The sequence below is a fragment of the Heterocephalus glaber genome, unplaced genomic scaffold, assembly GCF_053883595.1.
Source record: "Heterocephalus glaber isolate CG9 unplaced genomic scaffold, H.glaber_assembly_v1.0 deba00001504, whole genome shotgun sequence".
In the NCBI taxonomy this organism is placed as follows: domain Eukaryota; kingdom Metazoa; phylum Chordata; class Mammalia; order Rodentia; family Bathyergidae; genus Heterocephalus; species Heterocephalus glaber.
In genome coordinates, this window is record NW_028258324.1 from 73,014,302 (window position 1) to 73,154,658 (window position 140,357).

The following is a 140,357-nucleotide window of genomic DNA, read 5'->3' on the forward strand; positions in this document are numbered from 1 at the left end:
GAAGGGGTGACTCTGACAGCCGGTCTTGGAAACCCAGCCTAGAAACGCCTGTGTTGCCAAACAGAAGGCCACAGCTTCAGGGAAGCCTTCCTGTTCTGCAGGCCTTCAGGTTTCAGAATGACCGTGAAGCCCTCACCTGCTTCCCCCGGGAAAATGTCATCGTCAACCCCAATGCCCTCAGGTTAGGGACAGAGGGGTGGGACCAAGGCAGGCCCGGGTGGCGGGGAACTCTCTGAAAAGTCGCGCCTGTGTGCTGGGAAGGGAAGCACGGGGTGCACATGAGTGCGCGGCCCCACAGTCCTTCCTCCAGCTGCACTTCCTCGGGGGCCCCACATGGGCATCGCCTGCTCTACCAGGAGGAATAAATTCAGCTGGGCGTGGAGGTGCACACCTGTCATCCTGGCACTGGGAGGCTGAGGCAGGAGGACGGCAAGTTGGAGCCCAGCCAGAGCAACTCAGCAAGACCTTGTAGTATAGCTCAGTGTAAAGACCCTGGGTTCAATCCCCAGTACCACCCCACCCCCCAAAAAGAATCAGGTTCAGCTGCTAATAACAGGAAGATAGTAATAATCGTGGTGGCTGAAGCAGGTGCCTCTCAACCCATCCTGGGCACGCGGCTTACGGAGGGAAGAGGGTGAAATTCGGGTTCTGACTCAGAAGGCCTGGGGCTGGCACGAGGCTCAGCAATTCTAACAAGTTCCCACAGGAAGTCAGTGCTGCTGGCCTCCTGAGCACACTGAGTGGAGAGTCGGCCTCACGAGGGACACGAGTTTGTCTGTTCCCCACTTAGGGACAAAAAACCTGGAGTCCGACCCCACGCTCAATGGAGACCCAAGCTCTAGCTGCTCTGTCCTCTGTCTTGTGGCCTCCAGCCTCGGAGCCACCCCGTGGCCCTCCATGGCTCCTGGACATCCAGCTCACTCACCCAAGCTCCAGGCCAACAGCAGAGGGACTGATCTCAGCTCTGCTGACCAAGGCAGCTCCCCGGCAAGAGTCCCCCTATGTCCCCGAGCCTCCTGCTCTGTCATCCCAGGAAGAGGAATATTCTCACTGAGATACTTCCAGCTGCAAGTAGCAGGAAACTGCACTCTGAGCACTTTAAATGGCCACGAGCCCATGCATCACAAAACGGGACCCTCAGCATGGCAGGTAGACAGCTGGCCGCACCCAGCAGCCTCGGGCCTGGTTTTCAGTGACCATCTTGACTTAGCCTCTCTCGGGGCAGCCTTCACATGCAGGCTGGTAGCAAACCGGGTCCTGCCGTGTTGGTCTCGGGAGTGGGCAGAGTGACGTCAGGGTCCCTGGGGCACATGAACACTGACCACGGGGACAAGGACAGCGAGGGAGAAGGGCAAGCAGCAGAGGTCACCAAAGGCAAGGTGAGCCCAGGGCACAGGAGGCTGGGATTCTCACCGCCACTGTGCCCCTGGCTAGCTAGGTAAACTGAGGCAAGCCACTTCTGCTCTTCAGGCCTTTGCCTTACAAGGAAAGGATTACACGGCAGCGTGTTTCAGATTCTAGCCAGCTCTAAATTGCGCGTGGCCCTGAGAATGAGGGTGATTATTTAGGGTGGAGAAGAAAATGTTCATCCCGAGTCAGTACAGACCTCCAAACACAGGAAATGCCGCTAGCGGTCACAAGAGCTCAAACTTTCCCATGATGCCACAGCAGCTTCTCCCATCCCACCCACCCATCTGTGAGGGGACCTTGCCATTCTGCCCTTGGGAAATGGGGTCTAGTGTCTCACTCTTGTCCCTTTCAATCTGGCTGGACTCTGGGTTCACTCACGCTCAGGAGACCATAGTGAATTACGATTAATAAAATATGGCAGAAGGGACCCAGCGACGCTGCAAAAGCCCAGGTGGCCTCCACCTGCTTCCACCAGCACCATCTGAGAGTGCCACCTGCTCTGCCTCGCTGCAGACCCCAGGTGCAGACATCGGGGAGCAAACCCCACAGGCCCCTAACCCCCAGCTGTCCCGGGCACTCAGCCCAGCCTGACCTGCAGATGACGGAAGCCCCAGCCCACGTCCTGAGAAATTCTATGGGTGTCAACCCAGGGGAGCCCTCCCTGAATTCCTAGTACATAGATAGAACAATTGTTGTGCTCTATGCCTGTGACTGGGGTGATTTGTTACACAGCAGTGGTGACCAGTGCATCATTACTGAGCTATGAGCGTAAATGCACCTGAAAAGACTAAAGATCTGGGAGTATTTTCTAATCATTGCAGAACACCCAAAATACCTACGTCCTCTTCCTGGCTGTTTTAAGGGATCGGGAGGAGAGTTTATTGAAGGGATTACCTGGGGAGGCATTCGAGGCTGTGGCAAGGGACCTGTACATTTAAGCAGCTGTGTGGAGTCATGAAGAGAAATCTCACCTGAGCCTCAGAGCCAGCGTTAGTGCACAACCTCCACCTGGGCCCACTTCGTCCTGGAACTCCTGGGCCTGGGACCCACCTGTTTGCCTCCGGTGAGCACCAATATGTGATGGCCACAATGGCAGGTGCTGTCCCAGCTGTGTCCCATTGTCCCTTCACGTGGGAACCGCCAAGAGGGCTGCAGCTGCCAAGCCAGGAAGGTTCCCAGCTGGCCGTTCCCACCTCCTCTGGGGGACCCCTGAGAGCTCAGGGCCCGGCCAAGAGCAGCCCCCAGAGCAGTTTCCAGCAGCTGCTGCCCCGACTCTGCAGTGTGCCCTGGCTGCCGTCCTTCCTGCAGCAGTGTGCAGACAGAGCCACTTCACTTCGACTCTGCTAGCAGGGGGCCGGACAGCAACCACCACCACCTCAGGGTGGCTTCTCCCTGTCTGTCTGTCCCACAGTCCTGTCCTCAAGTCAGGGAAACAAGCAGGAGACGCAGAAGCAACAGAGCTCAGTTCCAGGGTGGGTCACACAGGACCGTGCAGTTACATCTCATTTTCTGCTTTATTTGTCTGTTTGGGGTGCATAATAATTCACTCACTGTGGGCAATTTCTCTCTATATATAGCACCCCTCCACCCTTTCCCTGACCCTCTTTACCTCCAAAAAGCCTAGCTCTCTGTTTCCTACCATCTGTCCTTTATCTTACTCTTTCATTTATTTATATTTTAGGTTTCTCCTAATAAGAGAAACCATATAATAATCTTCTGAGTCTGACTTATTTCACTTAACATTATGGTCTACAAATGACTTGAATTCATCTATTTTTTGAGCAGGGTCTCGCTATGTAGTTCAGGCTGGCCTTCAACTCACTGTGTAGCCCAGGCTGGCCTCAAACTTGTGGCGACCCTCCTGCCTCAGTCTCCGAGTGCTGGGGTTATAGGTATGTGCCACTCTACCTGGCTCTTTTTTATGGCTCGTATATATAAGATACATCTTTTTCCTTTATCCACTCGCCTGTTGATGGGCATCTGGGTGACTCCAGAGTGGAGCTATTGTGAACTGCAGGCTGTACACATGGATCACTGTAACATGATATCTTTACCTCCTTTGGGAAGAAACCCAGAGACGTCTACCTGGGTCAAGGTGAATTTCTGTGTTTGGTTTTTGAACGTCTCCATCCTGAGCTCCACGGCGGTTGTCCGAGTTCACCCTCCCACCAGCAGGGCAGAGGGCCAGAACTCGTGTTTGCATTTTGGTGATTGCCCTTCCTACAGTCCCCGCTGAGCAGAACTGGCTCCCGTGGCAAAGCACGCTGGCACCGCCCCCATAAGGCCCCTGAGACAGGCACCTGAGGCCCCACGGTGGCCATGCCTCTGGTGACTGCAGCCTGGGGACAGCTGGACCTCACCCCGCCATGAAGACCCTCTGAGCAACCCCAAATTCCTGGCCGCAGAAACTGGAGCAGACAGTAAACGCTTGTCTCTTAAGCCCCCAAGGGTTGAGATCACCCTTGAATGTCTATGTAGGAGATGTCCCTGGCACAAGTGGCAAATGGAGCCTCAGAGATGCACAGCCACTGGGCAGGAGTTATGCAAGGGGCTGCAGCAGAACGGGGTGGGGAAGTCCGCGTCCTGTGACTCCCGACCACGTGAGTGAGCGCGGTTCTGTCCCATGACTGTGCAGTTCCCTGCCTAGCTCCAGAGCAGGGACCCTGGGGTTCAGGCACAGGTGGCACTGCCCAAGCCCCCCTGGCCTCTCTGGGGCCTGGACAGATATGGCTTCTCTGACCGGAAACCCGAGGTCGGGAGGGTGGCAGGGACCCTTCGCTGCCCCTGGCTCTGGCTCCAAGACGGGAGGAACAAGTCAGGAAGCCGGTGCTCCTCACCTGGCCCAGTGTCCAGGCCTCCACATGTGCCACAGCTGGACCCTGAGCCACAGCTCGGGTCAGGGCACAGGATCCCGGCCTTGCTCCCCACCACTGATCCTCGGAGTCACCTGCCACCTCCCCCCACCCACCCCCCCCGCACAGGCAGCCGAGTGTGACACACACATCCATCACGCTGATGGTTTTCAGACTGGGTTCCTTGGAGCCCTAAGGTTCTTCAGTGACCTTGGGGCTTGCGCTTGGGAAGAGTCGCAGGACCAGCACTGTCTGATTAAAGTGCAAAGTGAGCCACGTATGCGGATTTTAACTTATAAGTAACTACATCATTAAAAATCTAAGAACAGAGCCGGGGAGGTAGCTCAGTGGCACCGGCCTGCCTGGCAAGCTCAAATTCGATCCCCTGAGCTCGATCCCCAGTACTGGAAAAAAAACCCCTAAGAATAAATAGACGAAATAAATTTTAAAATATCTCCAGTCCAGTGCCTAAAGTATCATTTCAACGCGTGATCAGTGTGTTACACGCACTAAGAGAGCTCACGTTCTCTTTCGCGTGCTAAATCTTCATCTGGCGCGGGGTTGTATTTGAGGACACCTCACTTCCGGCAACCAGGGAGGAGGAACTCGGCCTTTAGGAAGAGACGACCGCCCCCTGGCGGGCAAAATGGGGAACTGCAGGGAGGCCTAGAGGATTCCCCGGAGCAAGGGGCGGAGAGCCCGGGCCGCTCTGCCTGGTGTGGGAGGGGTGGGAAGAGCAGCAGCGGAGGAATCACTGCCCCTGCGACTTCTCCGAAAATGGCTCCGTGTGTGTGTCCTGGGCATGACAGACCTGGGCTCCGGCGCCCTCCCCGGACTTGGAGTGACCTGGGCGCTGACCCTGGGCATTCTCACTTCCAGGGCCTCCAGGAAGCCGGTTGCCCGCTGGGAAGGAGGCCGGGCTGGGCAGCTGCAGGTCGAGGGCCCCGGAGAAAGGAAAGGCCGCGTGGGGACCCTGCGGGGACAGATCTGTGATCCCTCATGTCCTGGGAGCCGGGCCCGGCCGCCAGGTGGGTGCAGCAGGTGACTCCTAGCTGAGCCTCGCCTGGATTTCGAACCCAGAAAATCACGAGTAAGTAATAAAGTGGGGTGGTTTTAAGCCACTGAGTGCTGAGTTCGGAGCGGGTCTGCGGGCTGCACTAGATACGACACAAACATGGTATTTGCCTGACTATCTTCTAGGCTGGGTGAAGATCAAATGAGATAAACGCCCACCTGGTCCGCGCTGGTTGTGTCTCTTTGATTTGGGGACACGCCTAACACTGTTTCCGGGAGCGACTTTAGGATCCTAGTCAGAAGGGCAGGCACGGCAGGCCTGTGGCGCAGGTGGCTGTCCCAGCCTCAGGAATGTGCCGAGTAATTTTCTTTTAAATATTATTACTCAAATGGCAACAGACAATTTCAGGGCTCTGGCGGAGAATCTGAGGACCGCGGAGACGCAAGCCCGACCGGGCAACCCCTGGGGCCTCCAGGCCGGAGAGGGGACCGCCTCTGGGAGCCAGGAGTCCCGGCCGGGGACCGGGTGACTCGGGGCTCTCGGGCTGCTCCGGGGGCCTGGAGGCGCGAGGCCCCGGGCCGCAGCGCAGCCCCAGCCCGGCCCGCCAGCAGGTGGCGCTGTGCGCGGTCCTCAGACGCTGCGCGCCCAGGCGTGGGTCACCGCGAGCAGTCCGACCCCAGGCCCGGCGCGGCCCAGACAGTGTTCCCAGGGGCTCCCGCCGGCGGCACGGCAGTGATTCCCCAGGCCCACCCCGTCCGGCCGGAGGTGCGTGCGGCACCGTGGCGGCGGGGCCGGGGTCTGAGCGAGGGTGCTGGGGCGCCCCGAGCGGGAGACGCACGCTAGCCGGACGGGGGGACGGGGCCTCCCGCCTTCCCAGGCCAGGAAGTGGGCCGTCCGGATCCGGGTCGCTCCGCCTCGTGAGTGCAGCTCACGGTTCCGTGACCTCTGTCCCTTCCCCAGGACCACGGCTGCAGGCCCAGCGCCTCCCGAGAGGCCCGGTGACCCACGCGGCCGGCCCGACCTGTCCCTCCTGCAGCTCAGGCAGCCGAGGCTGGATGCCTCCCGATTGGGCTGCCTGGCGGGATCCACAGGCAACGCCGGCCTGGGCGCCCGGGTCACTCGGGGTGGGGTGACTTTTTAAAGTCCTGCTGGTCGGGCAGCACTGCAAACCCAGCAGAGACCCATTCCACAGTTTAAAGAGACCCAGGCTACCTTTTGCTAGGGGCTCGGGGCCTCCGTTCTTTGCACCAAAACGCCCATTTTTCCCTCCCAGGTACTGATGGAAACCAAGGGATAAGCATTTGGAACAGTCTAGAGAGCCTTGGAAGTAGGAGTTTGGTTTGTTGTTGTTTTTATTTGTTTTCCCTCCCTTGCTTTATTTTTATTATGGTAAGGGCCTTCCTCCCAAACTGAAAAGTTATACACGCCTACATTTTACTATTCCATCAAGTGCTCCTTCCCACTGCACTTACTACCTTCCCTGAGTTGACTGTATTTGAGGGGGAGAAAAAAGCCACAGCCAAAGCCACTTCATATGGCTGGGGGCTTGGGGAGCAGGAGGAAAACAATCTTTATTTCATCCCATCTACTGAAGACTATTTACTACATTTGAAATAAAACTTCCATCAATACAAAAAAAATGAATAAATAAATAAATAAAATTAAATTGAAATCCCAATAAATTGAAATCTTTGTATTTTTTTTAAAACCCGGCAGGTGCGTGTGTTTACTTGACATAAATGACGCTCTGCCGGAAATACAGTGCCAATACAAGTATTTTTAACTCAGCACAATATATTCTATGTAATATATATAACTATATTGTCACAACTATGCAGTGAGCATATTTCCAGTTGCAGCTTTGTCTTGCCGTGTGTGAAGGTGCCGTGTTTAATTCCCGCTCCCCTAGGGACAGACACCTAAGTTGTCTCCAACGCCATGAGTCCCGTACAGTTTCTCAGGATAAGGAAGCCAGGAGTGGAAATGCTGGATGGTAACGACCTCAACGTCTCCTTCTTCTTTTTAAATTTTGAGACAGAATTTTGCTACCATAAGTCACTAAGTTGCCCAGGCTGGGCTCAAACATGATCCTCCTGCCTCAGCTTCCCATAGTGCTGAAATCACAGGACTGTGTCACCGTCATGCCAGCTCATGTGCCTTAGTTCTTGGTGGCTCCCAAAGCCCTGGGAAGCACTCACAGCAGAGGAGGAGGCTGGGGTGCAGAGGGTTGGGGGGCTGACCCTCGGCCCCCCGGCCGGTCGTCACTGGAACCCAGGCGCCAGTGCAGGCCTCCTGAGCTCTCCTCCAGGTTCTTCCCACTCCGGTGCGCTGGGCCGTGGGTTGCTTCCGTGGAGACCCCGACTCTGACAGCCATGTGCGAGCCGCACGCTCTTCTCGGGGTGGCTCTGGCCTGTGACAGCACAGAGTGGTTTGTTGCATTTTATTTTTACTTCCTTTAATGTACTTTTATTTCCCTGGAGGCTTTTTTGACCCTAGGACCATTTAAAAGGATGCTGCTTCACTTTCAGCCACTCGCATGGTGTGGATCAGGCCCGGTGGGTCCTTTATTCACTGCTGTCGCTTTTTTCTTCACACCCTGCAGGCTGCGTGGGCCGGGAAGAGAATCAGCATCACTGTGGAGTGAGGGGCCTCTGCCAGCCAATCGTGCTGACATGAAAACACACAAAACCGCCATCCACAGATGTGCACACACGCACGCCTCGCCAACACAGCTTCAGCTCATTTGCAAAACCCAAAGCTGCTTGCAGGTGAGCTGGTGAACGAGAAGCAGGAAGAGGAAGCTCTTGAGGAAACAGTCAGCTCCGCCCCTGCGAGAATGAGGCCGAACCCAAACCGCAGTGGAAATGTCAGCACTGAGGAGGCGCATCGCGGCTTGGCTTGTGGTGGACCCACTGCATTTATTGTAACTGGGTAACCCGAGTCTGTCCTGTCCCCAGTCCCCAGCACCACTGCCCCATTCTAACAGGGTCAGCCAAGTTAATTCTGCTATGGAAAAGTGAAAGGAAAAGAGACACCATATTAAAGAATCTTACCACAGTGATATATGCACACCCATGTTCATAGCGGCACAGTGCATAATAGCTAAAGCTTGGAAACAGCCCAAGTGCCCGTCAACTGGAAACTAGATAAAGAAGATGTGGGTTTTTTTATAAAATGGAGTACTACTCAGCCAAAGGAATGAGAAACTAGAGGCATTTTATAGCTAAATGGATGCATATTGAGGCCATCCTCTTAAGTGAAATAAATAGGACACACACACGTGTAAATACCGAATCGTTTCTCTAGTGTGAGAAACTGAAACTGTAATTAAGGATTAAAATGCTTAAAATGAATAATGGATAATTTGAAATAAGAAGAAAAGGTCCAAAGGGGTTGGGGAAGTAGGAGGGGTAAGGGAAAGGAAAAATGAGAAATGGAAAAAATGGAAACAAAGTCTTTGTAAATAGGGAAGGGTGGAGGGGTGCAGGGAGGACAGGGAATGGGGAAAAAATAAGAACCAAGATGCATCATGCACAGGTACAAGCACCCAATGATAAATGTAAATGTATTGTATACCTAAAATGTACCAATAAAAGAATTTAAGCAAAAAAAGACTATATTTACTACAATAACAGAAGGAAAGCCCAGGAACTAAGGGTGTATGAAGTTGAAAGAGAAAGCCGGATCTGGGAGTCACACCCATGCTCCCAGCATTTGGGAGGCTGAGGCAGGAGGACTGTGTCAAGGTTGAGGCCAGCCTGGGCTGCATAGTGAGACCCTGTTGAGAGAGTGTGTGCAGTGAAGTAATTCAGTATCTGACAGAATATAATGCCCTGCTCAGCTGGTGTGTGCCAAGGTCCAAGGACATGATGTCTTTCTACTTCTGTGCCAAAATATAAACACACAAGGATGCTGGAGATCCCCATAGTCAGGTTCCAGTAGCCACCTGCCCAGTGTGTGATGCAGGCCTGAGAAAAAGAATACACTAAGAGACAGAACTAGGAGAGAAAGCGGGGCAGGATGACCAACGCTGGTGCAACCGACAAAGGCCTGGCCAGTCCCAGGCGCTGACTTTTATTGGCAATCAGTTGGGGTAAAGGTGATGTGTGGTTTCTATGGAAATTAATGTAAACAAGGCTCATAAAGAACAAGATGAGTCAGGAACAGAATAGACAAAATATATGGTTGTAATTAGAACACTGTCCTAGTCTGAAGGTTTAAATTGTGGGAACAGAATTTGGGTGTGAGATACTTTGACCTTGGCATGTAGGCTTCGGCCAGACACTCCTATAAACAAGCCAGTCATGGGGTTAACTCTTCACTGCCTGCCTTGGGCGTGATCAATATTACAGTCCTCTGCACAAGGATTTTAGAAAGTCTCACCCATCCATCTGAGAACCACCTGATAGTTTCATTTTCCATATTTAAATCCCCCTGGAACCTCAGCCATCGCAGCTGTACGACACATCACCATCCCAGGCTCCTCAGGTAGCGGCTGAAATACGGGCCTGCATCTCAGGGCTCCAAGCTCCAAATGTCTAGGGCGGGAGGCAACTTCATGTCCCTATTTAAGCCAAGGGCACCCAACCCTGAGACCAGGATTCCAACCCCAAGCCTACTGACACTTTGGTAATTCTCTTTTGCATTAGTTTTTCCAGTTTAAAAGAATTCCTGGCCTCTACTCCCAGTTGGGAAAACCAAAAGCATCTCCAGGTGCTGCAAAATTCCCAGTGAGAGCTGTTTATGTAGACCTATGTGTTAGGAGCAATTCTACATGATTTGGGCAAAAATCCTTTCACAATTAAATTATGATTAGGCCTAGTTTTCCTGCCAACAGGCCAGCTATGGCATGTACAGACATAACACCTTTTTCACCTCCAGTCACAGCTAGACCTCAACATCCTGTGATGCTGTGATGCTCCAGGGCAGGATTGCATCAGCTGAAAACGTCCTGGGGAGGAACAAATTCCTAATCAACATAAATTCCTGGGACCTGGGATCTTCATCTACATAAATTCCTCATTGTCCTAGGATTATCTTCACCTTCTGAATCATCTGTTTCTCCTGATATACTGAATAAAGGTGTGGCAAGCTCAGGGCTTTCATCTTTGTTGCCCAGAGCAGCATCAATCAGGCCCAAAGCTCAGCTTCCTCTCTAAGCCTCGTCTCCTTTCTTTATTAATTCACTTTGTGCTGTTGTGGCTCACAGGAGACCAGGACTCCCTGCAGGAGTTCTGGTAATGTCAGCTTTCCCTGTCCCCTACACCTACATCCTTATTTCCTGCTTTGGATGCTGTAACATAGCCGTGCCGCTTGGGGCCATGGCAGCCATCTTGTGGCCATGAGGAACAAGTGCCATGCTGACCGAGGTACTAGAGGTAGAAGGAGCCTTGGCTTTGGTGATGTCTCCAAGTTGCTGCTCCAACCCTAGAATTCACTTCCTTCTGTGATGAGTTGCATAAGGGAACCCAGCTGTGGCCTCCCGAGCCCGCCTAGCTGTCCCACCTGCTGGCATTCACATTCACGGCTCTGCTCCATGCCCATCTTTCCTCCTCTTCCTTCCCTCCTGCCCCTTCTCGCTGCTCAGGACTTAGCCCTGCCACCTCCTCGGGGAAGTTTTCCCAGAGTCCCTGTGTGGTCCCCACACTAGGACACACACCCAGACCTCAAGTGACCGGGGACTCCCTTCCAGCTGGGCTCCACACCTCTGCGATGCTTTTTAAATGTTTCTAGTAGCACTTGTTTGCAGCCAATGATGTCTACATTCATCTAGGGTGTGCATGAGCTAAACACAGCTTAACTGGGAACCCTGTCAGTCACCCACCCCAGGCACGGGAGGAGCAGTGAAGAGGGTGAGGGTGAACACGAGAGGTGAGCACAACCACTGGTGGGAGCAATTCTACATGATTTGGGGGGAAAATCACTTCATAATTAAATCACGATTAGGCCTAGTTTTCCTGCCTACAGGCCAGCTATGGCATGTCGAGACATAACTCCGCTTTCTCCTCGGTCACAGCTCAGACCTCAGTGGTCAGGTGATGCTATGATGCTCCAGGGCAGGACCACACCAGCTGGAGACGTCCTGGGAGGAGCCAAATCTTCATCTGCACGGTTCCTCATTGTTCTAGGGTCCTGGCTGCCTCCACCCCCAGTCCTTTGCTACTTTTGTTTCCTCTGATTACTAAATAAAGGTGTGGCAAGCTGCAGGTCTGGGGTCTTTGCCACCCAGAGCAGCGTGGATCAGGCCAAGGCTCAGCTTCTTCTCTAAGTCTCATTTCTGTCTATATATTAATTAATTCACTTTGTGCTGTCCTGGCTCCCAGGAGATTAGGACTTACTGCAGAGGTTCTAGTAATGTCCCCTTTCCCTGTTCCCTACAAACCAAGGCGGCACATGTTCAGTTTTTTTTAGTAAAAGTCACATGGCCACGAGTGCCTCTCAGAATCCCCCCCTCACTTCGCACACACTCATCCCATCCTCTTAGGCCCTTTCTGTAGCAGCTGTGGAGTCTGATTTCTTCAGTGTCTTTAACTGCGCTGTCCAGGCTACCTTGATGTCCTGAATGGATTCAAAATGCTGACCTTGAAGAGCCAGGAGTCACCTGGTGCCAGATCCGGTGAATTAGGTGGGTGGAGACACAGTGTTGTGTTTTTACGAGCTGCCTTTCTGTTGAATGGTGCTCAGCAACAGCAGTCACTGTATCTTTTATCATACTTCATAAAGACACTCAGGAAAGAGGACTCCAGAGCAGCTGCAGGCAGTGGCTGAGATGGTGGGAAGAGGGTGTTCAAAGCCAGGGGCAAGATTTTGATGCCTAATTCCAGGCCCGTTCGGCACCCACCCCTGGGATCAGGGACCCTTCCCAAGCGCCTCCAGCAGGCCTGGGGCCCCAGCAGGGCTCTCCCCCCTGGGACAGCCTTCACCCCGGAGAGGGAGGCCCGCGTGGCGTTGGGACAGCCCAGGCAGCCTCTGTGACCCCGATGTTCAGGGTGATGCCTCTGCCCAGGCCGGGCCCGGGGATGAGAGCAGCCTTCCCAGGAAATGGGCTCTGCCGGAGAGGGAAGTTTCGCTGTCACCCAAGCCCGAGGGCTGCCCAGGGAGTGCTGGCAGCAGCCCAGAACAACCCAGCCCAGGTTTAGCCGCGGGTGAGTGGGGAGTTCCCTTTAGTCTGCAGATGGGAGCAGAGGGAGAAAAGGTGCCTCTCTCCTGACCGCATCAAAGGGAAGATACCGCTGAGGTCCTGGGGAGCAGAGGTAGCTGAGGGGCTGAAGACTCTGGGTGGGGATTTCCCCTAACCAGCATTACCTGTTTTCTCCATCACTGTGTGACAGCGTCCGGCATGAAGAGGCTTGAAAAGAAAAACCATTTCATGACATCTCACAATTGCGTGACTCTGGAACTGGGGCAGCTCGTGTCTGAGTAACTGCTCTGTGTGGCACCATCAGAAGCTCCACAAGGACCTGGTGGATGGACTGGTCCCGTGTCTGGACCTCAGCAGGGAAGGCCGGCGAGCTGGGCTCCACAGGGCTGCACCAACATGGTGGCCTCCACCAACATGGTGGCCTCCTGTGTCCCACAAGGTGGTTCAGAGCACTGAGAGAGAATGTCCAAAGGAACCCTAGGCTTCTTAGAACTGAGATGTCTCAGAGTGTCCCTCTCACCATGTTCTGCTGTAGGTCAAGCAAGTCACTGTGAACAGCCCAGATTCCAGTGCAGTGGAGTTAGACTTCACACCTCCATGGGAGCATCGGTAAAGGTCGGCCACCATATTTAATCTCCCACACTGAGGAGAGCAAGGGAACACTTGGAAGGCTCCTTGGGGGGGTTCCCCTCTATGCTTATGTGTTGTGCCCTAGGCACTAGAGGTAGAACAAAGAATAAGACAGAGATGTGGTTCCCATCATCGTGGAGACAATGGTCTAGAATAGTCTAACACAGTGGGGGCAAATCTATGGCACGTGTGCCACAGTGGCCTGTTTATATCATTGAAAGTGCTAAAAGGTTCACCATCACTGATCTAACACATAATTACCTCTGTCTGGCACATGGTATACGGTCAACAAATGTTGGCTACCAGTTTTATGATTGTTAAATCATCACTGGATACAAATTTTGCCAATAGGACATGAATACTTTGAGAAGTGGCCTGGTGTAAAAGAAGACTGTCAACAGAAACCCTGACCTGCTTAGAAGGGGGGACATTCAAGTCAAGGATGAACAGTAATGAGCTAGGGGAAGGGAGAAGTGGCCAAGGAGCAGTGTGCATCCAATGAGGACTGGCAGGGAGCGCAGGGACACATCATCCAAAGATCTGAACAGGGTGTCTTACATTTGTCTCTTTAGGGCCACCTTCCACCATCTCTACCCTGCCTCAGACTCTTTCTGATGGCTGGCCTGACTGGGCTGCCTCAACAGGCTCCCTAGTCTCCTTTGCCTCCTGGCTGGCACCAGGAGACAGCCCCAGCAGGAGTTTGGGTCTAGTGGAACCAGTGGCAAAGAGCTTGGAATATTAATCCTCCCTCCAGCTTCCTCCCTGCTGGGCTGGGGAAGAGGAAATGATGTTCTGGCTGCCAAGGGGTGAGCAGCATTCCTTTACCAGGCCCTTCTGCCATGATGTTTCTGCCTTGGAGCCAGCCCACCATGGACTGAATCCTCTGAAACTGGAGCCTAATAAACCATTTCCCCCTTGAAGTTGTGGGTGTCAGGTATTTGGTTCCCACAGCAGGAACACTGAACAATGAACATATGCTCAATAAAAGAAAAACAAATCAACCTTGATGGAGAAATTACTCATGTGTATTCAGACCCTGGAGAAGTAGAAGTGAAAAGCAACCAGTTATCCCTTCTTCTTTTTGCTAGAAATGGGAAATGGCCTGTATAAGCTGTTTGGTATATAAAAGTAACAGTGAAAGTCCTTAGCCTCCTTGTTCCTGATGCTGGGAATTAGGAACTAAGATTTTCCTTCAGAAATCAACTAGCGAACTTAGTGAGCACAGACTGAGATTTCTGGGACTGGACTCAGGCTGCCTATACATAATAAGGCTGAGAGTTTGGGAACCCATTTCTCCTTCCAAGCACAAGGAACAGCCAGGTGTAGTGGTCAAAGTTCTGTCACCTAGGAGAACGTCCTCTACAGCTGACACTTTTGGGTGGTGCTCATATATCACACAGAATCATCTGTAAACCAGACACAAGGTTTTCCCTTCCCCATTAAACTGGTCTCAGAGACTTCCTTCTGAGATACAAGTTCAGACAGGGAGAGAGAAGGCAGTATGCTACGACAGGGCCCATGGGCAGGTGGACCTGGCCTGCACCAGCTTTTTATCCCTAAATATTTCAGGGTACATTTCCTACGAATAGGAATACTCTCTTACATAGCCATTGAAACCTCCTTGAAGGTTTTTTTTGTTTTTGTTTTTGTTTTTTTGGTACTGAGGATCGAACTAGGGTCCTCGTGCTTACTCAGCAGGCGGCGAAACCACTGAGCTAAATCCCCGGCCCTGAAGGTTTTATTGATGCCATTATAAGCTTTAGTTAACTCAGTGTTGACATAACACTGCTGTCTAATCTACTTCCGAGAATCCAGGTTCTCTGGTGATCGACCGCATGGTTTATAACATTCCCCTGAGCAGGACCCAGCGAGGGGCCACATGCTGCGTTCTTTGTCCTATCTCTGCTTCCGAAGCCCTCTGAGTTGGTTGCTGTTGCTGTTTTGACACTGACATTGCTAAGGACTAAAGCTTCTTTCCCTTTTTAAAGTTCTGGTAATTCTGCTCCGTGCTTCAAATTTTAAATTTCTAGTTTTGGTGAGTTGTTATTTTTGGGGGGTTCCAGGGATTGAACTCAGGACCTTATACTTTCAAGACAGGCACCAGAACCACTGAGCTAAATCCCCAGCCCTTCTTTCCCTTTTTGAGAGAACCTTCATTTTAGGAATTTCACATCATCTTTATATCAGGATGTATCTCTGGCTGGCATGTTATATAAAACATGTTGTGTCCATCTCAGAGGACATCACACTTAATCTTTTCAATAAGAGTTAATATTATTTTTGCAACTAATAAATACTGGAAGACCATGCAGACACCTTGCCTCTCATCTGACTTCCCCACCCTAAATTTAGCCGTCATTGATCTTCTTCACAGTGACAGATGCACAGGGATTTTCCAACCCCAAATCTCTATCCACATTTACCTGCTATCAGGCCAGAGATTTAGCTCAGTGGTATTGTGCCTGCCTCACATTTATCTGCTAGCTTCTGACACTTTCCTGTAGACGGAGCCTATTTATTTACTTATATATTATCAGTATGGAGTCGTAGGTTCCTATTTTTTCAATTTGGGTCATTGATTTTGACGCATGATTCCACACTGACCTTGTGACTTTATTACCTATTCGATAAGAAGAAGAAGAAGATGAAATTCCTGAAAACTCTGGGTGGGCCTCCTCCCTCTTGTGGGGGCAGCCTGCTCCTGGAGAGATCGGAAGTTAGCCTTGAAGGGTGTCTATGTAAGTACCCCCTGCCTAATGCTGCTGTACCACACCACACCCTTGCTACATTCTGTAATCACAGCTTAGGCCACCCTTGCCACCTAGTGCTGCTTTATCATGCCCTTGCCACATTCTGGTGTGTAACGGCAAGTTAAGCTGCCCTGTAAAAGGTATAAAAAGGAGAAACTATCTTAACTCGTGGTCAGCCTATAAGGACTCATTTCCTGAGGCTGTCCTTGCCTGGCAATAAACTTTTTCATTTTACCCTACTCTCCTGTCTCTGGAAGGTCATTTCGACTCCCTTGCCACATTTGGTGCATTGGCCAGGAATCGAGATCATCTTCTGGGCACTTGGTCAATGGCTCAAACCCTGCCAGAGTGAGATTGGCCTTCAACTCCTCTTGGCGGGGGGAAGGGCGCCCCTGGGAGAACTTTCTCAGTCCCCCTCGGGGACTCGCAACATCAACCTCATTGACAGAGGCTTGACTGGACCAGAACAAGACACAGGAGACACAGGACCGAGTGACTGTGTGAGTGACTGACTTTGGACATGCTACGCTGCCCAGGGAAAAGCCAGAGATTCGATTTTCAATCTGTTTCCTGATGCAAGTCAGAAGAAGGGCCTGATCACCCCTTAACTGGGAATATCGCATTCCCATCTGGTCGGGGCCTTTTGGGGTCCTGGAGGGACTTTTGAAGTCCTGTTCATTGGGGCTCTTCAGAATCCCATCTGTGAAAACTGAGTTAGGGCCATCCCAGGCCGGCAGGAATGTTTAATCTCTGAATGACTGAGTGAATGTGAGACTGAGTGTGAACGGATAGCAAAAAACCATAAGCTGTTCCATCTGTATCCACGACTAAGGGGGGGCCACTCTGTGCTTAAATATCCCCCTGAGGTTATGGACATGATTGGGCCTGATCTGCAATTCTGTGGACGAGTCTCACTAGGGCTAAGTGGGTGCTCTCTCGACAAGATAAATACACCCTTATGCCTGGACAGTCCTGAAAGTGCTGGTCACACAGCCAGACAGACACCTGTGTGGATCATCTCTGATGGTCACCCTCCTTTGTTTGTCTTGCATCTCCATACAAGGGTACCCATAAGCTCACCAACACTGATGGGCCCATCATGGGGACAGGAACATCTCGTCCTACTGTTTTAGAATGCATGCTTAAGGATTTTAAAAAAGGTTTTACTGGAGATTATAGTATTAAGATGAAACCCCAAAAGCTTAGAACCTTTTGTGAATTAGAATGGCCCAAGCTTTGCCCAGCTTGGCCACCTGAGGGATCCCTAGATGAGAGTCTCGTCTGGTCCATCTGGCAGGAGGTCACGGCCCCTTGATGGGAACATCCAAATCAATTTCCCTATATTGATTCATGGCTCAAATTGTGCCACAGAATGCCTCCTTGGCTTCATATGTGTGCCCTGGAAGCAAAAAGCACTATCCTGGTCCTCTGTCAGAAAGAGGATGATGCTAAAAAGGAACTGGTTCTTTTAGACCCGGATGGAGAGAATTCAGACTTTCCTCTTCCTTATCTGACTGCCCTCGCCCTTCCCTGGGCCCCTGTGGCATCAGCACCGGCCGCCGAGGCTTCAGCACCAGTCTCGGCACCATCGGCTCCAGCCCCAGCCTCACCTGATTCAACCCAGCTGCTTCAAGATCCTACATCCAAATCTGCCTCAGATGCAGACCCCACTAGTCCAGTGGCTCACCACCTCCATTCCATGCATCTCCAGATGCCCCTCAGAGAGTATCCCAACCCAGTGGGAGGGATCAGCCTTTTATCTCCACTGATTTGCTGAATTGGAAGAATCACACTCCTTCCTACTCAGAAAAACCAGAGGCGATGACCTCTATTTTTTGGACACACTGTCTAAATTGGGAAGGATGTCAGGAACTGATGATGGCACTCCTCGAGACTCAGGAACACGATGAGTCATAGACGGGGGAAACAATACCTCAAGACCCAAGTACTCCAAGATGAAGCAAATAAAGAACAATGGATAAATGATCACCTGCCTCTTGATAAACCTGACTGGGACCCTAACACAGCTGGAGGACTAGGGAGACTCAGGAAGTACCGTGAAGCCCTCATAAAGGGGATGGAAGTTGGAACTCAAAGGCCACATAACATGACTAAGACAGCAGAAACCCTTCAGGAAAAAGATGAAAGCCCAGAGAGTTACTGTGTGAAGCCTACAGGACATATTCACCCTCAACTCCAAGGACCCTGGAAATCAACAAATGGTCAACACTGCATTTGTAACCCAGGTTAGGGCAGACATTCAAAGTAAGATTCAAAAATAAAAAGGGTGGGCGGGGATGAATATCACCCAGCTGATCCTCATTGCCCAAAAAGTCTATATGAACTGGGAACAAAAAGAAGCAGAACGTCAAACCAAACAGAAGATCGCTCTCCTGGCAGCAGTGCTGAGCCAGGCTACAATGAGAAATAAAAAGGATAACCCGTCTGAGAGCTCCTGCCAGAAGCCTAATGCACAGAGCAGCTCACCAAAAGGACAAACATATGCTGATTTGGATCCAGACCAATGTGCCTACTGTAAGGAACATGGACATTATAAGAACAAATGCCCAAAGAAAAAGAGGAGACAGGAGAAAAAGCAACAAGAAGAAGATGTCTCCCTTTCCACTCTCCTCTCTTTGGCTAGAGAAGAAGACAAATAGGGACAATGGGGCTCCTTAAATCTAGGTCCCTGTGAGCCCCTAGTCAAAGCCAAAGTCGAGGACCACAATGTTATCTTTATGGTGGACAGCAGAGCAGAGCATTCTGTTGTGACTCAAGTTAGTCGCCCTTCTGAGCACATGACACATTCAAGTTACTGGAGCCATGGGAATTCCCATCAAAAAGACTTTTTGCCAGCACAGGACATGTACGATTGGGGGAACATCAAGTGACCCACGAGTTCTTGTATATGCCTGAATGTCCCATTCCACTCTTGTGGAGAGACCTTCTCTCTAAATTGGGAGGCACCATCACATTTGATAGGGACACAGGCGATACCCATCCAGGCCTGAGCACTGCCCCTGACAGTCATGTCCTGCTGGACACAGTTCCCCGGGAAAAGGAATGGCAATTATTTGAGGGTGATGGAACTGAAATCCAAGAGACATGAGAGGATCAAGAAAAACTTAGGACATTGTTCCCAAGAGTCTGGGCTGAAGACACCCCACCCAGCCTTGCAAATACATGCCTCTATAGTGGTGGAACTCAAGTCCTGAGCCCTTCTAGTGGCCCTCTGACAGTATCTGATGGCACAGGAGGCTCAACGAGGAATCCACCCCCACATAAATAGATTTTTAAAAAGTGGGCTTCTTGTAGAATGTCAGTCACCTTGGAATACACCTCTCCTCCCAGTAAAAAGCCTAACAGAGACCACAGACCCATACAAGACTTGAGAGCCATTAACCAGGCTGCTGTTACCTTACACCCATCCGTTCCTAACCCTTACACCCTGCTCAGTCTGCTTCCTGCAAAGGCAGAAAGGTTCACCTACCTAGATTTGAAAGATGCGTTCTTCTGCCTTCAAGTTGCCCCAGTGAGTCAGCCACTTTTCGCCTTTGAATGGGAAGATCCAGAAACAGGACAAAAAGGACAGCTGACCTGGACCCGACTATCAGAGGGATTCAAGAATTCTCCTGCTTTGTTTGGTGAGGCATTAGCCTCGGACTTAAACTGTTACCCACATGCTCAGTACAACTGCTGCCTGTTACAATATGTAGATGACCTCCTCCTTTGTAGTGAGTCAGAGAAAGATTGCTGGGAAGGGACCAAGGCCCTCCTCAAGCTCCTGCAAGATGTGGAATATAAAGTCTCATGTTAAAAAGCACAAATCTGTCAGGCCAAAGTGTGGTGTTTGGGATTTGACTTAGAAAAAGGACAAAGGAGGCTAGGTCCACAGAGAAAGGAAGTCATTTGTTCTCTGCCAAGACCCCCAACCAAAAAGAAGCTCTGAGAATTCCTCGGGACAGCAGGATTGTGCAGAATCTGGGTTCCCGGGTTTGCAGAGAAAACAAAGCCGCTATATGAGATGCTAAAAGGGAAGGAAAAAGAACATTCCAACTCAAAAGGAAACACTAAACAAGATTCATCCTTCAGAGGACTGAAAAAGGCTTTAAGTAAAACTTGCACTCAGCATCCCGGATGTTACCAGACCCTTCAACTTCTTTTTTTATTTATTTTTTATTTTTTTATTTTTTTGGTACCGGGGATCAAACTCAGGTCCTTGCGTTTGCACAGCAGGTGGTGAAACCACTGAGCTAAATCCCTGGCCCTCAACTTCTTTTTAGATAAAAAAAAAAAAACATTTTGCCTTGGGGGTCTTAACTCACAGGATGGGCCCTTGGGAAAGACCTGTTGCTTACCTCTCAAAAGCTTTAGACCCCGCGGCAAGAGAATGGCCTCCCTGTTTATGAGCTGTGGCTGCTATGGTCACATTAATAAAAGAAGCTGACAGGCTGACTTTAGGGCAAGAACCGTGTATACTTCTCATTCAGTAATAGAATTATTAAATAGTAAAGGCAAGAATTGGCTCTCCAATAGCTGCATCCCTCAATACCAGGCACTGATGTGTGAAAATCTTTGCCTGACTATCATGGCTGTAAAAGCTCTGAATCCTGCAACTTACCTGCCCCCTAAAATGGGTCCACCTGACCATGACTGCCTGATGACTGTTGATGAAGCCTGTGCTAGCCGACCAGACCTTCAGATGACTCCCCTGACTGATGCTGAATACACCCTTTTTACGGATGGAAGTAGCTCAGTTAGGGAGGGAATCCACTGCTCTGGATATGCAGTAGTAACCAACAAAGAGGTGCTCCTAGCTGGACTTCTTCCAGCTGGATGGTCAGCACAAAGGGCCGAACTATGGGCATTGATTCAGGCACTCAAATGGTCAAAAGGGAAGAAAGTCAATATATATATATACTGATTCCAGATATGCTTTTGCCACAGTACATGTCCATGGCATGCTGTACAAAGAGAGAGGACTGCTCATGGCAGAAAGAAAACAGGTTAAAAACAAAGAAGAAATCCTGCAGCTTCTCAATGTAGTTTGGGAGCCGCTGAAGGTAGCTGTCATACATTGCAGAGGCCATCAGAAAGTAAGAGATTCTGCTACTCTTGGGAACTCAAAGGCAGATGAGGCAACCAAAAAGGTGGCCAAGTCCAGTACAGAATTTATAGGAAACCTACAGAACACCCAAGAAGAATCCAAAAAGACTGACTTGCACTACTTAGACAAAGAAGATGAATGGGCACAGAGTCAGAAAGCCCATAAAGGAGAATACAACAACTGGGTGCTCCCTGAGGGATGGGTAGTCATTCCAAGGAGACTAGCCTATGCGTGGGTCAAGAGACATCATGATCTCACACATGCAGGAAAAACAGCTCTAAATGAACTCCTTCAGGAACACTATTACATTCCTTGACTCTCCATGCTTTGTGCCCTTGTCTGCCAAAGATGCAGCACCTGCACCAGAGTAGAACCCAGCTAAAAGCCTCGGCCAGTACCCAGAATCCAACACATTGGAATCTCTCCTTTCAAAGACATACAAATAGACTTCACAGAAGTGAAGCCATCCAAAGCCTACAGATATCTATTAGTCTTAGTCTGTACCTACTCAAGATGGGTTGAAGCTTTCCCTACTAGGACAGAAAGGGCCCAAGAAGTGTGCAAGGTCCTCCTAAGAGAAATTATTCCAAGATATGCACTCCCTCTAACCATTGGCAATGACAATGGTCCAGCCTTTATAACAGAAATAGTCCAGAAATTGGCTAAGTTGCTAAAGATAAAATGGAACTTGCATGCCACCTACCATCCACAAAGTTCAGGGAAAGAAGGATGAACAGAACCAAAAAGTTAGCTCTCATCAAGTATTGCTTAGAGACACAGGCCCCTTGGGTAGATCTCTTACCCTTCACCTTGATGAAAATTAGGAATATGCCTAGCAAGGGAAAATTCTCCTCATTTGAGATCCTGTTCAGAAGGCCACCACCATTGATTAAAAGCCTTAGAGGCAATATACAAGGATAGGGAGCCTAATGCTTAACCAACAGCTCAAAGCCTCAGGACAGGTTTTTCATCAGCTTCACAAATATTACGGGGAAAGGGATAACATCCCCACAGACACTTCTGCTCATTCATTTGAGCCAGGGGACCAAATTTATATAAAAGACTAGAAAAGAGACTCCCTCACCCCAATTTGGAAAGGGCCTTATGTTATTGTTATGACCACTCCTACAGCAGTAAAAGTTGCAGAAATCCAGCCTTGGATCCGTCATTCAAGAATCAAGGAATTTCAACCAGGAAACTCCTGGACATGGCAGCTGGATCCAGCAAACCCACTGAAAATGACTCTGCTGAGAGGATGCTCTCAAAGCCCTGCTCCTGTCACTCTGGAAGCTGAAAGATCAATGCAGGGCTGAAGAAATTAAAGGAGACAACGCCCTCAAAAGCCCTGCTGACAGGCTGATGTATGGCTAAAAGACTCATGAACAGTTGTGCTGCCTTGTTGTCTGGGACTTTCCTACACACTATTATTGTTGTGTGTTTAGTTCTAACTGGGTTCATCTTTGGCATTGGTCTGGGTGCTAGTGCCCCAAGAGACTGGAGCACTTGCCAAAAATGCTGGCTTGCTATCACATATTTGTGTATTATCTCACTTTTCTGGGTTCTTATATGTTTAAGGTAAATGTGGGACATTAGGAATTTGAACTGAGTATGTACAAGCCTAAAGATTCAAAGTTTGATGCCTGGACCAAACTAATTAAGGTGATTAAATGGGAACCCGAAGGGCATCCCCTGCCCCTTACATTTGATGGATGCCCACGCCAGCATTATGGCTGGCTGGGAGTGATAGACTGTGGAGGACATAATCAGGAACAGCAATACTATAAAATGAAGTCAAAAGGAGGAGCAATAATGGCTATAAAGTTCCAAGGACAAAAAATGCAAATGGTAGAGAACATGCAATCCCTGAATTGCCGTACTTGTAAAGAAAGAGTGTAACCCACTTAAAGTAGTTTTACCTGACCCATGGGATCCCAAATGACTGAAAGAACAAACTGTGAGGGTCCAACTATACTATTCAGTGCCTGACTCAAGTACTAAGATAAGTAGCGATGACCAGGACACTCATTGGTTATGCTAGTCAAAAAGGTCTGGACCACAGTTCGGCCAACAGTTGAGGAAAGCCTGATAATCAAAGAGATAAAAAAAAGATTAGGTCCAGGCCAGCCAATTACACAAGGATAGATATGGTGCAGACTATAAACAGCACTCACAGATTGCTTCTGGCCACTGACTCAGATCTGGCATCTGATTGCTGGATCTGTGCACTCCTCCATCAGCTCACCTATCATGCTTTGGGGCTGACCCTACAGGGAATCCTAAACCATACTGATGAACCAGCAGTTTGACTTCTTAGTAAACCCCCTGAAGTGATAGAAAATAGCTCATGTGTGTTTAAGGTTTCTGCCTTATGGAACCTCCCAAAAATTGTGTCAATATCCAAGGGACTCACTCCAACCTCAGGGCTCCAGCAGGAGCCTTCTTTGTGTGTAAGGATGGCTTATATCGAGTCTTCTCCCCCAAAGTACAGGATAATTGTGCTATAAATATACTTATCCTAGACCTAAATGTATACTCCCCCAGTGCCATGAGACAAGTTCCTGTCTGAATAGGGTCCCCCACAGGAGGACTAAATAGAAGAAAAAGGGATCCTATTGTGCTCTCTATCCTAGCAGGACTGGCTATAGCAGGGAGCCTGATACTCTGTGGCACAGCACTCGGGCTTGGACAGCAATAATACCTTTCATTAGGCCAAGATATTCAAAAAGGGTTAGATGAAGTATGAGCCTCAATCCTCACTCTACAAGGACAGATCGGCTCGCTGGCAGACGTAGTGCTGCAGAATAGAAGAGGCCTTGATTTGCTGACTGCTAAGTATGGGGGAACTTGTCTTTCCCTAGGGGAAGAATGCTGTTATTATGCAAATCAGTCAGGAGTAGTCAGGGAATCCATGACCTGACTAAAAGAAAGGTTAAAGTGGATGGAAACTAAGTATGGTTCCCAGGATACCAACCCCTGGTGGAGTTGGCAGTTCTCTGGATGGAAAGCCTGATTAGGGGCCCTGATGGGACCCATAATGGTGATAATACTCCTGGTGACTGTAGGGCCATGGATAATTAATTGGATTTCCAAATTCATAACGGAAAGAATCCAGTCCATACAATCATATCAAACGCTATTCAAGCAGAAGCCCCTTATGTTTGTCCTGGTTCAAATCAATAAAGATTCTGTTTGATGTAACAACAGTGGGGAATGAGGCAGAAAGAGCTACCAAACATAACTTGGAATGGATAATTATTGTAAAATATTTGTTAATGAACTCTTGCTAAAACCCTGTTTGAAACTTGTGTGTGGTTTGAAACTTGTGTGAAATTGTCCCTGCTTAGAAACTCTGGGTGGGCCGCCTCCCTCTTGTGGGGGCAGCCTGCTCCTGGAGAGATCGGAAGTTAGACTTGAAGTGTGTCTATCTAAGTACCCCCTGCCTAATGCTGCTGTACCACACCCTTGCTACATTCTGTAATCACAACTTATGCCACCCTTGCCACCTAATGCTGCTTTATCATGCCCCTGCCACATTCTGCTGTCTAACTGCAAGTTAAGCTGCCCTGTAAAAGGTATGAAAAAAAGAAACTGTCTTAACTCATGGTCAGTCTACAAGGACTCGTTTCCTGAGGCTGTCCTTGCCTGGCAATAAACTTTTTCATTTTACCCTACTCTCCTGTCTCTGGAAGGTCATTTCGACTCCCTTGCCACAGCACCAGGACTGGACTCCCAGTTCTGCACCCCAAGTCTACCTAAGGTTGGGACTCAGTTACACCTTGGTCCAGTCTATGCAGGTTTCTAGAACTTTCTGTTTCAGGCAAGGATATGAATATTTTTCATACTGAAACCAAATATGAGGAATCATGAAAATCTTAGTTTCAGACTGTATCATCAAATTTAGGGAATAAACATCTACTGAACACTTGCTATATGAGCCTTCACAGTGTCACTTACCTTGGTGGAGAGTAATTACACACACACACACATACACATATACAATTGGCCAATAAATCTGTAGGGAAAATGCCAATCTCAAAATAATATAAAATTTTAATCAAAACAACATAATACTCCTGGTTTTTCTTCAGACTGAGAAGTAATTTAAATGTTAATAACACTTGATTTTGAACATGTACATGGAAATGGGAACTCTTGTACACAGCTGGGGAAGTGTAAATAAACATAACCACTTCAGCAGACAATCTGGCTATATCTACAAAAATGTAAAATTCACATATCCTATGACCTGTTTGTAGGGAACAGGGAAAGGGGAAGTTACTAGAACCTCTGCAGTAAGTCCTAGTCTCCTGCAAGCCACAGCAGCACAAAGCGAATTACAGAAAAGGCAGAAAAACGAGACTGAGAAGAAGCTGAGCTTTGGGTCTGAACAGTGCTGCTCTGGGTGGCAAAAATGAAAGCCCCCAGCTTACCGCACCTTTTATTCAGTACTCAGTATATCGGGAGAAACAAATGTAACAAATGACTTGCGGAGAGTTCAGTACAGCCACATAAACAAGATGGTAACAGTCCAAGAATGAGGAACGGAGTAGATGTTTGTTCCTCCCAGGATGTTTTCAGCTCCCAGAATGTTTCTTGTCCTGGAGAATCACAGCATCACCAGATCATTGAGGTCTCAGTTGTGACCGGAGGCCAAAATGGAGTTATGTCTTGGAATTCTGTAGCTGGGCTGTAGGCAAGAGAACTAGGCTAACCAAATGATTTTACCCTAAAATTATGTAGCATTGCTCCCGACATATCTCCCTTTCTTTTTGTTTTATGTGAAGGTGTTTTAGGAAAAGCAAGCACACCCAACAATGGCTTGTCCCTATATATTTTGAGGATCTATAGTGTGTTTGACTGGCTTAGCTGTCTATAATAAGCATAATTTTTCTTAAATGGGGCTGTAAAAGGATTAAAAATCTAATAATTTTTTTTTAAACATTGTTGGCTAAAAAACTTAAAACTTTTGTTGAACTCAAATAACTACTGTATTTAGTTATACTTTTCTACTGAGTGTTTAAGACCAAGTTACGGTGAGACCTATATTAAATAAAATCAAGCTCTTGCTCTCTAATAAGGTCAATTAAGTCTCCGCAGGCACTGTCTTGGAACCATGCATAGAGCCTCTTAGCTCCTCTGTCAGTGTCAGCCATCAGAATATGTCATGGCCTTGCTTGACCATGTTGCCTTCTGTGAAAGCATGGGAGATTTTTTTCCTCCATGTGACATTCCTTTGGCACACTTTTTGTTGTATCTTTACTGTTTTGGTGTTCAGCAACCTCCCTGCTCAGGAGATTGGGTGAGTCACCAAAAATGCAGGATCTTGGAGATGGTTCCCTCATGACCTGGATCTTTTTGCTATTGTTGTTGACCTTGGAGGGCCAGGGCCAAAATATTGGCTGCCTTCTTAGCCCAGATACCTTTTTAGTTCTGGTCTCTAAACTTTGGTTGTTGAACACCCAGAAGAGAAGATCAATAACATTAGCATTGTGAGAGGAGTAGTGAACTCAACTATTATAATTGTACCTGGGGCCTGGGATTTAGCTCAGTGGTTTCACAGCCTGCTGCGCAAGCGCAAGGACCAGAGTTTGATTCCCAGTACCAAAAAAAATAATAATAATAATAATAATAAATTGTACCTGGATATTAAGCATTTTGGAATAAAAATATAGTTGAACTGTTATTATTGCCAATTATGGTTGTTCTTGTGGTTGGATCCCTAAGTAGCTATCTTTTTATAGGATGTCATCTAAGGAAAATAAATCAGCCTGCAAGTGTGCTTATTACCATAGGTGGCTGGAGCATAAGAGAAGGGCAAATATCTGAATCAAAAGGTTATTACCATACACAATATGTTGGAAGACCCATACGATTAGAGGGCATGAATACATTTTGTACACCAGAAAAGGAGTAGTAATAAATATCACAATTACATAAAACCTTATGTTCTTTAATGTAGTTTGGTACCAAAAGCATCTTTCTAATAACACTCTCTTGTTTATGCCACAGAAATTAATCTTTTGAAGATGACTGATGTAGACATATCACAATAACATTGTTAGAACTTAACCAATATAAACATTTTATAACATATTTAGAACTTAAACGTCAATGATAACCAATGTAATTAACTTATAATAACATAGATAATAACATAGATAATATTTATTGTGGCGTGTCTCCCATAAGATTATGAAAATTACTAGGGGGTCCCTTTAGTGAATTAAGACCAGAATAATTATTTTCTGGGCTACTGCTTCTTTATTTACCAAAGGGAGTACCCACGGTCTCTATGTACTTTGACAAATAAATTTTGATGGCACTTTGACCAGTTAGCAACCTGGGGGAAGAAGCGCATGCCTTTAATTTAATAATGTTTATCTGTAAGCCAGTCCAATAATAGGTAAATATCTTTTAAAGAAAAATAAATTTTTTTTTCAAAAGGTGAAAAGGAAAAAGAAAAAAAAATTGAGCTCAACTGTACAAACAGACAAACACACAACAAACATATAAGACAATTTACAAAACTAGAGTGCACTCAAATATATTTGACCAAATCGAATTATAATATCCCTTTTATGATTTTTAGGTTTATAATTGTATATAAGACTGGTCAAAAACTTTTGTAGTCAATTAACAGAGATCTCTTGAGATTAGAATCAGAAGGAATGCAAGTGCTTTTATACCTATAAATATAAAAAGAACATTTTCAAATTGTGCCCCCCCCTTTTTTAAATCTATATTTATTCTTCCTCTGGGGACATCATCTCAATCCTGGACCCCGCTGCGGATTTGTTGGTTGTTGCTGGTGAGGTGGGTCACTCAGGTGCAGCTGGCTCATCGCTCTCAGCCAGGGTGCTATCCCTGATCTCTGAGATGTTGGCGGTTCCACCAGTGTGACCCATGGTCTCACATTCTGAGAGGGCAGCCACAAGGTTTTATCATTATCTGTTAGGACACAGGCAAAACCTCTCCCCCAAGTTATTAAAGCAGGAGCAATTTTTTGACATATGGCCTTTTGTAATCTTAAAAACAAGTTTAATACTTTAGGTTCTAAGGTAGAGCAGACCATAGCTCCTTCCAGTCTTTGAGTCAACCAAACTGCATAAGAGGAATCACTTAAAATATTTAGAGGTTGGGGAGGGAAGTTTTCAATCACAAATAAAATGGCTAGCAACTCTGACCACTGAGCAGAGTGGACTAAGGCCCAAGTGGGGAGTGTTCAGGGGGAGAGATGATCACCCCTTTGCCGGGCCTCAAGGAGAACGGTACCCACACGTTCCCATGCTTTTAAGTTAGTTGTCCCTTCCTGGGGAAAAGATGGGACGTACATTTGTACGTCTTTTAACAAATCTATCACAGCATCCTTAGGTACTGGGTACATAGCTTGCTTTAACAGCGACTTAAGTAATCTGGCAAAGTTACGCTGCTCCGATGACAGAGACTGACCCATAGGTGTAACTCAGCAAAGATAGAAAATTAACCCCAGCTGGACACACTTACCACCAGTGTCCCCCGTCCAAGTCCGGAAATTGTCCTGGGAGATCCGTGTGCTGTCTTTTTTTACTCCGAGTTTGTCTCACAGGCGAGTTCACCCCTGGATCCAGTTCATATCCAAGTTGGGCGCCAAATGTAGGGAACAGGGGAAGGGGACGTTACAGAACCTCTGCAGTGAGTCCTGGTCTCCTGTGAGCCACAGCAGCACAAGGCAAATTACGGGAAAGGTAGACAAATGAGACTGAGAAGAAGCTGAGCTTTGGGTCTGATCAGTGCTGCTCTGGGCGGCAAAGACAAAAGCCCCCAGCTTACCACACATTTTATTCAGTATATTGGGAGAAACAAATGTAATGAATGACTTGCAGAGAGTTCAGTACATCCGTGTAAACAAGATGGTAACAGTCCAAGAACAATGAGGAGGGCCGGGGATTTAGCTCAGTGGTTCCGCTGCCTGCCTTGCAAGTGCAAGGATCCGAATTCGATCCCTGGCACCAAAAAAGAAAAAAAAAAAAAAAAGAACAATGAGGAACTGAGTAGATGTTTGTTCCTCCCAGGATGGTTTCAGCTCCCAGGATGTTTTTTGTCCTGGAGAATCACAGCATCACTGGATCATTGAGGTCTCAGTTGTGACTGGAGGCCAAAATGGAGTTATGTCTCGGAATTCCATAGCTGGGCTGTAGGCAAGAGAACTAGGCTAAACAAATGATTTTACCCTAAAATTATGTAGCATTGCTCCCAACACCTGTTTATCCTCAACTTCTAGAAGTCAATCCACAGAAATATCAACACCAGCACACAGAAGATACATGTGGATAGATGCTCCCAGTACATTGTGTAGCTTTAAAAATTGGAAGCAAACCGGACCCTTATCAACAGAGAAATGGGTCAAGTACAACACCCCAATACAGCACAATGCTTTTCAGCTCTTAAAAGAATGAAACGGACTTGGAAAGATGTCTGTGTCACTTTGTATAAATAAAATAACTAAGGCCACTTGCCTGCCTCGCAAGTGCAAGGTCCTGAGTTCAATCCCTGGTACCTAAAACACATGCAACACACACACACACACACACACACACAAACAAACAAAAACAAAGGATAGATCATTGTGCATGGAATAATTCTATTTTTATAACAAAGATTATGCAGTTGTTTGTATTTGAATACGTAGAAAACATCTGAGAAAATATAATAAACTAAATTGCTAAATATGGAAGGGCTCCAATTTCAGCTCCAACATGTAAATACCTTGAAAGGCATCACCCCAGTCTCGCAATAAGAAAAAAGCTGAATAAGCTAGGTATGGTGGTGCAAACCTGTAACCCCAGCACTCTGGGAGGCTGAGGCATGGTGATCACAAGTTCACGCCCAGCCTGAGCAACTTAGTGTCTTAGGGAGATTATGTCTCAAAATAAAGAATAAAAGTTTTTTCAAAGGCCTAGGAAAAAGGGGGAGACTAATGTGAAGGCCCTGGGATTCAGTCCCCAGTACTGAAGAAAGAAAAGAGAGAGAGAAACAGAGAGAGAAATGCTGAACAAACTAAAAATCAACTTCCTTTCTTAGGTCAATAGGAAATTAGAAATCATAGACAACCCACCACATCAAAAACTGGATGAAGCAAAAAAAAAAAAACCCCAAAAAACCACAAAACCATTTCAAATGATACAGAGAATGAAGTCGACACAATTAATTATCGTTTAACTTTTTTAAAAAAAACTCAACAAATTGGGACTAGAAGGGAAATTCCTCAACAGGATGAAAGCCATATATGAGAAACTATCAGTTAACATCATATTCAGTGATAAAAGATTGCAAACTTTCCTGCTAAAATCAGGAACAAGACAAGAATGCTGACTCACAGGACTTCTTCTATTTAGCACAGCCCTGGGAGTTCCAGCCATACCACCAGGCAATAAAAAGAGCTAAGAGGCATCCAACCGGAAAGGAGGAAGTAAAATGACTCACATTCACCCGAGGGTTCCAACTTCTACACACTGTGTCCAGCACTTACTTTCTTTTGTGGTAGTAGCCATCCCAAGTGGGTGTGAAATGCTATCTTGCTTTACCCTGGTGACTAATTACACTGAATGTCCTTTCATGAACTTATTAGCCATTTTATATCTCTGGAGAAAAGTCTATTCAAGTCCTTTGGCTGCTTAATTTAAAAATTTTTTTCTTTGCCCATTTTTAATCGGGTTGATTGTTTCATTGCTATTGAGTTATGGGGCTTTTTATATATTCTGGGTATTGATTCCTTATCATACAGATATACTTTGCAAATATTTTCTCCTATTCTATAAGTTGTCAATGAAATAAAAAAAGAGATCAACAGGGTAGATATATAAAACTAAAATCTGGTTTTATGAACAACATTAAAAACCTCTAGCATGGCTAACAAAGAAAACAAAGACTCAAATCACTAATATTGGAAATGAAGGAGGAATATCACTACTGACCTCATAGATTTTAAAAGGATAATCAACAAATATAAACAACTCTGTGCCTACCAATTGCATAACTTCAATTAAAACTGGACCAGTTTCTTGAAAAATATGAACTACCAAAACCTACTCAAGCATAAATATGTAATCTGAATACTCTATACCTATTGTTAAAATTAAATCAGTAATTAATAATGTTCCCAAAAAAGAAAGCAACAGACTCAAATGGTTTCACAGGTAAATTTAAGAAAGAAATGATGCCAATTCTCTACAAACTCTCCCATAAAGAAAAACATAAAGAACACTTACTAACTCATCTATGAGGCCAGCATTACCCTACTACCGAATCATAAGACATTACAAGAAAGGAAAAGTATAGGCCAATATCTCCCAAACATAAATGTGAAAAGCCTCAAAAATGGTATCAAACAAAAACCAAAAATGTATTAAGCAGATTATTCTCATGACCAACGGGACATATTGCAAGCATGCAAGTCTGGTTCAAAATCTGAAAATCAGTTAAAGTCATCTACCACATCAACAAGTAAAGAAGGAAAATCCTATGACCATATCAATAGATGAAGAAAAATTATTCAACAAGATCCAATGTTCATTCGTGAAGGGGCCAGGGATTTAGCTCAGTGGTTCTGCCGCCTGCCTTGCAAGTGCAAGGTCCTGGTACCAAAAAAAAAAAAAAACCAATTTGCAATGTTCATTCATGAAAAAAATACAGAAAATTTGAAATATACTGAAGCTTCTTCAATTTGATAAAAAAGCACAAAAACTCAAGAGCTCACATAATTCTTAATAGTGAGAAACTAGATCCTTTTCCCTTAAGATTAGCAATAAGTGATTAGTGATAAGAATGTCCCCTCTCATTGTTTCTGTTCAACAAAGTAGTGAACATCTAGCTAAGTCCGTAAGATGAGGAAAGGAAACAAAATGTGTACAGATTTGGATGGAAGAAAATAAATCTCTGTTTGCCAATGGCATTATTCTCTCTCTATAAAGTCCCAAAGAATCAATAACAACAATAAAAATAATAACTCCTGGAATTTATAAGCAACTATAGGAAACGTGCAAGATATAAAGTTAATATACAAAGAGCATTGCTTCTCTCAACATGAATAAATGAACATTTGGAATTTGAAATTATAAACATTAATGTTTATATTAGCACCAAAAACTGAATGCTTACACATTAATTTAACAAAATATGTAAAGGCCCAATATGAAGAAAACTGTAAGACTTTGTGAAAGATAAAAGAATGTCTAAATAAACAGGGAGATATTTCATGTTCAAAGATAAAAAGACTCTATATTCTTAAGGTGATGATTCTTCCCAACTTGATCTATAGCTTTAATGCAATCTTGATCAAAACTTAGCAGGTTGTTTTGTAGATATCAACAGCAAACTGATATTAAGGTATTTTTTTGAAAAACAGAAGACTTAGAATAGTCAACATAAAATTGAACACGAAATCCAAAGTCAAAGGCCTAGGACTACCAAAATGTAAGACCTAATACAAAACTAGAGTAATTAAGACAGTGTTATATTGACAAAAGAATAGAAAAATTGCTTGGCAGACACACTAGAGAGCCCAGAAATAGGCCCGTGCTAATTAAATCAATTGATTTTTTGTTGTTGTTGTTACCATGGATCGATCTTGGGACCTTGCACTTGCAAGGCAGGCAGTGGCACCACTGAGCTACCCCAGCCCCAGGTCAGTTGATTTTTGATAAAGGGGTAGAAATAAATGAATGGGTAAAGGATAATCTTTCCAACAAGTGATGATGGAACAATTGTACATGCATACAAAAAATAATTTAGATATAGATCTTACATCTTTCACAAAAATTAATTCAATATGGGCCTTAAATCTAGAAGCAAAAGTAAAGAACTTCTAGCTGATAACATAGGGGAAAAAATCAAGACAACCCTGGATTTTGCAATGAGTTTTTAGATCCAATACTATAAAATTTAAAAATAGCAAGTTGGACTTCATTAAAATTGGGAACACTGCTAAGAGAATGAGCAAGTTAAGTCACATACTAGAATACTTGTAAAAAACATATCTGATAAAGAACTTTTATCTGAAACATATAATAAAACCCTCTTAGAAGGAACAAAGGAAAACAAACAACTGAACTTTAAAGTGAGCAAAATTCTGAGCAGACACCTTATCATAGATGACACACAGATGATGAAAAATGTATGCAAAGATTCTCAACATCACATATCTTTATAGAGTTGGATGTTAAAACCCTGAGATAGCTGTGCACACATATTTGAAGGGTCACTTCCTAATAGGACTGGCAGTGTGGGTGTGGAACATACACAGGAGTGCAAAGCCAGCCAGCCACTTTGGAAGACAGTGTGGCAGTTTACTACACAGCTAAACACAGCCTTGTCGTGTAATCCACCAATCATACTCCTAGTTTTCTATTCAGTTGAGCCCAAATATTATGTCCAAACAAAAATCTCATGCAAGTATGCATGGTGTATAAAACCCCCTTTTATATACAGCGTTTATATGTATATTTACAGTACATGAAGTATCTCTCATAGCTGACAAGAAATGGTAGCAACCAAGATGTCCTTCAATAAGCAAAGGAATATAAGAAATCTGTGGTATCTCCATGCAGAGGGACACCAGGGATGCAGAAAAGCATTTAACAAAAACGCTCCACCCTTCCCTGATTTAAAAAAAACGGAGAAATTAGGAATAGAAAGTAACTGCACTCAGATGCGAAACAGCCTAGGATGTATTAAACTGGTGGTTCTGGCCAGGTGTGTGTGTGTGGAGTTCACAGACCGGAAAGGGAGAAGCAAAGCTGTCCCTCTAAACGCCGCAGGACGCATGTGAAGTGCTGTGGGTTCAGGTGAGCTCCTTTACAGACATCCTAAACATTTTTCAAACTCTCATGTTAAGATCTTCTGCCAGGGCTCTTGAGATTTGGTGGGCATCAGAGCCATTGGTGAGCTAGAAAGTACACGAATTTCTGAGCCTATTTCTAAGTATGGCTTCACCCAGGGGCTCCCAAGGAACCTGCATTCTTTCTTAGGGAACAGGGCCTGCGGACCGCACTTGGAACACAACTGTTTTTCTTTTCCTTTTGCAGTGGAGATGGGAGGAGGAGGGGATGACGGCCCCAGGGGAACCAAGCCCCAGAATGGGACCTGGAGATTTGTAGGGTTGGGCACCACTGTGCTTGTGCTTTGCATTGATCCTAATTCCTTTTATGTCTTTTACATAACTGGTTTTTCTTTTCTGAGATTTCTTATCATTCCATTCATTATGAATATATTTTCTGTTATTCTCTGTGTGTGTGTGTGTGTGTGTGTGTGTGTGTGTTTCCAGGGATTGATCTCAAGGCCTTTGCACTGCGCTACATCCCCAGCCCTCTTTTATGTTTTATTTTGAGACTGGGTGTCACTAAGTCACTGAATTGCTCAGGCTGGGCTTCAGTTTATGATCCTCCTGCCTCAGCCTCTCAGAGTGCTAGGATTATGCAGGAACACCACCACACCTGGCTGTTTTTCATTATTTTTTTGAGCACAGCTCTGACAGGGGTATTTTAATCTTCTCTTGAAATTCCAACATGTGATCACTTCTCGGCCTTTTGGCTAAGATCCAAGTGAAATTCCAAGGCGTGGCCCATCTAGGGTTAGTTTCTTGGTTCTTTTTGTTTGAGGAGAGCTCAGAGTTCCTGTTTCTCCTATGCTGAGAGACCCTGGGCGGCCTCCTGTGATGGCTGCATTGTGGAGACCTGGGCTCCGCCCCACTCCCCTGGAAAAGGCCAAGTTTTGCGGCTGGGCTGTCGTTGTGGTCTGGTCGGAGCAGGCATTAACCTGTGAGGCTCAGATTCCAAGCTGTCTGCACAGAAGGGAGCAGCGGCTCGCTCTCAGCTCAGGGCTCTGTGTCACCGGTGCCCACGTGGCTCCGTTTGACCCCAGTGTCACACTCACTGTCCAATGCTTTCCTTTCTGTGCTTCCCCCTCTTTCCAGCACTTCCTGTGATTGCCTCAAACTTGGCTATCAGCTTCAAGGCAGAAAAACCTGTGAACTGCGAGCTCTCACCTCGCTCAGGTCCTGCTCTTAACCCAGCACCACAAAACTGGCGACCTTGCCCTGCTTCGGGTGGCTCAGCGCCCCACCCAACGCCCCCAGAACTTGTGTGGTTTTTAGCCCGGGACTTACAGCTCTTACCTGTTTCTCCGAATGTGAAACATTTGGTTGCACAGGAGTGTGTCCAGCCATTCCACGAGTGCAGCCCAGTGGCGTTACCATCTCCACACTAAATAACCCAGTCCGGGGTAACCGGGCACAGGCGGATCCAAGGAGCAGGTCCCTGTAGGAGTCGGCAGGGTGCCCAGCGCAGAGCGAGCGATGGGACCCCATCCTCCTTCTCCAAGGCTCCATGGAGTTTCCAGCCCTCCCAGCCACTTCCCCTCCCTTCCCTGTCCCTGGCCTTCTGGTGTTGCCATTGCCACCCGGGACTGATCCCAGGCCTTTGTACTGAGCGACATCCCCAGCCCTCACTGGCAGGCAATGGGTGAGCAGGGCTCCATAGAACCTTCCGAGCCCCTCTCCCCGCCCTCCCAAGGGGCCTGTGGGGACATCATCCCTGCAGACATCTGTGAGACAGGCTGACCCAAGCCCTCTGCTCTGAGAGCGGCTCCTCCATGCTAGCAGGGACTTTAGCCTCCCAATCTCTGTCCCCTGGAGCCTCTGGGGGGTCCGGCTTGGCCAGCGTCCTCACCAAGGCCCATTTCCCAGGTTGTCTGGGGACACAGCAAGTTTCCTGATGAGGAGTTCTGCCCTTGAGCAGGGAGGGAGGGAGGCACAGGAAATGCTCCCTGGACATTTGCTGAAGACTTGAAAGAAGGGCCCTGAGATCCTGAGCCACTTGCAAGGGGAACCTGAGGTTCTCAGCGTTCAATGACTCCCCAGAGCACAGTAGTGGGGCCCAAACGCGACCTCAGCAGCCCTTTCTCCGACATGGACTGGGGCACAGAGAGCTAGGGCTCCTCCAGGGTCAGTCTGCAAGGAGAAAGAAGGCTGATTACAGAATGGATGGAAATCAATCCACTCCTGGGAGGCTGAGACAGGAGGATCACAAGTTCAAGCCTGAGCAACTTAGTGACTTAGCAAGACTGTCTCAAAATAAAAAATAATTTAAATAAGTTTTAAATAATTTAAATAAAAAATTAAAAATTTTTAAAGGGCTAGGGAGATAGCTCACTGGGGTTTAATATCCCCAGGAAAACAGAAAAATGGAGAATGAAAAAAATATTATAAAAAATTGGCCAATGGCAGCTGATGCATGGGTCATGCTTTTTTTTTCTTGTACTGTGCACTGAAACCAGGGCCTTCTCACTGAGCCACATCCTTTTTATTTTTTATGCTGAGACAGGGTCTCACTAAGTTGCCCAGGCTGGGCTCCAACATGCAGTCTTCCTGCCTCAGCCTCCCAGAGTGCTGGGATTACCGGCTCCCACCACCAGGCCCGGCTGCCCTTCCTTTCTGCTACGAGGGTCCTGGGGTTTCTAGTCCCACCACACAGCTTTCAGCTCCACCTGTCTGTCATTGCAGACACACTCAGCGTCCCCACCGCCTGGTCCACATGGAGTCCTGGGGCACCCCCGAGCCCACTGACTATTTTCATTACGACCTTGGGAGCCTCCTGTGTGAGAACAAGGCCATCATGGTCACCGCCTTCACCATCACCGTGCTGTACTCTCTGGTGCTGCTGCTCAGCCTGGTGGGCAACAGCCTGGTGCTGTGGGTGCTGGTGAAGTACGAGACCCTCGAGTCCCTCACCAACCTCTTCATCCTCAACCTGTGCCTGTCGGACCTGGTGTTCTCCTGCCTGCTGCCCGTGTGGGCGTCGGCGCACCACTTGGGCTGGGTGCTGGGGGAGCTGCTGTGCAAGGTGCTCAGCATGACCTTCTCCGTCAGCCTCTACAGCAGCATCTTCTTCCTCACCCTCATGACCATGCACCGCTACCTGGCGGTGGTGAGCCCCCTGTCCACGCTGCAGGTCCACACCCTCCGCTGCCGTGTGCTGCTGACCACTGCCGTGTGGGCGGCCAGCGTCCTGTCCTCTGTCCCCGAAGCTATCTCCCACAAGGTGATTGACTCGCAGTGCACCTACGCGGAAAAGCAGGGTCTGCTGGCCTCGGTCTACCAGCACAACATCTTCTTCCTGCTGTCCATGGCGACCATCCTCTTCTGCTACGTGCAGATCCTCAGGACCCTGTTCCGCTCCAGGTCCAAGCAGCGGCACCGGACGGTCCGGCTCATCTTCACCATCGTGGTGGCCTATTTCCTCAGCTGGGCCCCCTACAACCTCATCATGTTCTTGCAGACGCTGGTGACGGTCGGGATCATCCAGAGCTGCGAGACCAGCCAGCGGCTGGAATTCGTGGTGCTGGTCTGCCGCAACCTGGCCTTCTCGCAGTGCTGCTTCAACCCGGTGCTCTATGTCTTCGTGGGGGTCAAGTTCCGCAGGCACCTCAAAAGTCTCCTCCAGCAGGCAAGGCTGCGTCGACCTCAGGTGCCCAGCCCACCCCCATTCCTCCGGTCCCCGGGTGCCTTCACCTATGAGGGTCCCTCCTTCTACTGAAGGAGGGGGTGACGCATGTGCAGGTGGACAAGGCGCTCGGAGGAGGACAAGGGGAAGTGCCTCAGGAAGGAACACTGCAGTGGAGATGCCACCGGCCACTGCAGGGTGGGAGGGAGGGCCCGTGGGTCTGGGTGCCCCTCCGAGGGAAGGTGGCTTCCCACCTGGGCATGCGGTACTCCCACACTGAACAACACTTCTTCACGTAGACACACATTGCTTATTCCTGCCTGGTCTCCAGCTCCTAAAACACGCAGGGCTCCCAGGAAAGGGGCCTCTTTGGAGCCTTCAGGTCGAGCTCAGTGGGTGTGACCATTGTACAGTGCAGGTGGCTTCCGGGACAGTCTCCTTTCCCAGTTGCCCAGCTCATCTGTCCACTTTAGGGGGGACTCAGCGACTGCCAGAGAGGCTGCCTGAGAGACGAGAGTAACCACATCCCCCCAAAAGCACAGTGATCCCCAAAACCTCTAACTAGATTGCAGCTGGCTCTCTAGGTGGGCTCCAGATTGCAGCAGACATTTCTGCCCAGTGCTAGTGGGCTATGAGTGGCTCCTGCTTCTTGCTTTCCCTATTTTGGCTATACTTTTTGTATCAGGAGTCAGACCAAAGCTCTACGTGACTCAAATGGACATGTCAGTTAGCAGAGTTGGGCTAGTATTGCTCCTTTGCTAATGGCTATCACTGAGGCCTAAGCCCTGGTCTGTGAAGTGGCAGGGCTCTGCTGAGCTACATGCAGCTGAGATCAGTGTGACCCCAATTAAAATCCTTTGCCCAGAATTATGGCTTCTCACTGACCCGACGGGTTGCTTCCTAATTGCACCCAGTCCCAGTACCGATTTGTTCTATCCAAGCAGGATAAGCAGTGCTGACTCCCTGACAGCTCTGCCTGGTGCCATCATGCCAGGTGTTGGGCAGTGCTTCACTAGATGCCTTCAAAGCATACCTTCCCACGATTGTATTCAATAAATACTGGATGCTCTTGGGGGCCTTTGTCTTTGTTGGCTAGAACAGCACTGATCAGTCCTAAGACCCAGCTTCTCTCTAAGTCTTATTTCCTGTTTTTATTCTTTAATTCGCCTTGTGCTATCATGGCTCACAGGAGACCAGGACTCACTGCAGGGGATCTGGTAACAGCCCCTTTCCCATTCCCTACATGACTGTGTTGGTCAGTTTTTCATTACTATGATGGGATGTCTAAGAAAAACAACTTAGGAAGGGAAAGATTTATATGGCCCATGGTTTTAGTTCATGGTCAGTTAGCTGCACTATTATTAGGCCTGTAACAAGGCAGAACCATCACGGTGGAAGAAAGCCACTCACTTCTCAGCAGACATGAACCAGAAAAGAGGGACCCAGGGACCAGATATAGTTCCCAAGGTCACAGTCCTATCATCATTCCTCAACCAGGCTCCACATCCTGTTTCCATCACCTCCTGGTGATGCCGTCAAAGTACAACCTTCTCTGTGGGTTAACCCACTGGACGGAGCCCTTGAGATCCAAACACCTTCCAAAAGCCTATCCTCTGAACACATGAACTTTCGTGGAGACATTTTGGATCTAAGCCAGAATACTGACACAGTTCACTCTTCCCACCCAACTTGAGCACCAGATTTCAATGCCAGATACCATTTCAGCCTAACAAGCTATCTTGACACTTAGCAACCTAAAATGACCATTTGATCCACTCATGACTTTGTGGATGAGAAATACAGGAAGGGCTCAGCAGAACAGTTCTCACCTGGGATGGCTTGACTAGACAGATAATCAAGGTCACAGTGCAGTCACATACCTGGCAGATGAGGCTGGTACCAGCTGGGCACCACTTGGCTGTAGGTGTGGTCGCTCCAGCAGGGAGTTCTCAGAGAGCTGGATGAATCACATAGCAGCTGGCTCCTGCAGACAACAACCCCAGGGAACTGGGTGGAGACTGCACTGCCCACTCCTATCCAGCCTCGGAAGTGACATAACATCACTTTTGCCACCCTCTGTAGGTCAGGAGCGATTCCTGCAGCTCAGCCCAGATTCAAAGGACAAAGACACAGATGCCCCTCCCGTCATCTCTGGATGAGAGTAGGGAGACTCTGTGGATGTGTTTAGAACAGCATTGAGGTTCCATCTCACCCTAGACAGAATGGCTACTATCAAGAATGCAAAAAATAATAAATTCTGGGGAGGATGCAGAAGAAAAGGAACCATCTACACTGCTAGTGATGCTGTGAATTAGTACAGCCACTATGGAATATTGTTTTTTTTAAAAAAAAAAAAAGACCATAAGATCCTGCTCTATACTCCTTGGTATATTCCTAAAGAAATCAAAGTCAGCATACTATAGAGATACCTGTGTGTCCACATTTATTCTAGCACAATTTACAGTAGCCAAGATATGGAATCAGCTTATATGCCTGCCATCAACAGACGAATGGATCAAGAAAAATGGTATGTATATTACACACACACACACACACACACACACACACACACACACACAATGGAGTATTATTCAGCCATAAAGAAAGAAATAGTGGCATTTACAGGAAAACTGATGGAACTGGAGATCATCATATTAAGTGAAAGGAGCCAGGCTCAGGAAGAAAAGTATTGCATTTTTAAACTCACATATGGACTCTAGAAATAAACAAAATAACATGAAAGTAGAAGGTTTGGTATTAAATAAGAAGTGGGATCAGAGGGAGGGGAGGGAAGAGACTAAGGAAAGAGAGGGGGAGATGGAAAACAATGTTAACCTCCATTCTGGATTATATTTAAATTTGTTGTGAAAAAATATTCATGATGGAATAACAGGGCTCTCCTGGTTTACCAGGAACAATGGCCATCCTTTTCTGTGAGGAATACTATTTTCTCTGATTATAACTCAAAGGGGGGGGGGAGCCTAAATCTATATTATGAAGAGCTTATTTTTAAAATTTAAAAAGTTTTCAGTTGGTGGTGGCTGTTGAAAAAATCAATAGTAGGGTCATTATGGTTTAGATCTGCAATGTCTCCCCAAGTCTCACGTGTGTGGAGGGTGCTGGATCACGAGGCGCTGGGCTTATCAGCGGACTCCTCATTAGTTAAGTCCTGAGAGAGCCGCTTCTAACCTAATTGGTGGGAACCTGGGCAAAGAGCACCGTGGCAGCTAGAGCTTCAATCCCTGGTAGAAATTCCCCGGGTGCTGTTGCTTTTCTCTATTGTGCCCCTGGCAGACACTGTTCACTGAATGCATTGTGTTCTATTTTGTCCAGCTTTCCAACTTATCAGCACAGACTGGCTGGGGTTGTGGGGTAGTTCGTTAATGAACACAGTTTTAAACCCAGATTTTTAAATCCCTGAGTTAACGAGGGGGAACAAAAGATGAGATATGAGGTCCAGCAATATAAAATGTTTTTTACTTACCCCAATACATAAAAAAATATTGCCAACATGCAAGAATATAAAAATATCAGTGAGCTAGTTTACATCCTTTTTTGGACAAATCTTTGAAATTCTGGTGTATATTACATCAAATGCTCAATAGCCACACATAGCGCTTCTCGCAAGGACCCAGACCTGACTTACGGGCACAATCTCACCCCACGACTGCGAAGTGCAAAGAGGGCGGGCTTGGCAGGCACGTGGGTAGGAGCTGGGGAGCAGAGACCAGCGAAGGGACCGTGCCGGCAGCCGTGGTCCGCGTCCTCCTGCCCACGAGGTCCGATGGGAGTTGGAGGCCGGTCGGATGGGAGTTGGAGGCCGCTGCCCCGCGCGGCATGCCGGGAGTTGTAGTCCGCCTCCGCCTGCGGGCAGGAGTGCGCGTCATGGCTGCTTGCGCGGCGCTCGCGTACTCTTCCGCTTGACCCCAGAAAGTTTCGGTTCTGCCCGGCGGGGGACCCAGGAGCTTGTAAGTGCCGCCGGCAACCTGCGGGGCTCTGGGGGCGCTGGGGCCGCTCTCCACCCTAGAAGAGAGTGTGCTCGGGCGCCGCGGGTCACCTGTTGCCCAGAGCGTCCCCTCCCGACCCGGGTCCCCGCGAGCCCTGCCCGGCGGCCCCCGTCACCTCTGGGTCACCAGAGTAAGGGGTCTGGGGCTAGGGTGCCCGGGCACCGGTTAGACAGGTGGATCCCAGACACCACTTCTGTTTTGTGGGATGGCGGGCGCAGGGGACCCCGGCTGGGGGTCTCGGTGCCAGCCCGGGGCCCAGGCTGCAGGTCCTGCTGGCACTGCCCCCAGGATGCAGCGGTCCCGGCTGAGTTGGGCCGGCACAGCCCAGAGCCTCAGCGCGGGGTCCCTGATGCCCTGCCCCCTCCCGGGAGGAGACGGTTTGCCCTCTGCCCTGGGCACTCTTTGCCACTGGCCCTTGTGCCAGGAGCAGGTCTCGCGGTAGCCTCTTGCACGGTCTGAACTGTACTATGCAGACCCCGAGGCTAGGTGTACAGAGGAAAGACTGAATTTCACCTTTACATAAGAAAAACATGCGGTTGACAACTCTACCCACGAGGCTTCTCGTTAATGCACATGTGCTCTGAGATGCCCCCCTCAGTCTTTCTCTGTTCCCATTGGCTGTCCCCTCCGGAAAGAAGTAGAGCGCTTGTTGACACCGTCTGAGCTGGCCTCTCAGTCCCTGTGCTTGTCTAACCGCAGCAGTTTCCTTTCCCGGCAGAGGAATGGGTCAGGGACCTTTTAGGGGCATCGGATCAGGGCTTAATCTGCACCCTGCCCTCCCACAGCTGTGGGCCCTGTGGTCTCCTGCGGAAGCTTAATTCCCTGCCATCTGCCTAGTGCTCTCCACTGACGGGGTGGTAATTGTTGGGGCCCGGGCTGTGCATTTCTGCTTTCAGTGTCCCCCTTCTGAAATGGCCCTGGGTTGGTGGGTGCTCTTGACCCTTTGTCTCTAGCCGCTGTTCTACAGCACTGAAGGCTTTGTGCTAGCTGTGTTCCTCGGAAGTCAGAGTTAACGTCACGGTGATGGCTATCTTCTGATTAGAAGGATCTGATAAGGCTCTTGTTTTAGGAAACAGTGTTTATCTGCTTCCATGAAAAGTGTTCATCTTGGCCATGGGTTTATCTCAGTAGCAATGCCTGCCTCAAAAACACAAGATCCTGAGTTCAATCCTTATACCAGAAAGAAAAAAAAGTGCTCATCTATGTGTAGCACTTTGTTTAGTTTTCAATCTTTCATTAAGCAAATAGGTAAACATCTGGACTCTGCAAGAATTGTATAGTGACCCTTCGTCTACTCTTAGTTTTTTACTTTATTTCTGCGTTTGCTTAAGAGATTGATAATAGCTTAGTCAGTGAACTCGTGCCTGATCCTTTGCCGCTTGGGGTTGGGTTTGGGGTCCCTGCCTGGTTCAGGAGCCAAGTTTTCAGCTTGGTCCTTCCAGGTGGGATGGTCCCCACAGGCGTTTGGGATTCGAGGTGCCATCTGTAACAGCAAGGTCAGAGCACATGTCAGCTTTGACTAGGGTCTCTGCGGCTGTAGAGACAGAGTTGGTACTCAAGAAATGCACCCCCTGCCAGGCCTGGCTTCCCTTTACAGAAGGGCTTTAGCTCATGGGCAGCCCACATTTTCCGGAGATTCTAAAGACCACACACCTGTCACTCAAGACCAGTGTGTTTTTAAACATGAGGCAGAGGAAGTGGACTGTCTAGTGGTGACTGTGTGACGGGAACTGGTAGAACTCAAGTTAGGAATCACGTTTGGTGCCAGCAGCCCAGGAAGCGGGCCTGTGACCTCAGGAGCTTCGCCATGGCCATGTTGACATCTGCTGTCTTCTTAGGTCGCTCAAATAAACAGTACTTGAGCCTCAGGTAGAGCAGTGAAGTAAGTTAGGACGATAAGAAATTGGATGCCTGTGGGAATGTTGCCTACTTTCTTGCAATTTTTTTTGATGCATAACGTTTAAAAATGGCTGAGGTCTCTGTACCATCCTGGCCTTGGGAGGAGAAAGGCAGAGGCTGTGTGTGGTTGGGCAGAGGGAGCTCTTTGACCTCGCTGGTCTCACACTGGAGCCGGTTAGCTTTCTGGTGACCTAGCGGCCCTTCCTGTTCACGTGGGGCGCTGTGGCATTTGAGAGGCACCGAAGGCCTCTGTCTCCTGCAGAGAAGAGGATGTGTGTGTCCCTGTTACAGAACTGTGGCTTTGTGGCTGGGCTGTGGGCCCAAGGGCTGGCCTGGTCTCCTCCCACCCCTCCGCCGCCCCCCAGGAGCCTGAGGATGGTACCCATGGGCCTGGAGCAGGAAATCGAGTTAGCAGAAGAAACACTGAGACCAAAAAACAGCATTCTGTGCAAGCCCTCCACAGGCATGGGGGGCTGAGCTGCGAGTCCCCAGAAGAGCCCAGTCTGGTGCTGGTGAGCTCAGAGGCTCGGGCTACAGAGGAGCTGAAGGGACTTCCTGGAGCTGAACCTGTGGGCAGGTACCCTTTCCAGGGCGGCTGTAGACCTGCTCAAGAGCAGGGAGGGGCACTCAGAAGCCTTGGCCATTGAGAATGTTCTTCCTCTTTCCCACCTCCTGCAAGGACAACAGTCCCTAGTACCTCCAAGGTCATCTCCCAAGATGACACCTGAGGCAAAAGAAAGTAGAAAGAGGTCAGATAACTTGCCCAGGACAAACAGGTGGCCTGGAAATACATAGCTGGCGACCTAAAAACATCTTGAGCCTCACCCAACCATGGTCTTCACCGAGCCATCCTGGGTGGGGCCGTGTCCTGCTGTGGTCACCTCCCTGCAGGGGCTAGCAGAACCAGACCCAACAGCCCCGTCGCACCCCAGACTGCCCAGTTGGTGGCAGAGCCACACTTTGGAAATGAAGAAGGAAGGGCCCCCATAGCAAGATGTCCCACCCCAGTGGCTTCTTCTCTCCCCGTGTAAAGGCCGGAAGTCTACGATCAGGGTCTTGGCAGGTTGGGCTCCTCCACTGGCTGCCTTTTTCTGTGTCCTCGTGTGGCCTTTCGTCTGTGCTCACACAGCGCTGGTGTTTCTTTTGTATCCCAAGTTCCTCTTCCTATAAGGACACCAGGCAGACTGGATTGCAGTCCACCTGCCTGGCCTCATTTAGCCTGCTAAACTTAAATTTAGCCCTCTCTAAAGAGCCTGTCTTCAACTGCAGCCACTCTGTGAGGTAAGCATTAGGGCCTCACATGAGAACAGGAAGAGTCAGGGCACAGTTCCACCCATGAGAGGAATGTGGTAGTGGGGACAGCGGTTCCATTGTCCTGGATGGGGGTGAAGGGTTTCTTGGGGACTAAACAGTGGTGCACATGTCCTCCTCTCCTGGCTAACACCAGAATGTCTGGAGGAGCTGGCAGAGAGGGGTAGGGGCACTAGGCAGGGGAAACGGAGCATGGCCCTGGCCACTTTCGGGCAGCCCAGGGAGAGAAGAAGACAGGCCACGAGGTGGGAACGTGTCTAACAGTAGTCATCTGAGCTCTGCGGACAGCGGGGGATGTCACTAAAGAGAGGAGAGGACACACTCACCCAGCCCTCAGTAATTCCTGAAATAGCCTACTCTGCGCACTTGGGGAATAGTGGTTCCAACGACTTTCACAATAACAGCAATACAGCGCTCACAACTGCAACATGATCTTGAAATGCATTATTGTAGTCCACATGAAAGTAACTGATGCTTGGGCCGGGAATTTAGCTCAGTGGTTTCACCACCTGGTGCGCAAGTGCAAGGATCCAAGTTCGATCCCTGGTACCAAAAAAAAAAAAAGTAACTGATGCTTAACAAAGGAAATTTAAAAATCAGAGAAAGAGTTTTTAACAGTAAATCTACCCGCATTCCCACATTGGCAGATTACTATCATTCACATTTCTGGTACATTTCCCTGCCTCAAGATGTAGTTCAGTTTTGTGTTTTAGTCATTCATTCATCCATTCATTCATTCAATCAGCAAGTAGTTTACTGGGGGCTCTCCATGTGCTGGAACTGGGCTAGGTCATGGGAAAATGAGTACTGAGAGGAGAACCATGATGAAATGAGCCATCTCTGTGCTGGTGATGGCCTCAACGCTGGGAAAGGCGACTGTGAGGGAGGCCTGCTGCTGAGGTGTGGCATCATGCGGGAGTGTGGTTTCATGTCTTACACATTCATTTCATCAAAGCACTTAACTGCCCACAAGGGACTGTTCTTGTGTGCAGTCTTATTGGGGTGTATGTTACCTGCGGTGATTTAGAGGTAAAAGTCTGTGCTCGGAGGCGGGGCTGTTGGAAGAGGACGGAATCCTGGGGCACTCTACTCATCAGTGGATTCACCCATTCGTGAGTTCAGCGCTGAACTTGCTGTAGAGAGCTGAGGCTGGTGGGAAGAAACGGGTCACTGGGGTGTGCCCTGGCAGGGTGTGTTCTTGTCATTCTCTCTGCTTCCTGGCTGCATGGGGTGAGCAGCCATGCTGTTTCTGTCTTGGAACCAGCTGATCATGGACTGAAACCACAGGAACCATGAGCCAAATAAACCTGTCCTCCCTTAAGGTGTGTGTGTGTGTGTGTGTGTGTGTGTGTGTGTGTGTGTGTTGGCGGGGGATATTCTGTCCCAGTTACTAAAACATTGCCCATTTCTCCCACTGAGCACAAGTTCCCTGAAGACCAGGCCTGCACCCATGGGTCTTGTTCACTCCTGGGTCAGACCTGCCCTTCACAGTGGTGCCCACACCACCTCTTGCCTAGCTGGCAGTTTGTTAGCACGGGAGGTTACCTGTGTCTTCCTCAAGGCCACAGTCAGTGGCCGTGTCATATTCTATGGGCTGCAGGTCTGAATTCCTAGCTAGCTAGACTAACCCTCTTGACACTGGTCAGGAAGGTCCCCTGAGCCTTTAATTTTGGAGAGCTGTCACTTCTCCCTGCCTGGGTGGGGTTTGTGCTCTTTGGAGCAGGAGTAGACGCACCATTGATCACTCAGTTGTCTGTGTTTTTGTTCTGGAGACTGCTCAGATTGTCACACCTGCCATCCTCACCCTTTGGTCCAGGCAGGACCTTGGCCCACAGCCCCGGGGATGGATGTGTGGCCTCTCCCTGGGCTCTCTGCTCACCTCCCTGGAAGCCTCCCAGTGTCTCTAAGGTCCCCGCAGCTCCTCCTGGGCTCAGATCCTCTGACCCTGCTCTCCTGGGTCCGTGGGCTAGAATTGTGGAAGCTTTGTGTGTGTGTTTTGAGGAAGTGACCAAAGACCCTACAATTGGGGGAGTGGTCAGTAGAAGGTTTGAGAAGCTGTGGCAAGGTCCCCAGGCCTCATTCCCTTTAAGAGAAAGATCAAAGGAAGAAGGGTCTTTAGGAAAGAGGCCCAGCACGCAGCTGGTGAGCGCTTTAATCACCAGTCCCAGGGGCTGGGTCACCTAACGAGCCTTTGTTCACCACGCAGAGGAGCGTCCCTCAGAGCTGGCCTTGCCAAACCCGTGAGCACTGTCTGAGCCTCACTCCTGGGCTTCCCTCGAGGGCACCTGCCAGGCCACCGCTGCCCACCCACAGCTTCCGGGCAGGGGACAGCAGGACCTCTGGGCCTTCAGAGCCACAGGTACCAGGCAGATACGCACTCCCTGGGGGTGGTGACTCGGTGGGCGCCATGGGGTGTGCAGGCTGGGCCCAGGCAGTGGACCCGTCCAGAGGCTTGTTGCTTCTCCAGCTGTCCTTGTTGTGAACGTTCCTTTGTGGTCAGGGTGGAATTGTTTGGGACTAGGGAAGCACCCAGCTGAGCCGGGCGGGCGTCTCTGGACAGCCTGTGCATGTTAGAAGTGAGCATACGTGAGTCAGTGAGTGTCCGCGTCTTAATCTGGGACTAGCATGCTGCGCCTATTGCTGCAGGCATGCAGGGCAGCTGAGGGTTTTCTGACGTTTGAAGGAGCTCGTCAGAGAACATCAAGAAAGGTTCCTCATCCCCACAGCAGGACCCTGTGTCCCTGCAGGTGACCGTGCGTCCTGCCTGGTGCCCAGATGGCTATGACCCTGTGCATGGCCGTGCTGTGTCCCCAAGTTCGGAGAGCACTGTGCTGGCTGGTGGTGGGCATCAGCACGGGGCTGACTGATGCCAGAGCCCGCTGATCCCAGCCAGGGGGCTGCCAAGTGACGGGCCAGTGACCAGGTGTGCAGAGTGACGGTGCCCCACCCCATGTCTTTCTCAGTGGGTGACAACCTGGAGCAGGCAGAGGAGGTCGAGGGGAGAACCCCAAGGGTCCATGGAAATAGGTTTTACTTCCCATTCCCCAGGGAGGTGACACCCAGAGTCTAGTAAAGAAGCTCACGGTGACCCACAGGCCTGGCGCCCAAGTTCTTGCAGCTGTCTGGAAAATCAGCTTGTGTAACTGCATCGTGACCTGGAACTCGACACCAGCAGGCACACTGCCGCTGTGAAGCCAGGTCAGCCTGCAATAAGGGCAGCACCGGGCCTCAAAGAAGCACAGGACCCCAGGGGCGTGGTGGCCCATAACTATCATTCCAGCACTGGGGGGCTGAAGTAGGAGGATCCCAAGTTTGAGCTCACCCAGGGCAGTTTAGCCAGACTGTCTCAAAAAGGGTGGCGGACACAGCTCGGTGCAGAGACCCAGACGTCAGCCCCCAGTACCACAGAACAGACAAACACATTTCCACCTGTGCTGAGGCTCTGGTTTGTGGACCGGGCTGGCAGAATGCCGTTGCCCCGCCCCCAGCCCTGCCCACGAGTGAGCAGTGTGAGCAGTGTGAGAGTGACCAGTGTGCAGGGCCGGGCTTCCCTGGGCTCGGGTGTGAGTGCCACCCTCGTCCCCACTCACCCTCGGACCCTGCAGCGGGAAGCCCAGCCACTCCCCTTTCCGGTCACCCCCTCTTTCTCCAGGCCTGGCCCGGTCTGTGGCTGTCACAGAACACCCACCACCCTCTCCCTTCCCCAGCAGGACAACTTGTCCTTGCCCCGGTTCCCAGCAGTTTTCAAAACTCCATCACAAGGCTGCTGTTACTCCGAGCTGCAGTTCAGTTATGTGTTCTGACACGCGTCTGTCCGGTGTGTAGTCACAGAGCCCCCCACCCCATGGAGACACAGCGCCCCTAGATCTCTGGCCTCCACCGGTCTGCTTTCTCCCCAGCGTCTCCCTTGCTGAATGTCGTATATCAGGGTTCAGGATGCAGGGTCCCCCAGTGGCTTCTCGCAGTTGCCACTGGAGGCCACCTGGGCTGTGTGTCCGTGTGCACCCCTCCTCGAGGTGGGCACCTGTGTCCCCGCAATGGCCCTTCCTCTTGGTCCGGCAACCAGGGTATCTCCCCATCTGTCTCCTTGGACAGCTGAGCACCACCAGGTGGGGCGGGGCCTCAGGGCCTCAGTATCTCCAACCTGCACGGAGCAGGCGAGGGGGCTGGACAGCTGGTGTGGGCAGTGATTCCCGAGCCCTCAAGTCCTCCTGTGGCAGGAGGGGCTGACCGAGCCTGGGCCTCGCTCTCCAGGCGGCCCCCGACGCTGCCTGTCTGGTCACTGTGCTCCGCGGGTGACACCCTGGGCCAGGTGGGCGGGCTTCTCCTAACCTGCTCCCACCCTCCGTTCAAGGTCCCTGGCTCTGCTCTCTGGGCTCTGGGTCAAGACCTGGGACTGTGGAACAGGCCTGTCCCGACTGCCTCCTCCCCTGAGGCCATGGAAGCCCTCACTGGGCTTTGTTCGCATGGAGTCACAGCCCGTGTGCGGTGGCTTGGTGATTAAAAATAGGCCTAGGCGTCTGTCTTGGGACCGCCCGCCCCTCCCCATGCTGACACCAGGATGCCCCTGTAAATATTTGGGGTTGCATGTGGCTGGGACCTTCTCCCTTCCGGGTGCCCTTGCCCGGCTCCCAGCGCGGGTGTGGGGTCGCTGGCCATGGGAGGGTGAGCAGTGGCCTGTGTTGGACACACTCGGGGCGGTGGGCTCCCCAGGCTCCCCAGGCCTACTCCCTGTGCATCAGGTCTTCCGTGTAAACCAGGGGCTAAGAATGGAAACCGGTCACATGTGCAGGCAAAGCGGCGTGCACATGGCAGGCCTCGTCCAGGGCCAGCCACTCCCGCAGCCGTCTCTAGTCTGCCGTCTGCTTTTGCTGGTGAACTTGAACTTTGCACTGGAGGTTGCCGACTGAGGCGCGGCCTGTGAGAAGCTGGGCTGCATGGTGGAGTTTACCCATGGCCAAGGGACGCAGACCAGCAAAGCCTACCAATCTGGCGGGGTGGAGGCCCGGATTCTGTGTTTGGCTAAGGTGAGGAGGGCCTGGCAGCATCACCCAGGGCCACGTCTAGCTCTGAGCGCAGCCAGGTGCTGTTTGAGGAAAGAGCCCTGTGCTTGTCCAAGGGCCAGCGTCCTCGGGGGAAGACTGATTAACAGACGGCTCGGGTCAGGGCCAGTGACCTCAGGGTCAGAGGATCGTGTGCTGCGCTCAGGCGAGGGGAGGACGTGGTGCTGGGGACACGAGGGCCCGGTCCCTAGGTGAAGCGCACACTTCTGGTTCCGGTGCACGACCTGCGAGGCGGAAGTTAGTGTTCTGCTCCGGAAGCAGCGCCAGGCTGCAGTGTGGCCTTAGAGCAGCCGGGATGCCATAACCACGATTCCTGCCTTTATCCATGGGAAGAGTGAGAGGTTCTGAAAGAACTCGTGGAGTCCAAACGTGCATCCAGCCTCTGTCCCAGGAGATCCGTCTCACCTTTGCTGGTCATTGGCCTCCACCGTGACCTTAGATCACATTAACAGCTGCCCGGGTAGGGGACTCCCCGGCAGGAGAGGGGACTGTAACCAAGCCTAAAATAGAAATGCCTGGACTGGTGCACAGGCCCTGGGCAGCCAGCCGGGCAGTGGGCTGCACCCCAGGCTGAGCCGGACTGTGGGCAGTGGAAGGCTGCAACCCCCCACAAGGGCGGCACATCCCTGCCCAGCCACCAGGCTGTCCTGTAAAGAAGGCCTGAGGGTACGTGCCCTGGGACACTGCCCCGGCACAGGTCCTGGCCCTTCCGGAAAGAGGGGTGCATGGGAGGGGAGCGCTGGGTGCTGCGGAGGGGCACCACCTGCACCCGGCTCTCTGGGCCCAGCCTTGGTGCCAGGGCTCGGGAGCGGCTGGGGGCTTCTCCGAGGACAGAAGGTGAGCGGTAGGAGGGACAGGCTATGCTGCTGCGCGGTTGATCTGGTGCCTCAGTGAGCCACAAACCAGGGGGCTGGGTCTGAGTATAAATGCACCGGAAACAAAGTCGGGCGTGCAGGGGGCCCAGCTTCTTGCCCAGGGAGGCTGCCAGGCTTGTGCCCAGCGAGGGGTCCCCCAACACCCTTAAACCGCGTCTCTGACTGCTCCCTCACCGTCTCTCCTTCCCTCGGCGGTATGACCTGGTGTGTGACAGCTGCTGACTGGACGGCCCCAGGCCCAGCCCCTTCTGACCACACGGCCACCAGCAGGGACTCACCATGGCCGCCAGCAGTGCCGAGGGCCAGCTGCAGAGGATCATCCGCGACCTGCAAGGTTTGCCTGCCCTCGGGAAGGAGCCAGAGCCCAGGACGCATGATATTGGAGCATCCGGCCCTGGTGTCCTGTGCATGGGGCCGGGGGCGCTTGCCTGTGCTCCTTTCGCATGACAGGACAGCAGTTTGGCAACAGTCACCACCGTTCTGGTTTCAGGGTGAGGGACTCCCGCTGCTCCCGCTGTGGGACCTCGGTGGCTTCTTTGGTGGTAGCAGGAGGTGTGATACCTGTCAGTCTTGTTTTGCTGCCTGGCCTGGTCCCAGCTGGCAGCCGCCTCATTGCCCGTGATGCTCCTGGGCTGGGCCAGCTGCTCCTGGTGTCCCTGCATGAGAGGCCCAAGTCAGGGTTGGGAGAGGCAGGGGCAGGCAGAGCTGCACATGGGGTTGTAAACGGAGGAGACAGGTTGCCTCTCGCAGGCTGTGGGGCCCAAGGTCACCCTCTCCCGTGGTGTCCCCAGGCCAGCACTGTGGCCCGTTGTCCACCCACCCCAGTCCCTCGGTCGGTTGTAAGCCACAACACGAGCCAGAGCTGACCGCCTCCCCGTGCCTGTGTCCACAGGGACACGTTCCTGACCCACCAGCAGGCGGACACAGAACTGCTGTCCATGTTCTCAGGCCTTGGGCCAAGGCCAGTGAGACAAAAGTCACTTCCCAGGCAGGTCATCTCCTCCTGTTTCGCGGGTGGCCATGGCTAACACAGGCTGAGGATCCCTACCTGGCATGCACACTGCAACTGTGGAATATTTATAGATTTACCAGTTGGGCGCCCCTAATCTGAAAGTCTGAAAGCTGAAATGCCCCCAAATCTGAAACTTCTTGCATGCCTTATTTCCGGGTTGGGGCCTTGGCCTGCAGTGACGTGGGCACGAGGCACCACTGTGCGCCTCTCTCCCGAGTCCTGACTCAGTGAGTCCCGCATCGGGCCCCCGTAAGGCCGCTGCCACTGTTACTCCCTTCTGCAGATGAGGAGACGGCACAGAGAGGCTGAGTAGCTCCCATGGTCACACAGCCAGGCGGGAGCAGAGCCCGCGTCTGCACCCCTGCAGCGCAGCCCCCATCCATGCCCTTGACCATGTCGGGGAACTGCTCACCTCAACAGTGATCTGGAAGCAGCGGGAGAGAAAGAGGCGCTGGGGTCCTGAGCCCCACAGAGGCACGCCCCCGAGAGACCAGAGAGCCCCCAGCTAGGCTGTACCTCGTGAAGGTCCAACTTCCGGATAGCGCCAGGGGCTGGGGCCAGCCTTTACCATGCAACCTTTGGGGACACTTGTCCAAACACAGCACCGCAGCTGCATGCAGATCGCCGGCCCTGGGGGTGGGTGGACAGGGCCGGCGAGGACACTCAGACTCAAGGACCTGGCGCCGGTCCCTGGATGCTCACACACCTTACACTCCCTCCCTCCATGCTCCCCTCCAGTCACGCATCCCTGTCTGTTGTCTTGAAGATGCGGTGACGGAACTGAGCAATGAGTTTAAGGAAGCGGGAGAGCCCATCACTGACGACAGCCCCAGCTTACACAAGTTCTCCTACAAACTTGAGTACCTGCTGCAGGTAAGTGCCACCTACTGGTGACTTGCTGGCTCTCAGGATGTGGTCAGCGGGAGGACAGAGCTGGCCCCACAATAGCTCCCTCCCCCAGTGTGTCCTTTGTGGGGAGCTGGGGTGATGGGCCCTGTCAGGGGTGGGAATTGAGAGCGTGCCCTAGAGGTTGGATACCCTAAGGCAGTCCCCACAACGCCTGCGCACAGCCAGGGTCTTCGCCTTGTGAGGTTGCTGTCCCTGAGAGCTGGTGGAAGCTGGAAGTCTCTCCCCAAGTAGACACGCATGTAGGTACAGCCTCCCGGGCGGTGGCCTCTCCGAGGGTTACCCAGACGCCCTGCTGCAGAGCCGGCTGTGTGACGTGGACTGGGGTCAGCGGGCTCTGTCCTGCCCTGTCCTTCCGGGTCCTGCTGCTGGGTACTTTCCTGTCCTCCTAGAGGAGCTCCTGGGCCTGCTCAGCCCTGAGGTTCTGAGCTAGAGCTCTGCAGATGTGGAAAACATCAGCTGAAGAGGGCAGGAAGGAAGCAGCCCCGTTATTTTAGGACAGTGGTATTCAGCATCACGGTTTTTTCTTTTCTGTGTTTTACTTTGTTTTGTCTCGATTCCCTAACAATCTCTATATATCTGGCTTTCATAATCAGAAAAAAATGGTGTTGAACCCAGATCTGTCCCTCATCTTATAGTGTCGCTTCCCTCCAAAGCAGAGGAGGAGAGGCCAGCAAGGAAGGCGGATGTGGGCGGCTCGTCTCCTCGGGCTCCAGCTCATTCTCTGCGCAGTGTCAGTGTTCATGCACCACCCCCCAGCCCATTTTGGTTTTGGGCTTGAAATGACTCAGCTGACATTTATTCAAGTTTGTTATGTGAGCACTAAAACAGTACAGAAACTTCAGAGTTGAGTACGTGGAATGAAATAGCATTATCTCTCTTCCTCCGTGGGGCGAGTGTCCTCATGAGCTGGAGTGATTCCCATCGTGAGTGGTTTCCCGCTGTACTCTGCGCAGAGTCCCTCCAAGGGATGGGTCTCTGGGGCGTGTCAGCAGAGGAACGGACAAGGAGCTGCAGGATAGGGCATTATTCAGCCATGAAGAAGGACGAAAACGTGTCCTTTACAGAACAGTGGACGGAACTTGAGAGCATCATTCTGAATAAAATAACCAGACTCAAGAATACAGTAGAAAATAGGCTAGAAAAGATGGAGGGAGGGAGGGAGGGAGGAAGAAGTGGTGGGAAACCAGGCTGACACTCAGTAATGGAGAAGAGGGAAGGGAAAGGGGGAAGGATTGGAAATAACCAAGAATGCTGTGTGCACGCCGTGAACGTCACTGTCCACGTGATTCCCGCACTGATTTAAGACAGCCCTGTGGGGCTGCTGTTCTCCCCTAAATCTCACTAGTTAGCGGTCTTTGAGCCAGTCTCTCCTAGCCTCAGTTTCCTCATCTAAAAACGGGGCATGAAAGCACCCTCATTGTGTGATTAACATAGCCTAATTTGCCAGTAAATACAAATAATGCCTGCAAAGGGCCTCCCAGGGACCAGCGCCCAGGAAGCTCTTGTTATCATTTATCTTTTGTTTTGTTTTTTTTGAGACAGGGAATCACTAGAGCTCAGGCTGGCCTTGAACTCACTATGTAGCCCAGTCTGGCTTCAGACTTGTGACCCTCCTGCCTTAGCCTCCTGAGTGCTAGGGTCACAGGTGTGCGCCGCCATGCCTGGCTTATTTATCCTTTCCATGGTGGGGTGGGCAGCAGGGCACTGGACCTCCTCTCCTCTCTCTGCCCTCTCCTGCCAGTTCGACCTGAAGGAGAAGGCCAGCCTCTTGGGCACCAGAAAGGACTACTGGGACTACCTCTGCGCCTGCCTGGCCAAGGTGAAGGGCGCCAGCGATGGGATCCGCTTTGTCAAGTCCATCTCGGAGGTAGGTGGGGTGCACCGTGGGACCTCTATCCCCAACACCTGGTGTTGCTGCGGGCAGCCAAGGCAGCCGGGTTCACGGGAGCAGAAGAGCAAAGGCACTAGCCGGCCACACTCCGGGCCCCACTGCTATGGCTGGAGGCAGGGCAGCCACCCGAGTGTCTGTGGCCCTGAGTGTCACCCACGGGGGGCATCGTATCTCACATCGCATCTCTCTGCTCATGGCGCCCTTGGAGGGCACAGCACAGGACATCTCTGCCTTTTTTGGTTTTTTTGGTACCGGGGATTGAACTCAGGACCTTGCGCTTGTGAGACAGGCGCTGGAACCACTGAGCTAAATCCCCGGCCCGTCTCTGCCTTTTTAAAGTCATTTTCTGAGCCAAGAAGGAAGGCTGAGGCAGGAGGATTACAAGTTCCAACCAGCCTAGGCAATTTCAGGAATCTGGAGGGGCCAGAGGGAGGGCAGTGCGAGGTCCTGAGTTGAGTCCCCTGTGCTGCAAAAAAAGAAAAAAGGAACATGGTTTTCTTCGTCTGCTAGGCTGCTTTCCCTGAAGCGCGCCCAGGAGGCTGGTATTCAAGGGGAGACTGAGGTGGGACCCACAGCATTTCTGAACCTGCCGGGAGCCAATTCCTCATCAGCTCTGAGCTGGAGACAGAGCGCCCCGGCTTTGCCACTTCATGCGGCTCCAGAACAACGGGGTGCACACACTTTGGGGCCCCGCGCTCCTGCCCCCGCAGTGGGTCTCCCCTCTGTGCTCAGCCTGGCTGCGTACTGGGGCACAAATAGGCCCTGAGATCGGGGCCAGGCAGCCTGTGGGGGGCGGCTCCTGCCGGGCTGCAGTGGGCGCATGGGCAGAGCTCCCCAGCCGGCCCAGCCGGACCCATGTGTTTCTTCTGTAGAGGTGACAGGACCAATGTGGGCATCAGGGCTGGGTGTTGTCCACCGGCTGCATGCCTGACCTCTAGGACGCGAGGCGTGGTGCGCTAATGTCCATGTGATGTGGGCCACATGAGACATCCAAGGCCCTAGGAGAGCAGTGTCTGACTGCCAGAAATCTGCCCTGCCCAGGGAGGTTCCTGCGCCCGCCCCTCCCTTCTGCTGTCAGCCTGCCCAAGCCCTGGACGCCTTTGGCTGTGGGACGGGGACAGCTCCAGCCTGCAGACACTCTCGATCCTGCTCCGGAGCCCCACATCTGCTGAAACAGCTGATGCGGGCCAGGCTCCTCTCCTTGGTCTTCAGGCAGTCGAGGCCGTAGGATGGGCTTTGTGGAAGCGATGGCGCTCCTCGCTGGCATGCAGATGGGTTTGGTGGCAGGCGCAGGCTCTGCTTCCCCAGGGCCAGTTCCTCCAGGTGGAGGCTTGGGAGGCCTGCTGGGAACTCGGCTCAGCTTCCCAACCAGCACCCGTCAGATCTTCAAGCCAGGCAGTGACCTTGGAGTGTGAGGAGCATTGTAGGACCCCTGGGCCCTTTGGGGCAGGAAGTGGCTGTTGGGCTGAAGCAGGGAGAATTCCCGTAAGTTCCCGGATGTTCAGAGGGGCCCTTTGGGGACGTTGTGTCCCCACGAGGATTGAGGCGCAGTGCCCATCACCCCAGGGAGCGCTCAGTGCCCTGCACGTTGCCCCGCCGCCGCTGATTAGATGCCCAAAGCATTAAGGAGTGAAGTAGTGAAAGTGGACCCAGGGTCTGAAACAGCGAAACAGAAAGGCCATGGGGTCATTTTCCTTCGCAGTACAAAGGAACTATTATTGTCCCCTTCCTGAAAGGGTGTGTAAGGGTACGTTTTAAAGTCCACAGCTCCCTGTGCATGTAAGGAGTTCAGCTGATGAACTTGATCAAAAAACATGGCCTCAAATGCTGGTCATTCAAGACGTCTTCCTGTTCTGAAGGCTGTGACATGGGTGGAGACGCCACTAGTAAGGACAAGGACCTGCGTCGGGAGCATACAGACAGGGCTGTTTGGTGGGGTCTTACTCGGTTCTGCAGGGCCTGTGGGCATGGCTGTCCGTGCATGGCTGAGCGTGCATGGAGAAGGCTGTCACTGGTATGTGAGTGTGTGCATAGGTGCGGGTATGAGTCCCGCCCACTGTTCCAAGCGCCCTGGTTATCCTCAGGAGAGTCCGCACACAGGGGTGCCAGCAGGGTTCTCCCGGCACCTGTCAGCTCGCTGTCAGGCCCCACGCTGCTGGTGGTGAGCGGCGAGCCAGCGAGTCCCCAAGTCAGTGAGTCGGCCCACCGCCCTCTGCTTCGGAGAGTCCCGATGAGACATGAAACTCACCCAAGAAATGGCTCACAGCGTCTGTAGCTCATGAGGTTTCACACTTTTTATTTTTCAAAACCTTTTTGTACTGTGGTGCTGTGCCCTCGAGTGAGCAGAAGGAAGAGGCAGATCCGCACTTGAGGTGCGACATCCTACACATGTTTACAGTGTGTTAAACGCACACCGCATGTTTCCTGTCTCCATCGGCCCGCTGGCTTCTTTATAGCAGGAGGTGTCGGGACCCACAGTAGTCAGACCTCTGGTGCTCCACGACTGCATTCCTGACCCAGGGAAGCTGGAGCCCCACAGAGCCCCTGCATGTGGAAGGTGGGCTTCTGGGGCCGACCTCAGGAGTGGACCCGAGTTGCATGCTGCTCTCGAGTGTCCTCTATGCCGTCCCCTTCATTCCTTTGTCCTGCTTGCCCTGTGCCCCCAACTGGCAGGGCCCTGCTCTGGGAGCCTCCTGGCAGTCTGACCAGCTGCAGGGTCGCCATCCCTACAGGTGCCCCAAACCTTGGGAGCCTCAGGCATGTGGGGGGAGGTTTCAGGACCCTGTGCCATCCACCCGGGTGGGACCCTGGAGAGACACCTGCCCCCACCACCCCGGGCAGGTGCTGGCTGAACCCTGGAGAGAAACAGTCCACTGACAGTATTGCCAGATGTGGACTGTGCTGATTGTTTTGTGGAGATGGTGGCGGGGGTTACACACCCAGCAAAATTTAAAGCCCCCTCCCCGGCCCTGCCCTTGCCTCCTCTTTCTCCTGCACGGGCTGCGAGCCTCTGAGGCCTTCTTCCCCTGCACCTGTTCCCGGCACCTTCAAAACACCACATTCGCCCAGCTGAGACCATCCCTTCCGCTACAGCTTGCTTCTGGGGTGGCTCTGATCTTCCAAATTAAATCAGGGGTTTTGTGTCTGACTCAGAGACCCTGACAGCGCCAAGGAGGTTGGATGCAGTGCATGGACTCCTCGATGTGTGGGTCGGCACGGAAGCGTCCCCCTGCACCCATGTCCTGGGGCCGCAGCCTATTTTCAGGCGAGGCCAGCGCAGAACGCACCCACACCCCTCACTCTCTGGAGTGACGTCAGCCTCCTGGTGTCCATGGAGGGACCCGCGTGGGTGTTTGGGGCTGCTCTGGACGGCGTGTTCTGCCCAGGCCTAGCTCCCGTGGGCCTCCAGGAAGCCGGGCCTGTGCTGGAGGGCGGCTGACAGCGCTTCCCCCGCTGCTCTGCTCTGCTCCTTCCAGCTCCGGACATCTCTGGGGAAAGGAAGAGCCTTCATCCGCTACTCCCTGGTGCACCAGAGGCTGGCAGACACCTTGCAGCAGTGCTTCATGAACACCAAGGTCACCAGGTAGGTGTGGGCCGTGTCCCTCCTTCATAACAATGACAGCTGCACCCTGGTGCCCCGTGTCCCCCTGGGGCAGGCACCTTCTGCATGCATCCTTCCCCTCTGCCCCGCCCACTGCCATCCAGAGCACAGGGCTGGGCATCCCCGAGCTGCCCTGGGTGTGGAGGGGCCGGAATGGCTGCAAGCTGTGAAGCTGAGGCTTGGAGCCTTGTCTAACCCCAAATCCAGGCAGGCATGGGCAGACAGGTGCAGCCGTGGGCTCCCGGCACCATTGCCAGCAGGGGTTTTAACTCTGAACCTGGCCTCAGCTGCCACATGTGGCAGGATATCCCAGGATATCTGGGCTTCTGGAGATGGAGGGCCAGCCAGCCTTGGGGGGGCCCCGCTGTCCGTGTGTCAGTCTCCGTGTCACCCGCGCTGCACCTGGTGGGGGAGGGGAGGGGCAGGACAGAGGGTGTGAAGGGAGGTGGGCCTAGGCGGGCACTGCAGGTCACACGCCCATCAGTGGGCTCTGCCTCACCTGTCCTGAGGAGTGCCCTAGTTCATCGGAGAAATCATTTTTAAATTGTAGACGAAAACACAGTTGTGTGCGTGATAGGCCTCTTGAGTGGGTGTGGGTCAACGGGAAGGGTGTTTTGTTCTAGATCTCTGGTGCCAACCGTCTCCCTAAGCAGCTTGAGCTCACCCCAGCCAGACAGCGCCGGGTGACTAGCTCTCCACCTCATCGGTGTTACCTGTTTCGAATCTTGTTGCTTCATGTGAAGTGAGCCGACCACTGTCTAGCACACAGATAAAGTCCCTGGGTAGAGTCTGTGCCTTGGCGTTTGATCGGTGTCTGGGCAGAGGTTAGCAGTGAGTCTGGCGTCTCATGTTGAGTTCTGGAAGAGGAATAGGGGGCAAGGTTCCCGTTCAGAAAGGAAGTGTGCTGTTCCCCACGGTTGCCCCTTCTTGGCAAGTATGAGAGTTACACTTTCCCACAGCCCTTTGGGGAAATAGATGTGATATAAATAATAAATGTATAAAGATCCAGATCAGTGCTGCAATTTCCCTGCAGAAGAGCGAGCTCATTTGAGTTACCTGCTCCTGCACTGAAAATGAAAGTGGTTGTGTTGTGTCTTCAACTAATTTAGCCACCGAGGACTGATTAGATTCACTCTTCCCTTACCCCTACTGCCCTTCTAATCCCCATGTTGCATCTTCTTCTCCAGCGACTGGTACTATGCGAGAAGCCCCTTTCTGAAGCTAAAGTTGAGCTCTGACATCGTGGGCCAGCTCTACGAGCTGACCGAGGTGCAGTTTGACCTGGCATCGAGGGGCCATGATTTGGATGCCGCTTGGCCGACATTTGCCAGGTACCTTGAAGAACCGCTTGACACCGTAAAGCTCAGGGAAAGAGATGTCTGAGGCTTTGGAAACGTTTGAAGAAGTTTTACTCGTCAGTCGCATCCAGCTAGGTAGCTCTTTGCCTGCTAATTTTGCCGTTTCCTGAGTCATAACTGAGATAGCATCTGAAGGCTCCGACCATAAACTGATCTGATTGGAGAGGGCTGAGGGGACAGGGCGTGGAAGTAGGGCTAGGAGCACGCGTGGGCTTTCTTCCACTGAGTTCTTACACCACTATCACCTTCTAAGCTGCAGGAAAGGGAGTGAAAGCTCCAGCTTGTGCCGTAAGGCTGGCTGAAGAGGTTGCTGTGTTTTTATTCCTTTGTTTTTTCTGGACCCCAAGGGTGGACAGATGTAACCAGTTGAACAGCTGGCAGGCAGCAGGCCATGCCGCACTGGGGTTAGACGCAAGCCAGTAGTCACCACATGGCAAATAGGGTTTTCAAATTTCAGTCCTCACGTTATTTTAAACTAGGAAATACTTTGAATATATAGAGAAGAGTATGATAGCCACAAAGCGACCACCGAGATTTAATAGCCAACATTTGCTGTGTTCACATGCCCTTGTTTAAACTTTTTAATTTGAGTCATTTCAGAATTATAAAAGTTTGCAGTAACAGTACAGAGTATTTATCTGCCCTTCTCCTTGATCCCTCATGGCTAATATTTTGCTGCAAGTGTTTCATCATTCTTCCTTTCTTTTTCTCATGGGCTTGTTCCTGAGCCCTCTGGGCCTAAGTTACAGAGTTGATACCCTGCTCCTGCAAGCACCGTGTCTCCTAAAAATGAGAGACTTCGTCTGTAGCCTCAGGACAGTTAGTAAAATCAGGAAATGGACATTGACTGGATGTGGCTATCTAACCTACAGACATTATTCAAATTTTCCAGAGCATCTCAATAATGTCTTTTAAATCCAGGACCCAATCCAGATTCACAGGCCTCTCGAGCCCCTTCTAGTTTAGAACAGTTTCTCTACCTTTGCCTTTCCCAACATTGGCATTTTTGAAAACTACTGGCCAGTTGCTTTGTGAGTTGTTCTTTTACCTGAGTTTGTCCGATGTTTCCTCCTTGTTGGATTCCACTGGAGCCCTATTTGCAGAACCCTGGGGCCATGTTCCTGTCTGCAATCTGCTGGAGCACATGGTGTTGATGGGTTTTGTGTCCGTTAACCATGATCCTTTGGTGAAGGTGGGATTGGCCAGGCTTCTTTTTTTTTTTTTGGTACCGGGGACCAAACTCTGGACATTACGCTTTCGAGGCAGGCGCCGGAACCACTGAGCTAAATCCCCGGCCCTGGCCAGGCTTCTTAAGGCAGTGGTGTTGAACCTGCAGTACTCATGCCACAGCAGGTGGTTTGTTAGTCATAACGAACGGTTCAGTGATAACTGAAAGCTCTGAAAGGTTCGCCATCACTGTCTTAAGGTCAGTCCTTCTCCTTATATAATCGAGGTGAATCTTACAGGAAGATGCTTCGAGAATGTTGCGGTCTTTTTTCTCGTAAGTCTGTCTGCTCTTGCTTTTAGCATTGGTTAATAAGCTTTACTTGAAGCAATCATTACTGTCAGGGTATCCAGCATGGTTTTCCTCTTTCATTATCAATTTCCATTCTATGCAGGGTGAGCTTTTTCTTCTTCTGCGTTGATCTGTTCATTTAAATCAGTATTGGCCTATTGCCGGGGATTTAGCTCAGTGGTTTCGCTGCCTGCTAGGCAAGTGCAAGGACCTGAGTTCGATCCCTGGTACCAAAAAAAACCCAAAAAAAACAAATCAGTATTGGTTTGGATCTTATTTGACTCACTAGGGTTGCACTCTGCCACTGTTTATTTTGAAACTTAAATTGGCCGTATTTGGCCAGTGGGAGACTTTTCAAGTTGGTCCTTGCAATGGTTTTATCTTATGCCTGATACTTGTTTCTATTGAGAAATAAAATGCCGTGGACCCAGCCCCAGCCCAGCTCAGTGCCGTCTTCCCCCTCCTCCGTGTCCAGAGGTCATCATGGCCTTGGTGCAGTGGATGTGCCTCAAGTCCAGATGGTCGTGTTTTACCATGTGTGCATCCATACATGTTTTATGATTGCATACAGTTTTATTCTGTGTGTAGTTTTAAAATTTACACACATTGGACCCTGAGATAGCGAGCCTGTCACATCTTGCCTTTCCATTTGACATTGCTGCTGGGGGCTGATCAGACCCACAGATACCTGTAGGGGAGGGATGACAGGGAATAAAGAGAGACAGAGACAATAGTCAAGGTTTAAGGGGCCCCGGAGGAGCCTGCCTCTAGTGGACAGACTCCATAGACTCCGCAGTTGACCCACTTGTATTAGCCAGCAAGAAGCGCAGCGGGAGGCGTAGTAGAACAGCGACTGCACTAGGAATGGGGCAACAGAGAATGAGAAACAAGTCAGTCCTCACAAAGGGAGCAAGTTAATGGGGATTGAGTCCTTCCCATACCTGGATTCCTGCATTTGTTTTTTGCATTGTCCTAGCAGTGTTATCTTGCCTTAGGAGCACTGTGATTGTGAGCTTTCCCCACACAGCCAGGAAATATGTAGCCTTGTGTGTATTTCCTTATTCCTAAAGGAAGTCACATCAGCCTCAGGACTGCAGGGCCTGTAGCCTGGCCCCCACCAATCTATACATATCATGGCTGGTCCTCAACATGTTGCTTTGAGATTTTTTGCCTGCATTTGCACATGGGATTCCGTGGCTGTAGAGCCAGGGCGAGCAGATCATAGCCGATGGGCCAGTGGATCACAGCGTCACCAGTGTCCTTATGTATTGTCCATAGCTGCGCTGCTGCCACAGTGTGGCTGAATCCTCACTGACTGGCCCTTATGAGGAAGGAGCGCCCCACAGCACCACTGTGCATCTGGTTCTGGCCAGTGGAGAGTTGGGCTCCTTTCCTTCCTTCAGGGGCACCCCGCCCTGCTCCTGTGCACCTGGACCTCTGTCTTCAGGGCAGTTACTGACAAGGGAGCGGCTGGGATGGAGACAGACAGTGCAGCAGCTTCAGGCTCTGGAGCCAGTTCTGCTGCTAAATGTGTGAGTAGGTGGCCGTGTTCCTGCAGCACACACAGGAGATGCCACATGAGCCTGTAGTCCTGGGCTCGTACCATCCAGGCGCGGTTCCTGCGGTAAAGGAAGGTTCCGGGCCTGCTCCGTCCAGTGTGGTTGTGTGAACCGTGGCGGATCTTCAGCTGCATTATCTGTGTGCAGTGGAAGGTGGTGACTGCGCCCTAAGCACAGTGTGACCTTTTGTACCACCTCCAGGACAGGTGTCGAAAACTCAAGGAAAACTTCAACCCCAACTTGGGGAATTCATTCACTCAGTTCTTTTTTGGTGGTGGAGAGAAGCCCTGATGGTGGAACCATCATGGCGGAGTCCTCGTCACAGACCTGTAGCTGTGCTCTTTGGCTTTTTGACGGAAGGGTTGGGTTTTTTTTAACCTCTTCAGAGCCACGCTGCCCAGGGGCACTGGCCCTGTGTCAGTCCACCTCAGCTTTACTGAGCTCACAAAGTTGGAGGCTGAGAGGCCTCCACAGTGTGCCGCAGCCCCGGCAAGGGGCCCCCTGGCCTTCTCACTTCATGGTGAGTAGCAGTGGGGGCACGGGGTGCAGGAACAAAAGATGACCTCTCTAGGCTGGGAAGCCTGACAGGCCGAGCCCCACTCACCTGCTGGGGGCCCATCCCTGTTGATCAAGTTCCTACCACCTCTCCTGCCACCACCTGAGGACCAGGCTCCCGACACAGGAGCCCTGGGGTGAACACATCCTGGCTGCACCCACACCGTGGCAGCCCCTGGTGACCACCTAGGCCTCCGTGTGTCTGCATGCACTTGTGTGTGCATGTGCACTTGTGTTCCCTGCTCCGAATACAAATCTGTCTGGTCTGTGGCCCCCAGGAGGACTCTGGCCCCCGGCTCCCCTGCCTACCTGTGGAAGGCCCCCAGCCGGAGCTCCAGCATGAGCAGCTTGGTGAGCAGCTACTTGCAGGTAAGGCCAGGGGGCTGGGGTTGCCTTGTTCTTGTCAAACGGGATTTGTCCTTGACCCTAGCAACTCAAGGGTGACATCCACAGAGACCTGTTTGAGCCAGCACAGTGCAGTCCTTCAGGTTACACCTGCCGTTTCCTGGAGTCCAGGTTTTTATAGCCAAATAGAATTTAGGCCATTTTAAAATTAAAGTATTTTAAAAGATTTTAAAGTCTCTTAAAAGAAGCAGTTTAGCACCATGGCTAAAAAGCCACAAAACTGAATCCTTACCCTGTCACCTACCAGCTGTGGCTAAGAAGAAATTACTTAAGTCTGGAATCTTCAGCTCTCTCCTCCGTAAGATAGGATAATAAAAGCTACCCAGGTCGTGAACAAAGGAGTGTAACAGAAGCACAAACCAAGAAACAATAGGTGACAGAGTTTGGTAATTTTGTTTAGAAATGTGATTGTATCATAGCTGTATGTAATTTTGTGGAAATTGATCAGCAGTATACAAAATAAGCATTAAAAAATAGAAGCTAGACCATCCTTTTACCTCTTTTGGTGGTATAACCATGCCAGAACTTATGGGCATGGTACAGTGGGTAGACCATAGTTTAAATATAAGAGGTAGCTGAAATATAAAGTAAATGTTTCAAGTTTTAAAATTTGTTTCTGTAAAAGACACATTGCTATGAATCGCCCTCAGAACCCTCCCCGTCACTTTAAACACACTTACCCCGTGGTCCCAGCCACTTTCTGAAACAACTCTGGAGTCCTCTTTCCTGAGTGTCTTATGAGGTGTGATCACAAATACAGTGACTGCTGCTGCCAGGCACCATCCAACAGAAAGGGAGCTCGAAAAACACAATGCTGTGTCCTCATCACCTTAGTCACCAGACTTGGCACCATGTGACCCTTGGCTCTTCCCCAAAGCCCAAATAACCATGAAAGGTCAAGGTTTTTTTTTATTGATTAGGACATTGAGGCAGCCAGGACAGCGAAGTGAAGGGGAGGATCTTGAGGGAGATTCATGGCCAAATGTCTTACTGTAATGATTTTTAAAAGTTTAAACACTTGCCATGTTTTTTGAATATGCTGCTGACCTCTGTGGCAGGTGCTTTGAACAGAGCTCTAGTCCTTTGAACAGCTTTGTAGACTCACCTTAGGTCAGGTAATTCCCTTACTTTTACTTCCGCTTTTGTTAGACTTTAGCTTCTCCAAGTAGCAAGTTAGCTTCCTCCTAAAGCACTTGTTTTTTGTGTTCCCCACCCCAGACCCAGGAGATGGCGTCCAACTTCGACCTGAGCAGTCCTCTGAACAACGAGGCACTGGAGGGCTTCGACGAGATGCGGCTGGAGCTGGACCAGCTGGAGGTGCGGGAGAAGCAGCTGCAGGAGCGCGTGCAGCAGCTGGAACAGGAGAAGCAGGAGCTGCAGGCAGCACTCAGCACACAGCAGGAGCAGCTGCAGGTGGAGAAGCAGCGTGGGCACGCTGCCACAGAGGACCACCGCCACCTCGTGGGCCTGCTGGCTGAGCTGCAGAAGCAGTGGGAGGTCACCCAGGCCACGCAGGATACCATCAAGGAGCTGCAGATGTGCCTACAGGCCCTAGAGCGAGATACAGCCAAGGAGGAGGACAGCTCCACCCTGCAGCACCTTGGGGCCATGCTGCAGCCCCTGGCGCGGGAGCTCAAGGCTGCCTGGGACTCCCTGGGCGAGAAGAACCAGCTTCTCTCCAGCCTCTCAGACAGCCTAGCCAGGGCTGAGCAGAGGGCAGACACGGCCTTGGACACAAAGGGGCAGCAAGGGCCCATCCCAGCCGACTCGGCCCTGAAGCTCCAGGAGCTGGGGGCGAAGCTCCAATCCCTGGAAGCAGAGAACTCCAAGGTCCAAGAGTTCAACAGGCAGCAGAGTGCACAGCTGGCCACTGAGCTGCAGCTGAAGGAAGAGGCCCGGGCTGGCCTGGAGCACCAGGTGCAGGAGGTGGCACAGCTCCGAAAAGAGCTGTCCAGGAAGGAGCAGGAGGCAGCCCAGCTCCAGCAGCAGCTGCAGGAGTCGCTCGCCCGCTTGAGCTCACTGGAGGAGCAGCTGGCAGGGCTGAGGCGGGAGGAGCAGCTGCAACAGGAGGAGAAGGAGATGTTGGCACAGGAGGCCCGGTCCCTCAGCCGGCAGCTGCAAGTCCTGGAGACCCAGCTGGCACAGGTGAGCCAGCACGTGGGTGACCTTGAGGAGCAGAAGAAGCAGCTCATCCAGGACAAGGACCGTCTCAGCCAGAAAGTGGGTGCTCTGGAGCAGCTCGCTGAGCAGGCAGCCCCAGAGCCTTCTGTGGCCAGTGAGTGGGGTGAGGCCCCGGCCTCCCCAGTCTCCACCCTGCAGCAGGCCGGCGAGAAGCCAGCAGAGGGGCAAAGGGATAGTACTGAGGTGCAGGAGCCCAAACAGGAGGAGGAGGACCTACGCCAGGCCAACTGGGAGCTGCAGAGGGAGCTGCAGAGCATGGCTGGGCGCAACCAGCTCCTGGAAGGCAAGCTGCAGGCCCTGCAGGCTGATTACCAGGCGCTGCAGCAGCGGGAGGCGGCCATCCGGGGCTCCCTGGCCTCCCTGGAGGCAGAGCAGGCCAGCATCCGGCACCTGGGTGACCAGATGGAGGCGAGCCTGCTGGCCGTGCAGAAGGCCAAGCAGACCATGAAGGCGCAGGTGGCCAAGAAGGAAGCCGCTCTGCAGAGCAAGGAGGACGAGTGCCGGCAGCTGCGGGAGGAGGTAGCGCAGTGCCGGCAGGTGGCAGAGTCCCGGGACAAAGATCTCAGGGTCCTCTCGGAGGAGTGCCACCACCAGGCCCAGCTGATCGATGCCCTCAAGGCGGAGAAGGGCCAGCAGGGGCTCGGCCCACCCCAAGATGGGACCACGCAGCTGGCCCTGGCCCAGGCGCAGCTTGAAGTCCATCAGGGGGAGGCCGAGCGGCTGCGGGCTGAGCTGGTAGACCTGCAGGCGAAGCTCTGGGCAGCCCTGGGCGACCAGGACAAGGTGCAGAGCCAGCTGAGTGTGGCCGAGGAGATGCTGAGGGAGCACAGGACCCTGGTTCAGCAGCTGCAGGAGCAAAACGAGGCCCTCAACAGGGCCCATGTCCAGGAGCTGCTGCAGGAGGGCAGGGCCTCTGCGGCCCAGCAGCGCAGGCAGGAGCTTCGGGCCCTGCAGGAGGAGCTGGCCCAGGCCACACGCAGCTCCGAAGAGGCCCGGCTGGAGCACGCTGAGCTGCAGGAGCAGCTGCACCGGGCCAACACAGACACCGCAGAGCTGGGCATCCAGGTGTGCACCCTGACTGCGGAGAAGGAACGTGTGGAGGGGGAGCTCCGCATCTGCCGAGAGGCCGCTTCCCAAGAGCGAGAGGGCCTGGAGCGCCAAGTGGCAGGGCTGCTGCAGGAGAAGGCGAGCCTACAGGAGAAGCTGACGGCAGCCGAGAACGCCGCTGGCTCCCTGGCCAGCCTGCAGGCCCAGCTGGCCCAGGCCGAGCAGCGGGCGCAGAGCCTCGAGGAGGCCAAGCACCAGGAGCACGACGCCCTCAAATTCCAGCTGAGTGCCGAGATCATGGACCACCAGAGCCGGCTGAAGGTAACCCCAGCTCCACCCAGCCGGGCGGGCCTGAGGGGGCCAGGAGAGGCTGTTCCTGCAGCCACCGGGCAGGGGAAGCCAGAGAAGGGACTCGGGGTGCAGGCACACACCCATGGTCCCACCTCACTGCCAGAGCTCCCGGCAGCCTCTCTCCTTGAAGGAACACATCAGGGCCAGAGCACTGGAGATACGGCCTCCACCAGGCAAGTTAAGACTATGGCAGATAAGACCAGCCTACCCAGACAGTTTTAGCACTAGTAGCCATTTAAAGAGCAGGATGTTTTGTGGATGCTTTTGAGATCTCACCAGATCTGTACGCCTGTACCCACATCCCCATGTGGCTGTCATCGGCAGGAGCTTAGTGGCAATGTCCACTTCAAAGCCAGCTCCCATCCGCTGCTTTTTCCCTTGCACTCTTGTGCCTAGTCCCCCTGGCCACATAGGTGTCAGAGGTCCCTGCAAAGTCCCAGGAATATTGACTGCCTCGGTGAAGGCCAGGTTTTTCCAGGGCCCTGGGGCCAGGCAGAGCTCTGAGGTCAGCAGTCCCCGTGCACCCCAGTGCTGGTCTGTGTACATCGAGGTCTCTGCACACGTCAGCCACTGCACCCCCCTGCAAGACCCCAGCCCATGAGGCTCCCTGAGGCTCGTGGGCCACTTTTCCTGTTGCAGAAATTGGATTCTCAGTTTGAGGACCAAGCTGAGGCTCTTTCATTAGTAATCTTGAAAGTATCTTGTTACCAGGATTGCCTAAAGCCTATTGAGGAGCCACTTTAGAAACAGTGGTGGCTTGTTTTTACCCACTGGGGTGATGAGGCGGAAGGAGTCGTAGAGCAAGGACCCCTCTCCGATGTCCCTTCCTGTCCTTTCCAGGCTGCCACTGAAGAGTGCAGGAGCCTCAGGGCCCAGCTTGAGCAGCAAGGCCAACAGCTACGGGCCACCGAAGAGGCCGTGGGCAAGCTGAAGGTAGCACAGCCCGGCGTGCAGCTGCCGGGAGCTGGGCTCTCGTTTGGGATCAGTGGACCATTTAGCAGGGTCCCCAGGGGCCCCGGGAAGGCTTCCTGTCCCCAAGCAGAACCAGTCAGCAGTTCAGACACCCTGTCACCAGTTGTAGACACCCTGATTTAGTGTCCTGACGCTTCATCCCTGGCTGGAGCTGTCAAGTGTGGGCAGATCAGCTGCCTTCCTTGGCCATCTCCTTGGGCATTCTCAGTCTCTGACCAGTTCAGGGGCAGCACTGGCCTTCAGCACCACCCAGGCATTCCAACACTTTCAGCCCCTGCAGCCGCCAGAGCCCCTCGCACTTGGAGCTTAAGGATGCGTCGCACCCCACAGTACAGAGCAGAGGTCCTTGGCCTCTTGAAATTAAAAGTCTTGACCTAAACCCCACCAGCAGCAGCAGCCACAGAACCTTCCCTTAGAAGTGACCCAGCCGGCTGGGCCAGAGGCACGTCAGCCCTGTGGCGTCTGGGGTGGGCTCAAGGAAACTGAGTGCCTTGTCCCGCTGTGCTGCCCCAGGCCACCCAGGCGGACATGGGAGAGAAGCTGAGCTGCACCAGCAGCCGTCTTTCCGAGTGCCAGGCTGCCGTGGTCCAGAAGGACAAGGAGGGCTCGGCCCTGCGGGAGAGCCTGGAACGGTGAGTCGCTCGCAACACCCACGCAGCCCCGGCCGTCTTCAGATGCATTCAGTGCAGTCATTTAGAAACCCAGCCACTCACATGGGGACGAGGAAATCCTTGTGCAGAAGCACAGCCCAGGAAGCCGGCGTCTGCGGCCTCAACCTGCTCTCAGCCACTGTCACTCTTGTTTGGTTTTCTTAGCTGCCGCAGGATGAGCATTAATGCATCCTTTGGAAAAACTAGAATGAGACAGAAGTGCATGCTAACCACGATGGGAGGAGTAGCAGCAGGCATTTAATTAGTACATCAGATGTGGCAAGCACAGTTTTAAATACTTTGCACATACAGGTAGGGTATCCTTAATGCACAGTGCTTGGAGCCAGAGGAGTTTTTGGGTTTCGGAGTGTTTTGTGTTTCAGATTTTTGGATTAGGGATGCTCAGCCTTCAGTTACCTATTTCATCCTCCTGCCAGGCCTGTGAAGATAGTACTGTTTATCCCTGTCCATCATGGGAGAAGTGGGCCAAGGGCCAGGCTCCGCCCACCCCGTGTAGCCGCCTGGGGCGGTGTCTATGCGCGGCTTGTCACGTCAGGGTGTGGCCTCCAGCGCTGGTCTGTGGCCATCCCCGAGGACCTCCACACCCCCACATTTCAGCCTAGGGGCCTGAGGCCACTGTCTGCTGATGGGTCCATACTTGTGCAGCCAGGGCCCGATTAATGCAGCTGAGCAGGGGGAAGCAGGCGCACCGAGTTGTCCGGGGCTCTGCTGTCCCTCCTTGCCTTGCTGGCCTCCTCCCTCCACCTTCCTGGGGGGCTGGGCAAGGCTCAGTGAGACCCAGAGCATTTGGTGGTCAGAGGCTGGAGTGCATTTCAGCCCGCCTGCCCCTCCCGGTGCTGGGTCCCGGGGGCTCTGGCCACCCCAGCCAGGTCCACGCACATGACCTAAACAGACCCTCTCGAGGTGGCCGTGTCTTAGTAAACGCTGCAACACTGGTTATTTGTAAGATAGCAGAGCATTTGATTTAGCTGCTCAGAGTTACCCAATGCATCTGCCCAGGGTTGGGTTTTGTTTGAAGTATTTTGTGCATGGTGGACACCATCGAATAACCACCTCCTGACAACTTAGACAACCGGGGAAGGGCTGGGATTAGGACAAACAAGTTCCTGTCCCTACCGAGCCCTCTGTTTCCTGGAGCGCTTCGGATGTCCCGCTGGACCCTGGCTATAGTGGGCATCCTCAGAAGACCCCTGGCTTAGGGGATGGCTGCAGGTAGAGTGGATGAGGGCAGAAGACAGCCTGCCTCTGCCACACGCTGTGACCCCAGAGTACCCAGAACACAGTTCACTGGGCCTGGGGGCTACTAGGTAGCAGACTGGCTTGGGCCAGTGCCATGCTCCATGAGAGCCCCAAAGACCTTAAGGGGCCAAGTCCCCCTTCACCACCCCCTCCCGGAAGCTTCGCCTCCCTTCTTGTCCTGACTCTTCTTGCCCCTCCCAGTCACTACCCAGACTCCTCTCAGCCTCAGGAGCTAAGGGAGCAGAACTCAGCTCACTTGGGGTGCTCCTAGCAATCCAGTGTCACCCCACCCTCTCAGATGCCACTTTATGTCTGGGAGCAGTGAGGAGGGGCTCGTCCTGGGGGCCTGTAACCTGTGAGCAGACAGTGCTGAGAGCCCCACTGTGGAGAGCAGAAGGTGGGAGCAGCTGGACCCTCAGGCAACAGAGCAGCTTGGCTCATGGAGAAACTCTCCCCCCTGCCCAGGACCCAGAAGGAACTGGAGATCGCCACCACCAGAAGCCAAGAGTACTGCAACAGACTCCGCCAGGAGGTGAGCGAGCGGGAGCGGAGCGACCAGAAGATGCTGGCAGACCTGGACGACCTGCACAGAACCAAGAAGTACCTGGAGGAGCGCCTGATAGAGCTGCTCAGGTGAGCCCCAGCCTGCGCTGCGGGCATTTCAAACCCTCTGTGTCTTGTCCCCGAGAGATGGCGCACGCTGTTCCACGGCTCCTGGGATCCCCATCCCCTGCCCCTCGCTCATGGACCTCCCCTCGCCCGCTGTCCCTTCCCTCGACACCAGAGGCCCCTGCAGGGCCAGCAGCCCTGTCAGCACCGGGCTCCAAGGTGCCAGGTCACCTTGCTTCTCAAGAGAGGGTAGAAATCTGGCTTTTGTGGGAAATGTCCTCATTTTTAAATGTTAGCCAGCCATTCACAACTCTTTCTTTTACCTTCATAACTTGTTAGTCTTCTGAAGTGAGGCTGGGTGCTTCTCTGGTTCTCGTGACTCCTCCTAATGTGGTTCTGCCCCAGGGACAAGGACGCGCTGTGGCAGAAGTCGGACGCCCTGGAGTTCCAGCAGAAGCTCAGCTCCGAGGAGCGGTGGCTGGGGGACGCGGAGGCGAGCCACTGCCTGGACTGCAAGCGGGAGTTCAGCTGGATGGTTCGACGGCACCACTGCAGGTCAGCCAGTGCCCGGGGGCCGTCCTGCACCCAGGCAGGGCTCTGCGTTGCCTCCTGGCTCAGGGCACAGACGCAGAGGCTGTGCTAGTTGGGTACTAGCAAGAACTCGGGTCTCCCTGAAAGGAGAGTTGAGCACAGAGGTGCAGGCAAGGCTCAGGAGGCCCCGGGGATGTCTCCCACCCAGAGACCGGCTGCAGGGAGCAGAGGGGAGGCCATTCTGGAGCCCTGTGGGGAGCTGGTTCTTGGGCTCCTCCAGGGGATCAGGCAGGGCCGGAAGTGCAGATTCCTCACCCCACCCCCACCCCAGGGCCCCGAGCAATGGGTGAAGATGAGAGGCGGGCAGGCGGCAAGGGGCAGGTGCACAGTGCTCAGCACTGCCAGGGAGGTCTGGGGCCCTGAGAGCCTGAGCCCCAGGTGTGCAACACACACTCCAGCCTGGTGTCGAGGAGGTGGGTTTGTACGTTCCCTCCACACCTCCCTGGACCTTGGGAGTGAGCCATCTTCCTGCTAAGCTTGCCACGCTGGCTGTTCCAGAACCTTATGTCATGGGCCATGGCCACACATTGCAGGAGGCCCCGGCACGTCGTCCTCACAGCCTCGGCCCTGTCTCGTCCCCAGGGTGTGCGGCCACGTCTTCTGCTACTACTGCTGCAACAACTATGTGCTGACGAAGCCCAGCGGCAGGAAGGAGCGCTGCTGCCGGGCCTGTTTCCGGAAGTTCAGTGAAGGCCCAGGCTCCCCCAACAGCTCTGGCTCAGCCACCAGCCAAGGAGAGCCCAGCCCCAGGCTGTCCCCCGCCCACGCTGGGCCCCAGGCCGTAGGAAGCCAAGGTCAGGCGCCTGCCCACGGTGTTCTCGCCCCACCCGCTGTAGGCAGTGAGCCCTAGCAAGCTGGCTGCAATGTTTTCCGAACATACTTGTCAGAGAGGTGCTAGACGTACACTCCCACCAACCTGAGGCTCTCTTTGTGATGTCTCTAGGATCAAAAGGGAAACAGCTTCCTCCTGTTAGGACTCAGTGTGCTCTAACCTGAGGGCTGTAGCAGGGGCCCACCAGTGGAATGCACCCCACACTTCAGCCCCAGTGTCCCCCTTGTTCCCACGGTAACCCCAGACCAAGAGTGCAGCAGCAGTCCACATCCTCACCCTCTCTCGGTGGCCCGGAGGACATACTGCTGTTCCCTTGTGTCCCAGGGGACCAGCAAGGGCGTTGTCACGCCCTGCGATTTACTGGATAAAGCTCTGCCCATTGGATGGGTGGTGTGTACTTTGCACAGCATTAATGTCTTCAAGTCTTTTGCCCATTTTTTAAAATGATGAGTTTATGAATCCTGTATATATCCTGGGTGCAAGTTTCTTTAAACAGATCCGTGCTTTACAAATATTTTTTTCTTCACTTCCAGTGTCATACCTAGCTTTGTTTAACCCCAGTATTAAAAAGCCTTGCCTTGTTTTCTGCCCATTTTATAGTTTTAGGTTGTATTTACGTCAATGGCTGGTTTTTTTTTTTGGTACCGGGGATTGAACTCGGGACCTTGTGCTTGCGAAGCAGACAGCAGAACCACTGAGCTAAATTCCCAGCCCTAGTGGCTCATTTTTGAGTTAATTTTTATGTATTATTCAAAGTATGAATAAAGTCTTGGTAGATTTTTGGTTTTGGTTTTTGTTTTTTTGTATATAGTTATCCAGTGGCCCCAACACCAGTGGCTGAAAGTCTGTTCCATAGACTTGCCTTTGAACTTTCACAAAAATCAGTTGACCTTATATCTGTGGGTCTCTGTCTGGACTCTCCATTCCATTCCACTTAGCTACATACCTATTTCACTAGTACCATACTGAATGGTTGCCGTAGTTTTACAAAGCATCTTAAAATCAAATAGAGTGAATCCTCCAATTTTGTTTTTTGTCAAAATATTGCCAGTTGTAGATTCATTGCTTTTCTATAGAAATTTGTAGTCAGTTTGTCAATTTCTACCCCCTCAAAAAAATCCTGGTGAGATATTAATTGGGGTTGTGTTGAATCTGTACAGATCAGTTTAGGGAGAATTGATGTCTTATTAAAATGGACTTCTGATCCATGAACATGGTATAGCTTCCCATGTACTTGGTCTTCCATTTCCCTCAGTTCTATTTTTTGTTTTGTTTTGCTTTTGGGCAGTACTGGAGATTGAACCCAGGTCCTTTGCCCTGAACTACATCCCCAGCCCCCCACACACATCCCTTTTTTAAACTTTGAGACAGGGTCTTCCTAAGTTGCTCAGGTTGGGCTCAAACATGCAGTCCTCCTGCCCTCAGCCTCCCAGAGTGCTGGGATTACATGAGTGAGCCACCACACCCATTGCTTGTGTTCTTTCTTATATTTCCTGTCTGCTCATTTTTTTCTTTATGCCTTTTTTCTTTTCTTTTCTTCAGCTCTTCTTTTCTTTATTGGCTCTGCCTTAGACCTGCCCTCAGGTTTTCTGTGACATACACTAATGGGTGTTTGTGGGTGGTGACTAGCACTGCTGTCCCTATGGTGTCCTCCCTGTTGAGTGGCCTGCAAGTTCAGACCCAAGGCCCTGGTCAGCTGCCTAGTGCTGTGAATTCAGGTTCAGCTGTCATCCCTCTGCCTTCCTGGACTGACTCTCCAGCCATTCCTCTCACTCCTGAACAGAACAGCACTCCGCTGAGTGACACCAGCACTGTCCCAGCGGCTTGTTCAGCTTCCCCACCCCATGGTGACCATGCACCATCTCTTCCCTCCTGGCCCGTCCCTGTCACCAGGAGCTGACTGCAGGCAGCCGGATGACGCCGTGTTCGACATCATCACGGACGAGGAGTTGTGCCAGATCCAGGAGTCCGGCTCCTCTTTGCCAGCGACGCCCACGGAAACTGATTCCCTGGACCCAAGCATGGCCGAACAGTGAGTCGATGTCCCCTCTTCCCCGTGCCCATCGTGTGCCTGCTCCCTGCACTTTCCCATGAGAGGACCCGGAAAACATGACACGGGGAGCTGGGTTGGCCGTCTGGCTGAAGGGACCATGTCTGCCACCGCGGCCTGTCCCTCTTGGCTTGAGCAGTCCATTGGTCAGCTCCGGCAGCCTCAGGGAGATGCCACAGACTGGCGCCTTAAACCAAACCAGGGTGTCGCCCTGCAGCTGTGCAGTCTGGAAGCCCAGGTCAGGGTGACGGCAGAGTGGGCTGCTTCTCTCCTTAGCTGGGAAATGGCCCCACTGGGCTGTGCCTCTGTACGCCTCTGTACGGTCACCCCTGTGTGCACACCTGGTGTCCTCTTTTCACAGGGACACTGGGCAGGTAAGGTCAGGCCTACCCTAAAGGCCTCATTTAAGTTAACCTTCCATTAAAGGTCTTATGTGCAAACACACCCAGGGTCTTGGGTACAGGGACTATGAATTTGAAAGGGGACCCAGTTCAGGCCCAGCAGCGACCCTTGCTGTGCTGCCCTTGGCTGAGCTGCTCTTTTTTTTTTTTTTTTTTTTTTGGTACTGGGGATCGAACTCGGCTCCTTGCGCTTGCAGGGCAGGCGGCGGAACCACTGAGCTAAATCCCCTGCCCCAGGTTGCTCTTTAGAAGCCTTAGTCCTGCGCCCCCGGCTTCCGGTCCTACCACCCTCACTGCCTGCCCACCTGTGGCCAGGTGCTGAGGGGAGCATACTGCAGCTGACATGGGCAGGAGCCTGCAGGGCTTCCGGGAAGGAGCGGGTGGGTGGGGCTGCCCGGGCTTGCTGGCAGGCTGGCTTTTTGGGTGAGCGCACAGAGTTCTGGTCACTTTCAGGAAATGCCGGTCAGGCTTGGGGACAGTGCTGAGAGAAGGAAGCTGGGGTTGGGGTGTGGCTGCCTCAGGCAGGTGCATGCTCTCATCCACCATGGCCCCAGAGGCTGACAGTGATGAAAATGGAGCCAAGTGCGTTCCTCTGCCCTCTGCAGGACCCTGGGCCCCGTCCACCCACCGGGCGGGGCAGGCAGGGAGGACATCTGCCTTGAGCTGCTCTAGCGCTGTCCTCCCCCTGCCTGCTCATTTTCCTGGGGTAGCGATTTTCCCACAAGAGTCCATTCTTAAAAACATGAAACTGCACAAAGTGCCACCACGCCAAGCAAAGCCAGGGACCCCCAGGCAGAGGTCCTCTCCTGGTCTCTCGGCCCCTGGCTTCAGGCTGTGCAGTTTCTGCAGCAGAGCACACTGTTTGGGCGCCCAAGAGAGAATGGATGCAGGCCAGGCCCGGAGGCAGAGCTCAGGCCTGGAAGCGATGGGTGGGACCCGAGGGAGCTCTGACCGCCTCATCCTCCTGGGTGGCACGGCACGACCCCTAACAGGCCACAGAGCAGTACTGGTGTGTGGCCGGGATTGGGGGCCCTGGCCTGAGTGGCTTCCCAGGGACCCACACTTGTGTGCCCAGCCCAAATGGTGGCCTGAAGCAGACTACAACCCCCTGCCTGCATCCCACAATGCTGTCTCCACAGAGCGCTGTGGACGCCTCCAGGTCCCCTGCCCCTCGGCCAGGGCCCCCCACGCCTCCACAGCAGGGTCAGCTGCTGTGTCAGGAAGCGGGTAGGGCAGGGTCTGGTGGGGCCTGGCCTCCCCTCCTGGCCGCCAGATGCACAGGCGAGGAGTTTGACCCAGAGCTGCACATCAAGCAGGGCCCTGGCAGTGCTGAGACTGGAGCACCCACCCCGTGCTGCCCGGGAGGGGATGGGGCCTGGAGGAGCTGTTGCTTCCCCAATGCTGACCCTGAGTCACCTCGTCGGGGGACCCAGCTAACGTGTGCCTCAGTAGCTCACACCCATGGCCCTGTCCGGTTCCTGAATGGCACCAGGTGAGGCGAAACTCACCCAGGGTGCTTTGGGCCACAGAGCCTCCTTGGCAGCGACTGCCCAGGGCCAGCGACTGCAGGCAGGTGCCGGAGGAGCTATGGGTGGGCGAGTCCGAAACGGATGAGAACAGGGTGTGCGGTCACGGCTAAGGCTCAGAAGGCTGCCTGCTGCTTGGGTTCGGCAGTCTCTGCCCTGAGGCAGACACTGTGCCGTGTGCAGCTGTACCAGCGAGCCAGCGGCGGAGGAGGCTGTGGGGGGAGCGTGGCTGCACCCCCTGCGTGAGCCTGGCAGGATACTGAGCCCCGAGAAGGGGCCTACAGGAGGGTCCTGCCGCCGTGCCGTGCTGTGGAGGGCCTGCGAAGGCTTGCTCGTCAGGCACAGCGCCTCTTCGGGCTCAGCAAGAGGTAGGGTGGGAGAGGCCCAGTGTCCCTCCCAGCAGTGCCCTGCGGGTGGCCCTGGAGTGCACTGTGGCTGAGCCCTGAGCCCCTCCCACTGCTCCCCCCCGGGCCACCTGGGCCCGAGTCACCAGGCCTGTCTCCTCCTTCTTTCTTTTTTCCCACTTACGGCCTCTGAGCCGGGGCACTGTCTGGCAAGCCAGGGCTGGTGGCCACTCTGTCACGAGTGTCCCGTGTCAAGAGATGTGCGTGGAGTGGGTGCCTCAACCCCCCAGCAGAAGCCAGCCGCCAGGTGAGTGCCAGCATGTTGTTTGAGGAGGCGTGCGGTGGCCCTTGTGGCTCAAGCCAGGGAGCTGTCCTCGCAGGTCCTGTAGGTACGTTTCTGAAACAGTGCTCAAGGTCTCATGGCCCTTTAAGGCCTGGCCATGCCCTGCTGGCCCCGCGCAGGTGACCAGCCTCCCCCGAACCTTAGGGCTGATGTGGAGGCTCCTGCCTGGTACCACTCCACGGTTCTCACAGGAAGTAATAACTGCTGCTGGGCTGCTTTGGAGCCCTTGCCCCACGGTGCAAGTCATGCCAGGTGCTTTGGCTGAGTGTTAAGTGCTCCCAACAGCAGCCCTGGGGGCGGGTGCTGTATGATCCACGTTTAGGAGGCAGGTGGCCAAGGCCTGTCGCCTGTGTAGCCCTCCCGCCAAGCTGCGGCCGGCCTCCCTGTATGTTCACCCTGGCCATTGTCGCTTGTCCATATCTCAGCGAGTGGCCTGGGGGTGGACAGAAGCCCTAGCAGCATCCCTAAGCCAACCAAATGACTGTCAGCAGGTGAAAGTCTGACATTTAAAAGAGGAAGTCAGACAGCGCACCTGTGCTGTGGGTGGGAGGTGGAGACCTCAGGGAAGAGCAAGATTGTTACATTGGTGCATTCCACTCACTGCCCCGGAGCACACAGTTTGGCCTTATTCTCAGGCTCCGAACCTAGACGTAGCCACTTCTCATATTTCTACCTTAAAATAAATTGCACCTAGGGGCAAAAGCAGTTTGGAGACTTAAAAAAAGCAAATATTTATTTCTTAGCCATGACGTTCATGTGCTGTCCAAGGTGTGTGTGTGGAGTGTGAGTGTGTGCTCTTACACACGTGCTGTGTGGCAGGCGTTGGGTAATTCCATTTTCAATGAGCAAAGCCAGCAAAGAATCCGCTCCAGAAGCGCTGCTTACATTCGTGACAGTCTTAAGCTGGGCTTCCCGTGTTTGCCACCGGGGCTCTCGGCCAGGTCTAGCCGGTTTGGGTCCATTTGCCGTCCTGTCCCTGTGCTGCTCCTTCCACCCGTAGTCAGAGCCAGTGTCCATCTACACCGGAGGCCGAGCCCAGCCGCCCCCGCCTGAGCAGCACTCCTGTCATATGGGGGACGTAGAGGAGCGATCCGACAGAATGTACAGAATGCTCTAAAAAGCCCTGCACGAGGGCTGTCGGAGCACTGCAGAGCAGAGCCTCGAGGGAGCTCACAGGCCTGGCGCCCACTGCAGCGTCCCCTCGAGTCCGCATCGGGAAGCTGAAGGGTCTGTGCCGGGAGCCTGGAGACGATGTGCCAAGGTGACGGTGGCAAAGACAGCTCTTCTGAGGAAGCGGAAGCTGGACGCCGCCACCCTGGGGCAGGCCTCCCCTCCCTGAGTCTGTCACCCGGACACGGCCAGAGCACGGCCCAGGGCAGCTGGAGCCTTCGTGTTCAAGTTGGCCACAGTCACCCAGCACACCTGTCAGGGCTGCCTGGCGCCCACCTCACACCCCAGAGTCAGAGGAGCCTCCTGACCCGAGTCCGGCCTGGCCTCCGGTGTCCACAGCTCTGTGCACAGCGCCCTCCAGCCCTCGGTCCCAGGCCAGCCAGGGAGGGCCCGAGACTCAGGTGTCACAGGGCACCCCTTGGCTTTGGCATTCTCGGGGATGGAGGAAGGAAAACCTTAAAAAGTTTAGCCCCCCCTCCCTGGAGCATTAGGTTTGGGTATTAAGAAGACGGCAGGAAGCCTCGTGGCACAATTCTGTAATCCCAGCATTCTGAGTGGTTGAGGCAGGAGGGTCTCAGGTTCAAGTCCAGCCTGGGCAACTTAGCAACTTCACAAGACCCTATCTCAAAAGAAGCAGGCCTGAGGCTCAATCACCTGGAGAGAGCAGGACGCGTCCCTGTCTGAGAAGGAGTGTCCACACCAGCCACAGTGTTTGATTACTTCCAGGGAACGCAAGGGCTATAAACAAAGCCTTCCCCACCATCCCCTGCAGGGGGCACAGCCGTGCGCCCCTGACTCACAGCAGGTCCTCCAGGACCCGGGCCTACAGCTGGACCATGCAGGTGCCCTCTGGGTTGTGTGAAGGAGAGCAGCTCTTGGAGTTGTCCTCAGAAGACTTCCATTGTCTCAAGAATCCGATGCAGCCAGCATCCTTCATGAGTTTCCGGAAGTTATTCCGGAACTTGAGGCCGACAAAGGCATAGAGCACAGGGTTAAGGCAGAGGCGCAAGTATGCGATGGCCTCAGTCGCGACGATGGCGTAGTCGAAGCTGGTCATGGCGTAGTACTCCCAGTTGGAGCTTCGGATGAGCTTGACGAGGTTGAAGGGTGTCTGGGTCAGCAGGAACACGGCCACCACCACGATGATGATCTTCAGAGATTTGTGCTTCCGGAAGCCTCGGGAGAGCAGAATGGTCCGGATGATGACCGGGTAGCACAGCATCATGGTGAGCAGGGGCAGGAAGAAGCCCAGGGTTGTCTGGGTGGCCAGGACCACCCTGAAAACCTCGTTTTCCTCGTAGTCACAGATGAGCCTGTCTCGGGAGTGGACCTCGCTGTAGATAATCTGCGGCAGGGACAGCAGCACGGAGACCACCCAGGTGCCGCCCACGATGCCCTTGCTGCAGGCCATGTGCATGGCCCGATGCTTGTAGGCCTTGGTGGCCTGGACCACCGTGATGAACCTGTCCACGGTGATGCAGGTGAGCGTGAGCATGGACACGTAGAAGTTGACGGTGTAGATGCCCTGCAGGATCTTGCACAGGGCCCTACCGAAGACCCACTGGTGGAAGCCTGCGTAGGCCCAGAAGGGGAGCGTGCAGACGTACACCAGGTCAGCCAGGGGCAGGTTGGCCAGGAACACGTCTGTCACACTCTGCAGCTTCTGGTAGATGACGTAGATCAGCAGCACCAGCAAGTTCCCCAGCAGACCGAAGACGAACACCACTGCATACACACAGGGCAGGAAGACCTCACGGAACCGCAGGAAGCGCTCATGCACCTCACTGCTCTCGTCGTCGGAGCTGTTGAAGGGGAAATAGTAGTCAGGGTATTCCATGGCGTCTGGGCCGATGTGCACCTGTGAGCCAAAACGTGGAATTACACTTGGAGCTGAGAAGGACGCTCCCTGCCCCCCACTGCCCCAGTGACTACGTTTTAGGGGGAAGATGACCTAAACCCATCACGGTCATGCTCGGGAGACACGGCTCAGGTGGGATGCGCCCCAAGATCCATTCGCCCAAATTCCCAGGATCTCACCCCTCTGACCCTGCGCATCCCATGAAAGTCCGCGTACAGTTGCTTCGGAGCAGACCGCTCCGTGCATCCCATGGGCGCTGTGGCAGCAGGGCCTCCTGGCCGTGCCTGCCCATCCTCTGCCCCTGTTGCTATTCAGGTCCAAAAGCTGAAGCCCTCGGGGCTGTCCTGCCAAGGAGATTCTGATGACCACGCGTGCTGGGGTGACAAGGCCGTCCCTGTCTGGGTGGACAGTCCTCCCTGCTCATTCTTCCCCTCTGCTGCACAGGTGATGGGCGTGGAAAAGCCTGAGGCTGCCCGGCGCTCTGGCTGAGCTGGCTTCCTGACCAGACTGTCCCCACTGTCACCCATCACAGCTCATGACATCCACCACCAGAACCTTGTTCCTGAGACGTCGTCTCCAGTCTCCCCGGGTGGGGACCCTGCCACAGCTCTATGTGAGCACGTTAGGGTCTGGGGGCTCCTTTCCCGGAGGAAGAGCCCTGAAATTGACACCAGGTGGTTGGGTGATGCAGCAGGGCTGGTGGCAGAGGCCGTGTGGCTGCCGTTCCTGCCCAGGGCTCTCTCCCTTAAGGCTGTCACTTCTGTGCCCTGTGGCCCTGCCGAGCACCATAGACAGGACATGGCCTGGGTGCAGGAGCAGCTGCAGCAGTGTTGGCCTGACAGGGCCTGGCTGGCCTTGCCCCTGAGCTCAGGCTCAGCCCCTTGGCTCCTGCCCAGGGACCCGGCCCCTAGCACCAGCCCCCAGGAGGTGTGCAGGGGAGAGGCAGAATGGACCAGCCAGATGTGGGCATGTGAAGCTTGAGACCACTCAGGACCGCTTCCTTCCCCGGAATGTGTCTGCCCAGACACTTCTGTGGCCCCATCTTTCCAGGGCCCGAGCTCCCCAGCAGGGTGGGCCATGCCTCAACAGTGAAACTCAGTAAACCATCCCACACCTGGACCACAGAGGTCAGCCGGAGGCGCCCTGCCCCACAGGCTTGCTGGGGACCTCGAGTACGGCGGTCAGATGGCGACGGGACCTGGGTGTTGCTTCACACAGGGACAGAAACAAGCTTTGCCATCATTTAAAGTAGCTCAGCAGCACCGTGCCTGCCGGAAAGTGCAAGGTCCCGGGTTCAATTCCCAGTACCGGAAAAAATGTAAAAATACATAATAAAGGAGGGACCAGCCAACTGCTTTGGCTGCCTGGCCCTCTGCTGCCCCCTCTGGCACATCGGTGCACATAGCCGTACACTTGAGTGTCACACTGGCAGGTGGGGACAGGGCGTGTAGAATCACCGCCCCAGCAGAAAAAGTGTTAAAACACTCATTCCTTTATCTTCTCTAATCAAAACCCTATGTGGGTTTCTGAATTTTTTCAAAAGGTAATATATACGACTTTGGAAATAATGTAAAAGTCTGATAAATAAGTGATAACTGTAATTCAGACATAAAGTAGAATATGACCCACATGTTTAGGATGCATTTATAGTTATCTTGGGAAATGCAGTACATTTACATTGCTCAGAAGAGTGTAAACACACGATAAATACACAAAATAGTGTGAACCACAAATGATAGTAAACACTGATTCGTGTCTGTTTGTCGTCCCCTCTGCCCTTGGTACTGGGGATTGAACCCAGGGCTTTCACGCAGAGCTGCACCCCACCCCTTTTCTATTTTTTATTTCAGGACAGAGCCTCACTATGTCTCTTAAGTTCCCCAGCCTGGACTCAGACTTGCAGTCCTCTGCCTCAGCCTACCAGAGAGCTGGGATGACAGGCGTGCACCACCATGCCTGACTTAACCGTTTTTAATCATAAAGCCCTCTGAGAATCTCATAGCAATCTGTAGACATTTCCTTAGAAATAACCTACACACTTGGAAGTCTAGGGGCTCATGAAGCCCATCTCCTATAAATACTTAACCCATGATAAACTTTACAATTTTAAATATATTTCTAGGTCATAGAAAAATAACCACACTTCATCAGCAGCTGGCCTCTAGCTGGTGGAATTTTGAGAGATTTATTTCCTGTCTGCCTTTGTTTTTCTCTAAGTTCTATAGTAGCATATTGATTCATACTGAAAAAAAAGAGAATAAACAATAATCTGGGAGAACATAGCTTCCTGTACAAAACACACAGAAAAGGAAATCAGATGATTCCATGCCAAACCTGGACTGAGGCAGGACACCCCTTCCCTCCGCGGCTCCGCTGAGTCCTGCTAGCACCCTGAGCTCCCAAGCTCTCGCTGTGCTTGCACCCTGAGGCTGCCCTGAGCCCAGGTGAGCTCTGTCGCCGCCGCGCTGCAGGCAGGAGCCTGAGCTCCAGCCACGCCGGGCTTGGTCCCCCGGTCCTCTTCACCAGGACCCGAGCAACAAGCAGCTCACTGACTCACCCAGAGACGCCCACCACCGCCCTTGGGCTCTGGAGGCAGCAGGCTCAGGACTGCGGGGCTGGCCCTGTGCTCTGTGATGTGGTCTGTGCTGCCGCAGAGGAGCCTCGCTGCTGAGTAGACCCACCCCTTCCTCCCCAGAGCTCACAGCCCTCCAGTGAGCCAGCGGGGCTGTACCTGTGGCACTGGGTTTGGACCCCAACCCTGACACCTGGCACGCTTGCCTCCTGCCCTGGGCTCACTCCGCCAGTACCCGAGGGTTTTGTTTGTAAACTGAAGGGGAGCAGTGAGTAGGTTTGGCTCCGACCGTCCCCTCAGGATGCGGCTGTCTGTTCCTTCGGGTTATTTCATTTGCTTGTCACGCGTCTCTAGAACAGTTTGGATCTGGCCAACACAAAGCCCGTAGCCTGGCTGGGCTCCGTGGCTCTGCGCGGGTGGCCCCCATACCCGAGACAGCTGATACCATCACTGTCACCGTCGCCGTCAGCCTCCCCACAGCCCTGCACCCTGGGATTATCACTCCCGTTTCACGGGTGAGAGCCCTGGGGACTGAAGCTGAATCAGCTCTTCCCCCCAGTCCCACGTTACTCCGGCCCCTGGGCAGCCAAGGCCCACCTACCATGCTTACCCTGGCAGGTGCTGCCGGTTGCCCCAGATGTTGGGCACCTTGAGCTCAGCACGCTAGAGCTGCTGGTTTCCTGGATCCCGCAGGGCAGCCCCTTCTGGTCGGTCCCACCTGCCAATCAGACTGGAGAAGAGTCGGCTGGGCTCACGTTCCCCAGCCCTTCCTGGAAGACAGGCCATTGCGAAACACCCATTCTCCCGTCTGTCCCTCTGGCCCCGTCCGCCGCTTCCCCAGGGCCCAGAAAGCTGCACTCTCCTCACTCGGCCAGGCGGTGCGACGTGCGTCCCTGGCTCACCTGTCCCTAGTCACTTCCAGGCGAGTAAGTGGAAGAGTCCGGAGATGCGCCGCCCGCTCGCTGCCCCCTGAGAACACACAGGCCCCCAGCGTCAGGCTGCAGACCCAGTGCCCAGGCCCTGCTCTCAGCGTGGAGCCACCCCAGGGCCGGGGCAAAAGAGCTGCACACCTAGGGTGGGTTTGCAGCCTTTTAGACCAGTGAGTAGGGTTCTGAGAGGCAGTGCGGGTGCAGGGGGTGGACACAGACGGAGCCAGATCGGGAAGAGGAGACCTTTAGGTGAGACCCGGCCCTGGGGTCCCGGAACCTTGGGGTTTTCCCTGGAACCAGCGAACCGGCTGCACCTCGTCCACACGTGGCCGTGGTCTGCTCTCGGCAGTGACTTGGGCTGCATGTGCCCTCCGTGACAGACAGGAGGGGCACCATGTACTTGAGAAAGCAGCACGTGCCACAGCCACGAGACCTCTTGGAAAGTTCTGTGTGGGACGAGGACTTGATGCTGAATTCAGGGAACCAAGTTGCTTGGTTTGGGGCTAAACAATTTTTTAAGTTTAATTTTATTTTATCCCATTCCCCCCTTGGCAAACCCCTCCCCTTCCTATGTACAAAAGCTTTGTTTCCATTTTTTCCTTTTATTTTTACTTTTCCTGTCCCCTCCTACCTTTCTCCCCCCTCTTCCCTTGTTCCTCTTCCCCTTTGAACATTTTCTTCCCATTTCCCATTCAGTATTATACATTTTAGTCCTTGTTTCCACTTTAGGTTTCTCACACCAGAGAAAATGCGGTATTTAAACATGTGTGTCCAATTTATCTCACTTAGAGTATGGTCTCAAGGTGCATACATTTAGCTATAAATGCCTGAAGCTTATCCTTCTTTATGGCAGAGTAGTACTCCATTGCATTAAAAAAACCCACATCTTTATCCATTTGTCGGTTGATGGGCATTTGGGCTGTTTCCAAGCTTTAGCTATTACAAACTGTGCTGCTATAAACATGGGTGCACATATATCACAGTGGTATGATGCTTTTAATTCTTTTGGGAAGATACCAAGAAGGGGAATGGCTGGGTCAAATGGAGCCTCCAGTTTTAGTTTTTTGAGGAATCTCCACCCTGATTTCCACAGTGGTTGCCCCAGTCGTAGGGCTAAGATTTTATGTCCACCACTTTACACAATGCCTTCTGCTACCTGCCTGTGTGTCATTCTGCTTATTCCAAGGGTGTCACTTTGAAACGGGGCTCTAAAGCGCTCAGCCATCTGTGCCCCCATCTGTGTCGGATTTCCCCAGAAATGCTCGAGCATGTTCCAGATACAGCTGGGGGACGTGGCAGTCGCAGCTGCAGATTTAGCGACAGACTGTATTCCCACTCGCCTTCCCCGGGCACCCGGCGTTCATCCCCAGGCCAGCGCTGTTGGGATGTCACTTCCCGGACATAGGGATGAAGCGCTTACTGCTGTCTCACGCACAGCCTGGGAGGCGGCAGGCTGTGGAGGTGCCCTAACGGCCAGCGGTCCACAAAGAGGTGGCCCCGTCAGACACCCACGTGATGGGCTTAGAGGCCCCCTCTGGTGGTCGTGAGCATGGGCTGTGGGTTTGCGTGTTGGCCACACCAGGTCCCATGGCTTCAGAGGTCAGAGGACTCAAAATGTTCTTCACTCAGTGTTTAGGCAGAAAGGAGGCCAGTGACTAAAAGGGAAAACTACTAGGAATTTACTAGCAATTTTATAGTGAAATAAGATTACTAAAATAAATAATAAAAAATTAGTAGAAAAATGCAGGACACCTGCACATACATACATCCATCCATCCATCCCAGAGCAAGTGTGGTGCAGGGCCTGGCTCCACCCAGCCCCCCAAATGTGCTGGCCAGATGTGCTGCCTTCTGCCCTGGCAGACACGCCCTGGACAGCACTGTCCAGCAGCGGCCACCAGCCCGTGTGGTGACAGCACATGACCTATGATGGTGCACTCCAGAGCCAGATGTTCAGCTTAATATCATCCCAGTGGCCTGTGGCAGTGCAGCCTGGAGCCAGTTGTGCAGTTTGATTTTCTCCTGATGAGTATGAGTTTAACTGCCTGGGCTCATGGATGCTGTGTTAGATGGTGCTGATATAAGGCACCAAGTAATCTGAATAAGCAAAATAATCCAAAGAAGGGAAATATTATAACTCCCAACCTGCTAAATAGCCAAAACGTGAGTTCATGTTCTCTAAAGTCAAAGAATGAATTGTAGGAACAATGGTGGTTAAGAGTTGGAAAAACTTACTGAGAGAAAGATAGCTTCTGTCTAAGAGAGACAGAAGGGGGATCAGAAAGTGGTTTCCCACCCACCCCACTTCTCAAAGGTGTTCTATAGGCCAAAGCCAGGAGGTGAGGCGGCAGGTACAAAGTGGGACAAAACTGTAAGACTCAATGGAAAATCACAAGGTGGGCATGAGGTGGGACAAAACTATGATGAACCAATAAGATTACAGGTACCATCACCAAGGTAATAGTGATTAAACGCGGATCAAATGGGGAAGCTAGTCACATAGCAAGCTTACATGCATTTCTGGAAAGAATGGGCTAGCTAGGGATGATTGATGTCTATTTAGAGTGTCAGTCACTGCTATTCATCCCTAGGGGAAGTGCGCGGGTGTGGGAGGTTCTCTCTTTTTAATGTTAACCTTCAGAGACGGTGCCTCAGTTGCTTTCTATGTTGAGGGCCCTGCCCAACTGCCTATAGTATTTCCTGACTTAGCTGTCTCCAACCTTGCGGTTCTGACCTCATGACCTCCCCAGTTCCCAGGGCACCCTGAGAGAGGGGAGCCGGCTGGAGGGCCCCCGGGATCGGGCTCCCCGTGGAGCCGGTGAGATGGGGCTGGAGCCCTCAGAGATGGCCGGGTGAGCAGGCGGAGGCCCTGTTTCCCCCCCTGCTTCCAAGGGCCAAGGGTCCGTCCGCAGTAATGGAGTGGAAGTGAGCATGGGCCTGTAGATGCCGGCGGACGGACCTGGGGTGACGCCTCGCCGGGGGAGGGGCGGGCTCCTGCACTGCCTGGCAGCGGGGTCCTGCTCAGCATCACCTCCTTTGGGCTCTCCACAGCGTTCTTTCTTAGTTCTAAAGAGGAGCCTTGGTTATGTCCTTCTTGGAGGGCATTTAGGACAGGAAAACACTTACCCCGTAACACAGAATGCAGATGTCGAGCAGAGGTGGGGGGCACAGCAGGTGCCGGGCAGCGCCCACACAGCCACCCGCAGAGGGGCGAGCGAGCTGGCGCCCTGGCGGGCGTGGGCCAGAGCCTCAGGGATGGAGCCTCAGCAGGGAGCGCCGGCCGCCCTCAGCCGTAGGACACCAGCATACCTAGCAGTGGGCACCGCGGCCACAAGCCAGGGGAAGAGAGGTCGCTGTGGCACTGAGTTTTCCTGGTCTCTCGAGAAAACTCAGAAGGGAGCAGAGAAAGGAAAGGGCTGTGGCAGGAGAGGGCGCCCTCTAGTGGTCTGCATGTGTTGCCTGTTGTCAAACTTGGCTTCTGACAGCTTCGTGAACACTTTCGGCCTCATCCCAGAGCGAGGCCCTTCACCTCTGCCCAGGTGTGCACATCTGCATGTGAGATGCGATCCAAACAGTGTGTGTTTAAAGTTTAAAATGTATTACAGTGAAAGACCCAAAGCCACCTTAAAGTACTCCCTTTTACTTCAAACACCCTCATCCCATGGTCCTCACCACTTTCTGCAGCAGCTCTGGAGCCCTGTTTCCTGAGTCTCTTCAGTGGCGCCATCTTAGCTGCCTCCGTGTCCCAAATGGATTCAAAATGTTGGCCTTTCGTGATCATTTTGACTTGGGGGAGGAGCCAGGAGACACAGGGCGCCAGATCCCATGAGTAAGGTGGATGAGGCCCCAGTGAGGTGTTTTTATGAGCCTGTCTTTCCATCAGAGGGCACTCGGTGGCCGCAGTCCCTGTGTTTTTTATTACATCTCACCTCATAAAGACACTGAGGAAAGAGGACTCCAGAGCTGCTGCAGAACGTGGCCAGGACGATGGGATGAGTGTGTTCAAAGCAAGGGGGAGGACTTAAGGGGGGCTCGTGGCAATGTGCCTTTTGCTGTAATAAATTTTTTTAAATTTAAGCGTTTACCGTATTTTTCCGTCACTCCTTGTACGTATGGTGGAACAAGCGCCTCCTAAACAGTACTTACCTCTCAATGCGTAACATACTGTCGCACTGATATTTCCTGTTCTACTTGCTTCCTTTTTATGTTGGTCATAACCTGCTAAGTTGATTCACAGCTACTAAACGGATCACAGCCCACAGGTTGAGAAGCAAACTCTGCCTCTAATTGTTCCGGGGAGACTCTGTGCAGGGCAGCTGCTCAGAATCTGCCCCTGCAGGTGACCGGGCCCTGGCTGTCCCGTCCTGTGCTGTTTTCTTCATCTCATTCTCTGTGTGCACACTTCGGACAAGGCTGGCAGCATGTGCATGGGCTCAGCTGTCTGCTCCACTCTGCCCTGGCCTCTGCTTTCCACCGTCGAGGGGAGCGTTGGACTCCATGTCACTCCCAGTGGTGTCTCGCAATTCTCTCTGTCCCGGGTGGTTGGAGGCGCAGTGGAGAGGACGTGCCCCATAGGGAGGAGTTCAGATGAGCATTCCAGGAAACCAGGGTGGAAAGAAAGCAGCAGGGCAGCGAGGCTGCCGGGCTGGCAGCAGGTGCCACAGGACGTGAGCTTGCTCTCCCTGGCTGAGAAGAGCAGCAGCCGGCTTGAGGCCAGGGTCAGTGAGCTGCTGCCGCAAGCAGGGAGGAGAGAGGATGGGACCGGGAGCGGAGCAGGCTCCGGTGCTGCCCCATCCATCCCTGGCCACTTCCCCTGCTCCCAGCCTGGCTCTGCTGCAGGTGCCCCACAAACGTTCCTGCCCCACAGCTGAGCGGCAGCCAAGACCGGCTTGGGCAGGACTCGCTGACTTTCGTCCCTTTCCGCGTCCATGGGGCTCCTGGGCCCAGGTGGGCCAGCTCAGGGTGTGCCTGGCGCTGGAGGAGCACCCCGTCCCCATCCCAGTGCGCTGGGTGTGGAACGTGGGCAGCAGTGCGGTCAGAGTCCCTCCTGAGCAGAGCTGACCGGGGTGTCCTCCAGGCGGAAGCTGTCGGGGCTTTGGGGTGTTTCCAGTGCGTGTCCCGGAATTTCTGGTGTCCCAAAATTTCTGGTGTCCCGAATTTGAGCTCTGAGCTCAAATCAGGTCTGTTAATTCTCCAGGGAAGCAGCAGCGCCTCTCTGGGCAGCCACCCAGAGCACACCAGCTCCAGCCACAAGGCGGCTCCACCCGGGGCGGGCCTGGAGCATGGCATGCAGGCGGTGTCAGAGCCCCTGTCCCACGGTCTGCATCCTCGAGGCTGGCCAGTGCTGTGCTTGTGCCGCCGTGGGTGGCGAGACCCTGTGTCTCCGTGGGCCCAGCCACTTATGCACAGAGGGCAGTTCCGGCTGCGGCCCTGACCCAGCGCATCCCCAACTGCCACCTCTGGGCCGGGCCGGGAGGACAGGACCCAATTCCTGGGAGTGCTTCGGGCCTGGGGTGGAACCCAGTACATGTCCTGGGGACAGGCTGGGACAGGCTTGCCCAGGGCAGTACTGGGAGGGACAGTTTGGGACACACTGACCTTACCCATGGGGATGCCTGGAGCGAACCCTGAGGGCTGTTGAGAAAGGACCTGGTACATTTGGGGAGGAGCCATTCTGGGGGCTCTTCCTCCTGCCAGCCTCCCGTGGGGACCACCTTCCCTTCTGGACCTGTTTGTTCTCTTTGGTGGAGTTGAGGGCTGCAGGGAGTTGGTCAGGCTCTGGTGTCCCTGAGATTGAATCAGCCACGGACCGTGCCCAGCAGGGGGAGCGCTGAACGAGTCAGAGCCTCTGCTTCCATCCCAGCCCTGCCAAGGTGTGGGGGGCTGTGGTCTGCTGACGGATCCTGGGATCAGTAATTCAGTGGGGAACAGCCAGCCACAGCCCAAGGATCACAGGAATGGTGGGGTTAAAATCCCAGTGTCTTCACTGCAGCCACCGGGATACTATTAAAGTGACCTCGACTTCCTGAGAGGGGGACAGTGTGTGGCACTGGCCTCCCTAGCACGGGGTTCCACGGAGCCTACTTGGGGAACACTGCAGCTCAAGGGAGAGAGGCGGAGTCTCGGCTCCGTTCCATTGCACATGTCTGTGTCGCAGCTTCCTGCCCCTCAGCGCCAGCCCTGTTCTTGTGTCCTGAGGTGGCCTGCACAGGGGGCGGGAGGCAGGCGTGCCGGTAGCAAAGCCCACTGGGGTAATCGCCTCCTGGCTGGGGGCTCCCCTCCTCCCAGCACCAGGAGACGCCACTGCAGTCCCTGAAGCCTGCTGTCCTCGCCTTGCCCAGCCGCAGTGACTCCAAGACTCCCTGCGCGTTCTGAGGTCACTCAGGGCCGGGCTCTGGGATCTCAGGGTATGGGACCTGTGTGCGGGTAGCTGATGGCCGTGTTCTCCTCTGTGACGTTTCAGGGACACCACCTCAAACTCGCTGACCCCCGAGGACACTGAGGACATGCCCGTGGGGCAGGACGCTGAAATCTGCCTGCTGAAGTCCGGGGAGCTGATGTAAGTGGCAGGGACCCCAGAGAGGGGCCCCAGAGCTGGGCGCTGCTCACACTCCGACTTCAGTTCGTGCTTTTTATTTTTTAAGGCATAATTCCTGTTCATTAAGGTTGGTTCACCTTTTGCAGCGTGCAGTGCTCGACTTTTGACAAGTCACACAATACAATCCCTGCTGCAGTTAAGGTTGGGGCAGTCCCCTCTCTCCGAAAATCTCCTGTGCCCCTTGGCAGTCGCTCCCAGACCCCACCTTCTTTTTCAAAAGTAACTGTTTAATTTCCTGACTGCTGGAGCAGTGCGTTTTCATTATAGGAAATTAGGGGCCTAAAATGAGGATCCTCGTGGTATGCAGTGTGCACCTCAGTGACAGGCAGTCTCCAGGAGCCCCCTGTTTATTTGGAGCCACACTGCCAGGGGAATGCGACCTGTGGTGAACTGCATATGTTTTCAAGGAGGCTGGGGCTAGGCGCTGTTTTTAAAGTCAAAAGAGGAGGATTCCATAAGTTATTTGGAAACAGTAGTCCTTGGCTACAGGGATCGGTAACAGATGTCCTCATAGAGGCAAGCCTTTCTGTGATAGGCCTGGTTCTTGCTATCAGGCATAAGCGGGGATCCCCTCTTCATAACCTTCAGCTTTATTTCCTTTACTTTTATGTATTTTTATTTTTCTCATTAAGGATCGACAAAAGTGACTCCATTTTTGATTTGTGTTTTGGTTTTATTTGTTTGTTTGTTTGTTTGTTTGGTACCTGGGATCAAACTCGGGTCCTTGCGCTTGCAAAGCAGGCGGCAAAACCACTGAGCTAAACCCCCGGCTCTCCATTTTTATTCTAACAACTTTCACAGTAGCCTTTTAGTCTTTCTTAGATACATATATATTTATAATTACTCAGCATAAATATTCTACATCTTATTTTGGAAGCTTTTAAGCTCACTGAAGCACGAGTATTTTCCCATATTGTCAGCTTGTCTGGTGTTGTATCCCCAGCCACATGGTAGTCATTCACTCACTGATGTTTACCCACCAGTGCACGCTGGGTACTATTCTAGATGCCTGGAGTACATGGCACCAAGACTCCTGCCCTTGGGGAGCTTGTATTCCACAGGGACTGACAGATGATAAACAATAAAAGTAACCAAGTCAGTGTCACATAGTACGTTCCAAGGTAGTACCTGTGGATCAGGATGAGAAGGGAGGGGAATTTGTGCTTTTAAACTTATCGTCACCAAGAGTGTAATGCTTGAAGGAGGTGAAAGGGTTGCAGGCAGACATCCGAGGGCAGGGCGTTTCAGGCCGAGGAATGGAGGCCTTGGACCAGATGCTGCCGGCACAGGCAGGGACCTGGGAGAGGACCAGCAAGGTGGAATCAGGGAGGATGGAGGGAGACAGAACCAGAACAGGAAGAGGAGCTTACCCATTCACAGGCTGTAGGCACCATGAGCAGGAGGTGTCTGGTGTACCCTTTGTGGAGAGCAGCTTGGCCACAGGATGCACCAGAAGTTCAAGTACTCTGTGCTCCCTTTGACCAGAAAGTCTGCACCTGGGAATATATCCAAAGACATAGGATTGGAAATGCATCACATTACAGTGATCCATGCACACCCAAGTTCATAGCAGCACAACTCAGAACAGCTAAATCTTGGAAATGGCCTCTAAGTCCATCAGCAGATGAATGGATAAAGCAAATGTGCTATTTACACACAACGGAGCACTACTCCGCCATAAAGAGGGATAAACTTGAGTCATTTGCAGGAAAATGGATGCATCTTGAGACCATAATGTTAAGTGAAATAAAGCAGACACACAAGCTTAAATATGGCACCGTTTCTCTCGTATGAGAAACCAAAAGTATAAAGAGCAAAATAAAAGATGGGTAATGGGCAGTAGGGAGATAGATCTTTTGTAAAAGGGACGGGGACCAAGAAATGAGGGGAGGGTGGGAGGGGACATAAACTGAATTAAGATCTGCTCTGTACATGTACCACCTCCCCACAAGAAATGCACCCATTATGCATCACAAACATGTGCTACTAAAATTTCTTTTAAAATAAAACAATGGCAGGGCATGATTGCACATCCCTATAATCCCAGCACTAGGGAGGCTGAGGCAGGAGGATCACCAAGGATTCAAGGCCAGTCTGGGCTATAGAGCAAGATCCTGTCTCAAAAAAAATTTTCTTAATAAACAAACCAATAAATAAAAAGAAAAAGAAAGCTACCCGAATGTCCCTTTCACGCTACTCGTAACAGTGAGAACAAGAAGCAGTCAAAGAAAACTCAGGTTGTCATGAGCGAGTGCTGAATTTTGTCTAGTGTTTTTCTGTCTTGATGACTGTGATCCTTGGCATTTTCTTCCTTGCCGGGGGCTGATCAGACCCTCAGATACCTGTAGGGGAGACGATGGGGAATAAAGAGAGACAGAGACAATAGTCAAGGTTTAAGGGGCCCCGGAGGAGCCTGCCTCTAGTGGACAGACTCCATAGACTCCGCAGTTGACCCACTTGTATTAGCCAGCAAGAAGCGCAGAGGGAGGGGTAGTGGAACAGCGACTGCACTAGGAATGGGGCAACAGAGAATGAGAAACAAGTCAGTCCTCACAAAGGGAGCAAGTTAATGGGGATTCCCATACCGGGATTCCTGCATTCTTTTCCTCAGCAGGTTATCTTGCCTTAGGAGTACTGTGATGACAGCTTTCCCCATACAGTCAGGAAACATGCGGCCTTCTGCGTATTTCCCTATTCCTACAGCAAGTCACACCAGCCTTGGGGCTGTGGGGCCTAAGTCATGTAGCCTGGCCCCCAGCAATTCCTCCCATAGCTTGGTCCCCAACCCTTCCTCAGCTTGTTGATAGGACAGACGGCACTAAAGGATTTTCAAAGGCTGAACCAGCCTTGCTTCGGGAGCTGAGCCCCCTTGGCCGCTATGCGTTTCTCTCTTCATGGGCCACAGGACTCGGCACTCAGCCTGAAGCTGTTGTGTCGGATGCAGAACCCACGATCTCCAGTTCTCTTCTCACAGAAACCCCTGCGCTCCCTGAGCTTGCCAGGCATTGCCTTTGTCTCTTGTTCTCAGGAGCCTCATTAGTGTAGGTTGTAGTGTGAATTTCTTGGGTTTTTCCTATCTGGAGTCTGCTTAGTTCTTAAATATGTAGGTTTTTGTCTTTAATCAAATGCAAGATGTTTCTAGCCGTCATTTCTTTATCTTTTCCAGTGTTCTCTTCTTCCTCTCCTTTGGGACTCATAATACAAATGTCCCACGGTTGGTTTGTGTCTTTTGAGACCTTAGGGGTCCCCCCACCCCAGTTCTTTTCCCTGTGTTGTTCAGACTGCGTGATTTCAGGTTTTCTTTCTTTGAGTTTAACTGTTATATTTATTCTTCTTTTGAGCCCATCCAGTAAGTTTTTTATTTTGTTTTGTTTTGACTTGTTACAGTATCAGGGGTTGTACCAGAGCCCTCAAGTTGAACTCCATTTCTAGCCCTTTTCAAAAAATTTTTTTTAAATTTCTGAGACAGGATCTTGCTGAATTGTTAAGTTTCCCAGGCTGGACTTGAACTTCCAGTCCTCCTGCCTCAGCCTCCTAGGTGCTGAGATTACAGGTGTGCACCACCATGCCCAGTTTGTTGTATTTTTTTAGTATTTCTAGACATGATTTTTCTTTCTTTATTTTTACTTTTTCATTGTTTCAAGAATATTTGAAGTTGTTATTGAGGTATTTCTGTGACAGCCTTTTTGGATGGTTCTCAAATCCACTTGATGTCAGCGCTGGCCTGTGGTGTCTGTAGTCCCTTGTGTGAGTCAGGGTTTTCTGGTCCCCAGTGTGACCCCTAGGTGGGGCTTGGAACTGCTGAGCCACTGTCATTTCCTGGGGTCCTGGGTCCCTGGCCAGCCTCCTCCTCTTTCCTGCCCTTCACATGTATAGTGGACCCTTGACTTACGAACTCAATTCATCCCCCAGGGCTGGTTGTAACTCACGTTGGTCAGTGAAGGCTCAGGCTGCACTACACAGCGTTCAAAGTCTCTCTCCTGTGCACAGGCAGATCTGAGTATCCTCAGAGAGACCCTGGCCCAGGATTTCTTAGTTAACTCCACAGGGGAAAGGATGCTGTCCTGTTCCTTCCAGAATTCTTTAGGGGTTAAATCTGCATTTGAGACCATCTGGAAGCACAAGCAGCCAGCATTTGGGTCATAACTCAAGACTTTGGTTTAAGCTAAAACTAAAATTCCGGTCATAACCCAGATTGTTTGTATGTCAGGCCAGTTGTAGCTCGAGGGTCCACTGTACTGCAATCTTCTGCAGAATTAGGTACAGATGATGTAGTTACACGTAGTAAGGAAAATCGACGGCATGTTTGAAATTGTTCATTATCAAACTTTCTGAAAATGTTCCTTCAAGTAAAGAGATAAGAAAAATGATGAGATTAAGAAATGACTAAACACACAGGATCTGGCAAATCCTTAAGGACAGCAGGATAAAATCGATACCGAGAAGAGCTCAGCTGGCCCATGAACAAAATGCAAACAGCATAACTATTCCTTGGAGTTGACGTTTTCTGCCTCTTTCAAAGAGGAACAGTGAACTAAGGTTTGGCAACTCCATTATAGGAGAATCTGAAAACACGTTAAAAGTGGGGCTATCTCAGAACACAGAGAGTTGGTGGGTACCCTTGGCTCATGTCAGCTAGAATTTCTAGGCATGTAGCAGAATTTACGCCTGTGATATGAGTCTTGTAGACCGTAGCAGGTCTCTCTCTCTCTCCTTCCCTCTTTTGTTACTGGGAATTAAACCCACGGACTTCACACTGACCTACATCCCCAGCCCTTGCTATGTGTTTTATTTGGAAATGGTTCTCACTCATTTGCCCAGCCTGGACTCAGACTTGCCATCCTCCTAGAGTGCCGGAATCACAGGCGTGTGCTGCCACGCCCAGCTCAGTAGCCCGCTTCTCTTCTTTACCGTGATATCCAGGCAGAACTGCCGGAGCCTTTCATTGCACCTCCTCTGGAGAGCCGAGATTGCCCTGGCCGAGAGCGTGCTGGCACCTGGGGAGGTCTGGAGCCCTAGATGGGAAAGAGACCGGGCCTCAGGAGGACGATGCGTCAGGACCATGGCGTTTACACGGCAGTGCAGTCAGACGTCCACTGCTTTCCCACAGCGGAACCCACTCTCCTGCCTGCTCTGATTCTTGGAAATTTGTACTTAGAAAGAAAGCGTCCGTTAGCATCTGGAGAAGCATCCTGCCGAGCTTCATGTCCATCCTTGCTTGAAAGGGGCAGGAAGACATTTTCTCCACAAAAGGCAATGCAGCCAGTGGCAGGTGTGGGCTTTGGGTGAGGCCTGTGTGGACCGGGGTCGTGTTTCTCCCTCTGTCTGAACCGGAGCTTCCTGTCGCAGACTGGGCCAACCCGGCCTTCCTCTCCCTGCTGTGGTGACTCAGGACGGGAGCAGAGGGCAAGTGGGGTTCAGGAGAGCGAATGGACCCCTGGTGCAGCCCAGCCCTGCAGGCCCTGACCCCACCCCCAGGCTGAGCTGGCTGGCATGGAGCAGCGGGAGTCAGGGGCAGCAGGCGGTGTCCCGGCTGCGGCCACGTCAAGTTCATGCTCTGACGTGAGCCAGGCAGGACGGGCGTCAGAGGCCCGGCTCCACAGAGCTCCGAGGGCACGCAGCCGGGTCCCTGGCTCCTCACAGGGCCACTCACAGGGCACCGAGAGCAGCGTTCACTGCGTGAGGCCAGTACTTGCACAGGAGGCCATGCCTGCCCAGCGTGAGCTGGAACAAGAGACACTGCCCGAGAGCCGCCTCACCCCGGGCCGCCCCACTGCCCCATGGCCCCTGCGTGACACGGAACAGGCGGCTGTGTCCGAAGAGGTCAGGGACCTCGGTGGCAGAGAGCCGGCCGCAGACACAAAGCGTCCCTGGTGGTCAGGCCCCTCTGCACTTCTCCCCCAGGATCAAGGTGCCCCTGACCGTGGACGAGATCGCCAGCTTTGGAGAGGGCAGCCGGGAGCTGTTCGTGCGCTCCAGCACCTACAGCCTGATCCCCATCACCGTGGCCGAGCCGGGCCTCACCATCAGCTGGGTCTTCTCCTCTGACCCCAAGAGCATCTCCTTCAGCGTGGTCTTCAGGGAGGCGGAGGACGCGCCCCTGGATCAGTGCAAGGTAGGCGGGTGGGCACCCTGCAGCCTGGGCCCCAGCCCGGCTCTCCTCCTCCAGGTGGCCTGGCCCCGTCGCAGTGGGCAGGGGAAGACCCGCAGTGGAGGACGGCCGTCCTGATGCCGGAGGTCCCTCCCGTGCGGCCAGGTTGAGCCTCACCTTGAGAGGTGAAGCCCTGAGGGCCCAGGCCCAGGGCTCTGGGGAAGACGATTTCCTCACGGAGCCATGCAGAGCAGGAGCAGCCACCTCAGCTGCTGTGCCCTTTGCCTGGACACAGAGGCAGCGAGGACAGGCACAGTCACTTGGCTGGAGAGCGAGGCGTCTCAGGCCCGGGCTGTGCACCTGCACCCTTCCCACGCCCTGGGCCTGTCCTCCTGCCCAGTTGCTCACCACCATGTCCTCAAGACCCTGGAGCCTGCGGCCCGCTCTGCCTCATCTCTGGCTTCCGGGCCCTCCTGGTGAAGAGCACTGTCCCCCCCCACGGTGGACACCAGGGGGCAGAAGGAGCCCATGTCCTGGGTGCCCAGGTGCCTCTGCCTCCCCAGCCTGGGATGGGGCAGCTGGTGCCTCGGCCTGTACCCGGGCATGTGCTCAGCACCCTCCTGAGGACGCCTGGCCCCCGCTAGCCTGGGACTCGGAGGCAGCAAGCACAGCACGATGGCAGTGGTGTGCAGGTTCCTGGCGACAGAGGCACGAGCTCAGGAGCGGGGATGGGTCCTCGAAGCAGTAGACGCCAGTCACTGAACGTCTGCCGTGTCCAAGGCTCCGAGGGGCCGGGGGATAGAGAGGTGGGGACCACAGGCAGTGGCCCTTGAGGAGCCCACAGTGTCCCCAAGAGGCCCTAGAAGACACGCACCACTGAGTCCAGGGTCAAAAGTCAGGGCGGGGTGGGATGCACTGGGGCTGCCACTGGCCGGTGCCTGTCCCCTGAGGCCGGGAGAAAGCAGGAGCAGCAGTGGGGCGGTGCAGGGTGGGGGAGGAGCGGCCGGGCAGAGGGTGCTGGAGAAGCTGGGGAAAGATCTGAGAAGTCCTGGGGTCAGTGCAGACGGGTCCACAGCCGGGAGCCATGGACGCAGAGGGAAGCGTGTGGCCCTGTTTCTGCACTGTAAAGTCAGGCACATCCCAAACCAATAATCTCAGCATGCAGGTCAGCATCTCAGAAAAACAGCACCGAAGCAAACCCAGTGTCAGCAGAAGGAAAAAGAGAATAAAGATCAGAGCAGAAATAAGTGAAATAGAGAATTAGACAACACAGAGGCTTGATGAAACACAGAGCTGGTTCTTTGAAAAGAAAAATACTTAGGCAAACCAACCACAAGAAAGAGAGAAGACCCAGATAAATACAATCAGAGACTAAAAGGAAGGTGTCACAGCAGCTACCCTCGAAGTCCGGGGTCATTGGGGGTCACTTAGCCAGGAAGTTGGAAAACCTAGGAACTTCCAAATACATATAACGACCACAGTTGAACCAGGAAAGCCTAAATAGACGAATAAGAAGCAATTAGATTGAAACACTAATAAAAAATCTCCCAACAAAGAAAAGTCCAGGACCAGCCAGATTCACTGATGAATTTTAAGAACTAAGGCCAGTGCTTCTCAGACTATTCCATAAACAGAAAGAGAAAGGACCCTTCCAGAGTCGTTCCACACAGCCAGCCTGGTTCTGCTGTCAAAACCTGCTAAGGGTACAAGAAAAGCAGCTGGTAGACCGATAGGCTTGACGACACGATGCGCACGTAGCACATGGAATTCAGCAGCACATTAAGGAGACCCGAAAATCAGGATCCAGTTGTTTTTATCCCAGGGCTGCTGGGGCGGTTCCAATACACAAATCAGTAAAGCAGTGCAGCAGAGAGAGAATGAAGAGTCAGAATCGCTGGTGCTCAGGGAGGGTGGGACCAACACCCACAGGGCCACCAGTGTCACCAAGCCCCAGAGTGTCCGTGGCTCTTCCACCGAGACCCGGAAAGAGCCCTCGGCCTGCACCCCAAGCAGCCCCTGCTCCTGACCCTTGTCCCCCCACTCCCAGGTCCTCATCCCCACGACCCGGTGCCACTCCCACAAGGAGAGCATCCAGGGCCAGCTGAAGGTGCGCGCGCCCGGCATCTACATGCTCATCTTCGACAACACCTTCTCCAGGTAGGCTCTCGGGCGCAGAGCTGGACCTGCAACCCGCACCCACTGAGGCAGCTCATGGTCGCAGTGTTCACTGCGGATTTCACACCGCAGGGTGGCAGTGCCAGGGCCTGACCCGCGCCCACAGCTCACCCAGAGAGGGGCCCTGGACACACCCCAGAGGGTGGGGCAGATGGAGGAAGGAGAAGCGAGAACCGGAGGGGGCGCGGAGAGGGCAGGACACGGCCCGAGAGGCAGCCTGGGCCAGCCGCTCTTGGCTGTCGGGTGCAGGCGACGCCCCCCTTTCCGTGTCTGTCTCCTCAGGTTCATCTCCAAGAAAGTGTTTTACCACTTGACGGTTGACCGGCCTGTGATCTACGACGGCAGTGACTTCCCCTAGCGCCGGCCACCTGGGCTGCCAGTGTCACCTCACCACAGGAAACACTACTCTTCCTCCCCGTCACACGAAGCACCAGAGAAAGAAGCAAGGCGAGGCCTCCTGCCCCAGCCCTGCAGCCCCGAATGTCCCGCTCAGCCCCCCGGCTCCTGAGTGCTCCGTGACGTTGCCCTGAGGGAGACCAGCTGTGCTCACACCCGAGGCGCCCTCCGGAGCTCCCACCTCTCCTGCAGACAAGTTCCCATGCCAGCCTCGCCCCAGCAGGCTCCCTGGTGACCCCAGCCAGGTGCCCTGGGCACACCCTGCATGTCCCCAGGACGGGCCCACAGGACCAGGGTGCAGGGCCGGGCGGGCCTCCCACCACCCTGCCAGCCTCCTCCTCCTGTCACACGCTGTCCCTTAAGTTCGGGGCTGCACCAGAGCTCATCGGTTCGGAGGAGCCGCTGAGCCACACTCCTCATGGCCCTTTGCTGAGGTGACTGTCCTTAGGTGAAGCGCTTGCTCCTCCCGGAGCTCAGCGGGACCCAAGCCTGCCGAGCCAGGGCCTCCTGGGGCGGGGGGAGCTCGAGGTTCACCTGTGTACCAGGGAGCAGTGCCAGGCAGGAGCCACTCTGAAAAACTGGGTCTTCTGAGCAAGTCTTTGGTGACTTAGGAACCAAAATAGCAGAGGAAACAGATCATAATTTATCCTTGTGCCCACTCCCCCTGCCAGTGCCCCACCCCGTGTGCCCACTTCCTTCCCTGACAGGAAGCAGATGGCCTTCCCTCCCCTGGGCTCCTTTCCTGCTCCCCGCCCCACAAGGAGCTCTGGCTTAATGGTCCCTGTCCCCGGCGAGGCCGGCCCCCTGCACTCCAGCCCCTGGTACGTCCGCAGCTGTGCAGAGTGTATGACAGACACAGCAGCCCGCTGTGGCCAGGGGTGAGGACAGAGCCCTGCCGGGCTGGCTGAGGGTCTCCCTGACCTCCCTGTCCCCCCAGAGCCGTGACTCCTCGTCAGGAGTCCAGGCCAGGTCCAGCCCAGACCCCAGCCCACCGGGTGCCCAGCTGCAGTCCCGACACCAGCAAGGAGGCCGTGTGCGGGTCACAAGCGAGAGGAAAGAACCTGCAGAAGAGCCAGGCCTCTTATGCCCTCTGTCCTTGGAGCGGCCTCTACTGAGTCCCCAGGTGTCCTGTCACACCCTGTCGGGGCCATGGCTGCTCGGCATGAGGCAGAAAACTTCCCAGCTTCCAGTGTCCTCACCACATGCCCCTAGCCCTAAGCTCAGGAGCAGGGTATCTGGCTTCAAGCCCACCTGCCCTATTGTACAGAGCCACTGGAAGCTGGCTGCTCCCCATGAGACAGGAGCTGACAGGAGAGTGACAGCCTGGAATCTTCTTCCAGTGCCGACTTTCCCAGGATGCCCTGGGGACTCTGGCCTCGCTGATGGCCCTCTGTGGACACCCCGCCCCTGTGCAGCAGGAGCCACCTGCATTGAGCAGCTGCTGTGCCCAGGCCTGGGCGTCACCTGAGCATCTGTCACTCGGCACAGCAGGGACTGCTTGCAGGTCCCCAGGCCACCTGGCTGTCGTGAAGCCACCCAGAACCGCTCCTGGAGGACAGTCGGGCCTCTGCTGCATGTCGGGGCTGCCCACGGCCACCTGGGGCACTTCCACCGTCACTTCCTCCTGGCCTCGGCATGCACATTTCTTGTGCTGAGTGGACACTTACATGCCACTAGCTTTCTGCTCAGATCCAATCTGCGGTGCACTGTGTAGCTCAAGACCGCTTGGCCTGTTTAAGGCTGGCTTTTACACATAGCTTTATTCTCACTCTAAACAGTTCTCAGCTGTACTAAGGTTTGGAGTTTAGGTCATTTTTTAGAAATGCAAATGACAATTGAATCACTGCTGACAGCCATCGCCCCAGCTAGACACTACACCGGAAGTCACAAGCAGGTGACCTCAGGCTCCAGGTCACTACCCGCCCCTCGCAGGCCTCGCCCGGAAACACAGCAACCAGCCCGACATGTCCACCACCAAGGCAGCCTGGTTCCCGCAGAGCACCCAGCCTGGGGCCCTAGACTCCAGGTGGACGCGGGAAGCAGGCAGAATCCAGCGCGGAAGCCTCACGGGGCTCGGGCAGTAGCGGTGCAGAGCCGCGTCACATACTCAGAAGTGCAGGAATGGTGTTTCTGAAACCTGTCAGTGGTGAGGCCATTCCAGCCAGACAGAAGGAAATACTCCGGAAGGGTGGGATCGCCAATTGACTGGGCGCTCGCCAATAGAATTTTATAGGTGTTTCATTTTTAAAATCCACCTAGAGCCGTTTAGCCAAGAAGCCGTTCTTGGTTCGGGGTTGGGGAGCAGGGAGAAGCCGTCCGCAGTGCTGAGAACAAGGGCCATCGAGAGGCGTCTGTCTCTTGTCTTTGTTCTGCCAAGGGTTCCCCTCTCCCTCAGAAGCACTTTTCTTAGTAAAGCAGATCGTTAGATTCCAGGAAGCATCTCTGACAGGGCAAAGCCAAAAAGACAGCTTCCTTAGGGCCTCCTGCATGTTACCCAGAGACGCTTCCCTGGGCTTGGGGACACCAGGCCTCAGGTCAGAGGCTGGAAATCGGAATGCACTTTACTGCCCCTCACTTCCGTGGCCTTAGGGATGGGCGCTGAGTCTTTCCTGCCAAAGAATGGCCAAAGTACCTCAGATACCAGCACCGCAGCCCACAGTGGGGCCCGAGAAACTTGTAGCCCAGAACGTGTTCCTTATAGCACCTGCTAAGCCGTTTGGAAATGTTTTTTAACCTCAGCATTTAAATAAACACTATGACATTTAGAGCAGCCTCGTCCATCATTCTGTTGAAAGACTCGTGATAAGACAGACGCACAAACACGTCGGGAAGCGGAGCGTCTTTACATCAAGATGCGGGCTGGCGGCTGGCGAGGCCGTGGCCGCGGCTCCCCGAAGGCTGCCCTGCCCTTGCCGGGACGCTGTGCTCGAGCCTGGCCTGGCTGGATGAGCTCGGGATGCGGGGCCTCCCATGAGTGCCTCTGCCGCAAGGGCCCCGCCAGCACCCAGCCTCCCTTCCTCTTCCGCCCCCACCTGCCCCGGGTTCTCTCCTGGCTCCTTCTTCAGTCACCCCCAGCAGCGGGGCAGTTGTCCCTCCCGGGCTAGGGCCGGGGTCTGGCTCATCCCCATCTCCTCGCCACCCCGGGCTCTGAGCTCGGAGCAGCGCGCCGGACAGCACAGCAGGAGGGGCTCCCAGGTCCCGAGTCGATGAGGACCCCGGAGCGGCCCGGTGCGGTGCTTTGGGTCAGCTCAGAGGCCACCGCTGCGGGGACAGAAGCTGCCAAAGCCCCAAGGCAAGTCAGCAGGAGGAGCTTCGGGCACGGGGACGGGCGCTGGTCACAGCCCTGATGCGCACCCTCCGCCGGGGCCCCCAGGTCCACTCGCGTTCACCCCACCGCCCCAAACCCCGAGTGACCCCAGGGGACCGGGTCCCTGCCGGACGAGTTCCAAGCCCACACCCCAGGCCCCCCAGGACTCGGCCTGCCCGGCCTCATTGGGTCTCCAGCGCTGAGGGCCCAGCACCTCCCCGGCGACCCGGAAGGACACACGCTGCAGGGTCAGCCGCTTCGGTTTAAGATGCGTGGGAAACTCTGTCCACACACATCTGACGAGCAAATCGGTGAAACCCGTCACCCGGAATGAGAAAACGGGTTACTTTTTGATAGATTTCCCTCCAGTTTAGGGTGGCTGCTGTATATAACAGCTACCTTCTTTCCAGCATGCCCCTACTCCCACCAAAAGAGTAACCTGACGCTTGCTCTCCTCCTGGCAACCACTGACGTCACCGGCTCCTCCAGTCCCTAGCCGCTCCCTCACTCAGCCCCGCCTCAGCCCCTACAAGCTCCACCCCCGCCCCTATAAAAGGCACTTGCTTCCCCTACCATCTTGCTTTTGTCTCTCCTTTGTTCGGAGACGGCCCGGTAGGTCGGTTCCCCTAGTAAAGGCTTGTTATGGCCTGGTCTGGTCTTGGTTTTCGGCCCTCTTACCTGACATTTTTGTTTTTGTTTTTTCTTTGAGGCCACAGTTGACGCTGAAGCTGCCTAAAGTCAGGGTGAAAGCACTGCGATTCGGGAGGCCGGAGAGGGTTCAGGTTGGGGGAGGGCTGTGGCCCTCGCGGGCTCCGGGGAGGACAGGCTGCCCGGCGCCCACGCACTTCAGCTGCTGTGTGGTTAGTGCAGAGCTCACCTGGAGCCCAAAGCCCCTCGGCTGACCAGGGCCCGAGGGACCCAGGGTGCGTGTCCTCCCTCCGCAGGCCAGCCGCTCCCGCCTCCGGCCGCAGTCGGAGAAGCTGGTTCCTCCTGTCCTTGCCCAGCGCCCGCTCTCGGCCGATGCAGAAGGAGACGTTCCCCAGGCCCGGACACCCCACTTCCAGGTCAGCGGGGCAGGCAGAGGGTGTGACCGGAAGGGCTTTCCCCGAGACACGGAGGCCAGGCTGCAGCCTGGGTGGCAGAAGCTGGCTTTGTTGTTGGAGGAGGGGAACAGAGAAGAAATGGCAGTGCTCGTGGCTAAAGCCAACGGCCACATCCGTGAGAACCACCGGGTGAGCACAAAAGCCCTGGAGCCCTGACTGAACATCACCAGGGGCGGGGGCTGCACCGAAGCCACATTTGTGAACAGGCCGGCAGCAGCATCGCCCGCACAGGCCTCTGCCCACAAGTGGCTTCTGTGTGTGGCACCGAAGGTCACTATGACAACAGCTTGTGCACCCCCGTGCGGTCCGCCACAGAACTGTTGGGTGTTCTGAGGAAGAGATCACACACCCCCCCAGCTGGCCCTGTGGAAGGGTCACAGGGAAGTCACCAGTCCTGCGTGGGTCTCTGGTTACCAAACATCTGGGTACAGAGCCTCAGGGGAGAGCCCAAGACTCACCACCACTCCTTTGTTCCAAGCTCCACCGCTCGTTTAGTGGCGGGGGACCCAGAGCGAGAGGTGGTATCTCCCACATCAGCACTGGTTCACCGGGTCTGGTCACTCACCAGTCACCGGGGACCCCGAGAAGGTGCTGGGGAGCATTGCTGCATCTCCACGGCCGGGCCTAGGATGCGAGGAGAGGGCTCACGGGTGGATCGGTCTGTCCTCCACTTCAGCAGTGCCCTTGACGGGTGGACAGGGACTTCCTCCTTCACCCGCTGGCCCGGCACTGGGTGCAGCAAGGGAGATTTTATTCTTGTCGAGGAGGACATTTCTAAATGAATTCCCTGCCATGAAACTATTCTGCAGGTAAAATACTTCTACAACCACAATTTTTAATGCTTATATTTTTATTCAAGGGGCCTGTTGAGAACTGGCAGATCCTTCATCAATGGAAAACCACTCCCTTCCTTTGAATCTTTACCCAGAGAGGCTATTAGAATAAATAAATTCATTGAAGTTACAGGTTACAAAGTCAACATATAAAAATCAGTAGCATCTCTGGATACCAATAGTGAACTATCTGAGAAAGAAATCAAAAGCAACCCCACTTCTGATAGCTATTTTAAAAGCCTAGAGAAAAGTTTAGCCAAAGAGATAAAAGATCTCACAGTGAACACTGTAAAAGGCATGGATGACAGAAGTTGAAAAGGACATGAATAAATGGAAAAATGTGATACCACATATTCATACATCACAACGATTACTACTGAAACATCCAGTGCAATCTACCCAATGCATTCAGTACAACCCTTATCCAAATACCAATGGCTTCCTTCACAGAAATACAGAAATAAAATTTATGTGGAACCACAAAAGACCCTGGATATCTGAAGAAACCTATAGAAAACAGAACAAAGCTGGAAGCATCACACTTGACTTCAAAATATACTATAAGTGGGGCACAGTGACACACTCCTATAGTCCCAACTACTTGGGAGGCTGAGGCAGGAGGATCACTTGAGTCCCAGAGTTTGGGGATAACTTAAGCAACATGAGTAAAATTGTCTCTCTTATCAAAACAAACAACAACAACACACACACACACACACACACAAAAACACCACAAAGCAATAATAATCAAAATAGTGTGGTACTGGTATAAAAATAGATGCAGTGGAACAGAATCATGAACCCAGAAATAGATCAATGTGTGCTTGTTTTTTTGACAAAGGCACCAAGGACACAAATGGGGAAAAGACAATCTCTTCCACAAATGGTGCCAGGAGAAGTGTACAGAGAATCCAGCCGGTCAGCGTCCAGGATCAGAAAGACATGAATTCAACCCCTGGTGCCACTAGGCAAGGTAGTGTACAAAGTGCAGGGGGTTTCGAGCATGGCTGAGGTCTGCTGACCTTGTGCCACAGGAGTAGAATCCACAGCCCTCCCTGTGGGTCTCATGAAGCTGTGACTATTCTGACTGGGCAAGGAGAGGACGAGTGACAGGAGCTGTGTCAGAGGAGGATGGCAACTCCCCCCACCCCGTTCCCTTGAGACCCTTCTCCAGGGAGGCCAGCGGCCGCACAAGTGCACACACCGCAGGAGCGGGGCCATGTGTGAGCCGGTGCCACCTGGCAGCCAGATCACCTGCCAGCTGCACAGTCTGAACCTCCACCTACACCCCTAGGTGAGACCCGGCCCGGCCAGCCTCTGGGCGCCGCTCCCTGAGAAATCCCTTCCGAGTTCCTGACCCACAAAATGTGGGCACCCAGAAATCACGATCGTTTTATGCCACTAAATTGTGCGATGCAGGTAACTGGGACCCAGCAGATATTCTTAGGTCACTTTCTCGTTTGTGAATGAGGCTCAGTGAGGGGCAGACGTTTCAGTCGTGGTTTGTTTTGTGGAGTTCTCCTCCGACACCACCCCGCAAGCCTGACACAAGCCTGGCCAGTCTCCCCTGTCCTCACCCCCACTTACTCGCACCCCAAGCCAGTCCCATTCTGCCCGACGGTGCCCCAGTCCCCTCCTGGCGCAGTCACTGGCGGCCACCACACCCTCTGGTCTCAGCGCTTCCCACTGCGTGACCGCCGTCCACGGGGACATCCCCGAGTTGCCTGCCCAAGCGACAGCGGGGCCCAGCGGGGGCAGCATGGCCATTTCCCGATCCCTTTGCACGTCGGCGAGTGTGACCCAGAGCTGCCGCCCACACGGGGCCGGACGGTCACTGCCAATCCAGGCTCAGGTTTGTGAGAGGAGCAAGGACAGAAGAGGCAGGGGACAAAGTGGGATGGGACGAAAGCCAGCGTCGGGGACGCCATGGCCTAGAAGACGGCACAGCTGTGGAGTCGCAATTCCCTGGTGAAGGAACCACGAGTTGGGCTGGAGGTGTGTGTGTGTGTGTGTGTGTGCAAGGATGCTGCCCCGGGCCTAGGCTGTCATGTGTCACAACTTAGTCACCCAGGCCAAGCCCGAGCCTGTCCCCGGCCCTGGTCCCCAGCACAGAGTGAGGCTTGGTCCGTGCACAGCAGGGCCTGGCGGTCCAACCACATCAGGCAAGGTCGGACAGCAAGGTGGGCAGAGCAAGGGTCACATCCGCCAGTCTCGTGTCCAGCGCTGCCGGTGCTCACTGAGGTCCAGCTCTGTCCCCTGGCAAAGGAGGTCGGTTATGACATCTGCCCCGCCTAGCGTGCAGGTGCCCAGACTCCCAGGGGAGGCCCAGCTGTGGACCACAAAGCCAGGCTGTGGGGACCAGGGCCCAGACCTCAGCCTTCTCAGAGGCTTAGGGGCCGATGCCCACCCTCCATATCCCTGGGGACCCACGTCCTGACCACAAGCCCCTGGGGAATCTGGGAGGGGACTTGCAGCCCACTCCTCCCAAAACAGGAGCTGATGTGGATGGGTGGGTGGGGATGGGATGGATGGATGGGCAGGTGGGAGGATGGATAAGCGGATGGATGGATGGATGGATGGATGGGTGCATGGATGGGTGCATGGATATTCTGCGTGTTTGACAGCCCCAAAAGACCAAATCTTATCATCTAAGCGGTCTACTTCCAAGCAGTATTTGTGTACGTGTGGTGTGATGTATGACTTAAAGTTGTTTCAGTTTAAGTCTCATTTAAAAAGCCCACTTAAAAATAACAAAGACATGTTGCATTTCATGTCTTAACCTTCACTTACAGAGGCAAGGTAAAGTGCGGGTCTTTATTAAGGGCCTCCTTCATCTCCAGGTCAAAAGTACTCACAACCCCCTTCCTGGGAGCGTTGAGTGGGCCCCAGCTCCTCGAAGACCTTGCTGCTCACCCTCCTGTTTCCATTTCGCCATTAACCTGTTACTGAAATCAGGTTTAATTTAAAAGTAAAATTCTAATTAATGCTACCATTTTTATCTGCCCTGTTTAGGTAATCATTTGAAAAGCAAACACCTGATCCACAAAGGGTAGTGCAGATCTTTGAAATGTGACAGAGTTACGGCACATCCCTGATCTATCTCGATGCACGCTGGGCCTAGGACACCCAACCGGGATGGGGCGCTAGAAGGAGTTCTCAGAAGTAGGTGTGGTTGCCAGGCACTGGGGTACAAGGCAGCGCTGCCAGTTCCCCCATTTCTGTTTTAAACACCTCAGGGGGAATGGAGTCCCCAGCATTTTTTCCAATCAATGTACATCGGCCAGAGTGTCATTGCCCTTGGCCCTCATGCTGAGTCTCCATCATGGTGTTCAGTCTTGGTTCCCCAAGCTCCACTGTGTCTGCCCACCTGGCCACACACTGCTCCTAAGCCTGTCTCCTGTTTCTTTATTCTCCCAAGTTCTCGGAAGGCCAGACCCCCAGTCTCCTCTTGGAAATGACAATCACATGGGTGGTCACATGACTCGGGGAAGGCGCCCTCCCTCTGACGACAGACGTGGTGCTGTTGTCCTGGGCCCACCTGGTGTGCTGCTCCTGGACCTGACCTTTCCTACCACCCACTACGCACACAGCCACCCGTGGGGTTGGGTTCGTGAGCCCCCGTGTTGCCCCTTGGTCCTCCCTGGTACTGTTCTGTGGGCAGGGAGAAGAAGGCTAACACAGCAGGGTCCGCTGTTTTTGTGTCCCCTTTGGGCAGGGACGGTGTCAGGACTGAGGCCCCCGAAATCTGCTATACCCTGGGGAAACCAGACACTTCTGCTGAAGAAAGTGGCAAACCCTGGGGCTTTATGCACTGCTCCAGTTGCCTGCTTGAAATCCCATTTGACTAATGGGGGAAAACTTGAGAAGTAAATTTGTCCAGAGAAAAGAATTTTTAAAAACTGTTCAGCCAAGACAGTTTTATTGGAGATTTTATTTTCTTACCTCCTTCTCTTCCTCTTCCCACACATGATTTGTCTATTTGACCCCATAATTACATCCACATAAAATACTAGGGTAGGGGAAAGAAAGGAGCAACCGATGAATGTTTTAAATATACATTAAAAAGCACTTTTCCAATGTCTAAAGTGTTTTCAAATGTGATGAATTTGCCAAGTAGTTAAAACAAGGGCACAAAGCAAAAGTCAGTTACATCACATGTATTTTTCAGCCTAATGTCTAGAGCAAAAAGCTAACAAAATGCAGGCACTGTAGAGGAAGGAAAGGGGAAGAAGCCCACGCAGGCCTCCCTCCAGCAGCCTTGGAAGAGAACAACAGAGCCAGGCCACCTTCGAGGGCGCAGACAGGGCTGGGCCGGTCGTGCTGTGCATCACTCGGCACCAGCGGCCAGAACAGCCCCACAGCCACGTGTGGCAGCCCAGGCCTCCCGCAGGCCCGGAAATGCAGTGGCAGCCGAGAGACTGGTGGCTTGTGGGTGTGGTCAGTTGTCCGGGGGCTCCCTGACCAGTCCTGCACTTGGCTTCCAAAGAGAAGTAAGGACCTCCAGGGACCAAAGGCACCAGAGCAAAGGGATCTGCGATTGTTAGGAAAGGTTCTAGAGAGAGAAACTGTGGGAGCTGGTGGGGGGCTCAGGCTCAAACCCACAAGGGAGACGTCCCGAAACGGACGCGTCCGGCAAGGCTTTGCTGTCTGAAGCCAGGACAGCTCCCAGAGCACTGAGACACCCCGAGGCTGTTCCAGGCCAGCAGTTCGAACCCAGGACCTTGCCCCTGCTTCTCCGTCCTCCTCCGGAATGTGCCCGGCGGTGGACTCTGGAGCAGTCAGTTGTGGAAAGTTAAGGCTGAACGTGATAATGCTTTTCAGTTACCCCTTTCTGCGTTCCCCACTCACTTCTTTCTACCCTGTGGACCCTCTGGTCTCTCAGTGGGAAACAGGGCCTGCCTGTCCCAGGGCTGCCGGAAGGACCGAGGGCCTCCAAGGGGAAGGTCCTCACAGGGGCAGCGCTGCAGACGTCGTCTCCAGCAACATGGATGACAGCTTCAGGCTTCCCTGTCGCCTGGTGTAGGACACCCACTGGGCCTGGCTGATGCACCCCAAGTTCTTCAGGGTTTTCACAAGATCCCGGCGGAACCTCTCACCCACAAAAACATAGAGAATGGGGTTCAGGCAGCTGTGGAAGAAGGCAAGGGTCTGAGTGACCTGGAGACAGAGGTCGATGTTGATGGACGTGGCGCAGCTGGAGATGAACACGGCGTAGGCGTCTACGGTGTGCAGCAGCAGGATGCAGCTGTAGGGGAACTGCAACAAGACGAAGACGGTGAGGACGGCGGTGGCCACCTTGAGGGCCTTGTGCTTGGACGACCTCTTAGCCTGCTTCAGGGTGTGGATGATGATGGTGTAGCAGAAGGCCATGACCACGAAGGGCAGGAAGAAGCCCAGGACGACCTTCAGGGTCAGGACCGCGGACTTCACTCTGGCGCTCTCGCCCCCCGGGTACACCATGGTGCAGGCAGCCACTCCAGACTCCCTCTTGACTTGGCTGTACAGGACCTCTGGGAGGCAGAGCGCCACGGCCAGCACCCAGACAGCACAGCAGCCCATTCTGCTGTACACGAGGCGTTTCCGCCTCCACACCTGTGCCTTCATGGCCTGCGCGATGGCGATGTACCTGTCCACACTGATGCACATGAGCAGCAGCACGCAGCTGTAGAAGTTCATCCGGAAGAGTCCATTGACCACCTTGCACGTGAAGGTCTGGAATTTCCACTGGTCAGCAGCAGCGATGGCCCAGAAGGGGAGGGTGACCAGAAAGAGAAGGTCGGCGATTGCCAGGTTCAGGAGGAACATGTCGGTCATGGTCTTCACTCTCGTGCAGTACCAGTAGACAAGGGCGACCAGGCTGTTGCCCACGGTGCCCAGGACGAACACGAGCCAGTACAGGGGCGGGAGGAAGTGGCTGGCAAACTGCCTGACGTTGGTTTTCTTGCAGAAGAGATCGGTGAGGTTGAAGGCCACGTAGTCGTCCACAGGAGATGTGGAGTCGTAGCTGTAGTCCCCAGACATGTTAGGCAGGAGGCTCTGTAAGGGACACAAGATGGCACTCAGTCAAGGACAGTCTTTGGGGCTCTTTGGATGGAGCCCACCAGCCCCAGCAATCTGTGACAAGGCAAAAGACACCAATGCCTGGGAAGTAGGAATCCCAGATGTCTTCCCGGGTGTGAGCCTGGAGTGTCACGCAAAGCCTTGTGCACCGGAACAGTGGTCCCTCGGGTGGCAGTGCTGGGCAGCAGAGCCTCCCAGAGGTGGGGCCCTGGGGGGAGTGGTCAGTGGCGTTCTCTTAGGACCCCAGCTAGTTCCTGTGATGGCAAATTGTCACACAAAGAGCTTCACCCGGGGCCTCCCGAACCCTGTCTGCCCCGTGACTGCTCGTTCCTCTCCTTCATGCTCCCACCATGGTGTCAGCTGCCGTGTTGGGATGTGGCCAGAGGCCCTCACCAGGGCTGACCCCATGGGGTTGCCCATGGGCATTTAGCCTCCCAAACTGAGCTAAATGAACCTCTTCTCTTTACAGATTATCCAGCATCTGGCATTTGTTATAGCAACAGAAAACGGACCATCACAGGTTGTGAATAAATATTCCACAAATGTTAGTGGAGGACCTACTGCAGGGTGGTTTCTAGGCTGGGCACTGGGATAAAGTGGTAAATAAGTCAGGCACATTTCCCACACTCATGGGACTTAGCTTATTCACGAAGGACCTGGTTTTTGTTGTTGTTTCATTATATTTTGAGACAGGGCCTCACTATGTAGCCCAGGCTGGCCTCAAACTCACAGCAGTCCTTCTGCCTCAGCCTCCCAAGTGCTGGGATTGCACGTGTGCCCCACCACGCCCAGCTCACCCACTTCCCACAGTTGCCCGGCCCAGAGCTGTCCTAGAACCCCTGCCAGAGGAAAAGGAAACAAGCTAGAGATGAGGACCTGAGCTCTGCGTCCCGGGACCCAACCCGGGTGAGGGGTGGAGGAGGCCGGGGCGGGCAGGGGCAGCCGGGCCACTCCAGCTCAGCACCCCTTGCTCTCACTTGGCCCTTGGCGGACGCCAACTCTCGCTGTCCTGTCCGGGCCGATGTCCCTGCCAAATGCATCTCTGCCTCTGCTTCTCCTCAGGCAACTGCCACAGCTGTTCGGTCGTTGGGCTGTGTGGGCTAGAGGTCGCCCCAAAGCCACAGGAGGCTGTTCTTATTCTGTTCTGATTCTGTTCTGAATAGCTAACAAATATTCAGGCACAGGTATTTAGTTTATGCACCTAAATATTTATCTTGAAATAATAAAATATTCTGTGCCTCCAGTTAGCTGGGCTTCATCTCTGTAGTCGTGTTTTGAGTGAAACACTAGTGTTAAATAGCGGAGAGTCTGCATATCATACTGTGGTGCTTTCTGTGAAGTTTGCAATCCTCCTGTGTACACGGGAGCCTCCGATAAAGCCCCACCAAATTGGTTTTATTCCAACTGTGCATAGCACAGGAAAGTTTCAGAGAGTCCTTCAGAAGGCATTGAATTCTGGCTAACAGCATCTCCTTAGCCTCACTGGGCCTGTATGTGCAAGTGTGTGCATGCGTGTGCACACTTATTGGACACCAGGCCATGCTGAGCTGGCCGACAGCAGGCACCAGGCAGGAGAAGGCTGCTGTCTCCTGAGTTGTGAAGCTCACACCCAAAGCCCGTCCTCCCTGAGTCCTGGCTGGCAGGAAGTAGCAGGAGAACCCCAAGTACCAAGGAAACTGGGCCACCCCTGGGAAAATCGGACATTCAGTGGTGGCTCCACCTCCAGTGTGTGACAAGAGAAACTTCTACTGCAGAGAGAGGGACCCGGGCAGTGAGTCCCTGGGGACCGTTCTTCAGGGTGGGGCAGGTGGAAGGGCCCACAACTTCGAGAAGCTGGGGGAAATCCCCTCCCGCTTTACATGAGCTGATGCATCCAGCCCTTCTCACTTGAGGTCTCCCCGAAACCTGGGCACTGTGTCCTGGGCGGAAGAACCCAAGGAGACACATACTCCAGTGACACAGACCTCACAGGTGACATATGTTTCAGGGAAGAGGCAGGGACAGGTCTGCCACAGTGCACACTGGAGCTGGCACGGGCAGGCCCCTGGGCAGCCAGGCCAAGGCAGTGATGAGAGAGAGAGAGAGAGAGAGCGTGGTGTGTCTTCCAGTGCGGGAGCCAGCTTGCTGGGCAAGGGTGGAGGACCCGGAGCTCCAGCCCAGGGGTCTGGTTGTTAGTCAGGGAGCCCTGAGGCATATTTTAAAGCAATTACATTCACACACACAAAACCCAGTTTACATCAGCTTGGGCTGGCTTTGCAAGCAACCAGGGAGAAGCTTCCCAGGCTCCGTTCAGCTTCACACCAGAGTCGCAAACTCTGCCTCAAAGTGAGCTGTTCCAAAAATACGCAGATGAGCGGTCTGCCCACCCTGAAGTGTGCAGTGAACACTCCCTACTGTCACAAGCTGGAGCTGCACACGACCCAGCCCTGCCCACGCCCCCACCGGCCTGAGGGAGACAAAGCCACTTCCACTCCTGTGCCCCACCCCGATCCTCCTCCAAGCCTGCACCCTTGGCTGTGTCTTCGGGCTTCAGAAACCATCGCCAAGGTGCCTCCCTGCCCAGGGTGCCAGCCAGCTGCTTGATGCTGGCCTCACACGGCGAACACCAGGGGGGACCTTGGGCCACACCCGCGCTGTGACTGGCCTCCCAGCTCCCGCAGGCCCTGCTGGGGCAGGCGCTGCTTCCTGCCCACCTCTGAGCCTGAGGCCAGCTCGCCTCCCTCCAGAAGGCCCAGGGCGTCCCGGCCCCTCCCTGACCAGCTCTCTAAATCCCCTGGGGGCTCCAGACCCCCATCTCCACCCAGGGCAGCAACAGAGCAGGGCAAAGATCCCTCCAAAGCACATCCTCCATGGGGCCAAAGGAGACAGGGAAGGAAGGAAATGAATTTGTCCTCAGCAGTGGGCATTGGCAGATGCTCACCACCAAAGCGCTCTGTCCCCACACCGGAGAAAGGAAGAGCCCCGACAGTGGCCCCCGGGCCCAGTGCCTCTGACAGCCCGGCGGAGCCGTGAGCCTGAGAGCACCCTTGACGCCCCCCTCCTGATCCCCAGCCACTCTCAGCCTGTCCCGCCATCTGGAATCGTGGTGGTGCATGTACTGCGGGCCAGAGGCATGGGAGCCCCGGGCGGGGCGGGGCGGGGGGCACCTGGAACCGGATATTTCCAGGAAGGAGTGGAGGATGCCACAGCTGCCTCCCACCCGGCGTGGGAACCAGGCCCAGGCTGGTCCCAGTCACCCGGAGGGTTGTGGCTGGACGCACTTCTCTGGTTCTCTGGAACAGCCTTGCAGGGTATGGCTGCTTCCCAAGACCCCAAGGAGAGAGCCCAAGGGACAAACAGTCTTAGAAGCGTCCCTGGCTCTGTGGACCAAGAGGTGACTTCCAGAGACGGAGGACCTCAAGGGCCTGGCTCTTGTCACATCAACAGAATCACCTGTTTACCTCACCAGGACCAAACTAATTACCTTTGTTGCTACAGGGGTGCAGTTATATAACCCTGGTCGCCACCCTGAAGAATTGTTCATGTATCAAAGAGTTCAGTTGACAAATTGTCTTGACCACCACTTTCCATAGATCACGGAGCTTCAGTATCCTTGGAAGGGCGGTTTGCTAGCCCAAGACAGCTTAATTTCAATGAACTACGAGGAAAACTCGGATTTTTCTCAATGAGAGAAACAAAGTTAAAGCTCTTAATATTTTTGCAAGGCACTAAGTGACATTAAAATTCATAGATATTTTTGTGAGTCATGAATAATTTGATTCTATAATTAATTAATGACATTGGCTCTAAAAGAAAGAAATGATTCTGTAACTAAGGGGAAACCTATATAAACTCTCCGGTTTTACTTGCTTTTAGTCGACTTTAAAGATCACTGATTCTGGTGCTCACAGGGCTGGGCCATGCATTCTTAGCCTCTGAAGTGGGGCTTTGATGACAGCGGTTGCCTAGGTTACGGTTCAGGGACCCCCCCCCCCAGGCTGCTTTTGCTGAAAGCACCTTCCTGTGGCCCTGCAGATGTGCCACGGGCCACTGGGGCAGATGGGAAGAGTGGCGTCCTGGCTTCCTGCTGTGTCTCCTTGGCCGCCTGGAGCTTGGAGTGGCCCTGGGGGTCGGCTGAGCAGTGCTTCATCCCGAGCTACAGCACAGGCTTGCTGGGCCCTGGACTCGCCTACTTCTCCTCCGCTTCCCAGCTGAGGACGCCAAGCGCCTCCCCAGGCTCAGCTCCTCTCCCGTCCCTCCCTTTCTCGGAGTCAGTCCCCTGCGGTCCCCTGCGATGCTCGATGCTCGCTGAGGCTGTCCAGCACCGCCTGCCAGGCTGGCGGGTTCTCAGTACACCTCTTCCTTCTCGGCCACGCTGTCTCCGGAGCCCCTGGCTTCGTGGGCGGCAGCAGAGTTCAGCATTTTCCCCTTAACAGTTCCCTTCCTAAGGATCCGACTCAGCCGGTTTTGCTGAGCTCTTGGCCCCTTGGAGAAGCACAGGCCGTTGCGTTGCGAGAGGGCTTCACGGTGTCACAACGCGCCCGTCTGGGGCTTCAGACCTTCGGTCACCTGACTTCTCCCCGCCGCCGTCTGCTGGGATGAGTTTCAGAACAGACACACGGATCCAAGCCCGCCCCCGTTAAGGATAAGGAACAACCTCAGCTACTTATGTGTGAAATCCCACTGTCTGTGTCCACAGCACACCCTGACGCCTGTCTCTCTGGAGCCCTCCCCACTGCAGCCCCTTCCCCAGCCCCAGGGAGGGCAGAGTGGAGAGTGCACTGAGGTGCCCGGGCCAACCGTACCCACTGTGAGCTCTGTGGGCCTCATGCCAGGCAGGAGCAGCCCTGCTTCTGGAAAGAGAGCAAAAAGCAAAAAGAGGGCTCGCTTGTAAATGCACAATAGCAACCAAACTCCAAAAAGACAGACACTGGATATTAAGCCTCTTTATGCTTACGGGGGGAAAAATCCCAAGCGAGAGCCAGGTGCATGTTGAGCTGATATCAAATCTTCTAGATTCCAGAAGCATCTTGGTTGTTAACATGGAATGAAAGAAGCCCCGCCCCATACCTGGGGTCGAACTCAGGACCTTGTGCTTGCTAGGCAGGCACGGCACCACTGAGTCAAATCCCCGGCCCGAGAAACCTCTCTTTTGACCTCATTGACCTCTTTGGCTCTGCCAGTCATCTGATTCTAGTATTTGACACTTACCTTTTTTTCCCAGCCCATCCCTTTTATATCCTCATTCATTCTCCCTCTCTCCCTCTCTCTCTCTCTCTCTCTCTTTTCTAGTTTTTTGGGACCGGGTCTCGCCACAGCTGCCCTTGAACTCACTATGTAGCCCAGGCTGGCCTCGAACTTGTGTCGCTCCTCCTGCCTCAGCCTCCCGAGTGCTGGGACTACCAGAGGGCACCACCACTCCTGGTTTATCTTGGCTGAGTTCTCTGTCCAGCCCTGTCTGCCTGAATGGTTCCCCCACCACCGCCCTTTTCATCAATGAGGGATTCGCTAAAGCTCCCAGGTCAGTGGTTGCTTTGAGAAGCTCTGGGCCCTGGAAGCCCCAGGGAAAGGTGTAGAGTTCCTGGGTGGTGTAGGGAACCCACCCTTAGGTGACCCCAGAAACAGTAGCTCGACTTCACCCGAAGGCATGGCCTGAGCAGGGCTTTGACTCAACCCCCGTGAGCAAGGCCACATCCCAAGGCCCTGGAAGAAGACAGCTTCACAGATCCAGAGCTAACCTTGGCTTCTGTTCCACAGCAGCAGCAGGACTCCAACCTTCTCCTCCATAAGCAGAGTGCCAGGGCCACTTTGGAGAACAGCGTTCGGCCCCTAAGCAGTGACGCATATACGCACTTTCCTGACACCCCAACCAGCCCACCCCTGAGCACTTACCTAAGAAAAATGCACGCACAGGTCCCCAGAGGAATTGTACACCAGCTTTATATGCAGTGGCCCCAACCTGGAACCCCCCAAGTAGTGAACCAATGGATAAGCTGTGGGCTCTCCATAGGATGCGTAAGGAACCAGTGACAGAGTCTCACAGCGACAGGGACAAACCTCAAAGTAATTATGCTGAGTAAAGAGGCCCGACCCCAAAGCACACAGTGTATGGTTCCATTTGCAGAGAACTCCAGATAATGCATGTGAATCTACAGGGACCGAAAGCAGATCAGAGATTCCTTGGTGAGCGAGGAGGGGAGGGAGGGCCTGGGGGCTCAGGGGGTGGGTTGGCTCCTCAGTTCCCCTAAGAGGCGCTGAGCACGCACGTCAGAGCACACCCCGTGATCTACATACCTGCAGCGCGCTGCTGCAGGCCCCTGGGAAAGCTGTTAGCGTGAAGAGGTGTAAAGAGAACATCAGGGCCAGAGGATGCAGCAAGAACTTTCTGCCAGCAGCGACACAGCTGAGCCCTGCGGGTCATGGGCTGTGACTTCGGGGACTGAGGAGAAAGAATGTGGGGACCACGATTTTCAAACAGCAGATGAGACAGGTGTGCAGACAGACGGACCGATGGATGATAGAACGGATGGCAAATACGGAACTGGTGATGTAGACGGGGGACTAGATGAAGGATGACAGAATAGGTGCTCGGTAGTAGAACAGAGGCCAGATCCATAATAAAATGGATGAGACATAACAGAGCAGGCGAGCAGAGCCACGCATGCTCATCCTTAAAAGGTGGGCTGAGGGGGACCCCACATCCGTGTCCCCAACAAACATCGCCCTAAACCCAATAATGAGCAAACACCAGCCAGACAAACCCTGACGTGGACTTTCTAAAAGTCGCTGGATGGTATTATCCAGACACACCAAGGTCTAGCAACACGAAGAGGATCTAAGCAACTGTCCCAGACTGAAGAGGCCGAAAGGTGGCTCCCGCTGAGGAGCACCCAATGATAAATGGCACCACCGTGCTGGGAAATCAAGGTGTGAACTAAAAACACAGTGAATGTCTCATTGATTTAAAAATATTACAGTGAAAGACGCATTGCCAGGAATTGCCCTCACGTTCCTCCCTTTCACTCTGAACACACGTGCCCCATGGTCCTCACCACTTCCTGCAGCAGCTCTGCAGTCCTCTTTCCTGAGTGTCCTTACTTGTGCTGTCCTGGCTGCCTCCTTGTCCTGAATCGATTCAGGTCATTTTGACCTTGGGGAGGAGCCAGAAGTCACACAGTGCCAGGTCCAGTGGATACGTTGGATGAGGACATAATGTCATGTTTCATTTGGCAGAAATTGCCATAAACATTTTAATGGATTCAGGACATTCAGGCAGCCATGAGGAGACTTTCAGGAAAGGATGCTACAGAGCTGCTTCAGAAAGTGGCAAGAATGTTGGGATGAGTGTGTTCAAAGCAAAGGGAAGATTTTGAGGAGGGTTCATGGCAATGTGTCTTTTACTATAATGAAATTTTTATTTTAAACATTCAGTATATTTTGTGAGGATTCCTCATATGGACTGTGAATTGGATGGTAATTCAGCATAGGTGTTTAATTTCCTAATTTTGCTAACTGCGTGTGTGTGTGCGTGTGTGTCTGTGTGTGTGTGGTCGGCATGTAAACACATACACACATACACACAGAGACAGAATAATAAAGCCGTTAAGCCAATGGAGCAAAATGAAAATTTAAACAATGTCAGGGTAAAGGGTTCCTAGACATTCCTGACCTGATTTGTGACTTTAATAAATCTGAAATCAGATTTAAACAAGAATTATGAAAATTTGTTGAAAGGAAAAAAAAAGAGGGGGAAATGCCTTGGGAACTGACCCTCAGGCCCTGGAGAGCCTGCTGGGGGTCGGATGTGAGCCAAGGCGGCAGCCCAGACCCCCTGGGCCTCGGCATCAACCAGACCTCGCTGCAGCCCCAGACCCAGGACAACCCTGGCATTTATCTTTAAAAATACTACGTTTTATGACTTTTATGGTACAAGTTACATGTTTTTGTGGGAAAGGTGATGACCACACAACAGCTGAGAGAAAATCAAAATCATCTGTAATCTGAGCACCCCACGTATCTGCTTCCAACTCTGGGTTATTTTCCTTCCCAGTCTGCTTTCCCTGCCTGTTTTGTCCTGCTTCTCCCGGCACTTGCTTCCCACATCGGCGCCCGCCAATCTCCCCACCTCCACGGCCACCCCTCCGCACTGCCCTCAAGCGCAGCCGCCTGCAGCCCGGAACAGTCCCCGCCGACAGACGGGCACTGCGTTTGTCTCCAGCTTCTTTTCATCGTGATTTTGAAATATTTCCAGGTGGGTGGGAAATGCATTTTCTTCACAGAGGTTGTACCCTGCCCCTTTCTTCTTAAGCATGGGAACCCCGAGCTCTGCCTGAGTTACCGTCCTGAGTGATCCTGAGTGTTCAGCACTTCGGCTGCGAGACATCTGCTGGCACGCGCTGGCCACCACAGAGAGTCCCCAAAACCTGTCTCTCGATAGGAAATTCACCCAGCAGCAGAAAAGCAAAGCTAGGAGGCCCAGAATGACTTTCTTTCCCAGAGATGAAAAACAGCCGGCTGAATTTAGAAGACTTCAATTTAATCTCATTAAAGTGTGGGGAGACTAGTTTTTGAGACACACATCAGAAAACACACGAGGAAGTTGAACATTAATTAGAAAATATCGGGGCCGGGGATTTAGCTCAGTGGTTCTGCCGCCTGCCGTGCAAGCGCAAGGATCCGAGTTCGATCCCTGGTACCAAAAAAAAAAAAAAAAACCTATCAGAACATTTTCCAAACAAAGAAGCCCCCAAAGAAAGAAGAATGGCTATGGCAAGAGAGGGCGCGGACAGCAGTGAAGGCCCTGACGTGGCCAGGGACGGGACCCTGCGGAGGGCGAAGCCACCGTCAGCACTTACAGAGCTCAGCGCCCCGGACTCAGCGGCTCACCGTCTGGCGCTCTGCTCGGTTCTCACAAAAGAGCATAAAGACACACGCGTGGCATCGACTGAGGTGGGCTTTTCTTGCAGAACAAAAAGAAAATGGAAATAACCTAACTATCCAGCAGTTGGTACACCCACTCAAGAAACCACAGGTAGCCAACAAAAAGAGGAAGACAGACCTGAAGTGGATAGAAATGAGGTCACCAGAATTACTAGGTTGAAATGCGAGGCGGAGAAGACTCCCTTGCACAGTCTTTTTATACAAATGCACATCGAAGGATGTGAACGGTGCTGCTGGCCACTACAGGAACGGCTCTGGCAATGACAATGATCCGTGGGAAACGAAACTTTCCTCTTTCCTTTAGATTTGGCAAGCTACTTAAATATTTCACTGAGGGTGAAATTTTAAGAGCTGTCATAAAACTAACGTCAAAAAAAACAAACCTAACTTGTCAGCTTTAAAGAAGGAGAAGGAAGAGGGGAGGGGAGGGGGAGGAGGAACCCAGCCCTCTTCCCCTCAGTACACCTGTTTACAAAATTCGTACAAAAGAGGAACTTGCATCCGGGCCCCTCTACCATGGGAAGCAACCAGCAAGGAAAAAGAAAAGCTAGTAATTAAATTCGAGGAAGCTGCTTTTTGCAACTTTGTAATCCTGACTAGCTTTGCATGCAGCAAACATTTAAACAAAATAGCTTTTTTCCATGACACATGTGCTCTGGCTCAGAACATTTGGAAAGCTGAAGAGTAAAAACAAAATATATCCTTCCCTAGCCCCACCATCTGAAGACACTGCAGACAGCTCAGAGTTTCGATCCAGCTTCCTTTAATTTTTGTCAGAATACTTTCCTAATATTTTATCCCACTAGTTGCAGCCTCCAAGCTTGCTTTCTTTTTCCTCTTGTCCCTGAGAGGAGGAAGAGCCCACACACGACAAAACCTCCTGAGAACAAGGAACCCCTCAGCCAGAGCTGCGCCCAACTCCGGAGCTTCCCCACCCCCCTGGGTGTGGCCTAGGGCTGGGTGCTTGCTGCACAGTGAGTGACCAGAAGTTAAAGTCTCCATCTGCGGGGCAGAAGGGACTCACTCTCCTGAGCCTCAGTTCCTTCTGCACACAGGGTGGGGATGGCCCAGGCTACTCGCAGGTAGGGACAGCCAAGGGCAGCACTGCGGAGAATGTCTGTGGGACAAGGGCGTCTGTAGCCATAGCCCTCTTACTGCCCGTGCCAGGAGCCCGGGAGGCGGCCTGGCACCTTATGGAAGGACCAGGCGTGACCCGGGCACTGGGGAACATGCAGGAGGGCTTCACGAGGAGGTGACATTGGCGCTGACCCTGGGAGGCTAAAGAGAAGAGGACAGGCATAGGGGAGGGAACACTGTCCCAAGGCAGCAAGAGCACCGACAGGTCCTGGAAGCTGGAAGGCTGGGTGTCGGGGCCTGGGAGGGAAACCAGGAGAGCTGCTGATTCCCCAGGGTGAGAGGCCACTGGGAAGGACCCTGGAACCCTGCGTGCCCAGCCACCTTTCCCGTTTCCTCTCCTGTCCCTCAGGTGCCAACTCGACACCGAAACAGTTTGCACGCCCGACCCTCCCCAGTCCACAGCCCCGGCCGCTCACCACCCCTAACCCCAGGCCTCAGGCGAGGCAGGAATGTGGCGCTTGGTTTGCCCTTTCTCCAGTTCGCCATATGAAAATGGAATCATCTTTTGCATTTTCTCCAGCTTCCCGCTCTGTCCCCCTACCCTGGGGTGGGGGCTCTGAGCCAGCTACCAGCCGTGTGCCCGCCAAGCCTGGGTCAGGCGCCCACCCCCTGCCCAGGGCACCCAGAGGCTGCGGTGCAAGGCGGCTTAGGGCAGGCAGAGGACACTGGAAGAAAGAGGGAACGAAGGGCTCGGGCTGCCCTCAAGGAAATGGCCAGCGAGCCTGGGCGCCTTCAGCCAAGGGGGCAGGGGATGGGCTCCCCCGGCTGGCAGTGTGGCGGTGGCATCTCCCGACCCCTGCCCTCCCTCCCGCCCTGTCAGCGTGGCAGGCTAATTCTTTTTTTTTTTTTTGGTACGGGGGATCGAACTCAGGACCTTGCAGCACTGGAACCACTGAGCTAAATCCCTGGCCCAGCAAGCTAATTCTGAACCAAAGAGGGTGAGCGAGTTTGAAGGGACAAACCAGTGTCCACTGATGAGTAGCTGAAAATAGCTTTGCTTTTTATGTTTTTCTGATCACAAAGGAGTATTTTCACAATGCACATTTTAAAAACCCAAACATTTAGACAAAATAAGAACCTCTGCTAGCGCAGCCACTGTTCACTTTCTGAGATACATCGTTTCCGACCACTTCTTTGTACACAACCACACACGCACACGTGCACACACACACACACACACACACACACACGGAAGGCGCTCGGGCTGCGCGCACCATTCTTCCTCTTGCTTTCCAGTTCATCGCTGTGGACCTCGCTCTCCACGCCAAGTTGGTGCAGAGCTGTCACTGACCAGCAGCCGTCGTGTGCTGCACTGGAGGACAGGCCACTGGCCCTCTCTTGTCACCTGTCCCCAGAATCTGCTTCTCCTGCCTTAGAGCTACAGTTCCCAAACAGCCCAGGCCACACTCACGTGTGTGGGTGAGGAAGGAGCTTTATGAGTCACCCTGCAAGCGGCCCCAGTCACCTTTGGCCCCTGGGAGTTTCTAGCCCAGTATCTGGTGCCCATGACCCCTGGAGTACATAAAAGGGCCCATCTGGGATTCAGAAGCCCTCGTGGGATCACACAGCTGAGGACACGGGGACAGTGGGACAGGGGTGAGGCGAGGCAGGGCGCTACTCACCTTGAGGAGCAGGAACAGGGCTCCGGGGAAGGCAGGAGGAGGAGGCTGCTGCTCGGGGCTGTGGAGGCCTCTGTGAGCTCTGCGCTGTGAGCAGCAGCTCCCCACTGAAAACCAGAAGGAAGCCAGGCCACCCCTGCCTGCGCCTCACTGGTGGGAGCCCAGGAGGGTGGGGAGTCACCTGCTGCGGCTTCCAGCAATCAGCACTCTCTGTCACTTACAGCCTGAGACTTGAGCTGAGGACTGCCGGGGTCAGCGGAAACCATCTTTTGTGAAATCCAAGAGCAGACAGCACCCCGCTTCAGGGAAAGGGGAACCTGGTAGAGAGGACCAGCCCTGGCTGGCTTGCCGGGGCACCTGTGTGTCAGATGTCAGGGCGTGGGGCCCTGTAGGAGACACCACCCCGCCACTGTGCATCCTCGGGCCCTCCAGTTCTAGAACCAGAGAGCTGAGCCGTCCAGTGCAGAGCCACCGCCACGTGTGGCCACTGAGACGTAAGTAACTGGAACACTAGCTGGACCCTCGGGGACGGGACCCACACGCAGCTGGTGGCTACCACAGACACAGCATTTCCATCACTGCTGATGGGCAGTGCATGTCTGGAGTCACCGACATGCTGCGTGGCTGGGAACCCAGGCTCCAGGGTCCCCAGGGCCTTGAAATCGGGGACAAATGCAGGAAGGTTCGCTGCATCACATACTCGCACAGGACAGATATACCGTTATTAATCATGGGCAGCTCGATGAAAGTTTGAAAAAGGCTAAAGACTCATGGGTTAAACCTTTGCCGAAGCTGGCGGGTGACCATCCTGTCCTCTGTTGTGGCAGAGCTTTCACTCTGGTGCAAGAAGAGATTCTCTATCATCAGTGTGACAAAGACCTCTTTTCTGAGGGGAATCATAGCCACATTCCTGCAGAGACTAATTTCTCCTCTTCCGACTGTCACCATCCTGTGAGCTCAGGGCCTCAGGGTCAGGGCCTCAGACCCACAGCCCAGTCATCATCTCCAGTGTGCGTGGAAGCGAGAGACAGCAAACACGCACTGGATTTATTTCTAAAGGAAAAAGGCCCACGGACAGCCTGTGTGAAAGGCAACGGCCCGAGCAGTAAGAACGAAAGCAGTGACTGATTCATTCACAGGCCTGCAGGGAGCGAGGTCTGAGCGAGGTCTGAGTGAGTGGAGACACTCCCTGGCCTAGCCATCTTCCTTGGGCATAAATAGTGTCTGCCACGGAATGTCACCAAGAATCGCCACACACAGAGTGACAGAGGAGGGGCTGACAGAGGGAGGTGTCCCCTGTTCTGGCTGCCCCGCTGTGAAGGTCACTCCCTGTCTGATGTCATGCTTGGACTGCTCTGGAGGGTCAGCCAAGGCTCATGGGTGAGGAATTTACCGAGCTTTCTACCTTTCCTGTTGCTGGCTGCTTCTGCCCCAGGTAAGAGCATCACAGGCAGATGACTGGGCAGAGGCTGGGGGAGGTGACAGAGGCGGGAGAGGAGGAGTCAATGCGCCCTCTGCACTGGAGCCCAGGTGGGGTGAGGCGGGCGACCCTCACCCCAAGAGTCCTCTTGTGAGGCTGGGGAGGCGGGAAGAGTTGAGAACACCCAGGGAGGACTTCCCCGTTCTCAAAGGAACGCGGGGCAGAGCCCAAAGCAGACGCCTTTGGTTGTCACCTGGTTGGCAGGAAGGCCCTGTCTCGTTGTCTTTCTGGTCTCTCTTGGAAGCCAGAACTCAGAGCTGGTGGCTGTAGAGGCTGCTGACCCCACTTCTAAGGGGAAGACGGGGTCCCCTCTGCAGTCTCTCCCTGCCCCCATGGGCTCCCAAGGGCAGAGCAGGGAGCGTGTTCCCTGGGTCCTGGGCTAGGACCACTGTCTCTGATGACAGAGAGGAAACCCAGGCCTCTTCACGGCAGAGGCCCATGGGAGCCAGGTCTGGGTCACCTCTCGGTTCCCGTGTGTCTGACCCAGTCTCTGGCAGCTTCAGTCCCCACTTTCCAGGTTCTTCCTGCTTAAAACTAGGCTCATGGTCTGGTTCTCCTCTTCCTCAGTCTTCCGTGCACATTGGGAAAATCACGTGTGGTCTTTGAAGAGGAAGGCGCTGACTTTCTGTCTTCCTTACAAAGCCATTTCACGGCCTGCCTTGGAAAGCTGAAGCACCATAAGACCATTCAGATAGTTTGGACTTGATGTTCTGATCGGGGTGGAGCAGGAGTCCCAGGTTCAAGTTTCTGAGGCGCGAATCTGTAAGGACTGCTTTCCCCACTAATCTGTGGGGCCAGGGAGCATGCAGACCTGGCCCATAGGTGCAGCCCAGCAGCACATTCTATTAAACACCCTCCAGGTGCACGAATGGAAAACTCTGAGCCTGACATAAATCCTAGGAGTCAAGGGTAGCACCTTCACCGAGCTGCAAAGGCCCCATAGGGCACGGCCGGACACACAGCCAGCCACCTGCAGCACGGCTGGGGTCCCTCAACTGGTGGCCTTTAAGAAGTTGTTTAGTTTCACTGGTTTACACCGAATGCAAATGGCCAGTATGGCTCATGGCCTTGCTGGGGGCTCATGCAGGTCTAGAACGACCCTCCTCGTTTCCCATCTCCACCCTGACAGCTGCTGACTACACAGGCCGGCTGGGCGCAGCCACCTGGGGCCCGAGTGGGGAGCTGCTGCCTCCACAGGAAGACCAAACCCAGGGCAGGCTGAGCTCCACTGGCTTTTCTAGAACACCTGTAGGCTCTTCATGGTGCTAACTCATTTTGTGGTTAGCAGGAAAAACCAGGACAGGACAAGAAGGAGGAGAAAGGAGTCCTTTTTGCTAACTGGAATAGTTACTGACAGTTGGGATGTCACTTAGGAGGCCATTATCAGAGAGGAGAGAGAGAGAAAGAGAGTCTGTCCTCAGATGCAGCAGCTGTAAGAACAGAGGGGATGGCAGACACGCAGCCAAGTGTCCCCAGGAACTGGCAAGCCATGGATGAGGCTTTGGAGGCCCTGGAAAGACTTGGACACCTCTATCAGAGAGGGCACGCGCAGGAGGAAACGCTGGTTAGCAGAGCGTGCGGCACTCGGCCCTGGAAGCAGCGTGGTCGCGGTGTGCGAGTGAAGGTGTCTGGCGGATCGCTAGATGGGGAGATTAAGGGCACAGTGGTGGCTGCCAGGCTGTTGCAGAGTCTGAGCTATTTGCAAAGAAACAAACGTCACCCCTCTGTGAGTCTGCCTGCAGCACGGGAGTCCCGAGGCCAGCTGTAGGCCTGTGATCTCATTCGCCCTCCGTGCACAGTAAACTTGGTCCTTTCTGCTCCAGACTCCTTGGGGGATTTCGCTTGAGCCCTTCATTCAGCAGCACTGTCCTCAGAGGTGGACGTAGCAGGAACTAAGACAAGTGACAGTGGCAATGGGGACTAAACCGGGGCTGACGGAGGGACAGGGGCCCCTTGCCACAGGTGGTCAGGCGAGGGGTGCCCAGGAGGTGGACCTCACCCAGGGGAAGCTCTGAAGTGTTCAGGTGGGGATGGGACCTGATTTCCACTTTGGAAACGTCGCTGGCTGGTGCACCTGACACAAAACAGCAAGACCTCAAGCTTGCTCTCCAGGCCCGAGAACGGGGTGTCTAAATCAGAGCCCCCCGTAGCTGGCCGGCCAAGGCCAAGGCCTCCATAGGAACCACCCGAGCTCGCCCGCCACTGTCCCTCCTCTGGACTTCCGGCTCCCTGCCCCGTCCCAGACACCGGGCTAGCGATCACTCAGCCACCGCGGCTGTCATCCTCACCGCTGTTTATTCACCCAGGGCTCATCGTGGGGCTGCGCACTCCGTGGCTTTGGACAAATCCATGAGGACGCGCAGCCCCCGTTCAGGGTAGCAGCAGTGCCCCGAGGGCCCTCGTGCTCCCCGGCACCCCTCCCTCCCCCAGCCTTCGGCACCCACTGACCTTTCCCACCTTCCAGTATCTGCTCTTCCAAAAGGTCATGGAGTTGGAATCACACGGTGCATGGTCTCTCCAGACTGGGCTACAAGTGCATCTGAGATATGCACTCAAGTTCCCTCTGTGTTTTCGTGGCATAGCTCAGTTATCTTTGGTGCTGAATGATACCCCATTGTCCGGATGTACCGCGGTTTCTTTTTTTGGGGGGGGGGGGTGTCAGGAATCGAACTCACAACCGTGGTTTCTTTATCCATTCACCTACTGAAGGGCATCGAGGTTGCTGCCAAGTTTGGAAACTATGAGTAAAGCTGCATAAACATCCTGGGCAGGCTTTTGGGTGGACATGAAGTTTCCAGCTCCTTTGGGTGGATACCAGGATCACAGCTGCTGGATGGTGTGGTCCGTTTGGTGAGCAGCTCCCCAGCTGCCTTACAAAGCAGCCGCACCGCTCTGTGCTCCCATCAGCACCAAATGAGTCCAGGGTTCGAGCTCCCAGCCGCTGTGCTTGGGAGTGTTTTGGTGTGCACCTCCGATGACATAGGATGCTGACCCGTTTCTTATGCCTCTTTGCCATCCACCTTGCTTCTTCCGGGAGCTGTTTTAAGGCCTTTGCCTGTTTTTCAAGCGAGTCGTTTATTTTCTTCTTGTTAAGTTTTAAGACTTCTGGGCGGATTTTCAATAACAGCCCCTCTTGGCTGTGTCTGACAAACACCAGTCCAATGTTTCTCTCCTCTCTTGACAGCATCTTTCATAGAGAAAGAGTGGTTAATTTATCTGAAATCCAGCTTCTTGTCGTTTCTTTCAGGGGTGATGCTTTTGGTGTTGCATCTAAGTCTTCACCAGACCACAGATCCTCTTTCCCGTGCTAACCTCTAGTTCTTCAGTTTCGGACTGGACACAGGTCTGTGGTCTGCTGTGGGTTCATTTGTGTGAGGGGTTTAAGGTCTGTTTCTAGATTTATTTTTGTGTATGGATGTCCCATTGTTCTGGCAACATTTCCTGAAGAAACTCTCTACTCCACTGTGTTTCTTTTGCTTCTTTCCAAAAGGCCAGTTGGGTTGTCTGTGTCTATTTCTGGGTATTCTACTGTACTCCATTCTATCCTACTGACCTATCTCTCTAGTCTCTTCTGTACCCTACTGACTTGATTAGTGACAGGTTTTTTAATTTGAGGACTTTTTGTGACCCTAAAAAGAAGACTATTCAATGTTTTAACTCTTTTTCCTACAAGAAAGGTAAATTAAAAATGGATCCCATGTCACAGACCAGCCCTGTCCTCTTTGTCCCTTGTGGTGTCATCTTTGCCCTGACCCTGACCCTGTGGTACATTGATGTTTGATCCTTTTTTGAAAAGCTGAATTCAATGGCTGGTGCTTTTTAAAAGTCAGAAATTTTCCAGCAGCGCCAAAATAGCTGTGCGAAAATGTCCTGAGTTTCAAAATGGCCACATCAGAACAACCACATCAAGAGCCAGGGCCCTGTGAGGAAGACCCAGAGCCGCGCTCCTCACTGGGGACAGGGCGGGGCCTGGGCCGGGGCTTCCTCCTCTCAGTTCCAGATGGAATCAAGTGGCTTGCTGGTGGGGGATGGAAACAGAATCAAGAGCCTATCTGTTCCGGTCATCACTCCACAGCATGGTGACTGTAGTTCATAATGACATTGTTTAGATTCCAATGTTGCTAAAAGAGTAGATTTTAAACTAGGCATAGTCGTGTACTCCTGTAATCCCAGCTATTTGGGAGGCTGAGGCAGGAAGATCGCCATGAGTTTGAGGACAGCCTGTGCTACATAGTGAGAGAAAGAAAGAAAGAAAGAAGGAAGGAAGGAAGGAAGGAAAATAGATTTTAAGTGCTTTCCCCACCAAAAAAATGATAAGTAGGTGAGGCAATGGATGTTTATCAGTTTCACTTACTATTGCTATAATGTATACGTATATTAAAGCATCATATTTTACCTGGCATGTACATGCAATTATTATTTGTCTCATAAAAATAATAAATTAAACCTGTTTTTTTAAAAAATGTAAGACCCCATCACAAACTTTAGCTTCTTCATGGGTTTTTATTTTAAAAGAGCCCAGGGTTTAGTACTGACCACATCTGGAAAAAAAAAACATGCCATGAAAACAAAGAAGGACATCCAGCAGCCTTCCCAACAGGTGCTCTGCAGACCGGAATGCGGGCTGGAATGCAGCCAGAGGAGATTCTTGAAGGAAGAAGCCCAGCAGCAGGGAGAAGTCAGCCTGGTGTCTTACTTGGAGCCTGATTTCAACAGCGCCGATACTGTACTCTTTGTCTTGGGTCGGAGCTGGACCCCAACTTCCCACCCGTGACGCATGTGAACGGCTCTGTCCCCTGTGTCTGATGTCCCCCGGGGACAGAGATGCTGCTCTTGTAGCTCCAGCCTGCTGTCTTGTGACCGGGAGCCTCAGGGGAGTGTAGATGTGGCTGCATCTCCTCCGCTGTGGTTCCGCCTCTACCAAGTTCTGGTACTTCTCCTGCCAGCGAAGAACAGAGCTGGAATCGAGGGCTCTGGTTCCATGCTGCCCTCCTCTGTGGCCCTATGTGAGATGCTATCTGGATCTGCTCGGGGATGATGCTGCTCAATGTAAAGGTGCTGTAAGAGAGGAAGGAAAAGGAGCTGATCCACAAGGAGCCTGGCACCCAGCAGATGCCCTCGAGAGGCTGCACCAGGCTGCAGTGATGTCTGTGGCCTGGCCTGTTCTTCACTTTCCTGCAGCATGGCCTTCATCTTGGAGCCTCCATTTCCTCTTTGGTAACACAGGGCCAGTACTGTCTATCTTCTGGGGTTGCTTCTGAGAATGTGATGGTCAAAAGGCACCAAAGCAACAGTGCTGGTCTTTTGTCTATTAACAGAGCTCATTTCTGAACACTGCAGAGAATCCAGTAACGACCAATGCAGGATCATCATCCAAACTCAGCCAAACTGGACAGCCTTTCTCAAAGCCTTTGTAAAGTGTGAGGCCTCAGTATGAAGAGCCTGGGCTTCCCTTCTCCGGGGAAAGAGAAAAAGCAGGAATGCCCTCAGCCTGGCCTGCGCCAGCCTCACTTTACCAAAATCCCTAACAAATACAGAAGGCAGAGAACAAACCCTGAAGACAAGGAAGCCAAGCCGCCATGCTGCTCCCTGGACTCCCTAAGGCCACACAGGAGTCAACTGTAAGGAAATTAATCCCAAAAGCCACAGAGTTTTCCCTCCTCCTTCCCGCCTATAATTCACATCTCCCCAAGGAGACACCGAGATCCACAAATTTAAAATTTTATATTAGGGGATTTCTTTACCCAGAGAGCAAAATAGTAGAACAATAAAGGGTTCCAGCCTCAGGACTGGGAAATCGTAACTCAGTGGTAGAGCACTTGTCTGTTGTCTACAAGGCCCTCGATTCAATCCCCATCACTACCAAAAAAAGCAAAAGCAAATAACCAAAACAATTATTCTTTGGTTCAAACTGAAAACAGCAAATAACATTGGTATTTCACAATTTGCAAAGAGATTTTCACATATATTTAATCTTCACAACCGTGACAAAGACATGATTTTCCTATTAAGGTTTTAAAAACAATGAACCTGAAACTGTAGAGGCCAAGGGACTTTGTCCAAGGTTACAGAGGTAGTGACTGGTGGAGACAGGATTTGATCTAGGCCTAATATTGAAACCTTTGCTCCTCTTCTTCCTGCAGCAGCTCTGGAGTCCTCTTCCCTGTGTGTCTTTAGCTGAGCTGTCCTGGCTGCCTCGATGTCCTGAATGGATTCAAAATGTTGACCTTCCATGGTCGTTTTGACTTTGGGGAGGAGCCGGAAGTCACATGGTGCCAGATCCTGTGCATGAGGTGGACGAGGACACAGCGTTGTGTTTTTATGAGCTGCCTTCTGTTGGATGGTGCTCGGCAGCAGCAGTCACTGTAATTTTTTTTTAATCACACCTGTAAAGACATTCAGGAGAGAGGACTCTCAGAACTGCTTCAGAGAGTGGCCAGAATGATGGGATGAGTGTGTCAAAGCAACCAGGAGTATTTTGAGGGGGATTTGGGCCAATGTGTCTCTCACTGAAACAAAGTTTTAAATTTTATTTAATTATAACTTTCAGCCACACCTTGTACAGTTGGTCAAAGCAGTCAGAAAATCAGCTCAGATCCAGCCTGTGCCAAGCACACCAGCGGGGACCAGCCAGAAGTGAAGACCCCTCACCACTGGCCATGCCCATGGCATTAATCCACTTAGCATGCGGGCGCCTGCAGGACAACCCCTCACTTTGGCTGTACCTCTACGTGGTTCCACACTACAAAGACACAGGGGACACCAGACCACCAGACCAATGTACTGGGTAAGTTGGAGGGATCATCACCTTCCATCAGAACCTGGACTATCTTCAGGGGAAGGGCAGCAGGAAGCTTGCAGAGTTCAACCCTACAGGAAGACAGGGAGCTCAACTTGGGACTTGCGGCCAGAAATCTGCCTGAATCTCACGGGTCTGTGACTGGCTTGCTGAGCCTCATTGACTTATAACTGCACACTGCTGCCCATGTTGTCTATTGTGACAGCAGAGACATACCCTGGAAGAGGCCCTTCATTTTCACTTTTATTTTTTATTTCCAAAATTATTATTATTGGGGGGGGTTTTTTGCTCTTATTTTTAATTTTTGTCCTACTCTTTGCAAATTTTTATTTTCTATTCTTTTTCTTCCTTTCTTTTCTCTTTCCTTTCTCTCTCTCTCTCTCTCTCTCTCTCTCTCTCACTCACTCTCTTGCTGTCCCACATTGTTCTTCATCTCCCTTTTTGTTCCTGTTCTGGCCCTAATTCGGATTTCTTCTTTATATTTCTTTTATTCTCTTTTTCCTTCTCTCACCTGTGTCCTCTGGCCTCACTGCTAACCTTCTGCTATCCTTCTGCCTATCTATCCTTCCCTCCCGAATTTCATGTAACTCCCAATCCCAAAGGGTAAAGTTGCTATATTGAAGATTGTATTCACTATAAACATATGTTGGGTTGGTCCTTGATCTTGATTTCATTCACACAGTTAAAGGTGATAGATTAATAACTACCACAAGTTGTCATTTTCTAAGAGGTATTTGATGCTATGGTGTTGCTGATTGTATCACTTGGGCTAAGGTGTTGTGATTGATCTAGTCAGTGGTCCTTCCTGGTATAATGAAAATGAGAGCCTCAGAGTCATTAGGGACTCAAAACCTAAAGACCAGCTATATCTGAAAGATACCTCTGAGAAGCAATCATTCCATAAGGGTTCTAATTACAACCAACAAAGATACTTACAATAAGCTATTTCAAAGTATCAACCCAGGAATTAAACCAAGAACAGTACCAAAACCAAAAACGAGAAGGCATTTAAGCAAGCCACAAACTCAGACTTCCACCCCACCAAGGGTAAATTCTGGGGGAAATGAGGTGGAAAAATCAACCACCTGGACACCCTGAACTAATAGCACAGGAAGTAACAAAACAGATGAATGAGGCTCTAGAAAAATTCAAAGCAGAAATAATCTCCCAGATATCTACAGAGATGGTGAGCAGAGTGAAAGACATGAATAGAGGCTTTAGAACAGAAACAGATTTAAAAAAAAAAAAAAAAGATGAGCTCAGAAACATGCTGGAAGCCATGGATGCCCAGCATAAGAAAGAAATGGAAATCATGATTTCCTAACATAAGAAAAAAATGGAATGCATGAAACAGATTCAAACAGATATTCAGGAGATTAAAAACTCCATTGAAAGTATACATAGCAGATTAAAGAAATCTGAAGATAGACTATCAGATATAGAAGAGATGATTGTGGCTAAGGACCATGAAAACAGAGATTTCTTAAAAATAGTAAGGAACCACAAGAAATCAATCCAGCAGCTGCTAGATGATGGAAAGAAAAATAACTGATAGGAGACTGGTAGGAGTCCATGAAAAAACAGGAGAAAGTACAACTGACATAAAAAACTGTTCACAGAAGTAATAGTTGAAATCTTCCCAGACAGAGGTAGAGAATTTGACATACAGATGAGCAAGCCATATAGAACTCCAACTAGCCACGATCAAAAAAAAATCTACACCTAGACATACAATATTCAAGATCTCACAAACCCAACCAAAGAACAAAATCCTACAAGCAGTTAGAGAAAATAAACAAATCACCTACAAAGGAAAGCCCATCAGAATCACAACAGACTTCTCAACACAAACCCTCAAGTCAAGGAAAGCCTGGAGTGAAGTATTTCAAGCCCTAAAAGAAAGTAACTTCCAACCTAGACTGTTTTATCCTGCAAAATTATCTTTCAAAATCGAAGAGGGAATTAGATACTTCCATGACAAAGAACACCTGAGAAATTTCATGAACACCAAACCAGCACTCCAAGCAATTCTGAATAATATCCCAGAAAAAAACAATGAAGGTCACAACTCCATGAGGCCCAACAGAGGGAAGCTACCAGGCAAGGTAAGAAACTAAAGGGAAAGGGGGAAAAATAAGAAATAAAAGAGCCAACAAAAGTAAAACATCATGAGAAGGATGAGTCAATATCTATCAATTATAACCGTCAATGTTAATGGCCTCAACTCACAAATCAAAAGACATAAACTGGCAGAATGGATTAAGAAGCAAAATCCAACAATATGCTGTATACAAGAAACACACTTAACTCAAAAAGAAATTCATAGACTGAAAATAAAAGGATGGAAAATAGTTCTCCACACCACAGAAACCCAGAAAAAAGAAGGGGCAGCAATCTTATTTGCAGACAAAGTAGATTTCAAACCAAAACTAATTAAGAGAGACAAAGATGGTCACTACATCCTTGTGAAGGGAACAATCCAAGAGGAAGAGATGACAATCCTAAATATATATGCACCAAATATGAATGCCCCCAACTATACAAAAGAAATATTAATGGACATGAAAAACCAAATAAGCACTAACATAATTGTAGTGGCGGACCTCAATACCCCATTATCACAAAGAGACAGATCATCTAGACAAAAAATTAACAACAAAATTCTAGAACTGAACCAAGCTATTGAACAAATGGACTTAATAGATATTTACAGGGTACTCCATTCCACAAAATCAGAATACACATTCTTTTCGGCTGCACACAGGTCATTCTCCAAAATAGACCACATGTTAGCTCAAAGGACATGTCTAAGTAAATGTAAAAGAATTGAAGTTACTCCCTGTATATTATCAGACCATAGTGGAATAAAATTGGAGATCAATAGCATAAGAAACAGCAAAACCCCCACAAACACATGGAAAGTGAATAACACCCTCCTGAACAACCAATGGGTCACAGAGGAAATTAAAGAAGAAATTAGACAGTTTCTACAAGTAAATGATAATGCCAGTACAACATACAGGAATCTATGGGACACAATGAAAGCAGTTCTACACAGGAAATTCATAGCAGTCAATGCCCATATTAGGAAAATAGAGGGAACTCAAATAAATAACCTAATGCAGAACCTCAAACTCCTAGAAAAAGAAGAGCATAACAAACCCAAAGCTCGTACAAGAGAGGAAATTATAAAGATCAGAGCAGAAATCAATGCAATGGAGACTAAGAGAATGACACAAAAAAACAATGAATCAAAGAGTTGGTTTTTTGAAAAAAATAAATAAAATCAATAAACCCTTAGCCAACCTTATCAAAAAAAGGAAAGAAAAGGCTCAAATCCATGCAATTAAGAATGAAAAAGGTGGGGCCAGGGATTTAGCTCAGTGGTTTCACCACCTGCTGTGCAAGTACAAGGACCCAAGTTTGATCCCCCGTACCAAAAAAAAAAAAAAAAAAAAAAAAATAGAATGAAAAAGGTGAAGCCACAACAGATCCAGCAGAAATTCAGAGGATCCTCAATACCTACTTCCAGAACTTGTACTCTAATAAAATGGAAAACAGAAGAAATGGACAGATTCCTAGATACATACAAATTGCCAAAGCTAAATGAAGAAGATATAGAAATTCTAAACACCCCAATTACAATGAGTGAAATTGAAAATGTAATAAAAAAATTTACCAAGAAAGAAAAGCCCAGGTCCTGATGGGTTCACTGCTGAATTCTACAAGACATTTAAAGAAGAACTATCACCATTATTCTTTAAACTCATCAAGGAAATTGAAAGGGAAGCAAGGCTTCTAGATTCATTCCTGGAAGCAAGTATTACTTTGATTCCAAAACCAGGAAAAGACACAACCCAAAAAGAGAACTACAGGCCAATCTCCCTAATGAACATAGATGCAAAATCCTCAACAAGATACTGGCAAATAGAGTACAGAGGGTCATCAGAAGATCATACACCCTGACCAAGTCGGATTTATCCCAGGGATGCAAGGATGGTTCAACATTCATAAATCCATAAATATAATATACTATATTAACAGAGTCAAGGACAAAAACCATATGATGATCTCAATAGATGCAGAAAAGGCATTTGACAAAATCCAACACCCATTCATGATAAAAACTCTACAGAATATTGGAATAGAAGGTCTTTATCTCAACCTGATTAAGGCTATCTATGAAAAACCAACAGCCAACATCATACTAAATGGTCAAAAACTGAAAACGTTCACACTAAAATCAGGAACAAGACAAGGATGCCCACTATCACCATTCCTGTTTAATATTGTTCTTGAAACATTAGCCACAGAAATTAGAAAAGAGAAAGAAATAAAAGAAATAAAGATAGGAAAGGAAGAAGTTAAACTGTCATCATTTGCTGCCGATTCTTTACATAGAAGACCCAAAAAGCTCTGCCAAAAGACTTCTAGACTTTATTGACAGATTCAGTAGAGTAGCTGGATACAAGGTCAACACAAAAAACAATAGCCTTCTTGTACACAAATAACAGACTCACTGAGAGAGAAACTAGGGAAACAATTCCTTTTACAATAGCATCCAAATGTCTAGGAATCAATCTAACAAAGGAAACAAAAGACCTCTACACTGAAACCTACAGCACTCTGAAAAAAGAGACCAAAGAGGATATAAGAAAATGGAGACACCCTTTGCTCCTGGGTAGGAAGAACCAATATAGTGAAAATGGCCATACCTCCAAAACTACTATATAGATTTAATGCAATGCCAATTGAAAGTCCAACAATATACTTCACAGAACTAGAGAAAACAATCCAAAAATTCATTTGGAACCAAAAGAGACCTAGAATAGCAAAAGCAATTCTAAGCAACAGAGACATGGCAGGGGGTATCACAATCCCCAACTTGAAACTATACTAAAAAGCTACTGTGATAAAAACAACATAGTACTGGCAAAATAACAGCCCTGAGGATCAGTGGAATAGATTAGAAGATGCAGAAACAACTCCAGACATACTCAGCCACCTCATATTTGACAAAGGAACCAATCACCATCATTGGAGGAAAGATAGCCTATTTAACAAATTGTGTTGGAAAATCTGGTTTTCAACCTGCCAAAGATTAAAACTAGACCCATACCTATCACTATGCACTAAACTAAGATCAAAGTGAATTAAAGATCTAAATATTAAAACAGAAACACTAAACTTGCTGGAAGATAAGTTGGATAGAACTCTTGAAGACATTGGCATAGGAAAAGACTTTATGAACAAAACCTCAGTAGCACGGGAACTAGCACAAAGAATCAACAACTGAGATCTCATCTTATTAAAAAGCTTCTGCACAGGCTGGGGATTTAGCTCAGTGGTTTCACTGCCTGCTGTGCAAGCACAAGGACCCGAGTTCGATCCCCAGTACCAAAAAAAAAAAAAAAAAAAAAAAACCCAAAAGAAATCAACCAATAACAAATGCTGGCAGGGTTGTGGGGAGAAAGGAACCCCTCTCCATTGTTGGTGGGAGTGCAGACTGGTCCAACCACTGGGGAAATTAGTATGGAAATACCTCAAAGAACTAGGGTTAGAGGTCCCATTTGACCCAGCTATTCTCCTGCTGGGTATCTTCCCAAAAGAATTAAAAGAATCCTACCACAGCTATATATGTGCACCCATGTTTATAGCAGCACAGTTTGTAATAGCTAAAGCCTGGAAACAGCCCAAGTGCTCATCAACTGGAAACTGGATAAAGAAGATGTGCTTTTTTTATATATATATAAAATGGAGTATTACTCAGCCACAAGGAATGAGAAACTAGAAACATTTATAGCTAAATGGATGCATATCGAGGCCATACTCTTAAGTGAAATAAATAGGACACACATGTGTAAATACCACATAGTTTCTCTAGTGTGAGAAACTGAAGGTGTAAATAATGGTTTAAATGATTAAAATGAATAATTGATAATTTGAAATAGGAAGAAAAGGTCCAAAGGGGTAGGGGTGCTGGGAGGGGAAGGGGAAAGGAAAGAAAGGAAAGGAAAAATTATGAGAAAAGGGGAAAAAATGGAAACGAAGTCTATGTAAATAGGGAAGGTTGGAGGGGCTGAAGGGTGCACAGATAATGGGGAAAAAAGTAAGAACCAAGATCCATCATGTACAGGTACAGGCACCCAGTGATAAATGTAAATGTATTGTATACCTAAAATGTACCAATAAAAGAATTTAAGAAAAAAAAAAAAAGAAAATCAGCCCAGATTCAAGGGTAGGGAGGTGGATTCTACCCTCAACAGAAACCTGCTGAGTCCTGCTGAGTCTGTCACAGCAGGCATGACAGAGAGTGGCTGGGTGGTGGGAAGGATGGGAGGATAGGGATGGTCTCTACTAAGGTGACATTTGTGCTCCAACCTGATGTGTAAAAAGGAAGAGCCATCCCTTGACACAAGAAAGCATCTCCTGGGAGTTATTGGGAGAGATGCTCTCCCATAGAAATGCCCACACAGGCCCATGGTGGGCACATGGTCAGTACTGACTCCACAGAGAGCCACAGGCAAAAACACAACGCCATCACACTCTCCCGGCACCTCCTTCTAACCCCAAAGGCCCCATGAAATAGTTTTGGATCCTTTAAGAAAATGCCTCCTAAAATGGGGATGTGGGTGAGAGGAGGGAGTAAAGGAAGAGTGAGTGCTGGGCATTGTGCAAGCCTGTAATCCCAGAACTCTGGGAGGCTGAGGCAGGAGGATCCCAAATTCAAGCCCACCCTGGGCAACTTAACAACTTAGCAAAATTTGTTTTAAAATGTTTTTTAAAAATGTTAAAAAGCTAAGGATGTAGCTCAGTAAAAATCCTAAGTTCAATCACTAGCAACACACACATACAAATGAAGATGAGAGAAATTAATAACAAGAAAGCAGGAGAGGATAGATAAGAGCAGAAGTGTTTCTGGAAAACATTTGGTAAATACTCATAGAATCAGTGGAAGGATGAGGTCACTGCCTGTATGTAAACACATGTGCACGCACGCACACACACACATACACACACATAAAATGAAGGAATAAGGAAGGTAAAGGACACAGAGAAGACATCTCTACTGGGGTTAGGGAAGCTATGTGGCCTCCAAAGCTCGTGTTACAAGGTGAGCATGAAGAATCCTTCCCTGGGTTTCACACAAGTCTCTGAGGAGTGGAGAGGAGAGGGCCAGGGAGGGGTGGTGAGGGGAGGGGAGGGGAGGTGAAGAGAGAGGAGACAATGTCCAGGAGGAGCAAGGGGCTTGAGGGATGCTCAGGGGGCAGGAAGGGGCTTTGTGTGTTTGAGTTTGGGAAAGAAGCAACATGAGTGAGGGGGGGAAAGGTCTTCCAGAGGAAACAGGACTTCATAGAATGTGTTCTGGGGAGCTTCGAAGGAGGGGAAACACTATGATTATGAGCAAGGCATAGTAAGAAAAGAAAGGCAACTAGAAACTCCAGGAAAAACAAAAGGCTGTATAAGAAATGAATTGCAATGATTGTCATTACTTGGCTATTTTACAGTCATTACAGACTATTTTTCGATACTGATTAAAAAATACTACATAGAACTATACAATAAGTCCCAGACTCAGGAACATTCAAGTTGGGAACTTTCACAGATATGAACAGACCTTGCATTACAAACATTCATAGATGAGAACAAATCGCAGAAGTAGCTCCCGTGACTGCTGGACTCTGTCAAAGTTGTGCTGCTGTGTGCTTGTCGCACAGTGCAACCGTGAACTGTACACAAAGCCTGCAGCAGCCGTTCAGAACCCCACCCGGTGCTACAGAGTCATCTGTAATGAGAAAAAAAGCTACTCCTCAGACATCACTGACGTTTCTTCAAGAGCATAGACAGAATCGAGTCCATCAAAAAGTGCATGTCCTCAGCATCAGATGTGAACAAAATTCCATCTCCCTCCTATGCTGATGACCCTTAGCTCCACCCTCTCCCCCACCTGCCCTCCTCCATCAGTAACCCTCTTCTTGTCAGTTTACTCCCTGAAATCCCCTGTATGCCAGTTGTACCATACTGTACTGCCATTGTGAGGCAAGAAGAGTTTATTTACAGTATTTTTGTGTTTGGTCTTTTTATGCTTTCCATTACATATTTGTGTCAGAGGTGTGTCACTTTGTTGGACTTATGAACAAATCCTAATTACAAACCTTCTCCGAAAATGGAGCTCATTCGTAAGTTGGGGACTACTATATTGTAAAGCTGAGAAGTACGTGAGGCTGGTATAGGAATGAAATCCTCACCTGTGGCTGCAGCCATTATAAGTTAATATTGTCTAAAATTGGGCTGGGCACAGTGGTCCACAGATGTAGTCCCAGCTACTAAGGAGGCTGAGGCAGATGATCATTTGAGCCCAGGAGTTTGAGACCAACCTGGAGAACACAGCAAGACCCTAGATCGCAAAAGAAATTATATAACTGATCGACAAAATACACAGCTCAGTGAATTACTTGTCATCTTCTAATGCAAAATGTGACCCACAGATCAACACCAGCGTCACATAGCAGCTTGTTAGAAGTGCACTATTCCAGTCCTGCCTCAGACCAAAGGAGTCAAATCCACATTTAATAGTCCCCAGGGGCACAGATACTTGGGAACGTTTGAAAAAGCTCAAAAGCTGATTTGGGGACTAGGACAGGACTGGGAAGAGTGAAACAAGAACAAGAGTTTCTAGTCTGAAGTATTAATTCTTCAAAGTATTATTTGACCATTATTTAACCACATGCATGTAATTCTTTGATATCATGAATTGATAATGGTGTAAGTAATAAATAGCTGGGTGGATTCTGGTGCCTTTCTCACAAGTACCTGTTCCCATCACAGCTTAATCCTCCCCTGACCCTGGCTTAATTAGAGAGGTCTTTCTAAGATGTGGCAGTCCTCAGGCAGGGCAGACACACCACCTGCCCCCTATACAACTGTGGCCAGAGAAGAACCTTTCAATCCCCACCCCAGCAGCCTAAGAGACCACAGCCACTAAACTTCCCTAAAAGCTCCCAGCATCTCTTTTCTCCCAAATTAAAGATTTCTCTGGCAAGTTATCAACAGCCCTGTGGTCCCCAAAGTGCACCCCGAGATCAGCTTTAGTGTCACCTGGAAACTTGGTAGAGCTATGGGCACCTCAAACCTTCGAGTCAGAAACCAGGGTGTGTGTGAGGCAGGAGATTAGGTCATGGGCAGCCAGCTGGGTGAGTGGGTGTGACCTGTTTATTCTGGAGACCCAGGAACACACAGAGAAAAACAGCTCCTAAACCCTGCACCTGGGACCAGCCAGAAAGTGCTATCTTCGCTTCTGGTATGAAATCAAGCAAGTTTTGATAGGACAGCCCAGATCTGGTGTCAGAATGGGAGGGTACAAAGCCGCTGACCTTGTGGCCGATAGCAGCTTCCTTTCACACGTGTCTTGCCTAATTCTTTGTTCAGGACACCATGAACCTGGAGAGAATCCCTGGAAAGAGCCCACAGCAACCAGTAATAGACAAGCCTAGGAACCTGCAGCTGCACAAACCCTCAGGAAAGCCAGCCATGTGCCAATATTTCCCTGTTCTCTTGCTGGGTTGGTTTCTTGTGAAAATCACCTGGGCTCATAAAATAGCATCTTCACAGTGTTAGCTTCATCCCAGCAGTCACTGTCACAAAGGATGAAAGCATAACTCACCCTGAGCTGCTTTCTAAACTGAAGGAGCCTCTCCCCAGCCCATCTTTTAAAATATTTTAAAACAGAAGTTTCAAGGGTTATGTCCACTTATCCCGTTCTCTGCCCATGGCACAAGCACACCCAGTCACCAGGAAGCCAGGTCCTGATGCAGCAAGGAACCAGCCCCTCCTTCCCTCGGCCCTGGGTTCTTTGTGCCACAGATGAAGGGATTCAGTCTTGACTCAGGCCGAGCAGAGGTCTACGTAGAGTTTACTGTAAGGCAAATACAGAGTTATGCCTACCAGCGAGAAGGTGGGCATCTGCTCCAAGTGCGAGTTGGATGCCTTTTTAGTCCACAAAGGTGACCTTGGGATTCCGGGAACTGGAGAACTTACGATGTTTATCGACGTTTTACTCAGCGGTTACTAAGGAGCTGCAAAACGTTTTCCTGTCCTTTTAGGTGGTCAGTGTTTCCTGAGGGCTTTAATCACATAAGAAACCCACAAAAGATAAATTCTTAATCTAACCGGCCGCCCGAGGCAGGAGGGTCTGAAAAGAACACCTCCTTCCTGATATCCGTGGGCTGGAGGCTGTGGCGGCCAGGGATGCCTGTGCCTTGTTCTGGAGTCAGATGGTCTGCCAGTGTCAGAGGAACGTATGGCATGTGTCACCTTACGATGTCACTGTGCCCCGTGGATCGCTCTGGGTCTGAGACCTCCCCTTCCTCACTGCCCTCTCTGCACCCCATCTTCTCCGCGTCAGCTTCCCCCCCCCCCCCCCCCGCCCCGAGATGCACGGAGGAGATACACTCTGCTGCGGTTCTGGGTGACTCTGACGGAGCCCGGGCCTCTGCTCTTACCCCTGCCGCCTGGCTGTCTCTGTCTCCCCGGTAACCGAGAGCGATGGGCCCCTCAGATAACCCCTGCGGGAGCCACAGGCTCACTTCCTCAGCGGGGCAGCCAGTAAGCCCCAGCTCAATCCCGAGCTCCTGCGGGAAGGCCTAGGTGAGAAAGAGGCCGCCCTCGGGATTGCAGGCCACAGCCGTGCGGGTCTGCAGACCTGGGGTGCGGGTGAGAACTGGCGCTTGCGTTTCGGGACGAAGCGTGCAGCAGCCGCCTGACTTCTCTTTGCCTTTCATCTTTGCGGGTGCCAAGTTCGGGGGGCTTCACT

General features: G+C 52.2%; 4 protein-coding genes and 1 long non-coding RNA gene across 10 annotated transcripts; 3 read left to right on the forward strand and 2 right to left on the reverse strand.

Moving 5' to 3' along the window:
- Window positions 1–4,916: 4,916 nt before the first annotated feature.
- Window positions 4,917–8,889, forward strand: LOC147825453 (uncharacterized). Its single transcript, XR_015441071.1, has 2 exons — window positions 4,917–5,352; window positions 7,880–8,889. It is a non-coding gene; the product is annotated as an uncharacterized LOC147825453 (long non-coding RNA).
- Window positions 8,890–36,186: 27,297 nt separating this feature from the next.
- Window positions 36,187–37,581, forward strand: Xcr1 (X-C motif chemokine receptor 1). Its single transcript, XM_087186866.1, has one exon. It carries the CDS (start codon window positions 36,250–36,252, stop codon window positions 37,471–37,473), a length of 1,224 nt encoding a protein of 407 aa, XP_087042992.1. The 5' UTR covers window positions 36,187–36,249; the 3' UTR covers window positions 37,474–37,581.
- A 3,587-nt stretch (window positions 37,582–41,168) lies between these two features.
- On the forward strand, window positions 41,169–101,052 carry Fyco1 (FYVE and coiled-coil domain autophagy adaptor 1). Of its 5 annotated transcripts, XM_087186863.1 has the most exons (20): window positions 41,169–41,348; window positions 46,804–46,956; window positions 47,646–47,795; window positions 50,751–50,869; window positions 52,314–52,420; window positions 54,198–54,323; window positions 57,824–57,930; window positions 59,136–59,279; window positions 63,215–63,305; window positions 64,560–66,890; window positions 67,761–67,853; window positions 68,406–68,524; window positions 70,268–70,435; window positions 70,817–70,966; window positions 71,585–71,796; window positions 73,728–73,866; window positions 89,491–89,586; window positions 95,530–95,740; window positions 97,764–97,873; window positions 98,174–101,052. In XM_087186863.1, exons 4-20 carry the CDS (start codon window positions 50,815–50,817, stop codon window positions 98,247–98,249), a joined length of 4,335 nt encoding a protein of 1,444 aa, XP_087042989.1. In that variant the 5' UTR covers window positions 41,169–41,348; window positions 46,804–46,956; window positions 47,646–47,795; window positions 50,751–50,814; the 3' UTR covers window positions 98,250–101,052. The 5 variants fall into 5 exon arrangements, with proteins under 5 accessions (XP_087042989.1, XP_021112821.2, XP_004835092.2 ...); XM_021257162.2 differs by lacking the exon at window positions 47,646–47,795; XM_004835035.4 differs by lacking the exons at window positions 46,804–46,956; window positions 47,646–47,795.
- On the reverse strand, window positions 77,141–82,156 carry Cxcr6 (C-X-C motif chemokine receptor 6). Of its 2 annotated transcripts, none has more exons than XM_087186868.1 (2): window positions 82,084–82,156; window positions 77,141–79,526 (listed from the first exon to the last, which is right to left on the reverse strand). In XM_087186868.1, exon 2 carries the CDS (start codon window positions 79,503–79,505, stop codon window positions 78,492–78,494), a length of 1,014 nt encoding a protein of 337 aa, XP_087042994.1. In that variant the 5' UTR covers window positions 79,506–79,526; window positions 82,084–82,156; the 3' UTR covers window positions 77,141–78,491. The 2 variants fall into 2 exon arrangements, with proteins under 2 accessions (XP_087042994.1, XP_087042993.1); XM_087186867.1 differs by having other exon boundaries at window positions 81,861–82,115.
- A 6,206-nt stretch (window positions 101,053–107,258) lies between the features above and the next one.
- Window positions 107,259–121,368, reverse strand: Ccr9 (C-C motif chemokine receptor 9). Its single transcript, XM_021259150.2, has 2 exons — window positions 121,269–121,368; window positions 107,259–109,566 (listed from the first exon to the last, which is right to left on the reverse strand). The coding sequence occupies exon 2, from the start codon at window positions 109,549–109,551 to the stop codon at window positions 108,478–108,480; it is 1,074 nt and encodes a 357-aa protein (XP_021114809.1). The 5' UTR covers window positions 109,552–109,566; window positions 121,269–121,368; the 3' UTR covers window positions 107,259–108,477.
- Window positions 121,369–140,357: the final 18,989 nt, after the last annotated feature.

What these genes read in the sequence shown, in the direction of transcription:
- Ccr9 (XM_021259150.2), bottom strand. Translation starts at nt 109,551, where the DNA reads ATGTCTGGGGACTACAGCTACGACTCCACATCTCCTGTGGACGACTAC.
- Fyco1 (XM_087186863.1), top strand. Translation starts at nt 50,815, where the DNA reads ATGGCCGCCAGCAGTGCCGAGGGCCAGCTGCAGAGGATCATCCGCGAC. An exon ending in AGGCCGTGGGCAAGCTGAAG is followed by an intron (nt 67,854 to 68,405) that starts GTAGCACAGCCC and finishes GTGCTGCCCCAG; the next exon opens with GCCACCCAGGCGGACATGGG. An exon ending in CGCCCCTGGATCAGTGCAAG is followed by an intron (nt 95,741 to 97,763) that starts GTAGGCGGGTGG and finishes CCCCACTCCCAG; the next exon opens with GTCCTCATCCCCACGACCCG.
- Cxcr6 (XM_087186868.1), bottom strand. Translation starts at nt 79,505, where the DNA reads ATGGAATACCCTGACTACTATTTCCCCTTCAACAGCTCCGACGACGAG.
- Xcr1 (XM_087186866.1), top strand. Translation starts at nt 36,250, where the DNA reads ATGCTGAGACAGGGTCTCACTAAGTTGCCCAGGCTGGGCTCCAACATG.